A 125,073-nucleotide genomic window follows, 5' to 3' on the forward strand; every position below is an offset into this window, starting at 1 on the left:
GAGCACGAGCAGGGGGAGCAGCAGCAGAGGGAGAGGCAGACTCCCCACGGAGCAGGGAGCCCGACGCGGGGCCCGATCCCAGGACCCTGGGCCAGAACCCGAGCCAAAGGCAGCTGCCTCTCCAGCTGAGCCCCCAGGTGCCCCCAGCGGACGTTTCTGATGTCGTCAGGCCAGTGTTGAAACGGCCAATAGAAGCGTTTGGTGTATCGACTGGTAGAGCCAGCTTTTCTGCTATGGAAAGTTTCAGACCCACGGGATGCATTTCGTGGTCGAGATTTTATTTATTTATTTATTACTATTTATTTTTAAGATTTATTTACTTGACAGAGACCACAAGTAGGCAGAGAGGCAGGCAGAGAGAGGGGGAAGCAGGCTCCCTGCTGAGCAGAGAGCCCGATGCGGGGCTCAGTCCCACAAACCTGGGATCACGATCTGAGCCGAAGGCAGAGGCTTTAACCCACGGAGCCACCCAGGCGCGCCTCGTGGTTTGACATTTTAGGCCCTTCTGGCTTGACGTGGCAGACATTTTTCAGTTCTGTAGGATGGCCTTACAGCTTTATAAACGGTGCACGTTTTCCAACGCCCCCATGGTACTTGTGTTGTGTTGCAAATCTCGTAGGACGGAAAGGCAGCCATCTCGTTGCCTCCTGGAATGCTGACGGGATGGAGTTGGGCTGTGCTTGTCCAGCCGTGGAGTTCAACCTGTGGAGGAAGTGGCACCCAGATGACTGGTCTGGACTTGGAGCGCCAGGAGCCCAGAGGGTCTTTGTTCTAAGACGGATGACACTCGAGCGAGCCAGTCCTCCGTTGACCTTGCTCTCGTGTCCACACACACGCGTGCACCAGTGTCATAGATAGGGATGTGGGCACGTGCACAGGTGGCCCGTCTGCCCGTGGGGCCTTCCACGCCGCGTCCTCCAGGCGCCGCTCCAGAGCCGTGTCTGGGCAGGTGTTCCAGGCCCCAGGCCTGCTCTTGGAGAGGCGGAGGTGCGAGGAGAAGCGTTCTGAAGTCACTCCTTGCGTGTACTTCTGCTGCTGTGACTGTGGTTGTGCCCAGAAGGGGCAAGTACTCACCTAAAGAAACTTTCCTTTTGGAAGGAACTTGGGTTCAGATGAGCTTGGGTCGCCTTTGATGACGGATGCCGATGTTTGCAGACTGGCCTCCAGCTGACTTGCGCTGGGGGCTCTGCCGTCCGTCGCACATGAGGCCCGGGCCGTGGATGCGGCCTGTGATCTTGGGCAGGCACTGGGCCCAAAAAGAGTCTTGGTGTCCCTGTCCTGCTCTCGGCTTCCCCCCGTCCCAGGCAAATCTGTGTGCTCATTTGACAGTGAGCAGAGAGGGGCGATCCCCACTCTGTCCTCACTCTCGGCCAGATGCGGTCCTCGCTGCCGTAGAAGGAGCGAGTTACACGTCCGGAATCGCAAGGGGCACTTCTCCCCGGAGCCACTTGTCTTGGGAATAAGTGACAGAGCCCAGAAGCGTGAGAACCACAGCGAGAACCTCCACATGGGCACATGGTCTGTGAAGTCTGCTTCAGGGAAACATGTTTCTGGGCGATGAAAACATGGGGTTGCTTCCCCTGCAGAGAAGTGACGGCATCAAACCCGTTCCCCGTGGAAGTGCAGGCCCCGCGCGTCTGCGAGGCCCGAGGCTGTGGCTGCGGCCTCCGCTGATCGGCTGTCTGCACGGAAAGTGGCCACTTGGCCCTGGGCTCGGGGGGCCCGCCTGGCGCTCTGGGGGCTGCAGGCGGGGCGGGAGCCCGTCGCCAACCCCAGGAAGTCAGGGTTCTGACCTCAGCCCTGCTGGCCGGCGTCGGGGTCACGAACACACCACCGGCGGGTCAGCGCACGTGTGCCGACGGCGTGGGCGGTGTTCTGGGGTGATGTCCCTGCCCCCGCGGGCCCACGTGGACTGAAGCTCCTGCGGCGAGGCATGAGACGACCTTGTGACTCGGCTCCTGTTCTAGACAGAAGGCACAAGACCGTCCCTCGCTGTCTTCTGTTGCCCCCAGGGCAGTCACGTGGTCGTGATGCTGATGAAACCCTCCGGTCTTCGGTTTTGCAGGAGGCGGAATTTGCTTTTGCTTTTTTATTCCAGATGAAGTTTTTTGTTGGTTTCGTTACGAAACAGTCCTCACTCTTTCTAAACCGAAGCAGGACCTACGTACGGAAAAGTAAGCGGCTCACGGGTGTGCGGCACAGTGAATTTTCAGTTTTCGGACGGACGGTGCCCCGTGTCTGTTAGCCGGGTTCTCCCTGGGACACTCTGCTGTGATGCTCCACTCACCGTCGTCCTGTCCTCCGCCCGCGCAGTCGTCCAGCTGCCCGGCTGCTGCCCTGCAGGGCGACATGATGGCGAAGCGCGGTCGGAGACTTGGTGGGGTAAAGGGCACACCGTGTCGTCGTTTGGCGTGATGTACTCGACTCGGACTCCCGTGCAGCTGCAGACACCCCGAGTTTGACGGGCGGTCGGTCCCTGGGCGGGAGCTTGTGTTGCGTGGCGCGCGCAGGCCCGGGGGTGTGGCCGTCGGGACCAGCTGCGGGCTGACCGGGGCGGTTTGGGGCCTTCCTTTTGGGGCCTTCCGCACATCCTTCCCTTGGGCCACACCCGCTGTTCCTCTTCTGGGTGGAGTGTCCGGAGAGCCGAGGGTTGGGCTGGGCCAGAGAAGAGCCAGGCGAGGGCGCCTGGGGAAGGCACAGGCTCCTGGAGGGAGCTCTTCGTGCCCAGGCTGGGCTGCGGGCACCGATGGGCATGCAGTAGAAGTGGGCTTAACTTGCCCTTGGGTTGGGTCCAGGGACACTGAGGCCTCGTTCCTGCACCCGGACTGCAGCTTTGTGAGGAAGGTTGTGAGGGATCTTGTGCGACCCTGGGAGTGCCACGGGTTAGGGGCGAAGACGGCTATGTTGAACTCCATGGGGCCCGGGGCACGGTAGCGTGGACGTGGGGACGGCCTGTGCAGCTGGGACAGGGGCTGAGCAGAGCCACCACCCTGGTCAGACGTGGACAGGGCCCCACAAGGACGGGAGGGAAGGGGGTGTGCTCGTGGAGTGTGTGCTTGGTCGGGGACTGCTTACCCGGAGCCTCCATTACAGGAGGGTCACGGGGGGTCTTCGGGGGGGAGTAGATAGCCACAGGGTACATGTACCTCTCCCTAATTGGGGTGGCAGGAAGGATGAGGCTGGACAGCCTGGCCTTCTGAGCCCGTGGGCCTGTGGGAGCCCCCCCGGAACTGCACCCACGAGGGCTTTGTGCGGGGCGGGGGTGGAAACAGGCCAGGCCTCAAGTGACCGTACATGGCGAGAAGGTGGGGGCGCTCTTGAGGGGCTGGGCCTCCTCTGGTCGCCTCCTGCTGACCCCTGTGGGCTCGGCGCAGTGTCAGGCACGCGGGGCAGCTGGGGCCCATTCGGCCTTCATCCCAGCGATAAGCACTGTCCTTTGGACGGGAAGGTGGGAAGGAGAGAGAGGGGGCGACGGTCCGGTGTAAACAGCCAGTGCTTGGCCGGCGTCATGCAGCTTTCCGGGAGGGTCACACGTCTCTGTAGAAGGTCGCAGCCACACGCCTGCCCTGTGCACGGACGCCCGAGCGTGGGCCAACATCGCCCTGCACTCTCCCGCTGGCCACGTCCCAGGCACCCGGGATCTGGGTGCCGTGCCCCCTGCATTAGGAAATTGAGAGCTGCAGGTGGTGGTGTTGGAGGAGGAATTTGTGTTTTCAGTCGAAGCGTTTATAAGCAATTACTGCGGTCCTGGCTTTCCTGCTTTCAGACAGACCCTGTACCGCAGGCCTCGTTTAGAAGCCCCGTAGAGGGAGCACCGCTGTCCCCAGGGGGAGGACGGTTTCTCCCGACGGTGTGCTGCTCTCGCTGGGGCCTGGGGATGGTGCTGCCCACGCGGAGGGACTCTCCTCGCCTGGACTGGGAGTGGGTTCGTGGAGTAAAGCAACCTCTGCTTTCCAGACAGTTAAGTTTGACTTTTGTTTCCACGGTTCTGTGGGAAGCATGACGTGTGTGGCCTCCTCTCCCGGGAGCCTCTGGCTTGTTCCCTGCGTCGTGTTTAAGTGGGTCGCTTTCCCTGCCTGGTACTTCTTACTGATTCACAGAAATTTAAACAATAATCTAAACAGGGTCTTAGACGCCGCTACTGGCGTCTAAGCTCATCTGGACACAAGCTCATCTCGGGCGCTCACCGCGCTGCCCTGACCACGGCAGAGAGCACGTTTCCGTGTCTTTGCGGGTCGTTCTGAGTTTCCTCTTTTGTAAGGTGCCTGTTCAAGTGTTTCGCCTCTTTTTCTGCTGGGGTGTCTGTCTTTTTTCTTATTAATTCACAACAGATACAATTTTGAAAGGTAACACAGGAAAGATAATACGAACGGTCCATTCTGTGATGTTCCATGGTTTAGTGGGTGTCGTGATAAACATATTATTCAGATCTATTTGGCCTGATTACCACGGATGATCTTAGAGCGGCCGAGTTTATGGAGACGTGTTGGAAGTGAATGTGTCAAGCGTGTGTGGCGGGCTGCTGTGTTTGGGTTCGTGTGCACATGGCTTTCACGGCCGTGTGTGAGGTGGGCGCCCCATAGCATTTCTCTGCTAACCCAGAGCCCTTCGGAGCACACCCCCTTTCCCCAGCATCCCACCTGGGCCATGATGTGGCTCCTGTCATCCTTCAGGCCTGCTGGCACCCATGGGAGGCAGAGTGACGACCCCACAGGTGTCCACGGCCTCGTCTGCAGACCCTATGTGTGACTGTGCTTGGTTGGTGGTGAATGGGTTAAGGCTGTGGCAGGAATCGGGCTTGCTTCTCAGCTGACCTTGTCCGTGGAGCCCAGCAGGGCACAGGGGCTCTCAGGAATGCAAGAGGGAGGCAGCCGAGCATCAGAGGAGGAGCTGTGGCCACAGAAGAGGGCACATTCGGAAGGTGCCACGCGGCTGGCTTTGACCGTGGATGAAGGGACCAGGAGCTCGGGAACATGGGTGGCCTCCAGGATCTGGAAAAGGCAAGACACTGATCCTCCCCCAGCGCCTCCTGAAAGGGGTGAGGCCCGCTGACCCCTTCCTACCCAGTGCGGCCTGGCTTGCGTTTCTGGGCTCCCCGAACTGGTGGTGAGCAGCACGCTGGCAGCCTGTGGCCTGCTTGCAGGTCGTGGTGTCTGGGAGGCACCTGCTCCCGTCCAGAGCGTCTGACGCCTTCTGCATGTCCCCGTCTGCGTGCTCCCACAACCAGCCTCAGAGAGCTGCAGTCGCAAACGTCTCTGTTGGAAGTTTAAAAAGATCAGAAAGAACAAAATGAGCTTTCACCAAGGAGGCTAACATCATAGTAGAAGGTGGCAGGAAGGAATCCGGTGTGTGACAAGTGGACACGGATGAGGGAACCACGTGCAGTAGAGCTGGTCGGTGGATCCAGCGCGGCCGCCGGCAGGGCTGCCCAGAAGCGGCGCGGGGCATGGGACCGTGGTCCCTCTCACAGGGGACGGACGTGCAGAAGCCCGGCTGAAGTCGTGGAGTGGATCCAGCCGCCTTTTGGAAGTTGTGACACCACAGGGTTGAAAGTGTCTCGGCGTAATCCGTGCTAGTAGCGTGAGAGAGAGCGCGTGCATGGGAACGGCTGCGGGCATCGAAGGCGCTGTCCTCGTTCCTGCAGTTAGAAACGCGGTGACTTGGCTACACCCGCCAGGGGCCTCCCTCAAACCCCACATCCGGCAGGGAGATGCCGGAGGGTCCCCATGTCGGCCAGGATGGAGGCCAGGTTGCCTTCGGTCACCAGGACTAGCCAAGGCATTACCGGATGTCCAAACCATCGTAATAAGAGAAGAAAAATGAGGTATGACTTGTGGAAATAAACAAAGGAAATCTCACTGAAAGTCGTGTCTGGGGGTGCCTGGGTGGCTCAGTGGGTTAATCATCTGCCTTCGGCTCAGGTCTGGGTCCCAGGGTCCTGGGATCGAGTCCTGCGTGGTGCTCCCTGCTCAGAGGGGAGCCTGCTTCTCCCTCTCCCTCTGCTCTGCGCACTTGTGCTCTCTCCGTCAAACAAAGTCTTAAAAAAAAAAAGTGGTGCCCCCCGCCCCCACGCTTGCGTTGCCACAGGGAGAGCCTGTCTGGTTCTCTGTCCCTGGCAGAAGGAAGGGGCTCGCGGGAACTCGACAAAGGAGCCTCCCGGCCTCTGCCGCTCTGCCGGCCTGGGCCCACCACGCGCCGCTCGTCCGGAGCTGTAATTCTCTGCTCTACCCCAGTAACCGTGTTTCGCTGGTAAAGTCGCTGGCTTTTTTTTTTTTTTAGGTCAACAAAAGGTAGGGAAAGAAAGACCCAAGTGGTTATTATCTGAAGAAACATGGAAGTTCTCTTAGAAAAGCAAAGGTGAACAGGGGACGAGTGTCCTTGTCAGGCAGGTGGCTGCTAACAGTCCAGCATGTGAACGGGCGTTTCTGGACCCACTCCTCACCAGCTGCGTCTGGAAATGCGTTGTGTGAAGGGGTCACAGAACAGTGAGACAGTGAAGGGCCCGGGAAGAAGCCCCGTACGAGACGTGCGGGCCGCCTGTGGTCACTTAGGACGCATTTGGAAGCAGGGCAGTGGCCAGGGCTCAGCTGGGGAAACCCCGTCACCCAGGCGGGTCTACAGATGGAATGCCGCCCCACACAAGTCCCCAGACACTTAGCACGCGGTTTGATCACTGGACTCTGGGTTTGGATCTGGGGACAAAGGACAAGACAGCCCTGAATTTGGTGCCCGCTGTTGTCCTGTCTTTGAGGCTTAGAGAGGGGCTTTGAGGCCCCTGGTGTGTCTTGTCCCTCTCAGTGCCTTCACTGGGGACCCAAGGGCTCGGCACCAGCTCTTGGAGGAGGCGCTGGGGGAAGGAGTTCCCCTTGGAAGAGCCCTGAGACCACGTGTACAGCAGGACGGCTGGGTACCAGCCACTGGAGCCATCCCAGAGCTCAGGGTGGGCGAAGAGTGCCCCGGGACTCCTGTCCTGAAGGGCCAGGACCCCAAGATGGGATGGAAGAGGGGGCTGTGGCAGATGCCCAGAGCAAATCTGGAGCCCGCAGCATCTCGGGACACAGGACAGGGCAACAAGGTGGCATGGTGAGCAGTCCTCCCAGCAACCCCAGAGGGACCTTGGAGGCTCGGTGCCGGCAGCGGTGAGGAGCCCTACCTGGGAGCCAGGCACACCGCAAACTGGGGAACCCTATCTGAGGGGCCCCTCCAAGAAGGGGTCCACCGCTGGGGCCCAGAGACCCCGGGGGCCTGCCTGTGCAGTGGGGGAGGCTGTGCACACTGCCCCCTTTAGAAAGGGCCCCTGTGGAGTGCCGCGGGTGTGGGGGCTACTGGCCTGAAGACCCCAGGCTCTGCGCCAGGCCCGGGTGGGCAGGCCAGACCCGATGGGGTCATTCGTGGCCGCTCAGCACTCTGCAGCCAGGGCAAGGGGGGAGGCGCCACAGAGGCAGTGGGCTCGAGCTGGCAGACCCAGGGCAGGGCCCACGACTCAGCTCCGTGGGTGGACAGAGTCTTGGGCCCGAGACCCCACTCTGGGGCATCCGCAGGCTCCTGCTGACCTCACTAGGGGTGAAGGTGGTTCCTGCCAGCCGGCTGCCCCGGGGGCCTGGAATGGCGGAGGCACTCCCCACAGCTCCAGCCCCAGGCGGGCGGCTGAGGTCCTGGACTTGGAGCGGCCCAGATGCTGCCCTGGACCACAGACTTTCATGTGCATCCGCCCTGCCCTGTGGTCGGGTCCCACCTGCGGTGCACCCACCTTCTCCGCAGACCCGCAGCCCAGCCCACCTGTTGTAAGAACCCTGCCTCTGCAGCTGTGGAACGCGGGGTCCAGCCTGAGCCCCGCAAGGAGACCACGGGCGTGTGCCCCGGGGTGAAGATGAGACCACTTGCCTCCATGGTCCTGGGGGTCCTGGATGGGGTCGCAGGCTGCTCCTGCCGACACACAGCTCGTGGCTTTTGCTAATTTGGGGGCTCCTGCCGTGCACGTAGGTACTGTAACCTGCCTGCTCCTTAGTGTTCTCACGGCCCCGTCCTTGGTTTTGGGACCCTGCCTCCTGCCTGCGGTGGGTTTCACAGCACCTTGCCCAGCGCCGCATCCCTTCATCTCCCGGCTCATCGCTTGGACCTTCGGAGATAGTTTGGGATTGTCCTGGCGTTTGCCGCCTCTGCCGCCACTTGTGGGCACAGCTTGCCCTTTTGCAGGGGGCGTTCCCCCCCGCACCCCCACAATGGCCCCTTCCCCTCGCCCTCCCGTCGGCCGGGCCCGCCTAGCCCCTCGTGGGGACTCCTGTCCGAGCAGAGTCCAGTCAGATGAGGAACCAGAAGTTCCTCCTTGTGTCTGAAGACTCCTGCCAGGAAACACAGAGAAGCTGCTCGCCCGTCCCGGGGATGGCCCCTCCTGGCGTTTGTGCCATCGGCCCCATTGTCCTCACGCATCAGTGTGGGCCGCCGTCCCCGCCGGCCCGTCCCTTGAGGCCCCCCACCCGCTCAGCAGCCCCTCCCTCACCAGCCCTGGCCCCAGTATGGCCGCACTAAGTCCTTGCGAGCTCACTGAGGGCAGGAGGCCCTGGGGGGTGAGCTGGACTCGTGTGGCCCTGGGCTGGGGGAGAGGGCCCCTCTGCTGTCTGCCACCATCTGGATGCCCTGTCCACACCTGCTAGGGGGCTCTGGCAGAGCCTGGGGTCCCCGTACCCATCCCAGGGAGCCCCCGCCCCAGCCATGCTTCCGAGCTGCCAGCACCCAGATGCCCAGTGCATGAAGGCCCAGGCTGGCAACATTTCCTCGGGACGGGGGCTTCCCTGTGGGGTCTGGGTGGGGCAGGGGCCACAGCACGCGTGTCTCACCCTTGGAATTGGGGGGCTGGGGGTGGGGCTAGGGGGTGGGACTGGGCCAGGCCTAGACCACGAGGCCACAGCGGGAAAGCCTTATAACCGACCCTCATGTTTGCAGAAAGCATCCATTTAATAGAAGGTTCCAGCACTGACCGCACAACGCCTGTCACACACAGTGACAAGGGAAACCTGGCGGCGTGGCACCCACGACCTCCACGTCCTTCCCTCGCATAGAGAACCTAGGCCAGCAGCCCAGGGTGAGTTGTGCTTTGGGTTGGTGCTAACAGGTGTCCAGCGGCCCGTGGAAACGCACCAGCCCTGCCCGATGCCCCTGGACGCAGGGCCGCGGCCGTTCACGTTAACACGGACGGGAAGGACGTCTTCTTGTTCTTGGCCACAAAGTCCTGGGTCGCAGGAACCTTCGTATGGCAGAGGGACCCCTCGGGGGTCTCGAGGCAGCCCGCTCCCCTCCATGTGCTCTGAGTAGGCCCAGCCTCAGGGTTGGGGGCTCCAGGCCAAGCTGCTGACTTCCTGGGGCTCACAGCTCCCCTCTCCTGCTGGCCACACCGTGCTGGAGCACTGGCAGGGAGGGGAGCCCCTCGGCCCGACCCTGGGCCAGACCCTCACCGTCGCGTGGTCAGACCCGACCCCGTGAGCAGGCCATCAGTATGTGGCCACGGGAACACAGCTTCCGCGTGAGCTGTGTGAGTGTGCACAGTTGTGGGGGGCTTGGCTCCCTCCCGTCCGCATGCACCCCTGCCTGCCTCCCCGTCCGCCGCAGCCGGACCCCGTCACGAGTTGCGGTACGTTGCGAGGGGACGCGGACTGTACAGGTTTGTAAAAACAGGTTAAAAACGGCCTCGCTGCCAGCTTCTCCTGGGACCCGGGGGCATGTGCCCCTCCTCCCCGGGGAGGGCTCCTGTCCGGGGCGGGTCAGACCGACGCCAGGGCGCTGTGGGGGCGCGGGGGGCCCCGGCGCTCCATGCAGCATGAGGCATGCCGTCGTGGGGTTGGGGCTCCTTGCGGGGCCGGCTCAGAGCTGCGTCTCGTCGCGGGTCTCGGGGTTGCAGGAAGCCAGCCTGTGGCTGCCGCTGCTCTTCCGGCTCTGCGGGCCGCTGGCCACGTGCGCCAGGGGGTCGGAGCGGATGAGGTACCTGTGAGGGTGGGGAGAGCCCTGGACACTGTCCTCTGCCCGGGCCGGGGCGCCATGCTGTCCGCTCGTGGCGGGGGGGGACGCGGGACTCACACGATATCGTTGGGCTCCAGCCTCGTGTCGGGCGGGGGGTTGATAAGGACGTAGGAGAGCGTGTTCTGGTGGTCATTCATCTCGTCTGCAAAGGACACGGGCCCGTGGTGGTCACCGGTCCGCTGTGCCCTCCTCCACTCTGCCACGCCCCACGAGCGGGGGCCTCTGGCCTGGCCCCAGGATCTTCCTCGCCTTCCCGGGCGTCTTGCCTGCACCCCATGGGGCTGGCCCTGCCGGATGGGTACCTGCCATGGGCCCGGCATGGGCAGGGGTCTGCCACGAGGGCATGGGCATGGGCTGACACCCACAGCCCCGGGCAGTCAGCAGCTCCAACATGGCAGCCACGAGCACACCTGCCGTTTGCATGAACCTGCGTGGGCCCACATGCGCCCACACACGCGCACGCACACCTGACCCAGCCCTCCCGCTGGCCCCTCCCTATCAGGCTGACCACCCTCATCTCTCCTTCCCTTCTCTGCTTTGGACATACATACATCCTGTTTCCCAAAGCCTGCTCCACGGCATCGGCCCACAGGCCCCTCCCCCAGCCCCTTTCCAGGGGGGGCCCCTTCAGAGCCCATAGGGACGGCCTGGTCTCTGGCGCACGGGTGGCTGTGGGGACGCAGCCCGTGGTGGGGAGAACGGGTTCTGGAGAAGCAGCAGTCCCACCACAGATGTCCCCCTGGCCATGCACAGGGCTGCCAGAGGCCCTGTGCTCACTGGCAGAGAAACGAATGGCTCGTGACCTCAGTTTACCCATTGGCAATGTCAGAAGGCATCTCCTGACCCAGGGCGGCCATCAAGGGGATGGCACTCCAGAGGGGTCTAGCTCTGGTGGCCTGTACCCCCAGCTCTTGTCATTTCCTTCTCCTTGCACCATCCCCTGTCGGCAGGACTGTACCAGCCAGGCCCCCGAGGAAGGGATTCTCTGCAAAGCTGGAGAAGCGGCCCGTGGGCTGGCTGGGCTGGGGGTCAAGCTGTGCCAGTCGACTCCACACTGCAGCCACGGGCCGGGCACAGTGGCTTCCCTGGAGGCAGGCGGGGGCACGGGCTGGGCCCTGGGGGGCCAGCGAACATGCTCAGACTTTTGGGCCATCCCTTGGCGCCAGCCTCTGCGTCCACTCCAGAAACAGCTGCCTGGTGACCACAGCTCTCTGCTCTTTCCATGGCTCGTGTTGGGGCCCTTTGGTGGAAGCTGCCGGCCGTCCAGCAGGGGGGCTCAATCAGTGGCCATGTGGGACAGCACACCTCCCAGCCCCAGGCCCGCGGAGTGTCTCCGGGGTGGGCCTCGTGGCATGTGTAGGGGTGCCGCGGAGGGAGGGAGATTGGCCTTACTGACCCCCAGTCACAGGCACCAGTGGAGCGGCCACGCTGAGACGGACGCTGGGGCAGCACACAGAAAGTGGGGGGTGGTGCTGGGGTCAGAACCACCAGCTGGTCCCCCCAGGGCACACGGGCCGCCCCTCCGTGGCTGGGCAGCCATCCTCACGCGCTAGCACCTGCCTCATGGGGCCCTCCCCACCCAGCCTGGGCCCCTGCGTCTCCCCGGGACGACCAGGGTGTTCCTGATCACCAACAGCTTAGGACCGGACTGAGCCAGGCCCACCTTTGTGCACCTGGGGGTGCTGGGCCGTGAGGTGGGCGGGTAGGCTGTGGGGGCCCAGCCGAAGCGCCAGGGGTGGGGGCTGCTTGGTCATGAGCCACTGACCCCAGTTTTCCCAGGACAGGTGAGCTGCACTGTGACCACTATGTTCAGGTGGGGGCAGGGGGCTGATGATGGCCCTCCTGGCAAATGGCCAAAGGAGCTGTCACCTTACCCTGCGCCCCACCCCCACAGTCCTACTGCCCCAGGGCCTTCCCGCATCCCTGCAGACCAGGTGCTTCCATGCCACTCGTCCTCCCTGCCCCATACCGGGGTCTGCACTCTCTGCCCCCCAGCCCCGCACCTAACTGAGTCTCAGCCACCTGCCTCACGAGTGGCAGCGAGCAGGGACGAGGGCATGCACACGCACCCTTGAGAGGGCTGCCTGGGGAGGATGCCCTCCCCTGGGGGCCTGGCTAATGTGCTTCCCTCTCCTCTGCTCCCGGCCTCAGGCACTTCCCAACACCCACATCGGGAGGCGCTCAGCCTTGGTGGGAAGCAGGGGTGGCCGGGCGCAGGGAGGGGGCTGGGTGCAGGGAGGGGGCCACGCTGCCTCCCTGTTCATGGAAGCTGTCGGACGTGGATCCGTGCTGGCCCCGTGGGTCTTCCATGAACACCATCCCCGCTTGCAAGGAAAAGCACGAGAACCCAGGAGAGGCCGAGGCCTTCCCAGCACGGGCCCTGACGGGCCAGCCCCCCACTGAGGTTTCCATTCCGGGGCCTGGGTCTGCCCCAGACGGCTCCTGGCTCAGCTCTGGACGGAGGGGCTGCCCCAAGGGGCCTGGGCACGTGCACTCTGAGCTCTCTCTAGGGCTGCAAAGAGCTGAGGGAAGGAAGGGGCCTGGCAGCAAGGCCTGGCCTGACGCTGCTCTGCCTTCTGTCGGGGGTCTCAGGGCAGATCTGGGAGGCTGCTGGGTGTCTTCTTGGAAGAAACCTGACCCCAGATGAGAGAAGGGAGTACAGACAGGCTCTGTCTTGGCTGGAAACGGAGACCCCCTCTTGGAGCTCCTGCCAGTTCACCTGACACAGGCGGCCCACAAAAGCCCAGGGCGGAGCAGACCCCAATTTCCCTGTTGCCGGCCCAGGCCTCGCCGCGCTCCCCCGTGTGTGTGCGTGTGTGCACACGGGGGACCCAGGCCCGGAACCATCCGCCTGGATGGCTTCCCTGGAGGTGGGTGGGCTGAGAACACAGGGGAGCAAGACTGTGGCACAACCCGAGGGTGGCGCAGTGACCGCAAGGGCCCTGCACAGGGCGGCCTGGGAGCACGGGGGCCCTGCCTGCAGAGCCCCCCTCCTGCCTACTCTCCTGTCCGCCTGCCTGGCTGGGGCGGCCCGTCTGCACGGCTGGCATGCCCCCTCGTGTGGCAGCCGGACTCGGCCGGAGCAGAATTACCTTGCAAATATCCCAGGTTTACCCGATTCATGACATCACTGGCCGTTAAATTTGCTACATCCTCTACGGAGCACACAGCGAGGGGGCAGACAGAAACAGAGAGAGAGAGAGGTCAGCAAGCAGCGCGGTGGCCGACGCAGCGGGGGACAGCCAGCCGCACGTGGGAGGCCGTGCACTCGGGGACCGGCCAGCGCCAGCCGCCGGGGAAGCAGGTCCGCCACCATGATGTGGCTTCCTTCTCTGCCAAGCTCTGGGGAGGGCAGGGGGGTGCGGAGGTTAATGGAATGTGGGACAGGTGCCAGTCCCGGGGGCGGTGGGCGGAGTCTCTGCTGACCCTGGCCGTGGGGCCCGGGGCGCACCATCTGGAGGGCAGGGATGTGGAGGGGAACGGAGGTGGAGCGTGCAGCTTCCGCATGGTGGGGGCAGGGCCGGCCTCAGACTCTAGCCCTCTGGTCCCACCTGGAGGGGGCACTAGGGCCCCCGAGCCAGGCACACGCAGGACACAGGCTGCTGAGAGCCCGTGCCCGCAGGGGACAGCCAAGCCTGAGCCCCAGGCAGAGGCCCCGAGACGGAACCCCACGCCCGCCAGAGGCTCGACCCAGTGCAGGGTGTGGATGCCGACGGGCAGCAGCGGGAACAGAGGCAGCACGTCCGGAGCAGGCGCGGGAAAGAGCGTCTCTCCTCTGGGTCTGCTCTTGGCCAGGGTCATGAACTTTCCTCCAAAATAAGCTCCACAGGAAAGGGGGCTGCCAGGGTCTGGGGAGCAGCCACAAGCAGCGGAAGCAGGGCCCAGGTCTCAGGAGCAGCTGTGGGGCCCCACGTCTACGGTGGCCACGGCTCCAGCTGCCCCCTGCCGGGCCCCGGATGCTCTGGCTGCTGGGAAGGCCGGGGAAGGGGTGGCCAGGGGCTGCGGGGTCTCCATGCCACATTCCCGTTCTCCACGGGAGCACAGTGCACCCTGCGTTTCTGACCCCAGAGGCGCCTCACGGAACCCACACGAGGACTGTAGCCTTGGCTTTGGGGGAACCCTGCCTGGCCTGGCCCACCGCCCCCGGCCACGGCTCCCATGAGTTCCACACGCTGGGCTCAGTCAGCTTGATGTAGTCCTGTTTTACAGATGCGGAGACTGAGGCCCCAGAGTGGTGAGGGGAGCCCTCCCTGCGGGGCTCAGGGCCAGTTCCGGGGGGATCCTGTGCCCTGGCACCAGAGGGGCTCCAAGGGGCCGCGTGGGCGTGGCGGGCGGCGCGGAGGCCCTGGGCAGAGGCGACCCCGGGCCGCCTGGGTCAAGCGCGTGTCTGGCCCAGCCCCGTGGCGGGCGGTGGCGCCCGGGCTCTTACCGGAGCCGGCGGTGGGCAGCCCCAGGTGCTTCATGCGGTTCCTGACCAGCTCGGAGAGCTCCTGGCGCTCGGAGCGGCCGTACAGGCTGAGCCTCTGCTGGCCGGCCCACTCGGCGGCCGCCGCCTTCCCCGCCGGCTTGGAGCCCCTGCGGCTCAGCTTCCGGGCCCACGGCAGGCTCTTGCGCCGCAGCAGCGGGTGCTCGGCTGGGTCCCCGCCGACCGGGTGCCGGCCGTGGGTGCTGCCGCCGCCGCCCGCCTGCACGCCCCAGGGCGCCCTGGCTTCCTGCGTGTCCTGGCAATCCTCCACGCTCACCGAGATCTGGGACTGGCCGAGGCAGGAGGGTGAGGGGAGGGGAGCCCAGCCTTCTGCTGGGGGACCCCAGGCCCCAGGGGCACGAGTGCCTTCTTCCTCCAGCCCAAGCCGCCAGCCTCCAGGTCTGTCCACGTTTGCCTGGGGAACGAGGGTGGCTCCTGCCACCTCTTGGGGTCCTCCCCCCCGGACCTGGCCAGTCCTGATTTTGCCACAGAGGGCCACCCCTCTGTGAGCCTCAATCTCCCCGTCTCGGAGACTGGAGAGCAGGAGAGCAGGGACGGGGAGCGTAGTCGATGGGAGAGTGACAGCAGATCAGTGGGTGCATGGGAACCCAGGGGGCGTGGGGAGACTCCTGCCTGGGCAGCAGCCCTGAGAGGCTGGGGGCATGGAGGTCAGGTCAGAACAGCAAGGAGGGGACCACTCGCTACGACGGGGGCCACAGCAGGACACGCACAGAGCACATGGGGCCGGAGAAGCCTGGTTCCTCAGGGGCCCTCTTGGAGCTGTGCCAAGGTCAACCCATCCTGGGGACGCACCCCCAATCCTGCTGTCGCCCTGTGTCCCCCAGGCTTGGGGTCGGGGGCACACCTTCATGGGAGGCTCATGGGGCCACTCACCTGGGCTCTGAGGTCGTGGGGCTGCAAAGGAAACCAGAGACAGCCTGGGTGCCTGGGGGCGCCTCTGCCCCCAGCCCCAGACACTGCCTGAGCCCTCATGGGCTCGGGACCCATGTGGCAGGCTGCCCACTGCGGCTCCCTCATTCTCAAGCTCCCCGGCCCCATGTGGGAGTCCCAGCCGCCCAACCCCACGTGGGGGCACATGAGCCTGACCCCAGGAGGGCCGCAAGCCAAGGCCTGGATCCCGGGACTGAAACCCGGCAGCGACACAAAGTTCACAGGAAGCCTGTGGGCCACCGGTGCACGAGCCCACCCTCGGGAGCCCCTCGCCCGAACCTCGGAGGTCGAGAAGACGTGGCACTCGGTGCGGTAGATACCGATGGGGATCTCGGCGCTGGAGGAGCACAGCTTCTGGAAGAGCCGGCCGTACGTGCGGATCCACAGGTCCTCCTCCGTGACCCGCATCTAGAGCGAGCGCGGCCCTGAGAGGGGGCCGGCTGCACACACCCCCGCAACAGCCAACCCACCCGGCCGGCCCCGTCACTCACGGCGCAGAGGTAGCCGGAGCCCGGCGTGGTGTCGAGGCCCAGCAGCAGCCTGGTGATGGAGATCATGTAGTCCTTCACGAAGGACTGGCCAGAGAGGGAGCTGTGGTGAGGCGGGGGCACCCCGGGGACAGGCCGGGTCCCTTCCCGTGCCCGCTGGGTGCCCACAGTCCCCTGCTGGGAAGCCTGACTCGGCCTCGGGGGTCAGAGACCCAGAGGCCGCCGGAAGCAGAGCCCAGGGCGGTGTCTTTCTGGGAGGAAGAGGACGGAGACACCAGGGGGGCCCGGGAAGGGATGCTCCAAATGTGGCTTGGTCGGCTGGAGGTGGAGAGGAGGCTTGGGCTGCAGTGGCCCCCACCCCCGTCCCCGCTGACCTGGTAGAGCAGGGTGTCCAGCATGCTGATGCTGAAGACGCGGCCCGCGGCAAACGGCAGGCGGAACATGAAGGCCAGGTTGGAGCCGTTCTCCCGCTCCCTCTGCGGGAAAGGGGGGGCTCAGGTGGGCGCTCAGGCTGCGGCGGCGTGGGGGCTGCAGGGAGTGTGCGCACCGGCGGACGACTGAGCTTGGCCCCAGCACCCAGCTAGTGCCCCCCGACCCCAGACGCACTCGGGGCCAGAGCTCAGGAGGGGGACCTGCCCAGTCCCACGGGACCCCCCACGCTTGCTTTCACGCATGGCTCTCGCCATCCCGAAATTCTAAATAATCTCCGTCATTTTATCTTCAAGCCCGGGTAAGTGAAGTCAAGTGGGACGGTGGACACGAAACCACGGAAGCGCGTGCACTGTTCTGCCTCCCCGTTCCCCCGCGGCGCCCACCATGCTCCGTGAGCGCCGAGTTCCAGGGACCCGCGTAGAGGTTTCCGTGGCTGCGGGACGCATTGCCACAGCCTCACAGCGGGAACACAGAGCCACCCTCGCCCAGCTCCGGACGTCGGGAGCCCAGTGTGGATTTCACAGGGTGGAATGAAGGCGCCAGCGGGGCGGTGCTCCTTCCCGCAGCTCTGGGGACAGTCTTTTCCTCCTGCTTCGTTTCTAGAAGCTGACCGCGTTGTCCGGCTCGTGGCTCACTCCTGCCCCACAGTCAGCAGTGCACCTGCTGACCACTGGTCCCCTGCCTCTGGCCTGGCAGGTCCCCGGGGAGGACAGTGGGCCCCCAGGGGACCCTCTCCTGTCTACAGGGCCCCTTGACTGCGCACCACACTGCTTCTAGGCCCTAGCGAGTCGGACGTGGACGTCTTCGGGGCCGTTTCCCCCCAGCACCCAAGATTCGTCTGCAACTGATGGCCGAGAGGCCTCCTTTCTCATGGGACCAGACCTGCTTCAAAGGCAGGAGGCAGACAGGGGACACAGAAGACCCAGGGGCCGCCTAGAGGCCTTTCCTGCCCGAGGGCAGTGGGGTGTGGCATCGGGGCGTGAAGTCGTGGGGTGGGTTCTGGTGGCGGCATTTGCCGGGTCAAGTGCACCCTGTTTGGGCTGCAGGCCCAAGTCCCCCGAGAGCGTCTGCGTCCCACGGGTGTGCGGCGGAGCCCGGCTGCCTTCCTGTCCAAGTGGCACCGGGGAACCGAGGAGGAACCGGGTCCGCGGGGCCTTCGCAGGGGCAGCTGCGGTGACGTCCCCGGCGCTTGAACACAGGGGCCCATGACCTCAGGCTGCAGGAGACCCTGCAGATTCCGGCGCTGGCGCCTCAGGGACCCCTCCTGCAGGTGGAGTGGGGGCAGGAGGTGGGACCGGGTCGGCAGCCCCTTGGCAGACAAGCGGCCATAATGGGGTGGGGGATCCCCATCGCTTCGTCCCACCCTCCCTGGCTGTCCTCCTGCCAGGTTCTCTCTTCACACGGCTCTGTAGCCGGCAGACACCAGGGCAATGTGGGTCGCTGTTTCAAAAAAAAAACGTCTCCTTCATCATCTCGGTGTTGCTTGAGGTAGAAGACGCGCACACTTTTACAAAAATAAACTGCCCTTAATTCTTCCAAAGACGAGCCCGGCCGCTCCTGGGGGAGACGTCGCCACCCGGCCATCTGCTGAGCCATCAGAGCTGGGGCGTGCCTGGGTGCAGAGACCGTGGGGGACCCCAGGCCAAGTCTAGCCGGCGTGTCAGAAGACAAGGCCTCCATGGCCTCCAGGCCCGGGGCTCACGGTGGGTGGACATCGGCTCCAACCATCTGAGGGAAGGTGACGACCCGCAGCTCTGGCAGCCCCCCACCGTCTCCGCGGCCCAGGACCCCCAGCCCGCATCAGCCTGGAGGAACCCGGGCTGTTTCTCAAGGTATCGTTCTGGGGTCACGTGTGCCGATGTCCTCCCTTCTGTCCGGGCCCAGACCACGCAGCCCCACGATGGGGTTCGTTGTCCTGAGCTGGGCAGGGGGTGTACCAGCCACGGGAAGTGAGGCTGCACGGGGGCCAGCAGGGGACGTCAGCGCAGAAGGAAGGGGAGCGGGAGTGCAGGTTACCTCGAAGCCCACCTCCTTGAACAGTCTGTGTGGAAGGCCTCTGAGGGACCGCGTGTGCTCTGGGGAGTGGGCAGCGAGGGACCAGCAGCTGGAGCCCGACCCCGTGCCGGTCACCCCCATCCCTGCTCGGATCAGACCAGAATTCCTAGATCGCAAGACTCTGGCTCAATCCTGAGCAGCATCTGGACGGAGGCCGGTGGGCTCTCGCCATTCCAGGCGCGGACGCTCTGTCCCCAGGCTGCCGCGAGGGTCTCAGAGTGGCCGGGAGGACCGGCCCCAGGTGCATGGCAGAGCGCACTCCAGAGAGGGCCTGGCTGGGACGGGCGCCGAGCAGGCGCCCCGTGTGTCCTCCAAGGGGCTGGAGGCCCCCTGCCCGGCATCCCTCTGGCACACGCGGCGCCGGGTCCTCACGGGCCTCGTGACCTGCCCCTGGGCTCCTTCCACCGTCTGCCCACGTCAGGGTGAAGCTCTAGGGCTTGTCCCTTCTATCTGGGGTTGACGGCCTGGCCTCGCTTGGGTGGACAGTCGCCGAGGCTCCCTGCTCCTGCCCTCACCCTTGCTGCGGAGTGGCACCCCCAGCGGCCTGAGCAGGGACGATATCACCAGGGCCTGTGTCCTCCGTGGCCCATCCCTGTGCCCCAGAGCACCACACCAACGCCAGCCAGCGGATGTCCCTCCTGGAGCCCCGTGAAGCCCACAGAGTATTCCCACCCCGCCTCCCCGCCACTGTGTGGCCCTGGGCAACTTCCTCCCCTCTCTGACCCCCACTCCTTTGTGTGCACCTGCCCACTGGTGGAGACCCGTCACGTTTCCGGTTTGGGCCCAGTAGGTGGGGTGTGGGAAATTAGTCGGTGTCCCCACGCCATGCTGGTATTTACGGACACGGCGGGCAGCCTCAGCCCCAGGAACGGCCAGGCCTGGACCTGGCCGTCAGGGGGACCAGGGTCCCTAAAGGCTCTGGGTGACATAGGAGCCTCACACGGGAGCTGAGTCCCCTTCTCGGGCCCCCTTTGGCCAGAGGAGAGCAGGGGCCTCGGCCTTCTGTGGCTCCCGAGCCCCAAGAACCCCCCGGCCCACTCCCTCCGGGCTCAGAGGCCTGACAGCTCAGCACGTGGGGCGCGGGAGGTCCGGTGCGGCTGCTCACCTTTTCCAGCTTGGAAAGAGCCAGAGAGTAGCTGTCCTTAGCACGGAACTGCATGAAGCGCATGTTGGAAGGGTGGGTGAGCTCCGTGGTGATGCTCAGGCTGGGGAACAGCCTGCGGGGCAGCGGGGTCAGGGCGGGGTCTGCGATGGCAGACGGGGCACGGGGGCTCGGGACGGGTCCTCTGGTCGCGGACGGGGCAGCGGGGGCTGGGGCGGGATCCCCCGGTCACGGATGGGGCAGTGGGGGCTCGGGGTGGGGTCCCGTGGTCACAGCGGCAGCAGTGGGCCGGACTCCTGGATAGCTGGGGCGCTGGTTCTGGACCCAGCCTGGCCCTGCTGCGGCCGCCCGGGGAGCGAGCCCCGGCCTCTCACCGGAACATGGTCTGCACGTTGACGATGGTCTTGGCGTCCGCCATGTAGTCCTCCTCAGCGCTCATGGTGCTCTCCTTGTCCACCACCACCAGATTGTCCGCGTAGATGATACCGCACTGCAGTAGGCTGTCCAGGCTGGGGTTGTGGGGGGACAGGCACGTGGCCGACCCAGGGCCAGGTCGGGCGACCCGGGAGCTCCCTCTGGGTGCAACTTACCCCCCTCCCCTGCACCTCCTGGGCTCCCCACACCTGGGGAGGAGTCTCTGGGGGAGGGGCGGGGCAGGGAGGGGCTAGGTAGGGAGCCAGCAATGCGGACGTCCCTTACTTGTCCACGGAGCCCTCCATGTAGTAGACCATGGGGAAGCAGCAGATGGCCTCCAGGAAGTGGTGGTCAGGCCTGTGGGGACAGCAGGTCCCATGGGTGCCCACCCTGCTCTGCTGCTCGCCCCCTGTGCCCAGCTTGGGTCCTGCCCTGAGTGAGCAGGGCTGGATGGAGCAGGGGTCCCCCAAGACCACAGCACATCAGACCTGGGGGCCTTTACAGAACCACGCGGCTGTTCTTTGTTTTGCCTGAGGGAGAACCACGGCCCCGGTGGGGGAGGGGGACTGGCTCGGGTCAGACCCCAGGCTCGGGGGGTCGAGGTGCTGGGGCTGGGCAAGGGCCCCCCAGAGATTCATAGTGAGGGGACAGGAAAAACCGTGCAGGAAGAAGAAGGGTGCTCCTGAGTGCCGGGGGGCCCGGGGACACAGCGGGCCTCTGCAAGCGGGCGAGGGGGTGCGCGGTGGTGCGCGGCGGGTCTCACTTGTTGTCCAGCAGCAGCACGATGGGGTTGAGCTCCCGGCGGGACCTGTAGTAGGCCCGCAGCGGCACGATGAAGTTGTACAGCCCGTTGCCCGCCGTCTCGGCCGACACGATGATCAGCTTGTTCTTGAAGCCGTAGGCCTTGGCGTCCTCGTAGCTGTTGTGTTTGCAGCCCTGCGGAGAGTCCGGCCGACCTCAGCCTTGGGGCCGAGACTGCGGCTTACTGTACCAGCAAAACCCGGGTTCACCGGGAAGCAGCGAGATTCCATCCGGAACAAGCCACGGGCCAGTTCTGAGAAGAGCAGGCCTGCTGGGCTTTGGAGAAGGGGTGAGTGGGGAGGGGCTCTTCTGAACCGAAAGTCCACTGGGGGCGGGTGTGGTGGCCTCTCACTAGCTGCCCCGTGGCTAGCCCGTCCCCTCCCTGTGGCTCTGCCCTCGACAGCGGCCGTGAGGAGCTCCCTCTGCCCACCTCCTGACTGTCTCTGTGGGGCTTCCCCTTACTGACTTTCACACGCCAGGCTTCTCAGGGACCCTTTGCCGAAGGGCACCCACAGGCACCTGGTGGCCAGCTGCTGGCCCTGGCCCCTTTGTGGCCTGCAGCAGCCCCATGGGAGCCACACGCCCCAGCAGACCTGTTCACCCCGCCTGCGGCGGCTCCGTGTATGACCGCCCTGGGGCAGAGCTGCGGCGAGAGGGGATGATGCCGTGGGACCCCCACGTCCAGGAAGGGAGGGAGGCACTGTACGAACCTGCGTCTCAGCAGATGCAGAAAGGAAATCTGTGTCGTGCATGTGCCTGTGTGTACACGTGTGTGTCACGTGTGCACATGTGTCCAGCACACACGCACATCATGTGCACATCACATGTGCACGTCATGTGTGTTGTATGTGCACGCCACACGTGTGCACATGTGTGCACGTGTCATGCGTGTACATCCGTGTATGCACGTTCCAGCTCCGTCCGCTGAGGCCCAGATGCAGTGACACCCTAGGAGCTGTGAGCACGCCTGTACCCAGAACTTGGTGTCACCCCCATTTTGCACGGAGAGACACGGGGCTCCCTGGGGGAGTGGCTCCAGGACAGGAGCAGGGCGGGGATGCTGTGGAAGGGGATGCTGTGGAAGTGTTCCGGGGACAACAGGGACACAGTCTTGCCCCAACGTGCCCGAACAGCTTCCCCCTGCAAAACAGGAAAGTCTGAGCCCTGAAATCAGTAACAATTGGCCACAAATGGCAGCACCACAGGAGTAAGCGTGGTGATAGCCCTGAACCAAAGAGGAATCAGAGACCGCACTGTGCGAACTGGTAAGCGCAGAAGTGGACGTTCTTCCTCGCGGCTGAACGCTTAAAAACGGGTACGAGGGAATCTGGGCTGAGACACCCGGGCGAGGACAGACCTTCCACGTCTCCCCACAAATGACTCACTAGCCACAAAGGCAGAAGCAGAGGAACCTGGGTGAACCACGTGATCCACACCAGCACCCCCAGGGATGCGGCGCACGAACGTCTCGTGCCTGTGAGCACACTGTCACCTTCGGAGATCGGTCCTCAGGTGCACAGGCAGAGTCTTCTCACAAGAAAGCTCTCAGACCCATCCCCCCATCTGAGGCAGGTGCCACCAAACCACTGTCCACGCCTCCAGACACCAGGGCTGAGAGCCACGTGAGAAGGGTCGGGACAGGTGCGTGCACTGCGAGGTGTGTATGGGTCCTGACGGCGAACCTGCTGTGTGAAGGGCAGCGAGGGCTGCGGGACAAGGGGGGCACTCGAGGTAGCTGGTGGACCCGACAGGGGCGCTGAGGGACGTCCTGGTTCTCAGAAAGCACACGAGGGGGGTGTAGGGGGAAGGGGCTCCACCTGCTCCCAGGGGGTGTGGGTAAAACCCGCATGTCTACGGAGGCCGAGAGCAAACGCAGTGAGTCTGGGCAAAAGCCCAGGATCTCCTTCTCGTCTTGAAGCTTTTTCTGCAAGTTCGCAGTTACCTCGAAAGGCCAAGTCCCGCGGAGCGTGGGGGGCCACCCACCTTGTCCAGCCGCAGGCAGCAGAACGGGGCCTTCACGGGCAGAAGGTGGCACAAGGTGGGGGAGCTGCCGATGTAGGGAGAGTTGGGGGGGTAGCCCTTCACGTACCTGGCGTGGGAGACAGGAGTTGCCCTGCCGGGGTGCGCCTGGGGGCTCCGGCTCCACCCCCACAGCCCCACCCCAGCCCAGGCCTGCACCCTCCAGTGCAGCAGGGCTGTGCCCCCCAGCGGCCACACGGAGGCGCCAGACCCCGCGGACCCACCCGGCTGTGGGACTGCGTGTCGGGGGAGGAGGGCTGGGCCCAGACCACAGGGTCGAGGTGAGAAGCCACACAGCACGCACACAAACACACAACTCAGGGACACACACGAGCTCACACAGAGCCTGCGATCACGGGCATAACCCGAGGCTCATGCCCTCCCTGAAGCTGCCAGTACCCCAGCCCGTGGGCCGACGCTGGCCCTCGGCCCCTGTCTGCTGGCTGCCTGGGGCTGGACTGGTCTCCCCAGCAGCACCCAGTGCACCCCACACGGAGGCGGCCACAGCCACACGGCCTTCTGCTCTGTCTCCAGCTGGCTTCAGGGACACGGCCTTGACAGCCAGCCATGCCACCTGCCTCTGGGGCTGGATGGCATCTCCCCAAGGGCTCCCCTACCCGTGACTTCGATAGACGATGCTCAGAGGACAGCCTCCCCCTCTGAGCAAGCCTGGCCCGCGGGTGTGGCAGCCCGCAGTACGAGGTGGAGGGGAGACGGGACAGGAGGCACAGCCCGGCTTTCATTCCGTTTGCCAAACGAGGTCTCCCACGAAGCCCTGACTCAGCCCACGGTGACTTCACCCTCTCTGCTGACGGCAGCCCCCAGGCCGCTGCCGTGTCCGCCCCCCATCCCCGACCCGTCGGAAGCTTCTGTCTGGGTGCACAGGCACTCACTCCACCACCGACAACCCCTCGTCATCTGACGGCGTCATCTCGTCCTCCGACGGGTCACTCAGCAGGTCGCAGGGCAGCAGAGCTGAGCTGTCTGTCGGGCGCTCCAGGACCGGCGCGATGCTGGGCCGCCGGCTGCCGGAGCCGTTCTCTGTCGGCAGCGCGAGCTTGCCGCCCCCGCCGCCCCCGCCGCTCTGTGCGGGCCGGCACTCTGTGTTCTGGAGGTCCATGGCCACTGTCCCTGGAGCAGAGCGGCTGACCTTGGCTGGCCGTCCCTCCCTGGGCTCTGCTGGGGGCGGCTGGTTCGCGGATCGGAGGTGGGACCGCTGGTGCAGGGCGGCCTCCCCCCCGCCGGGTCCCAGGGCGGACACTGGGACGCCAGCGCCCCCGAGGGCCCTGCGGGGCGGGGGGCACCGATGGGAACACGAGGCGCGGGGCGGGGACTCACCCATGGAGGCCACGATGCTGTGCATGGGCAGGCGGGAGGAGCCGTCGTATAGCCCCTGCGCCGGGAAGCCCTTCTTCTTCTGCTTCTCCTCCTGCTTGAAGATGAAGGCGGAGTTCTCCTCCTTGGTGATGTTGATGTAGAAGCAGGTGTCGGACGCCGCCAGCGTGTGCCGCGGCCCGGGGTTCAGCAGGATGCTCTTGTCCTCGCGCTTGAGCCCGATGAGGCACACGCCATACCTGCGCGGGGCGCGTCTTGCAGGCGTCCGGCGGCGGCTGCCGGCAACCTCGCGGCCCCGCCCCCGTCCCGCCCCGCCCCCTCGGCGCCCCGCCCCGCCCCCTCGGCGCCCCGCCCCCGGCCACCCCCGCCCCGCCCCCCGCCCTGGCCCGCGGGCCCCGGTCCGGGTCCGCCGTCCCGCCTCCGGTCCCCTTTCTTGGCCCCGCCCCTCGGCGCTCCGCCCCCTCCCGCGGCCCCGCCCCTCCCGCGGGCGCGTACTTCTTGTGCGCGTGGAAGGCGGCGTAGGTGAAGCTCTTGCCCTCGTACTCGCGGAAGAACTTGCTGTCCCCCATGCGCACGTGGTACACCTCGTTGCCCGAGCAGCGTCCGTACATGCGCTGCCACTGCTCGGGGGACTCCTGGCCCTCCCTGCGGGGCGGCCGCCAGTCAGAGGCCCCCGGGGGCGGCCCACACCGCCCCCCACACCCAACCGCCGCCCTGCCCTGAGGGCGGAGCCCGGCAGGCCCCGCCCGGACGGCCCCGCCCCCGCCCCGCCTGCCCCGGCCGCGCACTCACTGGCCGCGGGACGTGTGCACCAGCAGCGTGATGAGCGTGGACGTGGCGGGACAGATGCAGTTGAGGGCCAGCATGGCGTACTTGCACTCCTCCTCACACACCACGTGGTCTGCGGCGGGACGGGGCAGGTGGCCGCCCCGCCTCGCCGTCCCACAGCGGGCGCCCCGGCCCGCGCCCTCCCCGGGCGCCGCTTGCCCTCCCAGCATCGGAGCCTGACTCCCAGCTTGAGGACCGCTCCAGGGCGGAGGGTCTGCTCGCCCCCTCCCACCCGGAGCCCAGCTGGAGCGCGACCACAGAGATGCCTCTCGGAGGTCCCACGGACACTTGGGCCCGCGTGCCCGACGGTCACCTCCCACGGGGACGCCTGCGTGGGCTTCACCCCGCCCCACAGCCCCCGGATAGGCTCTGGGAGCTCGCGGGTGCTCCAGCCCTTCCCACGCCCCACGTGGGCGCACACCCGGCCCCACGCACCTGCGAACTTGACGTGGAACTTGTTCTCTGGCTTGAGAATCTGGACGTAGAGGGGGCAGTTGGGCGCAAAGTCCTTCACGGCCCAGGCTCGCAGGATGGTCTGGTGGTCCTGGGGGAGGGGAGGCGGGGTCAGTGCTGAGGGGCGCAGCGGCCCAGGGGAGGGTCTCTGCCCTCAGGTGTCCCTCTGCTCGGCCGGGGCTGGGGGGCCAGCGGCACTCACCGCTGCTGTGCGATCCACTTCGTTGCGGCTGCTGAGGATAAAGCAGGCCTCCCCGTTGTCCATCCTGCAAAGCACCAGGTCTGAGCGCTGCCTGGACCGTCCACGCTCCTGTCTCAGACGTCAGGGGCTCAGAGGCGGGAAGGGCTGGGCCCCATCGGACCCCACCTCGCTCTGGGCTGATGGGCTGGCGTCAGGACTCAGACCAGCTCGCAGGGGGCCCATCCTCTATGACCCTATTAAGCCAGGGCCGGGCTGGGGCGCAGAATGGGGGAGAGCATGTGGTGATGAAGAGGCCAGACCCTTGTCCACTTGCTGGTCTGTCCCTCCCAAGGGACTTGGATGGCCTGTTCTGCTCTCCTCTCTCACCCCTGAGAGCACCTGGCTGCAGCAGGGACACCGGGGAAGTGCGCACACCCCAGGGCAGGGAGGCCGCTTCCTCCCCAACACGCTGCCCTGCACCCCACCCACCCTGGCTCATCATTTGCCCCTGCCAGGCCTCTGAGCTGGGTGCTCCCCTTGGCCTGGAGCTGGGTGCTGGGTCACAGGAGAGGCTGGGTCCCCTGGCCACGGCCATCTCCATGCTGGAGTCCTTTCTAAAACGTTACAGGTGGGAAGGGGGACCCAGGGCTCAGGAGGTGGGCAGGGGGGTGCCCTGGCTATCTGGTCTACTGCTTCCCCTTGGCCTGTACACCCCACACTCCATCACAGGATGAGTAGAGGTCCCTGGAATGAAGATACAGCATCTTGTGAAGATAAGACAGTCCCTGGGCTGTCCTGCAACGGGCAGTGGCACATTCTGGAAGTTCCATCTGACAGCTTCGTCTTCTTACCTCAAGTCACTCTGGCAGCTTGCTTTTTTTTTTTTTTTTTTTAAAGATTGTATTTGTCAGAGAGTGCACAAGAACACAAGCAGGGGGAGCGGCAGGCAGAGGGAGAAGCAGGCTCCTCGCTGAGCAGGGAGCCCGCTATGGGGCTCCATCCCAGGACCCTGGGATCACCACCGGAGCCGAAGGCAGATGCTCAACGGACTGAGCCGCCCAAGCATCCCACAGCTTGTCTTTAAAAGAAACCTTACCCACGGCCCCCGTCTTCCCACCCTGACCCCACCTGGAGCCGTTCCCGGAACCTGACTGCATCTCCCGTCCCGGAGCAGGGGAGAGTGGGAGCCCTGGCAGGATGACCCTTGGGCACGGGAGGACAGGTGGGCTGGGCAAGCCCTGGTGCTCCGAGGTGGGGTCCATGTGGGGCCTGGCTGGCCTGGGCGGGCAGTGGGCCCGGAGCCTGAGTGGGAGCCACTGGCTGCCCCGATGACCCTCCCCACTCGGCCCCTCCCTCACCCCGGCCGGCACTCACTTGGCTCGCATGAGGTCCTGGTCTTTGAGCGCAGAGCCCTGGAGGTAGATGACCCGCTGGGACCACAGGGGGATTTGCAGGACCCTGCGGACCTGGATGTCCATCTCGGTGGGGCACAGGATAACCACGTAATAGTCCTGCGGGAGGCGGGGTCAGTCCCACCGCGGCTCAGGTGCAGCGGGCCCATCCGCGGGGCCGGTGCAGACAGCGGGGATCCCGGGCGGCAGCCCTCACCTGCAGCCGGGGGTGCGCGTAGAACTCGTTGAGGAAGTCCATGAGCAGGTCGACCTTGAGGGAGCTGACACACAGCACCACATGCTTCTCCGTCTGCGCCCGGTGGCGGCTGTAGTTCCCGCCCGACTTCTGGCGCTCCATCCATAGGTAGACCAGCTCCTCAAACTGCGGGGGGAGAGCGCCGCGTCCCAGGGGGCCCGGCTCGGGGGCCTTGCAGGGAAGGGGCGCTCCCCCATGGGAGCTGCACACGCAGACCCCCTTCCCTGACAGCACAGGCCGCCTGGGGGGCAGCGGGGGCCGGGGGGAACGGACCCCCTGCTTTCTGGCCCCCGGAGCCCCGGCGACAGTGATGCGATGCCCAAGTGCACGCTCCTGACATGGGGGCGATGAGAACTTGGGGTTGCCATGGGCCCCTAAGATCCCTTTGGAGAAGCCTGGGGGTGGCAGGAAACTCTCAGGCACAGGGACTGAAATCCAGACCCTGGCGAGGAAGAGACTGTTCCCTCCCATGGGGACTCGCCCACTCCGCCCATGCCTCAGGGACCCCAGCCTCGCACCCACCCCATGTGAGTCCTTCTGAATTAGGAAGGAGAGGGAGGGGTACAAGTGGCTCAGGGAGGGGAGCAGGGCTCCAAGGACCCGCGGGGGTGCGGGTGGCCTCCTTCTCCGGCAGTTTCCCCGCTATCTCCGGAGCCTGAGATTCAACACCCCTGCCTTCGGCGGCTGCCCTCCGGTGTGCTCACCCCTGCTGGGCGGCCTGCTAGTATCCCACCAAGATGGGATCATTTCACTGAGTTTATGGTGCACCTGCTAGGTTCTGGGGACAAGACCCCATGGCCCTGAAGCATAGGACTGGCTCCGAGGCTGGAGGGGGACACCTGTGTAGGGTGGGGGCCTCGTGCATGGACTCCAGGCCTCAGCCTCCCCCTCTGTAAGATGGCATGATGGTGTCTGCCTCCTGGGGCTGAGAAGCAGCTAAGTGACCTGTGTTAGGTTCGACCGTGTCCCCTAAGATTCATGCCCACTCGGAACCTCCCCGTGGGATCTTCCGTGGAAACACGGTCTTTGCAGGTGAGATTAGTTAAGGTGAGGTCAGACAGGATTGGAGTGGGCCTCCTCCAATGTCTGGGGCCCCTAAAAGGAGGGCAGTGGGCACAGAGACACATAAGGAAGAGGCACGTGAGGCCAGGAGCAGGGATGGGAGGGATGGAGCCACGACCTGGGGAAGCCCAGGGATCTCCGTGGCCCCAGAAGCAGGAAGGGTGTGAAAGGGAGCCTCCCTCAGGGTGTCCAGTAGGAGCTCACCCTGCTGTCACCCTGGACTCAGATGCGGGCCCCCAGACAGGGTCAGGATGTCTCTGCCGTGTGAAGCCTGCGTGCGCCACGCGGTCAGTGGTGGCCACTGGCTTTGCTCTTGTCCGTGGGAGCTAACCGAGCAGCGGACTTGAGCAGAAGGACACGGGGAGAAAACGGGGACCACCCCTTTCCACCTTCCATGAGGGGGCAGGCAGCTGCTCTGGCACCGAGCTCAGCCGCATCCTTGCTCCTGAGGCCCCAGCCCCGCCTCCTCCAACAGACCGTCTGCTCGAACTGACCGCGGTCCCCCACTGAGAACGCTGCCCCTGGCTCCTCGACCCCCCGCAGGCAGTGGCCTCATCAGCCCCAGACCCGCCACGGCTCCTGCAGGGCTGGAGGTGAAGGGCTTGTCCCCTCCTGTCCCACGCGGGTCTCTGGCACTCCTCCTTCCCGAGCTGGGGGTGGGGGGTTGGTGGGGGGCGCGAGGGGGGTGGGGGGAGCGGACCAGATGCGCACCTGCAGCGGCAGCACCACCAGCGCCACGCAGATCATGACGACCACGAGCAGCTGGGATGGCCAGATCTTGGGCGTCACGTCGCCGTAGCCCACGGTGGAGAAGGTGACGATGCAGAAGTAGAAGGCCGTGAGCAGGGACAGGTTCTCGCCTGCTCGCTCCAGGTGCTGGATGCCACAGGTCCTGGGGATCCGGGCGGTCAGAGGGTCATGAGCGGGGCCGTGGCCACCTCACAGCTCCCTGGATATCCCATCACTGGCTGGGGGACCCCCCCACCCCACATGTAGTCCTGAGTCTGGCTCAGTCCCTGTGGGCTCTGGGTGCTCCCCCCACCACCCCACCAGTGGTCTGCCAGAGCCTGCACAACCCCACCCGTCGGATTTCCCCCAGACATTCCCTTTCCGGCCCATGGCTCTTTTGACGTCCCTGGAAAATGCACCCCAAAGTTCGTGCACTGGCTGAATGTGGGCCTGGGGGCCCATGGGGGTGGGTGTGCCCCAGCTGTGAACCCCCACACGCCACCACATCTGCCAGCCTCCTCACCCAGGAGGTCAGATGGGGTGCGGGGATTGTCCAGCCCCTCCTGGGCCCAGCTAGACAGCCCTGCTTCCCCTGCCTGTGACCCCAAGGCCCAGTCCCCAGACGGAAGGTGCTGCTGGCAGGGCCTGGGGGGCCCACAGCACCCACCATGGGGTGCTCAGCACAGAGAGGGGCTCAGAGACCGTCCCCCAGGGGGACAGGCACAGGGAGAGATCAGGTTGAGCCCCCAGCTCTGCTGGACTGTGTGTGTGTTGGGAGGGCGGGGGGTGGGGAGCGGCCAGGAAGCCTGTGGCCCTCCTTCTCTCTTTCCCAGGCCTTGGTGCCTGTCCTGCATCCTTGCCCGAGGCACAGGAGGTGGTGACCAGCTTCACCAGCACCAGGCAGGGCGCATCCCCAGCCTCCTCCTAGAGGAGCTGGACTCAGGCCCCCGCCGGCTGCGAGTGTGGGCTCTGAGCCACCCCCCGGCCCTGGGCCAGACTGCCAACAGCCCCCTCGAGGCCTCCCTGACCTCCTGGACACGCAGGCAAGGGTGTCGGACCCCTGCAGGGCGCTCTCACCCCGTGAACACCAGGCACAGCAGGGTGCAGAACAGGATGAGCACTTGGTTGAACATGGCCGACTGCGTGCGCAGGATGGCGCGGTGGAAGTCGTTCTGCGGGACGCTGGCCGGTCAGGGCCACAGCCTGGGACCTGCCCCAGAGCTGGGGCCCTTCCTGCCGGGCGTCCCAGGGCTCGGGAGCGAGCGAGGGGGTGTGTCGGCGGCCCGGGCCCCCTTACGGGACACCTGCTCTCGGCGGCCCCTCACATCCCCCGAAGAGGGGGGCTACCGGGGGCACAGAACGGAAGGGCCGGCTTCAGTGAGGATGGGGGTGAGCCCTGGGGGGGACGGCCGCCCCGGGGGGAGCCCGTGTCCCGCTGCTGGCTGACCGCTCGGGAAAGGGGTTTTGGCCAGACACTCAAGAGAGGGTCTGTCCGTGGGTCTGGGTCACGTGGGCCCGGTCCGCGTGACCCGTTGGCTCCCACCCCTCCTCCTGCAGCTGCAGGCAAAGCTTGGGGCTGGACCTCGGCTGCAGCAGGAGGCCACCGTGGGTCCCGGTGGGGACAGAGATGGGAGGGCCGAGACGGGCCTTCCGCCGTGACAGAGGTGGCGCGCTGCTGAGCCTCAGCTCGGCCTCCTGGGCACGGAGGGACGGTGGCCAGCTCCCTGCCGGGCCGGGGGCGTCCTGGGGGGCTCACACCCGGGGAGGCTAGCCGCTGCGTGGCCCTCGGCTTACGATCATGTTTTCCAGGGCGTGCTTGGCCAGCCAGCAGTTCAGAAACACGGGGATGAACAGGTTCCTCAGGGGCGCCCAGAATATCTGTGGAGGAGACGGGTCAGGGGGCTGGCGCTGGGGGGCCCCCCGCTCGGCTGGGGCTCACCTACCGTCACGATGAAGGGCAGCGTGTTTATCATCTCCAGGACAAAAGAGACGCGGAAGATCTGCTCCCAGATGTTCCCCTGGGCGCCGTGGTGGCAGAAGAGAGACACAAACCAGCCAGGAGGTCAGGAAACGGGGTGAGGGGGACAAGCCGGCCAGGAGTGGGGTGGGGGGTCAGAGGGGAGGGTCAGGCGAGGTGGGAGTACTCACTTTGTAGCTGAGGTAAATGAGGAGCATTGTCTCCAAGAAGCTTATTATGGCCACGATGACCTAGGAGGGACGGAGCCTGAGTGGGGCTGGGGGGAGCAGGGCCCACCCGGAGCCACGCCCCCCACTCACCTGAATCGCCCACAGAGTCATCTTTCTTTCCACCCAAAGGATGGGCGCCCTGGGGAGGGAGGGAGGTGAGCCTTGGGCTGTTGTCCCCCAACCCCCCGGGCCTCTGGTGACCTGAGCTGCTCCTTGGGAGGATGGAGGGCACCAGCCTTGCCCCCGGAGGGGACAAGAACAGGAGGGGAAGGAGAGGCTCCCCAGGAGAGGAGGCCAGGCCTGAAGCAGAGGACGTGGGGCAGGGCTGCAGGCTCGGGGGGGGCCCTTCACCCTGGACAGGCTCCCTGGGGCTCACTGAGCCCGGGGCTCCCTTCCTCCCCTGCTCCGGGGGTACAGCCCAGCGGGGGAGGGGACAAACTGAGTGAGTGGGAGGCCAGAAGCCCCTCTACCCAGGAGGTGGCCGAGCCCTGGGGGACGCATCCTAAACTCTGAACCAGGCATCATGGTCGCTCTGGGGCCACGGCTCTCCTTGGGTGAAGGTGCCACAAGGGGGAGCAGCCCCGACTCACTCAGGACCCTCCCTGCTGCTGCCCCCCACCCCGCCGCTGTCTGTGGGCTGAGCTGGAGTGGGGGACTGCTGAGTCAAGTCACATGGTGGTGCCTCTAAGTCTAACGCTGCCCCTGAGGCTTAGGGGCTCTCCAGGGGCACCCTGGTGCCGCCCAGCTCACGGGCCAAGGCCACGCACTAGCCGAGGGGCTGGGCCAGGGGACTCACCAGTTGATCTCAGAGGATGAGCTGTTGAAGGTGTAATTCTGCTTTGGGCAGCCCCAGCTGTGGAGAGAGAGAGCTGGCCCAGCCAAGGCCCTGAAGACACGCTTCCCAAGGTTGCCGCGGACGCGGGAGCATGCCATGGCACCGCCCTCCGCACCCCACCCAGGGCCCGTGGACCCCCAGGCCAGCGGGTGGGAAAGCACACTGCGCTGGGACAGGGACGGCGGAGCCCAGGGAAGAGCTGGGGCTTCGGCCTGGTCTGACAGGAGGGTGCTGGGGAGGGTCGGAGATGGAGCATGGAGGCTCCCGGAGTCCGGAGCTGCCACACACATGGCAGGACGATGCATGAGAGACGGGGGACAGACAGCGAGCTCCCACCCTGAGGTGCTGACTCCAAGACTGCACGTCTCTGGGTCACTCCCAGGAACAAAGCTCTCTAGGGCAGCTGGATGCCCAGCCCCTGGGGAGGGGGAGGGGCGTGGCAGGCCTGCTCATTCTGCCCCAGGATGTAACCAACACCAGGGGCCCCCACCGAGGGGACCTCGCTCTCACAGAGCCCCATGGTGACAGGCAGCTCCCTCCTCCTTTTCTTCCAACTGACCCTCTTTCCCTGAGCCTTACTGGGGCTAGGGTTGCAAACTCAGCGCTCATAGATGCGGCTGGCTGTCTGCCCACCTGCCCACCCCCACCACTACCCATCTACCCTCCATCCATCCACCCAACCACCCAACCATCATCCACCGTCCACCATCCGTCTAACCACCATCCCTCCATCTACTCTCTGTAATTCACTCATCCATCTATCCGTCCATCCAACAGCCACACACTCGTTCATAACTCATTCATCCACCCCCCTACCCACCCGTCCCCCCATCCCTCCACCGGCCCCTCCTCCATCCCTTTGCCCTCCCCCACTGCCCAGCCACGTGCTGGGCACTGGACAATGAATATAATAGACCTGGGCCCTGTAGGGTTGTGGAACCAGATGCCTCAGGGTGCGCTGGGGATGGGAGAAGGTGACATGGACTCAGGAAAGCGGTTTGAGAGTCAGAGCCCTCAGTTTTCTCCTCAAACCCCCATGGCCAGATCTGTGCAGCCCCCCGGGGTGAAGGCAGGAGGGGTTCCAAGGGAGCTGAAAGAGTGTGTGGCTTGGGGACACCAGGCCCAGGGCAGACAGGGGTGAAGGGCAGCTTGCCCTGTCCTTGGGTCCCAGCTTCCTGCCTGGCTTGGCCTGGGAGCCCGGTGGCTGCGCCCTACCCTCAGGGAAGAGGCAGGAAGACCGGCTCTGGCTCTGCGGAGGGAGCCCGTCCACCCGGAGACAGTGCTGAGCCCTCCCAACCCGGCTCTGCGGCCCTCGCGTGGGGCTGCGGACACTCACTCAGCGCGAGCTTGGAAGAAGCAGAGACCGAGCCAAAGAGAAAACCGCAAGCAAGAGCCCGGTTCCAGACGCCACCTCGGGAGAAGCGGGAAGGCTGCGCCTGCCCAAAGCAAGGGGAGCTCCGGGAACCGGGGCCCAACGTGGGAAGACGGGCCAGGCTGGAGACGAAGCTCAGAAAGTCGCCCCGGAGGAGACGCGGGGGACACAGGATTGTCCAGAGCCGCACGCCCGGACGTCGGAAGCCCAGGGACAGCAGAGGAGGGGAAGGGTGTCCTCTTCCAGGGCCCTGTCCCCCAGTCCGGCGTGGGAGAGAAGGGGCCACCCGAGGTGTCCCTGAGACCGCCAGGCACAGAGACAGGATCCCGCCAGCCAGCCGGCGAGAAAAGCGGACGTCCCCTAAGGGCGACCAGCAGAACCCGAAGCAGCAAGGCCACGCGGGGCATCCATGAGCCTGCGTGACAGCCCAGACCTGGGGGGGCGGCGGGTGCCCCCTGCCAGGGACAGGGGCCCAGGAGGAGTCATGGCACCGCGTGCAGCCCCGGGCTGGCTTGTGTCCTGCCCCCTCCCAGGCCGAAGCCGGCACCGAGCCGCTGGCCGAGCCCCTCCCGTGCTCTGCTGGAAGCACAGCCGGCCACCGTCCACGGCCGGGGCGCCCTTGTCCCTGGGCTGAGCCCGTTGGTCAGCAGGACCCTGAGTGAGGACACAGGGAAGGCAGGAGTCCCCGAGGGGCCGATCTGGGCTGGACACCAGCGCACACCCCACGCAGACCCCCACGGCCTCGGCCCTGGACAGCGGCTGCCCCCGCGTCACCCACCATCCGATCCCCAGGGCCGGGTCGTCGAGGAGCACGCGGACAATGTACAGCAAGCAGGTGAGCAGCTTCAGCGAGAAGTTGAACAGCCGGATCCTCAGGCCTGCGGGGGAGGGGCCGTCAGGGCTCCAGCACCACCAGAGTCCCGCGGTGACGGTCACTGCTGACAGCTCCCCGTCCCCCGGGCCCCTGGGACCCCCTGGGCTGGGCTGCCCCAGGGACTGAGGGACCGCTCTGCATGGTTGGGCGCTGCTACTGTCCACCCTACAGATGGGGGTGCAGACAGCTCCCCGGGCCACCCACTCCTCGGACGGGAGGATGGGAGTCTCGGGGGCACAGGGACGGGTGAGGCCCCGGGGGTACCACCACCATCCTGTGTGCCAGGAAGAGTCCGAGGCGGCCAAGCTCCTGCGGGGGAAGCAGGTGAGGGAACCTATGGGGGAGGTGGGGTTGCACGGAGGGGGAGCAGGGAAGCTTGCAGGGGGCGGGTAGGAGGGCCCTGAGTCCAGCCCAGTGTCCAGCAGGGGGCAGGGTCCCCACAATTTTCCAGGGCCTAATGCTGAGACCAGGGGCCTTCCCACCCTGCCCTGCACCCACCACTCACTGACATAGCCCCTCCTCTGCCCCAAGCCCCTGCCCTGCACAGGCCCCCTGGCTCAGTGACATCCCCCTCCTGCCCCTCAACACTGCTGCCCCCGCCCCCCGCCCCTGCTCACTGGATCTCTGGTTTTTGATGAAGAACAGCTTGAGACGCTCCTTGAAGGTGTTCTCATTGACGTAGAACTCCACCTGGACCCTGGGGGCGGGGAGAGGACCATGGGGGGCTCTGGCCAGCGGGGGCTCCCCCGGGGCTGGACCAGCTACCCCTGCACTTCAGGAGCTGGGCAGACAGACGGACAGAGGGCGTAGCAGGACAAGGAGGGCCCCCCCTGCAGTGATCCATGCACCTGTGTGGTCCTGGCAGACCTGCCCGCCCCACCCTTGCAAAGCCAGTGGGCAGAGCGGGGGTCAGCAGCCACTGCTTCCCACCAGGGCCCTTCAGGCCCTGAGGGTGAACACCCACAGGCCCCAGCCTTGACTGTCACAGGCAGCCTTTCACCCGGGTTAAATGCACCCTGTGTGGCCTTCAGCACGGGCTCAAAACATGACATGCCAGCTCAGCTATGCAGAATGTTCTGGAAGCTGATCGTTGCTCTGTCTGATGGCCCCTGGTGGCTGCGGCCTGAGACCTGCTGCAGCCTGCAGGTTGGTCATGCAGAGGGGCCGGGAGACGTGACCTCCCCTGCAGCCAGCACAGGGCCCCTCCAGCCCCGGCTGCCCTCGCTCCCTCTGTCTCGCCGACGCCCACAGGCTCCCAATCCTGCTCAGGCTCCCAGTGTCCTGGGACGGACCGCAGCAGAGCCAGCACGTCAGTGAGGGAGTCGCTGTGGGGAAGGGCCATTTGGACGCCGCGGTGACACAGGGCCTGGGGCAATGGGCCTCTGGCTGCCACAGCTTTGGCCTCACACAGGGGCCCCCCGGAGCCGCTCTGCCCCGCGCGCTGGCCTGGCGGGGGTTCAGGGTCCCCCGGCATAGAAACTCCAGTGATGACAGCCAGCAGGACAGGCGGGCGTGGTCCTGGGACCAGGGATCCCACGGCAGGCAGCCTGTCCTCCTGCCGGCCTCCCGGCCACCGCCCACCAGGGCAGGGGCTCCGTCACGTGGCGGGGGCGCTGTGAACCGAGGCCCCGGGCACCCCCCCTCCCGGGGCAGAAGTTAGCCCTGCTCTCACCCTGACAGGGGCAGGGCTGTTGGGCCTGGGCGGCTGCCGCATCTCCAGGAAGTGTCTGCAGCCGTCCTCGTTCCCCAAATGCTGCTCTGGGCAGAGTACACGCAACATAGACACGGAGGCCGTCTGCGCCAGCCCTGGTCGTGGGCCCTTGGGAGGGGCCTCGGACTGGGCGCCCGCACCTCCCTGCCCTGCTCTGGGCTGGGGGCCTCGGCCCCGGCCACTGTGGCCTCTGCCGGTCACAGGGCTCAAGAAGGAACAGGGGTGGTGTGGGCCCCTCTCCTCTCTTGCGTCCGGTGCAGGGGGTCACCCAGCCACAACCTGGACTCCTGGAGCCGAGCAGCAGGAAGAAGCTTCCAGAGACCAGTGCGCTCCGACCTCAGAGCCAGTGGCCAGCGCACTTCCTGGTACCCCAGCACACGCCCATGGTACCCCAGCATGAGCCCTAAACCCCGACACGCCCTCTGTTCCCCAGCACACGCTCTCTGTACCCTAGCACACGCCCTCCATACCCCAGCACACGCCCATGGTACCCCAGTATACCCTCTGTACCCCAGCACATGTGCCGTACCCTACTGGACCCCAGCACAGGCTCCTTTCCTCTCTCCCCTTGGAGCACTGCCCCCTGCTCTCTGGGCTTCCTTCAGAGCCCCTGAATCTCGTCTTCCCCTGTAGGTGTCACCTGGAGCTGGGTTGGGGACCTCCAATAGTCTCTCTGGGGAGTTGGTCAGACAAGCCCTGTGGGGCCTCTGCCCGGTCTGGTCACATCAGGAGGACAGATGTGACTCAGTAAGCCTGAGGGTCTCCCCAGGGCCCCAGAGCACCCAGCTCGGGAACACACCCTCCCCGCCACTCTGGACCCGTCCCAGTGAAGCCTCAATATGGGTCTCCCCACACCACCTGTGCTGTCTACTCTGGCTTGTCCCTGGCCAGCAAGGCCCTGCCTACCCTTGGGCACTGGTAGCCATTGGGCACCTTCCTCCTCAGCTTCCCAGGGCACTGACCACGCTTCCCTCCTACCCCCACCCGCTCTGGTCCCCTCTCTTTCCCCCGGACTCCTTGGCCATCCCACATCCCAGCTCTGAATGTGCGACGCCCCAGAGCTGGTCGCCGGTGCCTCTCGACGCCCACCTGACCAGCTTGTGCAAGGTGACTTCGAAACCCCCGCTCTCCTCCGAGCCCCCTGCTGCCCTCCAGCATCGCCCCTTGGGGTGTCGCTCCCTAAACCAGCAGGACCAGCCCCTCCCCAGGCCAGAAGCGGCTTCCTCCCGCACGTCAGACCTCAGATCCACCTCCTCCCGGGGCCACCCTCTATGTGGCTGAGTGCCCCTGTTCTACTTCCTTCCAGGGGTCCCAGCACTTCTGTCTCCCCTGCCTGTTCCTTCTGGAAGGCTGGACACCAGCAGGTGAGACAAAGGGCAGGAGGCTAGAGTCCCTAGGTCCTTCCCGCTCTCTCTGTCGGGAAAACCCAGGGGGCCTCCAGCTCCTTCCCTGGCACCCCGACCCTAACCCCACCCGGCCCCGGCCCCTGCTTCCTGCCAGCCTCTTACTACGCGGGAGCTTTTCCCGATCGTCCCCCGCAGCCCGGGCCCGCGGGGTCAGGACCGCCAACCTGGGGCTTGTTGGGCCCCAGACACCGTCGCTTCCCTCCCCTGCTCCTGAGAAGTGGAACCCTAGTCACTCCTTGGCCGGCCCTTGCCCCTTGTGGGGCAGCTGCAGACACCCATCAGGACAGCCCCCAAGGCGGTCGGCGGCCAGCAGCCAGCGGCCTGTGGAGGGAGGCGAAAACGGCGGCGGACGCGGCCACGTGGACCGAGCCTGCAGGGCCGGGAGAACAGGAAGCCGCCTGAGCTTGTAATTTTTCATGAGCTGCGGCTGCCCACCTCTAGCCCCGCCACGAGAGTGAGCTCCGAGCTGTCCGTACCCCGAGGTACAGGCGGTGATGGGCATGAGGCCCCGGGGGCGCGGGCGGATGCGGGAGGAAACGCCTTCCCAGCCGCCAGGCCCCGAGCCCCCGGTGCACCCCAGGCTGGGCCCGGCTGAAGGACGCGCTCTGGGCTCGGCGAGCTGACAGGAAGAAGCGAGGGGCCCCGGGGCCACAGACAGTCTGGCCCTCCTGAGGCCTCTTTGCTGTCCGGCTGCTCCGGGGCCCCTGCACCTGCCCGAGCCCCGGCCTCCTCACCTGGGGAAGAACAGTGACAGGACCGTCTGCCACATCGTCTCCAGGGAGCCAGGCCCGGGCTGTTACCTGCCCTCTCTGGGTCTCAGGCTGCTTCCTGGGAAATCTGGCAAAGCGTTCATTCCCGGATGGAGGATTAAGTGACTGATGGCCCCTGTGCACGGCCTGGGGCTTGGCACCCCCCGCCCCCCGGCTCGGACTGATTCGGGGGGCCCACAGTGGCCCGCTCTGGATCTCACACTGCCCCAGAGAGATGGGCCCTGGGCCGTAAGTCCGCATGTGTGGCTGCAGATGGGGCGTGGCCGATGCCACCCGTGGGCAGGGCTATGACCCTGGCTGGGGCCACCCCCTCCCCTGATGGCTGGTCCCGCTGTGGCTCAAGGCCCTGGGACGGGGCTAGTGACCGAGCTCCCAGAAAGCCGCCCACGGGAGAGCCGGGAGAGGGGCCTGGGAACCCACACACAGTGCGGTGGTCTTGGGGCTGGTGTCAGCCCCCAGCGGCCAGCAAACTCCACCTGGACACCACAGGCCGGGGCGAGCAAAGAGGTCGACCCTTTCTACGCATCCGTTCTCGGCAGGAGCCTGGAGGGGAGGACTGGGCGTGCTCGAGGCCCCTGCTTCCTGCTGCCAGGGGCCCAGGAAGAAGGTTGGAGGCAGGGGTGTCCCTCAGGCTTGCTGCGGGTGGGCCTGGTCTGGGGCCCAGAGGCTGCGGGGAGCCTGAGGGTCAGACAGCTGGGGTTGGGCCACCAGCCCCGAGGACCGGACGGGCTAAACGTGGGCTCCGTCCCTGGGACAGTCCTCAGTCCTCAGAGATGAGTGGCTCTCAGGCTGGTGAGGACAGGGGTCCAGGCCGAGCAGACAGAAGGGCCATCTCGCTGAGTCCTGCCGTGGGGGCCCTCAGAGGCTCCCAGCCACACTCATCCCTCCATGCACGGAGAGGAAGGTCTCACAAGGCCCGAGACTGGCCAGGATCACCCAGCGGGTCACAGGCATTGTGGGCTCTGGGATCCCCATGAGACCAGGGCCTCGTGAATGTTTGGGGTGGAGAGTCAGTCCCCAGCAGGCTCTGCCCCATCCCCAGCCGGCTTGTGTTTGAGGGAGGCCCACCGCCCTCCTGGGCCCCACGGTCTCGCCCACGCTGGAGTGGACCCATGTAGCCCCCCTTGTGCTGGCAAACCAGCGCAAACTTCCCTCACCTCATGCCAGGACAGGACCCACCAGGCAAAGGTGGCTGTCCAGTGGCGAGGCGGGCAGGAGGAGGCTGGGCGAGGGGAGGCGGGGGGGGCCGTCCATCTCCCCGATGCCCAGTGGGCTACCGGGTGAACTGACAGGCAGGCCCTGGGAAACCCTGGCAGGCGGCTCCGGCATGGATGGCCTGTGCCGAGAAGCTCCAGAGGCAGGCCCTGCCGTCAGCCAGAGGGGAGGGTGGCCGGACACTAAGCCCGTGGCCACAGAGACGTGCCCTCCCGTGGGGCCGAGATCCCACTGCCCACTTCCCTTGGTTCGCCGCCGCGTGCTGCCGGCTTCACTGGCAGGTGCCCGGGAGCTCCCTCCACACCGGAACCTGAGGACGGATGGGCAAGAGACAGGCCGGGGCCCAGGCCTACCCACCAAGCCTGAGGCCGGCTACTCTGAGCAAGGGCAGGGCCAGCGAGCAGCCCAGGGGCCCAGTGCAGGACAGACGTGGGGCTGGCGGCTTCCCCGTGCCCCAGCTCTTCCTGAGGCCTGTGGGCGCAGAGCCGGGCGTGGAGGCACTGAGCACTGGCCGGGGTGCCTGCGGGGCACGAAGGCTGCTTTGTCCCGGCCACTCCCAGCCCCCAGCCTGCAGACCCGCCAGTGGAGGGCGGGTGGCCACATCCTTCCTGTGCCCCGACCCTCACCAGAGCTGAAAGCTCTCCTCTAGCGCCTGCCCGCGGCCAGGGACCCACTGACGGGGACATCCCCTGGGTGGGCAACCTGGAGGAGCAGAGGAGCCGGGGGAAGGGGGAGAGGGGAGTGGACAGTGGCTTCTCAAAACAGCAGAGGAGCCCAGCCTGGGGCTTCCGGGTAGGGTGGTCCCGCCTGGGCCTGCTGTGTGCATGTCGGGGAGGGCCCGGTGTGGGTGCCCTTGGCTGGGCAGGGGCCTGGGAGAACCTCTGTGGGCCTCCGTGGCCCGGGGCATCTGCTCTACCGGGTAGGACTTGTAGCCTCGGCCCCTCGGGGGGCTGAACACAGTCCACATCCCCCGGGCAGCCTGGGGTGACCCAGAGAGCCCTGGGGGCAATGGACCCCCCCCATTACCCACTGCACCACGGGGGCCTGGGCCGGCCCGGCCTCCTGGCTCCCACACTCCAAACTGGAGAATCCCAGCCCCAAGCCTCAGGCTGCAGGGAGAGAGCATGGGCAGCAGATGCACCGAGGGAGGACGACCGTGTGAATGGATGAAGTCAGGCTCCACTTGGTGGCCACACCGAACGCTGAGGGCCTGGGCAGGATGTGGCCACTCTGAGGATGATGTAGGTCTCCCCGGCCTCAAAGCCACCCTCCACCTGACCTAGATTGGAGCTGAGCCCAGGAACAGCCTTGTACCCGGGGCCTGGACCGGCGGACATGGCCCAGACTGGGTGAGGCAGGAGGATCCCAGCAGTCGTTTACGTGCCTGTCCCCATCCAGGCAGAGGCTGGGGGTCCCCGCCTCCGGAGCCCTGTTTCCCACGGCAGGGCTCTGCCCGGGGGACTCAGCCCACGCTCCAGCCCTCAGGCCCACATCTCCTGTTGGTGCGGGGAGGGGGTGGCCGGTGCCGCCTCGTGCCTGCTCCTGCCTGGAGTCCCCCCCCCCACTGCCAGAGTTGGCAGGGCCCGAGCCCCCGCCTCCCCAGGGCCGCCGTGGGTGCCAGGACAACTGCCTGTCCCCGCGGGCGTCCCTGCAAGCACTTACTGAGACAGAGAGGACTCCAGACTGAAGTCTTCCACGTGAAGCCTGGGGACAGACACAGGCGCTCACGTCAACACGGAAGACGGACAGACGGAGGGCCTGGACTCCTGGACCAGGCAGGTCATGGACACTCAAGAAGGCGCTGAGCAGGGCCCGAGGGAAGCGGGGCGAACCCATGGGCACACACCCCTCCCCGACCCACGGAGCCCCCATGCGGCAGAGGGGCCCACAGGAGGCAGCCTGCCTCGGGGCAGTGACCGTGCCCGGAGACTGCAGTGCCCTGGAAAGCAGCACAGCGCAGACGGCAGCCGGCACATGCGTCCCCTGCCAGGCCATACCCCACCCAAGGCCAAGGCCAAGGCCACCCGCCTTCAGCCCAGGAACTAGGAAAGGATCAGCCCATTAGGCGAGCGCTCACTGTCCCTGCTCCTGCCATGCCTGCCCCAGGCACCACAACCCTGGCTCCAGGGGAAGGCACTGTTAGCCCCACTTTCCACCTGGGAAGCCGACTTGGCGAGGGCCAGTTCCCACACAAGACGCGATAGTCAGGGCTCCCCTGTCTCAAGTCCACCCACCTCCTCTCTGCTCCCGTGCTCTCTGCGGGCCACAGAGCCCATGAGCCCTGCACCCTGATCTCCCCGAGAGAGGACAGGCTGAGGCTGGGTGCTGATGCTTCTTAGGGGGTACCCAGGTGCACCCCCTCCACTGACCAACCACCACACGGCGGCTGCCCTTTGGGCCGCCTGCCCAAGAGTTCTGCCAGCCTGGCCACACGCAGCTGACCCCAAGACGGCTGGGCCTGGGCTGGAGGGGAGGCTGGTGGGAGCTATGGAGCTCTGGGGACTGGCCCCTGGGGGGCTGGTGGGAGTCTGTGTGTGTGCCGAAAGTCTACTCTTCTCTGATGATGTGCTCTTAATCCTCAAAGCAGCCACGTTCCAGAAGAGGAAGCATGGGTTCAGAGAGGACCACTTCTTTCCCAAGGCCACAGGCAGGAGGAAGGAGCCGGCCTGTAGGGCTGGGGCAGTCCCTTGCCATGGGCTGGGCCGCAGGCACTCGCCCACCTGTTCCCTGTGGGTGGGCAGGCTCCCCTCCCAGTGCCCAACCTGGTGCTGGGGTGGGCAAGGTGGGGCCGCAGGACGCTCTGGGAACGAGGTCTGGACAGGGTGTGCGGAGCGGCTGGGCCCCCAATGGAGCAGTGGGAGCCAGGGCTGCACCGGGCCTCAGCTTGGAGTCACCAGGTGGTTCTGGCAAAGTCTACATGTTTGTCCCGCTCAGGTTCCCTTTCGTAGGCCCCGGCACTGCCCCAAGCCCCGAGTTGGGGTGACAGCTGTCCCAGGAGTCTGGCAGTGCCATGGCCATGGTGGTGGAGCCAGGAATTCACGGATAGTGGGTGCGGGGCCCTGGAGGGGTGGTGTGGAGGGTCGAGGTTCCTGGAGGAGCATGGGGGCCACAGGAAGGGGAGGAGAAAGAGTGGACCTTGGAGGGGAGGGAGCTCTGCCTGCCGCTCTTGGACTGGGACAGGCAGGCTTGGGATCAGGGCAAACACGTGGTGTCCTGCTAAGAACAGCAGGAAAGCAGGACCACACTGGAACCCCGAGGACCCCCAGATGTGGCGGCGAAGCTCGAAGCTCGGTGCTTGGAGCACCCGGCGGGCCTGCGCGAGAGCGCGGAGTAAAAGGACTTTCCTGCAGTCCTTGCTCCCCTTGCCTCCTCAGCCCCAATTCACAGATGCTCCCGGGGTCCTGCATGCAGGGATGGGCCCTGCCCCTCCAGGCCCCTCCTCAGTGGTCAGAGACGCAGCGGGGAGGGACAGACTGCGCCCAGGGGCCGCTCAATGCCGCCCCCACCTGGGCTCGCGGGGATGCTAACCCAGCCCGGGCGCCGGCCGCCACCTGTTCCGGCCCCGCCCCCGTCAAGCCCCGCCCACCAGACTCACCTCCTGGCCCGCCCCCACACCGCAGGCCCCGCCTCCCCCGAGGGCCTTGGCGCGGAGCCCCTGGCGGGCAGCTGGAGTTCCCCTCTACTCCCTAAACCCTGCCTGTCAGCCCAGCTCAGAGAGACCCCGCCCCAGGATGTCCCCTCCCCTGAACTACCAATGGCGGGGCACAGAGAGCGGCACGGCCAAGTGCACGACTCCTCCGCCCAGGCCCTCCTGCTCCCCCTCCTCCTTGGAGACCCCTCTTCCTCTCTTTCTGCCCTGCGGACACCCTGGCCTCCACCTGCCGCCTCACACCGGGCCTGATTTCCATTCTGGTCTCTGACCTTCTGCTCCTCCCCTCCCCTCAAAGCACCCACACCCACAAGAGGGTCCCCGCTGGCCAGTCTGGCTCCTGCCCCTGGAGTTCTCCTGGCTGTGCTTCCTGGTGCCCCAGACTCAGCTGTCCACCGGGCGCCCCTCACACCCCGCCCCACTCCCCACAACTCCCACAGCCCCGGACTCTCCCTCCTAGATCTGCAGCCCTTCCCTGCTCACTGGTGCTGCCATCACGCCTTCCAGGCTGCCCAGTCAGGTGTCCCCTCCAAGGATACACCAGTGACCTCTCCTTTGGTGCAGAACCCAAACCCTGGTGGAGGAGGTTCCCAGTAATCAGGCCTATCATCTCCCGCCCTGTCTGTCCAGGTCAGCATGCCTGACCTGCCATAGCACCTGGGAAGAACAAGGCCACCCAGTCCCGGGGTTGTTGGGGGCACAAAGGGGCCCCAGAGCAGCGCTGATGCCTGTGGAGGGCTCACTGGGCCCCTTGCTCAGAAGCTCTTGAATGACGGCTGCATCACTCCAGCCCCCAGATCCCAATTTCTAACCATTGTCCCCCTCCCACACCGGGCCTCACAAGGCATGGGGAGGCAAGGGACAGAGGAAAAAGGAGGAGACCCATGAGCTCAGAGCCCAGGGAGCCTAGGCTGGGTGTGTGTTGGGGAGAACCCATGCGGGCCCACAGCATCCCTGTGACTAGGGAGCACTGTGTTGGGAGTGGGTGGGTGAGGGGCTTGGGCATGGGACTGGGGGCAGGACTTCTCTGGGCCTCACTGCTGCCCCAGCACTGGTGAGGCATCCAGAAGGCTCTGGGCCACCCTGAGGAAGGCTCATGCTGTCAAGTGGCCCAGAGAGCTCTGGCCCTGGCTGGCCCCAGCGGGCAGCCAGGCATGCAGATGAGACCAGCCTCAGGAGCTGTGGCCCCTAGCTCCCTCTGACAAACGTCTCCAGCACCCTGGACCCTGGGTGTGCTGGGTGCTCGGTCACATCTGAGTGCCTAAGGAGATCTGCGAGTCCTGCTCCGCTCAGGAACCTGTTGTGGGTGCTCTCTGCTCCCGTCCAGAATGAACCTCATAGCATGTGTCTAAAGTCTGGGGGCATCAGGCAGCCGGGCTCCCGGCCCGGATACTATGCAGCCTTGGAAAGTGCCCTTTGCTCCGCGCGAGGAGGCTGATATGGGTCCTACACTTCAGGGGCTGCTGGGGACAGAATGAGCCCCCCACGTAAGCACCAGCATGGAACTGGGGGCAGGAGAGTGCGGGCATGGGAGAGGGCTTCCTGGAGGAGGTGGCCTTGCCATCTCAGCTCCCGTTCTGCACTGCAGGCTCAGACGCAGCCTGGGCAGGACCCGCCATCTCCGAGTCCCTGCAGGAACAGGGACAGCAAGGGGAGCCAATCTCCTCCAAGGGCTGGGCTGGCTGTAACCAGAGCTTCAGGAATCACTGCCCCCCACAGTGTCCAAGAAGCAATGGAGGGAGAGAGCCGCCCTCAGGGCTTTGGCCGGCGCTCACTTCCTGCCCACCCAGGCTGCCCATTAGCTGCCCGGAGCCTCTTCGACGCTCCGCTCTTGACAGTCTGCTCCAGGGACTGGGAGGAACCACTGGGCAGCTCCAAGGAGCCGGAAATGGGGCGTGAAGGCAGGGAGGGGCCTGGACAGCCTGCAGCCCGGTGGGAGGGGCAGAAGAGAGACTCCCTAGGCACCCCCGATTCTGCCATCTGCCAGGCCAACTCCCTGCCAACCTCCGCCCTGACCTTAATGAGGCCTGGCTCCCCCGCCCCTGGGCTTCGGCCCTGGCTGCTGGCTCAGCCTGGAGGGCCCCTGCCGACCTCCTGGAGTCCCTCCCCGAAGACCAGCAGCCCGGGGAGCCCCCACTCTCCTCACCCCGGCCCAGCCTGCTCCTCTCTGCCAGACACAGGATTCTGTGCCCACGAAGTGTGCCTACACCAAGGCGGGTCTGATTCATCTCTGTTCCTCCCGCAGCATCTAGAAGGGCTCCCTGCACACAGAAGATGCTGGCTAAGTACTAGTGCTAGCAGTCCAAGCCTCAGTGTCCTCATCCGTGAGATGGGGGTGCTGTGTGCCACCCTGCCCGTGAGATGGGGGAGCTGCGTGCCACCCTGCCCGTGAGATGGGGGGTGCTGCATGCCCCCTGCCCTCAGAGGAACCGGAGAAGGGCCTGTGATGCCCCCTCCCCAGGAGAGCCCCCTCCCCAGGAAACAGGCCTCCTGCACCCTGGGGGCCACTAGCTCGGGGCACTCGTCCCCAGGGAACCTGAGACCTGACTATGTCCCAGCTCCAATCTGCTATGCAGTCTTTGGCTAGGCCCCCAACCTCCCTGGGCCTCATGCTGCCCGCCTCTGAAGTGGGGATGAGGACGCTGGCCCTGCCTCCCGACAAGCAGCCACTAGAACCAACAGGAGTGTGGGCTCAGTGGGCCAGGACAGGGCAGGGTCCCCGAGCCACCTGGCACTGTGTCTGGGTCCTCTCTTCCCTCTCCCTCCAGTTTACCTGCAGGCCCACCATACCAGTTACTGAGAGCAGGAGGGAGTTGCGGGGGGAGGGGGGGAACCATAGGCTCAGAGCGCGCCTGGGTGAGGGTTCCCAGCGGGGCACCCAGTCATCGCCCCCCTCCCCGAGTCTGCAGACAACGCGGCAGGTGCAGCCCAGCGGAGCCCTTATGAGATGCGAGCGGCAGAAGCAAAGCCCCTCCCGGCGGCTTGCGGGGTACCCAGGCGCGCACCCCTACCTCTGGCCCACGTCGCTGCCCACGGAGCCCCCGCCGTGGGCCGGCAGCAGCGGGCTGAGGCCATGCGGCTCCTCCGGCGCCGAGGCGCCGGCCGGGGCGCCCCCCGGGCCCGCCTTGCCCTCGGACGGCGAGCGCGGCAGCTTGGCCCGCGCCATCCTGCGGGAGCGCACGGGCGGGAGGCGGCGGGGGCGGTGCTCCCATCTCCGTGCCCCGCCCCGCGCTCCCCGCGCCGCCGCCGCAGTGGATCGGCCCCGGCCGGGCGGGCGGGGGGCGGCCGTACGCGTGGGGGTGTCCCGGCGGGAGGGGTCTCGGCGCCCAGGGGCCAACGCCGCCTTGTAACGGAAGTAGTAGTAAGAATCACGACAGTCACGGCGGAGCTGGGGGAGGGGAGCAGTAGTGGCGCGGTGACAGCTGGTGGCTCTTGGCCACTCACCTCCGCAGGCAAGAGCGGCTGGAGCCCACGAGCTCGGTGCTCAGCCGTGTGCCCAAGTCCCAGGCGGCCTGCGGGTCCTGGGGACTCAGGTGGGGCTCTGGATGGCCTGCGGGAGCTGTGCCCACCTTCCAGGCCCCCCCAACCCATGCTGGCTCAGGTTGGGTGATCCCACCGCCGCCAGGTGGGACATGCCCTATCTGTCTGCCCATCCTCCCTCCATCCCACAGGGCCATCCGGTGTCCGTGGGGGCACTCTCCGAGCAGGGCCCGTATGCTAGGCTCAGCTCCGTGCCAGGCACAAGGGCCCTGCTTTGGACAAAGCGGCTGCTTCGTGGAGACCCGTCTGCTCCCGATGCCCCGCTGGGGACGGCTCGGGTCACCCTGGCGACCGGAAACAACCCGGGAGACAGTGCAAGCTTCAGTTTTGTTAAGTGGGGAGATGAGGCATGGAGGTCGGAGGTGGCTTCCCCAGGAGACGGAGGCAGGGAGAAACAGACGGAGGAGCCGGCAGGTGAGGCGTCTTGGCCGGGGAGCTGCCGGCAGGTGTGTGTGGGTGCCAGGGGCCGAGGCTCTGGCTGGAGCCCGCTGGGGACAGGAGGTGCTGAGAAGCGCGGCTGAACTCAGCGGCCAGCGCACCAGGCCTTCCTGACCTGCTTGAACCCTGACGCCCAGACCGGGGGCTCCAGCTTGCCTGGCTTCTGGAAGGTCTGTGGAAGGACGGTGGGCCTCAGAACCTGCAGCCCCTGCTGGCCCCTCCCCAGACGTGGAGAGGCAGGAAGGTCTGGCACAGTGCCATTTGGGGTCTCGGCAGACCCCCAACACCCCCCGGGCTGTGCCCCCATCAGGAATCTGCCTTAAAGGAACAAGGTGTTTATGTGGGCAAAGCCCCACGCCTGCTCCTGGGGGTAGAGGGGGCGAGGAGATGGTGGCCACTTGTCCCCCTTCCTGCGGGACGACACGGAGCGGCTGCCCCCAGTGAGTGCGGAGCTCTGGGCAATGCTGTGGCTCCTTTGCTCAGTAAGGAGCAGGGCGGGTGGCAGGGGTGCTTGTGCGGCTACCTGGGGGGAAGGAAGCCATGGGGCTCCTTGGGAGTCATTTTCACCCACAGACAGGACACAAGCTCGTGGTCGTGTGGCCACGATGGTGCGGCGCCCGCCTGTATGCGCCCAGACTGCCAGCGCGCCCGTCCACTACAGGGCAGCCCGCACATCTGGACGGGTGGCCGTGTCCACCACGGCTGCCATGTGTTCTCCCGTTCCTGGGTTTTGAGGGCACTTGGTCCACATGTGGCGATGGCTTCCGAGGTCCATGGTAAGGGGGACAAAGGTTTTCCCAGCGTTATGTACGACGTGACCTAATGGAAACCCTGGGCTGACGTGCAGGGACGGTCCACCAGGCGACCGTCAGCACTGCTCCGTCTGGAGTGGGTGGCAGAGGCCCTTCCAGCTGGCCCGCTGCAGTGCTTACATAAGCTCTAATTTATTTGGAAGATGGTCATCCAGTTTACTGCATGGTCCCTGTTTCCTGTATGTGGAGGAGAGACCCCTGGGTGTGGGGCACCGAGTTCCCTGGCCACGGCACACCACAAGCAGTGTCCCAAACGGCCCACTCCCGCTGGGCTTGGACAAGCTCGAGCCCTGTGCCTGCGGCAGGGGGCGGAAGCAAAGAGCCGTCTCCCTTTCCCCGAGTACTATGAACACAGCTTTCCTCCTATTGCTGGAGCAGCCCTGCGGAGCAGGGGTCGCTTTGCATCTTCTGTGCCCAGAGGGGCTGGGCCCGGCGGAGGAGGGGAGCACAGGTGGAAGTCGCCAGGCTTCTGGAGGACTGGATGGCGGGGGAATCCACCAGGGCTGAGGGAGTGGGTGGGTGGTGATGCCCCGAGACAGGGAGGACAAAGGAGCGGATGGGGTGCATTGCCAGATCCACTCTGGGCATCCTTCACATGCCTGCCCGACACTGTCTTGTGGGGGACTGGGCACCCACGCCTGGCACGCTGTGGGCGGCGGGGCTGGAGAGGGACCTGGAGCAGGTGAGGCCTGCAGGTGGGATGTTACAGGTGTGCAGGCTGGGAAGAGGGCTGGCCCCAGACAGAGCCTTGAGCCCAGGGAGAGGCAGAAGCTTCGAGAGAGAATGGGAGCGGCAGGCAGAGTGCGGGCTGGGGACCCCCAGGTGGGTGCTGGCCTCCACCCTCTGAAGCCAAGCTGGGGTGTGCCTGTGGGTCCTCGGCATCCTCACCCACAGCCCCATGTCCGGAGAGGTGACCCGGGGGGTGTCCTGATGGCAGGCACCATCGCCGGGCCCGGGCAGTGCCCGGGCGGCTCCTGGGGACCAGGGAGCCCACGGAAAGATGCTCAACACCGCTAGTCACGAGGGCAGCACGACTCGAACGAGACGCCACCGTGCGCTCGCCGGGACGGTGGTGATCGACCCGCAGAAAGAAAATGTGCTGGACGGACGTGGAGAACTGGGCACCGTGCACGTCGCTGGGAACGTGAGAGGCTGCGGCGGCGGTGGGAGGGCCTGGAGCTTCCTCAAAGAGCTTAACTCGGTACCCCGGTGAGCCAGCAGCTCCCACCCCGGGCAGGAAGCAGGGTCTCCGGGAGGCAGTCGCGCACTGTGTCCAGCGTCACTCATAGGAGCTGAACGTGGAAGGGGCCCAAGGGCCCAAAGACAGAAGGAGGGTGAGGCGCGGTCTGTCCACACCACGGAGCAGCACTCGGCCTCCGAGAGGAGGGAGTCCCGGCACCGGCTGCAGCGTGGCGGAGCTGGAGGTCTGGTGCCCACAGAGGTCAGCCCGGCACCGCGGGACCAGTTCTGTGTGAGCGGAAACGCTGTGGGGGAGCCGGACCCACAGACGAGGGGCCCGGGGCACGGCGTGGGGCTGCGGCCAAGGGAGGGGACAGTGTTTCACTGGGACTGTTTAGGAAAATGACATGTTCTGGGGAAGGCTGCCCGACATACATGTGCCCTGAACTATGTCCCTAAACACAATTAGGATGGTAAGTTTTCTGTTCCGGGTGCGGTCCGCCGTGAAGAGAAGCTGGCGGGGAAGGCAGGGAGCCCGGCTGGAGGGGCTCCCGCTGGGCCAGCAGGGACAGGTGAGCACTGGGACGGGCGATGATTAAATCACGGTGGAGGGGTTTCCTGCTGCTGCTGGGACCACTCACCCCAAATCGAGTGGCTGAGAGCAACACGAGTTTACCGTCTCATAGTCCTGGGGCCCGGCTCCAGGCCGCACAAGGCTGCTTCCTTCTGGAGGCTCTGGAGACGGATGTTCCCCGCCTCTGCAGCTTCTCGGGGTCCCAGCCTCATGCCGCTGACCTCTGCTTCGGTCCCTCTGCCTCCCTTCTCCGAGGACCCTACGACACCGCGGGGCCACAGCAAAGATCCCCACATCAAAAGCCTCCACCTCGCCACGTCCGCAAAGGCCCTCCGGCCCGTGGTGGCGACACGCGCCAGGTACCGGGAACTGGGGTGTGGGCGTGCTGTGGGCTCTGCTGAGCCTCTGTGGCCCCGACGGTGAACTCCTCATGCCCACAAGGAGGGTCAGAGAAGTGGCTCTGCGGGGTCACGGCCGGGGCTGCCAGGACACGCTGCCTCGCTCGGGCAACCGGTGATGAGAGAGAAAGGACGGTGTGCGTTTTTCTGCCTTTCCAGCAGGAGTTCTGGGTCAGGGTGCACACCCAGCTCCCCTTGACGAAGGAGAAGCAGCAGCTGGAGAAGCGCGTGGTTGACACATGGGGGCGAGATGCTGACGAGGCAGGTGGCAGGACCCTGCGGGGATGCTCCTGGAGCTGTGGTCCTTGGACGCACATGGGGTCCGTGCAGGGCAGCCGGGGGGCTGTGCCAGCCCAGAGCAGGGATACGCGGCCAGCCCTAACCCAGCAGTATACGGGGCCACGTGGCGACCACAGCATCACCTAAAAAGTCCTTCCTGTTTGGTCCACGAGGCCTTTGGACCCAAGAGCCAGCGTGTGAGGAAACTGGAGGTGGAGGGACAGGCTGAAGCCCCTGGAAGGGACAGCCGGACGCAGGTGGACAGCGGGACGCTCCACAGGAAGGAGGCCTCACGTATCAGCTGTCTCTGCTGTGTGACCAGTCGCCACCAGCTTTGCCACTGCAGGCAATGCCTCCCCCCTGCCAGTGCTTCAGGGTGAGTCTGGGCAGAGCCTGGCTCCGTCTGACCTGGGGGCTCGCCAGGCTTCGGCCCTGTCCGCAGGGCTGGGCTCTCTCGCCGGCAGCTCCTCCAGACCCCGGTGGGCGGTGGGCGGCCGGGCGCCTGGTCTCGCTGGCTGCCACCTGCTCCCTTCCCCAGGGCTGCCTCCTTCGGCTTGCGGCACCTCCATCTGGAGCACCAGGCACTGGGTGCCAGAGGCCCCGTGCCTCAAAGCGCCGGCTCTTCCACATCCCGCCAGAGAAGACGTCCTGCTTTCAGTGCGCTCGTGCGACGGGACCGGGCCCCCGAGAGAATGTCCTTCTGATCAGCTCTGAGGTCACTGAGTCTTTTTAACTATACGGTGGAGTCCCTCCCCGAGCAGGGAAGCAGCGCTGACCCAGCGGCTTGGACAAGGGAAAGCAGGTGTTCCGACGCCAGGGCTGGCAGGGCCGGCCCTTCCGAGCTCCCTCCCCGCCTTGCCCCCGGTGTCCTCCCTCGGCCGGCCTCCAAACTGCCTTCTGTAAAAGGGCCTGTCATGTAGGCGCAGGGTCCCCTCGATGACCTCGTGGGTACCTCGTGACCCTACTTCCACACAAGGTCCCTTTCTGAGGCCCCGGAGGGTTGGAACCCCAACATGTGACTTTAAAGAAGTTCAGCCGCTGACACCGTGTTGGGTACCGTGAACCCAGGTGTGGCCTCCCATCACATTCACGGCCCTGGGCAGCCGTGGAGATCTTGGGGGTGCCGCCCCGGGTGGGAGCTGTTCGGAATCACGAGGAGTCCAAGGATCCTAATAATCAGACAGGACACAGGACTCCTGGTCTGAGCAAACCAGTTGCGAGGGGTGAGCTCCCCCCTGGGCAACTGCTGCGGCTCCCCTCCCTGGGCCCCTCAGCCCCCACCCCCCGCCACGCCCTCCACCAATCCCTGGGCACCACCAGAGGCTCCCCAGCACATGGCATGAGTCTCGGGGGGTCCCCTGCACATGCCACTGGGAACGTGTTGCCGGGAGACAGTGGCTTCCCAGCATGGGGCTGGCCCATGGGCCTGGCCATCCCCCAGATGGAAACGGGGTGGTTTCTCCCGATGGCCTCTCTCTCCCAATAATTCTGTGCATTCCAGTCCCCACGGCTGTCATAGCGGGGACCGTTCCCTCCCAGTTCTGAGCCCCAAAGTCCGTGGTCAGTACCACAGGGCTGTGACCCCTGGAAGCTGCCGTGTCCCTTGGCTTGGACCGTGTTCCCCTGATCCTTGCCTCTGTTCTCATACAAGCTTGTCTGTATAAAATTGCTCTCTGCTTCTCTCTCTTTTCAAATTGGGGTAAAACACACATAACAAAATTTACCATTTTAACATTTTTTGTCTCTTTCTAATGAGGACACCTGGGACAGGACTTAGGGAGAATCCTCTCTCCATTCTAAAATCCTTACTTTGGTCCCACTCGCAAAGTCTCTGCCATCTGAGGCCACATTCACAGGTTCCATGAATTAGGACGGGGACATCCTTGGAGGACTATCATTCAGCCGACCTGGGGGCGGTGGTCCTGGGCCCTGGCTGGCTGTCTTCCTGGGGCAGCTCCCACAGCCCACCTGTGCGCCCCACTCCCGCCCAGCGGGTCCAGAGGAATGTGGCGGGGCTGGCTTGTGGGGGGTGCCGCCACCTTCGGGGCACTGCCTAGCCATGGGGCCACATCTCCCCTCACGGGCATTAGAACCCCTGCCAGGCTCAGCTGGAGTTCTTGGCCGAGCTCCCCTCCAGAAGGAGACATGGGGCTGGGGTCCTTCTCCCTGCTCCCAGGCCCTAGTTAATTGCTCTGGAAGGGCCTAGAACGAAGGACAAACCGGCTGGAGAGGCAGAGCAAGAGAGAGAAGACATGGAGACACAGAGACAGAGAGACAGTCAGCTGCTGGTTAGCTGGGGGAGGGGGTGGCAGGGCAGGTCCCGTGGGGAGGGTCTGGGGCTCTCCAGGGGTTGCATACGGGAGCTTTCCCCGGGTGACCTCACCTCAGCCTCTCCCCCGCCACCAGGGCCCACTAAGGCTGGAATGGGGCTACAGAGGAGGGAGGGAGCCAGGACGTGGGCCCCCCAGGGGGTGAGGAGGCAGCTGGCTCGCCTCCCAGAAGGGACTCCCACCCCTAGAAAAGACAAAGACGCAGTGGGGGTTGGCCAGGGCCTCGCCGGGATTGGGGGGGTGGTCTCCCTGCCCAGCACACAGCTGTGGAGAGGAGAGCTGGGGACCTCTACGTCTGTCGTCTGTCCTCTCGTACTCCCCCATGCACCTGCCTCAGGCCCCAGCCCTCTGCCCAGCACAGACACCTCCCCCGCCTCCTGCAGGCCTCCTCCCTGCCCCTTGCTGCCCCAGGGGAGCTGCGTTCCCTGCCTGCAGAGTGGCCTCCTTCCTGGGCTCTAGTGAGGGTCAAGGTCACGAAGGATGCAGGGCCCCCCCAGCCCCTGAGCCCTGGGAGCCAGGAGCCATTGTTCCCACAGGCTGGGGGAGGCCCAGTGGGAGGGAGCCTCTCTTCCTCCGCTGAAAACCCTATTTTCCACGTCAATGTAGGACCCACTCCAGAAAACACCCCAGCTAAAGGACGGGCCACCGTTATTCCCAGACTCCATCCAACCTCCGTGGGCCAAGGGTCCCACGGGACAAGGGCAGGAACCACTCTGCAGGCCCAGGGTGCCCTCCATGGCCCATGCCATAAGCTCCCTTAGTGCCCAGACAAGGGGGCAGGTGCCGGGTCCCTGGCTTCGGAGGCCCCCCCTCCCACTTTACCCTGTGACAGCGGTGTCAGCGTCCTGGGGTGCCATAACAAGGTGCCACAAACTGGGGGCCCTAAGACAACAGGAACTCATCTTCTGCCCGTCCCGAGGCCAGCGGGAAGCTCCCGGCGAGGGTCCTTCTTGCCTCTCCCAGCTCCTGACTCGGGGCCACGTCCCTGCAACCTCTGCCCTTGTCCTCTCTTCTCTAGGGACATTGGTCACGGGGCTCAGCACCCACCCTAACCTAGAATCATCTCACCTTGAGAGCTTTACCTTGATCACAGCTGCAAAGGTCCTACTTCCCCAAAAAGATCGTGTGCACAGGCTCTGTGTAAGCATGCGTTCTGGGGCTGGGGCAGGGGCTCGTTGCAAGCACTGTTAGGGGTCTGGGTCTGGGGTACTCTCTGCAGCCCACCCTTCCCGAAGCTCCCCCAATTAGCCTTGGAACCCTGGATGGGGCCCTTCGCTGTGCGCACGCCCAGCCTGGAGGGGACACGGGAGGCTCCACGCAGCCTCTCGCTCCAGTCTCTCCTGGGACGCCCTCGGAGCTTAAGGACCGTGAAGTCAAAGCAGAGCTTAACCCCATGAAGGGAAGGGCCACCTGCCACCTGCCGTTTCTCTTGTAGCGTTAACTCCTCCGCCAAGCCTGCAACTTCCTATGCTGAAGGCCCAGCTCCCGGCCGGATGCTGTTGGGAGGCATCCCTGGGGGGTGATTAGGGTTCGCTAAGGTCCCAGCGCTCCCTCTGTCTCTCCACCACATGAAGACACAACGAGGAAGTGGCTGTAAACCGGGAAGAGGCCGTCAGCCGGACCCACCGGCTGGCTCTGTGCCCTTGGCCCTCCTGTTGCGACGGAGACGTCAGCATCTCTTGCTTCAGCCGCCTGGTCTAGGCCGTTCTGTTACGCAGCCAGAGCTGACTGCAGCACCGCCCGAGCCCTGCCGCCTCCCTGCGCTGTTCCCGACGCTTGCACGGCGCGATGGTCCCCCCACAACATGGCTACAGCGGTAAACGGCCATCACGGGGAGCCCAACAGGCGCTAATGGGAGCTACAGTTTGAAACCAAAACCGATCATGGTTTTGGAGCCCCTGGAGAATGCTGGTGCCCCTCATGGGGGGTCCATGCCACGCTTCACACTAATTTGGGAGGAAGCGAGCTCTGAGTCATGCACACGTGTCTCCCAATGTGGGCTTAGAGCTGGCACAGCCCAGCAGCAGGATGGGGAGCACGGCTCCTGGGGGACACCCAAGTCCCTATCTTGGGGACTCCGAGACACCTCCAGGGTATGAGCAGGGGGCCCAGGACAGCCGGCACATGGACTGAGGCCCACCACTCCCCTAGCACCCAGAAGACAGAGCGGCGTGCCCAGTCCACAAACACACACACAGGGCCCAGAGCCCAGCTGACCTGTCTCGGCACACGTGGGCCTGTGCCCCTCCCCGTCCTGTCCCTCCCTGTTGTCCCTTTACTCTCCGTCTGCCTGCTGCTCACCTTCTCAGGCTGGGGGACCCCAGTCCCCAGAACCCCCGCTTGGAGAAAGGCACGACCTGCCCCCAGGAGCCTGGCCTCCACAGGGGTCACCTGCCCTTCTCTCTACCTTTTCCTCCCCCCCGACCACCACTCAGGCCCTTGTTCCCTGTGGGGGACCCCAGGTACACGGGGAACGGAATCAGATAGCCCCGGGCCACTCACAGTGCTGTGGGGGAGGCGCAGCGATGAGCCTTGGACCGGGAAGGTGAGTGGAAAAAAATCACCAATTTTACTCCCTTAAAGGTCCTTAAAGCTCCGGGAATTAGCCCAAACCTGGCCCCACCACTGGCTCTTCCTTGGTTGGATGGTGCAGCAGCGCTGCAGTGAGCCCCAGACGGACGCGTCCCTGGAGTAGCTTCACGGCATCCAGCATCAGCTCCCGGGGCCGCACGCCAGCGCCCGGGCCACGGCCTGACAGCGTGAAGCCCGAAGCTGCCCAGACTGTGCGTGGGCCAGTGGGCCTTGGGGCTCAGGCAGGATAGAGGTGTGGCGGGCAGCTGGGGGCACAGGGATTTCGGGTCAGAGCCAGGGAGCGAGGGAGGAAGTCTGGGGTGTGTCGGAGAGGCCGGTGGGCAGCAGGCAGGCGCGGAGCAGGAACAGCCACTCCCGGGGGTGACGGGCTCTGCAGGGGTGGCTGTGCCGGTTGCACGGAGTCTCTGGGGGGAGCTGAGGGGTTTGGCTTTAGCCCCATGTCCCCCTGCCCGGAGCCCACCCAGTCCTACCGCACAGGTCCTGAAGGTGGCAAGCATCCTCCCTCCCTGGGCCCCGCCAGCCTGGGCCCCGGCCGTTTCCCTGGCTGGCGCGTCCTCCGAAGTCTGCATGTTTGCAGTGAACCCAGGCCGCCAGCTGGAGCAGGGCAAGGAGCAGGTGCTGGGGCAGAGTGGGGGTCCCACCCTGTCCCACCCTGACTATGGAGCCACCAGCCCAGCCCTGCCCATGAGTCACGGCACAGAGGAGGAGGCAGGCCCCCAGGAGGTCTGAGCCTGGTAGCCCCACGCGGGAAGGTCCCCGCGCGAAGCAGTGAGCTCCTCTGGTGCCAAGCCAGCCGCCCCTTCAGCCTGGCCGGCATGGGCGGGGGCACGTACGTGGCCCTTGGTCCTCCTCTACTGTGACAGGGCCCTCTGTGTTCATCATCCGCAGGGAACCCCCACGTGCAAAACTCGGGCTAGCCTGCTGTCCCCACGGCCTCCCTCACGGCCTCCAATCTTCCCCGGACCCCTCCAGAGCAAAGATCCCCGGTGGTGCTTGCCCTCCTGGGCTCTCGGGAGAGTCCTGGATCCTGTGCCCGTGAGCAGGGACAGTGTCCCGCTCTGAAGCCTGTGCATCTGCTGGAGCCCCGGGGAGAGAAAGAGGGGGGGAAGAGAGGGAGGGGAAGGGCCCTGGGGCGGGAGCAGCCTGGGGCGGTTCTGACCCGGCCACACCGAGACCCACCTGCGCTGGCGGCCTCTCCCGTGGGGCTAAGCAATGCCCACTTACTAACAGTTACAGCTCGGTGGCTCTGACCCCCTGCTGCGGGGCTGAGCCCCTTCTGCTCAGCGGAGGGAAGGGGCACGCCTCCCGCAGGGACCCCAGCCCTGCCTGCTCCTCTCTGCACCCAAAACCTGGGTTTGAGGGTCCCCAGTGGACCAGGAGCTGGGAGTTCTCGCCCCGGGAGCCCCGACTGTCAATCACCCTGCCGCAGGGCGGGGAGGGGTCTGTGCTCGAGCCCCCGCGCCCCACCCCAGGCTCCAGCAGCGCAGGACTGCCTGTCTTCCCACTTCCCAGTTTGTTGTGTGAAATAATATTTGGCATTGCTCGACTCCAGAGAAGCAAGTCCAGCTCCCTCCTCTGTTGTCAGAGGAGCAGAGACCAACAGCCCAGTGGGGTCCCCTGGAGTCCTGGCCTCTTCGTCCTTCCTGCAGCAGCCTGGTGCCCCACCCCGCCCACTGACACTGCCTCCAGCTGCACCCCCCACCCCGCAGGCTGGGTTCCGGCCCGGCAGGCAGCTGTGGAAAGCAGCTGATCAGGGACACGCAGGCCAGGAGATGGCCACATGCCAGGCCCTTTGCCTTCACCTGTGGCTCTCCCCACCCCAGCCCTTTCCACAGTTCTCCTCGTGGGGACAAGGTGGTGGTGTCCCCGTGTCCCCTGTACCTCAGGGGACAGAGCCCACCTGCATCTCCCTGAGCCTGGGGGTAGGCATGGTGGGAAGCCTCTCATCTGTGTTCCGGGACAGGAGGCAGAGAAACACTTACGATGACAAAAACCCCACCCATGTTGCTGTCTCATCACAGTGCTGTTTGCGGGGTGACTGGGGCTGTCATCACCCTTTCCTGTGGCCCCCGGCTGTGAAGCACTCAGATCCCTAAGTCTATCCCCCGGGGATGCTAGTGCCATGTGCTCAGGTGTCCAGGTGCGCGGGAGGGTCAGCTGCAGAATGGGGGGGGTAGGGAGCAGGAGGTAGAGCGGGGAGTCCTGAGCCCCAGGCCTGGCCAGGGGCACTTCTGCAGAGTCCTGCTCTCCAGGACCTCAAGACCTGGCCCTGCAGGCAGTGGTGAAGGTCACCCCAAGACCTCAGCTGGTCCCTGGAAGTTTTGTGAGCTCTGGCTCTGCTCTCCCCCACCACCCGGCTCCCCCTACCCCTCAGGAGAGGCCGAAGCAGCCTCCCTGACCCACGTGGGCTGAGTCCCTCCCTCCCTCCAAGGCCATAGCGTGTGAGGCTGCAGTGACTCACTGCTGGTGGCTTTATTTCTCCAGAGAGCAGGAAGCCCACAGCCCTTCCTGCCCACTCGCAGCCTGCCAAGAGTCAGGGCAGAAAATCACAGCTCACCCCACAGAGCCTGCCCTGGGGCCTGGGGGCTGCAGGTGGAGGGCTGGGGGGAGGGAAAGGGCTCCAGGATAATTCTGGGTGGGGTCCGCCAGAGCCCCCAGCCTCATGGTGCTGGGGGACAGCCTGCAGCCCCAGAACCCCATGCCAGGCCCCTGCCCCCGGAAACACCCTGACAAGGTTTCTATACATGCAGAAGGGGACCTGCCGGGCCGGGCAGAAGCCTGCCTCCATCTTCCACCTTGGGAATCAGTGATGGTGGAGGGGACATAGGCACTGAGGACGAGAAAGGGACAAAGGTAGAAACTCTAGGGGCCCATATCACAGGCATCCAGGAAGTGGCCTCCAACAAACCGGCTTCCCTGGCTCCTCCTCCCTGAGCTAGGACTGTCAGCTCCGACCCAGGCTGGGCCTCCCTGCTTGTGAGTCCTGACGGATGGGGGTCTCAGCTGGTCTCAGCCACCCCACCTCCAAACACAACCCTGGCCCCAGTAAGACCTAGGAGCACAGCCTGTGAGCATGAGGGGTTCACAAGAGGGACAAGGCCACACCTAAACCAAAAAGTTTGAAAACAAAGCTCTTCTCACTGTGCTCCTGGCACAGTGGCTGGCAGGGGGCAGAGGAAAGATCCCTCCAGGTCGCCACCGTGCCCAGTCCTCAGTGCCCCCCACCCCAGCTGGCTGCTCCTGGAACCCTGGGCAGCCAACACCGCACCTCCCAGGCTCCCCTCCAATCTCCAAGCAAGCAGGGGTAGCATCACCTGGAACCCAGCAGGAGAGGTGCAAACCAGTGGCCCCCTCCCCACCCAGGAGCCCCGTGGACCCTCCAAGGGCCAGCCACATCCACCGAGGCCCTGTGCTTCCTCTCTGGGGCAAGCAGGGAGAAGACCTCTGCCATCCACTCCTGAAAGCAGAGGGATGTGTGGCTTAAATTATGCCAACCGCAGACACTGGCATTTACCGACACAGCCAGAGGCCCCCGGCCTTCTCGGGGCGACAGACGCCATTCCTTCCCACGTTGGAAAAAATCTCTGGGGCTGCTGTTCTCAAGATTTAACGGAGTCCCATGGAAGCAGGTGTTGAGGGGCTGGTGTTGCCCTAGGAAGATGCTGAGAATGCAGGTCCAGCTCTGCGTTCCAGGAGGGCAGGAGCGCCCTGGCCACAGGCAGAGTTCTCCTGACCCCTCTGTCTCCCCAGAGAGGGATGTGAAACTTTCCCTGTGTGTGCTCTTGGGTGGGCTTGTCATTACAACCTTCAGTCCCACAAGAGGAGCCAGGGAGCGGGAAGCCCATCTACTGAACTCTTGACCTTGACGGTGAGTGGGCAGACGGGGTCAGCTCGGCTCTCCTCCCGATGAGAATGCAAGCAGATGTGCTGGGGTCTGGTGGGACGCTCTGCTTCCGGCGGTGGGCACAGCGGTCTTAAAACCCCTTTTCACATGCTTTGGCAGCTCCTCACCGTCCTTACACACTGACCTTGTTCACAAATCTGACTTTTCCCAGGTTAGCTTCAGCAAACGATCATCCCAGGGGCTCAGTCTGAGTCCGACCCTTTCAACTCGTGTGCGCTAGGTGCTGACGCCAAGGGCTGCACTGGCTGCACCGTGGGAGGGACACTGGACCTCCCCCAGCTGGTCCCGGGCTGGGCGGGGAGGGACCTGCAGGTGCCCCGGGGCCATGGAGGGCGGCTCGGCACACCCAGCAAGGAGAGCCAGCTCCTTCCCCAGCCCTGCAGGCTCTGCCGCTGAGGCCCTGCGCTTGCAGTGAAGGCGGGTGGAAAAGCGCCTCCCTTGAGGCTGACGGAGCTTAACTGCCGGGTGTTTACCCAAGACAGCTATTTGGGGAAAAGGCAGAGAAAAGCAACATTTCTTCCAGCTTCCTGCCAGCTCTCCTGGTGTATGAATTATTCCCAAGAGCTGGTTCTGCGGGTTTCTTACCAAAAGACTCATGTTGGTTTTCTCCAGGCAGGAGAACTGAAGGTGAGGGACCGTGGTCACCCTCCCTAAGCGACCACGGCAGGAGCTTGAAAGAAGCTCCCTTAGCTAAGAGTAAACGGCCGCAGCCAGAGTCTGGAGGACACCGGCCTTCAGCCAGACTCCCGGGCTCGGCCGCCGGCTTGCTTCTGGCCCTGGCCTTGTCCCCCAAGTCAGCCGGGCTGGGGGTGGGGACAGGCACGCGCAGCGGGGAGGCCAGGCCGGGGGCGGTCTTTGGGAGGACTCCCCAGTGCAGAGCTCCCCGTCCCATCCCCCGGGCCCCCTGCAGGAAGATGCGCGCCCCCTCGCCCAGCCCCCACCGAAACTTCCCCTGCCCGGAAGCCCGGAAGCCCGGGAAAGTTGAAGGGCAGCGGGCGGCGCGCCGGACTCCAGCACCGCGGACAGCTCCGGGCGCACGGCGACCCCCGCCCCTACCTGTCGTCGTTCTGGAAGGACGGGTCTCCCAGCAGCAGGTCCCGGAAGCGGTACCGCGGCGGCAAGGGCAGCACCTCCGTGTCCAGGTCGCTCATCTTGAAGCTGCCGGTGTCCGGGCGCTCGCCGTCCCCGCCGCCGGGCTGCCTGCGGGCACACGCCAGCGCCCCCTCAGCCAGCGCCCGCGCCGCGCCCGCCCCCCGCCCCCCGGGGGCTCCGCCTCCCGCAGACCCCCGCCCGCAGGGTCAGCAGAGCCATCCGCGGCCTGCACCCCCAAGTACCCCCACCCCACCCCCATCTCCCACACACGTCCGCCTGCGGGGTCAGCGGGAGGGCGGCCCCGGCCCACATCCCTCAAGTACCCCCTCCACTCGGAGCCCGGTAAGCTTCATGCAGCCCCAACCAGCCCACCTGACTCCCCCCGCCCCCTGCAGGCCCCTGCCTGCTGGGTCAGCCAGGCACAACCCTCCCCTTCCCTGGACCCACCACCCCTCCCCCCTGCATCCCCTTCCCCTTGTGCATCCCCCTCCCCTTCCAGAGACCCCTGCCTGGTCAGCCCACAGCAGCTCTCACCCCACCTGCACCCCCGTCCCCTCCCTACCCAGCCCTGCCTTCTGCAGGCCCCTGTCACCCACACCACCCCCGCCCCCCCCAACTCCACCCTACCCACCAGGTCTGTGGCCACTGGAACGCACAGCACCTGTCAGGGGCTCACTCCAAAGCACACAGGGAGAGGTTTGTCGAGGCCTGTTCAGGGTCATGAAGCCCGCCCAGCAGCCCCCTCCACAATCCTTGCGGCTAAGGCTGTCTGCTCAGTTTTCCTCCAGGTCCAGAACACCCGTCTTTGACCCAGAGACCTCCTCCCAGAACCTCGGGCTCCTGGGGAGGGGGAGCGCCTGACCAGAAGACTTAAGAGAGGACCCTGTTCTTGGCCTCCCTGGGGCCAAGGGGCTTGTCTCAGATCAGAGCCTAGGAGTGGGGTGTCACTTGGGGAGGGCTGAATTGCCCTTGGCGGTGTCCACAGAATTCAGAGACCACAGAGCCCCCTGCCCCCATCACCTGAGTGGAAGAGACTCGACCATGCTGGCACAGGGGGTTTGGGGCCAGACTAGGTAAGCCAAGAGGCTCCCTGGAGTTGCAAGCGTCTTTCGGGGCTCCTGCCCCTTCCCCGTCCGCCCCCATCACCACACTGGAGTGAGTTTTGGCTAGTTACCTGTAATAGAAGTGTGGGCAGATGCCAGTGCAGCCACCCCCAGGCTCCTGGCCTTCTGCAGCAGCAGCTCCCAAGGCTCATGCGCCCTCTCTGCTCTCCAGGCGAGAGGGTCACTAACCACCCCTTGAGCCCATAACCTCAGAACAGCTCAGTGGCTCCTGGCCCAGCAGGACAGCCTGCGCATCTCTTAATGGGATGCCTCCGTGGCACAGATGTGCAAAAAGGGACCCAGGCTCCCGACCTCACCCTGGACTCCCGGTCCTCTGGCATCGGCAGACCTCCCAGGGCAGTCCAGCCCCAGGTCACCCCTTGGTGTTGCTTCCCAGACAGCCCATGGTGGGGTGTTTGGGAGAAAATAGGAATCCTTCCCTTGCAGCCTCTACCTGCCGGGCTCACCCTCCCCAGGCTCCTGTAAGAGCGAAAACCCCGAGGAGGGCCACACCACAGCTCTGATTCTTTAGAGTAGGGGGGCCCTGGGCTGGGCCTCCTGGACCCTGGGCCCCTTCTAAGCTGCTCCAGGGAGAGCAGAAGGAGCTGGGGACAGTGCCCTCCACTTTAGCAGCCCTGTTCCCCAGTCTAAAGCTGGGCTGGCAGGAGGGTGGCAGGAGGACGCAGGAGCTGGACTTGGCCTCCAGGCAGGCACAGGAGTCTGCTGACCACACTCTGTTCCCCGAGCTGGAAAATTGAGGGCAGGCTGCGCCCAGAGGCTGGGAGCGGCTGCAGGGTTGGGGGGCACTCACCTGGAGCACAAGATCCTCTCAGGCAGGCAGGCGGGCGCCTAGAAGCCCTCCTCTCCTTCCTCAAACCCAGAGGGTCAGGCACATTCCCTGAGCCCCCAGCAAGGGCTCATCCCACACTCCCTGTGCCCTGAACACACAACAGGGGGGTCTCGGCACCCCCATCCCACAGGCCTCAGAGCTGCTCAAGGACTCGGAGCACTCTCAGGCCAAAGCTGCAAGTGGCAGGCGCAGGCCCGACACGCCCGCACGCTATTTTCCCAGGTTACAAGGTCAACCCCGAGGATCTGGCAATGATTGAAAAACAACATTTTCCTAATTGCATCAGTGTGGCTGCGTGTTTTTCCTTAGTCACACGCCGGCTGGGCTGTGGGGGAGGTGCAGGCAGGCAGGAGGGCAGAGCCTGGGGGCTGTAATTTCTCTGTTTGGCTCCTCTCTTGCTGAAAGCCTCCTTCAGTGGCAGAACCCCGAGAGACTGCCAGCTCCCCGGGCAGGGCTGCCCGATTCCTTCCCAGGCTTGAGCTGCCTTGGGTCCTCCGTCTCTCCTAACCTCAAGGCCCAGACCTGCAGGGTCCGCTGAAGAGTTCGGGGGGGGGGGACTCCGCTGCGTGGGGGTGGGCGTGGGGGCAGGAAGTGTACCAGGAGCCGGCAGGCCTGGCCTCCCACTCCTGGGGTGGGTAAGGCTGTGTTGCCTTCATCCCCGATGGTGCCGCTGGGACACAGGACACTGGAGTCAGTACACGGGCACCCCACAGGCCTCCTGGCACCCTGCCTTGTTCCTCCAGCAGAGCTGAAAGCCCAGGACTGTTTGTTGTGCTGGCTGAGGGCTGGGGCCCCCGGGGTCTCCTGGAAAGTGGCCCATGGCTGAGCCATGCTCCCTGAGACACTGGGGTCTGGTAGAGACCTCTCCCCAAGCCCCAAGGCACGTGTCCCTGAGAGCTTCTGGGCACCCGGGAGGCATGCTGTCCCATCCCTGCCGCGGCTGAGGTGGTCTGGGTGGGGCAGGGACAGGACCCTGGCTTGGCTGCCCAGACACAGTGTCCACTGCCCCCTTCCTGCTCCCTTTTCCCCGCCTGACCTGAGGGACCTGGGGAGGAAGCCTGGGAAGTCCGCGACTGTGCCCGCTGTCTTTACATCTCCTGTGATGTGGCCACACCGGAGGACCGCTGATTTCTACAAGCACCGTGTGCTCTGGTGGCCCAAGGAAGGCTCCCATCTCCCCAGCCCTCACATGCCCTCAGGACAAGCCCGGGAGCCCCCTCTGTGGGACCTGCAACCCTTGGAGCCAGGGTAGAGTGGGGGACGTCCCTGCTCCTCCTGGAGACTCTCAGGGCCCGTGGGCACCAAGCATGAGGCCCAGGCAGCAGCAGAGGGGTCAGAGGGCTCAAGCAAGGCTCAGGACTGTCCCCTCAGTTCATGCTGGGCAGCCCCAGTGGAGTCACTGCCCCTCTCTGAGCCGCAGCTTCCTCATCTATAAGTAAGAGTGCCTCCATCCTCCCAGGCCGGTTGTAAAGGGGTAAAAAGGAGGTGAGTGTGACACATACGGTGTAACCCTGGCACAGGACGGCTTCATCTGCATCAGTGTCTAATTCCAGGCTGGCTGGGCAGCGTCTGGCCAAGTTCCCATGGATAAAGGTTCCGACCCCAAGTGTCAGGTTCCTGGGGTGGCCAACGCCCCATCCTGCCATTTCCAGGTCAGCTAGAGGCCCCTCTGGGGAGCTGGGATTTGTGATGCTGACCCCAGGCAGAGAGGCCGAAGACAGGAAAGGATGCATACAGCCTGACACACAGTGAGTTCCGTGCGTGCACTTTCCCGCTCCCCAAACCCCTAACCCTGTGGGAGGAGAGCCTCGGCAGCCCGGCGGGGTGGCATGGAGTCCCGGAAACAAAGAGCACAGAGCCAGGACTCATAGCACCTCTCCTCTGAGGTGAGGACCCATGGGCTCATGGAGCCCAAGGACCTGAAGCTCAGGAATAGGCCACGGGGGAGAGAAGCCAGGCTGGCCTGATGCCGGAGCCTCCTGCTACCAGCAGACGTGCTTGCTGCCTTTGGGTGGCGAGGGGAAGCCCCGAGAGCCAGGAAGTCCTGCTTCTCTGTCCTGCTTGCATTGGCCCCTTTGGTGCTCAAGGAGTCCGTCAGCAGGACTACGGGAAGGTAAAGGGTCAAAGACCTGCTCCTCCCACCAAAGGCACCAGGACCTAACGGTCTTACACGCTGTTTCTGCCCCCTCAGTCAGACGGCTCCAGAGCCCAGAAGGCAATGGAAGCTTCTCTGCTCCTCCATCGGGGTCGGCCCCAACCCGTCACTGAAGTCACACTCGCACGGGACCAATGTTAGCATCAGCCCATCTCCCTTAAGACCCGCTGTACAAACAGCCTGAATCGACTGTTCACGATGGGATCCAGGAGCTGTTAATGTCGCACAACCAAAACCAAATTCAGTTTACCTAAAAAAACGTGCAACGTACTTTGTTATGCTGTGAAATTCAAGGACACAGTCCATCTGGATCTCATTGGCAGGTACAAAAAAATATTTGTTAAGATCCAAAACCCACGGATACGTTCCACAGAGGAAGACACACCCCCACCCTAATTAACAACAATAAAAGGAACCTTCCAGCAATCGAGGCCAACATGGTGCCTGTGGCCTGGGACGCCAGTCCGCCTGGTGCGACAGGAGCCAGCCCAGGGGACAAAGACAAGAGCCAGAAGAACGAAGGCTGAAAAGAAATGCACGCGTCTCCTGGCGTGTGGCCAGCACGCCCAGAACCCCCGAGAGAATCAACTCAAGAACTGTTAGAACAAACGGGAGCATCTCGTCACCGAGAACAAACGGGAGCATCTCGTCACCGAGCCCCACCTGAGCACACCCACAAGCCAGGAGCAGGAGCAAGAACACGGCAGCGAGCATCTCGGACAGACCCCGCTCACGGTGGGCGCACGGACCCCTGGAGCCGAGGGGACTGCGGGGGAGACCACCCGGCACGCGGACACCAGCTGGAAGCCGTCGCTAGCAGGACAAGAAGGTCATGCTCCCGACAGGTCCCCAGAGTGTTCCCTAGACAAAGCAGCAACTCATTCCCAGCAACACATGTGGTCAATCTCTCAAAATGTGACAAACTGTTTCCAAAATTCAGACCGAAAAATAAATGTGCAACCCGGGCCAAGACCGGCCTCGGGGCTGTCGGCACAAGCCGCAGCCACGGGAGCCCTGGGGTTGGGCACGAGAAAGGACACGTGGCAGGGAGCTGGGGACATGCAGGGGTGGTGGGCGTGGTGGCCCTCCCCACCCACACCAACCGCGGTGACGGGACATGGGGACGTGGGCCTGGCGGGGTAGGCGCTGGAACGCAGGTACCAGGGTTGCGGTGAACACGAGACCCCACCTTGCGGCCGCCCATGGAGGAGACTGGAACAGGACGCCGGGAAAAGCTATCTGGCGTGGAGAAGGCCTCTAACGCGTGACGACAACAGCACGTCGAGAAACGGAGCGGAGGGCAGAACCGCGATCTCCAGGGACAGCCACCGCCGCCGGCAGCAGCAATCCCACCAGGTCCCCCACGGGACCGCCTGCAGGTCACAGAGGAAAGACACATGGGCACAGAACGGCGAAGGACGGGTACGTGGCAGGTCAACGAACACACACAAAGTGGTCAGCGTTCGCTGAAGAAGCTTTCCGCCCCTCTGGCGTTCGGGGAGACGGAGCCCAGCGCGGGCACGTCCAGAACGGGGAGGGCGTGGGGCGGCCCCCGTGCCTGCCATGCGGACACGAGCGGAGCCGCTGGGAGCCATGCCCTGGCTATGAGGGAACAGCAGGGCTGTCCCGCCTGGAGACGTGGCCCTCACAGGGGGTCTCACACTGAAGATAGCACAACTCCAGTCCCAAAGAACCTCCACAAGAGGGCGTTTCCTCTGGGCACCCAGCTTGTGGGCACGGACTGTCCCCACCGTGCGGTGACCTTGGTTCAGGGGCAGCAGCATGTGGAAAGGCCACGTCCCATCCACAATGCTACACGAGGAGCCTGTGTCACATGAGCTTGCTGCTGGAGGCCGGGAGGCCAGGACTGGCCTTGCCCCCGGCTTCCCCAGGCTGGAGCACCCGTCCCCTGGCCCTTGTCCTGGACCCACCTCTGGGCAGGCCTCTGGGGAGAAGTGCTCTGCTCCCCACACCGGGTGTGAGGTGTCCTGGGAAAACGCTCCTCTCCCCAGGGCCGGATTGCTGACCGTGCTAATGGACTGTCCCAGGGCCCACGGCGAGTAGCAGTTTCTCTAAGGGACACGGTGTCTCTCCTATGACGTGTCCCTCTGTGGTTCAAACTCGGTTCAAAATTCCCAAGGAGCCTGGAGAACCACGCCCATCAGAGGCATTGGGGATGGGGGACGTGCGCACGTGGACGTGTGCACAGACACATGTAAGCACACGTGTGTGAGTACGCCCGTGTGCATGGGTATGTGTGTGAGCACGGCCCCACGCACACCTGCTCATCTTCCAGGAGAGCCCCGAGGTCACTGCAGCGTCGTCGGGGCGGGGGGCAGTGGAGAGCGGGCATGGTGCCCGAGGAAGCGGACAGCCACGGACGGCTAAGTGCTTCCTCTGCCGATAATTAAAAACCCAGAACCTTTCAAGCTCCTCAGCAGCAGGCGGGCAGGCGTCTCTGGGGAGCATCCGCCCTCTCTCCACAGGGGACGGGGCTCTGACTCCTTGCCTCGAACTGCTGGCTCCCCACTGCCTCCCCTCTGCGTCGAGTTCCAGAGGGAGAGCTTGGAACACGTCACTGAGCTGAATTCAAACTGGAAAGTCACCGGAACAGACCCTTCACAGTAGCTCTCTCCATGCACGGAGCTAACCCGGAGGGCAGGCAGGAAGGACTTGGTCATGCTGGGGATGCAGGGCCTCGGGCCTAGGCCCAGGGCCCTGTCCCTGCCACTGACCTGCCCTGAGCCCGATGTCCACCCAGAAGCCATGGGGATCTGTAGTCCCCACCCCGCCCACCCAGCTGGGCTTGGGCCTACCTCTTAAGAAAGCCCCCCGTTGCACACGCCAACAAGGACATGTCTTGTCCTTGTTCCTGGTCCCTCAGGGATGGGCGGTGGGTCCATGTCCAGATCGCCAGATCCCCCACTGGGTGCCCACGACCCTTAGCTGGTCCTGCCCGAGAGCAGCGTTCCATCCTCTGGCCAAAGGTGCCCGAGGACCTGTACCTCCAGCAGGACACATGGGATGGGGGGCCCTTAGGAACCCATCAGGACAGCCAGCCCGAGGTGGGAACATGAACTTGCCTCTGTCATGGCCGGGCATGGGGGCTCCCCTAGAGCACGGCTAACCCATCTGTCCCCACCAGGCCCCTGCTCAGCCCACAGAGCTGGCCACGGGGCATGCCCCCGAAGGCTGCCCTGCCCTGCAGAGGTGTCCTCATGAAACAGAAGCCCGGTGGGGCTGTCACTCTGTCCACGCGTGACACCTCACTCCTGGCAGGTCCTCGGCTCTTTGAGTCTCGTGCTCTCAGCATCCAAGAGAACCCAGTGCTGGGTGGCTCCCCTGTCCTCTGACACCTGCCAGCACCTCCAGGGTCACGTTCCCACCAACACCCTCAGGGCTCCCACAAGGACTCCACGCCAGGCTGTCAGCCTCTCCTGGGCCCCAGGCCCCTGCCGGCCTGGCCCTGTCATGGTTACTGCGGGTACAAACCCCGAGCTCTGGTCACGGTCCCCACGGGGGCAGTCCGGAGAGCTGGCTGTCACTTGGCTGAGGAATAGACAGGTTGGTCAACTTCCCCGAGCCTTGCCACACCCGTGTCCCACAGGGTCAGGGAGGACCTCTTTGGGCCTCCAGGTCCACCAGGTCCTCAAGTGCTGGCCCTGAGACCACAGGAACCCCCATCTCCCTGCACCGCCCAGCGCAGCAGTCATGGGCACCCCCACAAAGGCCGAGTTCCATCTGCTCTCCTGCCCGCTTCCCACCCTGACCCCTCAGGAGAAATGTGAGCTTGTGCTCTGTCCCCATGCACTGTCCCCAGCGGCTCGGCAGGGGCGGAGCTGACAAGGACACTTGCCCCTATGCCTGAGCCACAGTGTGGGCAGCGGACACCATGGCCTCCATGCTGCTTGGGACCTGGCCACGGCCCCTTCCTGCTGCTGCCCAGCAGCCCAGAGCGGAGTCCTAAGGTTCTGGGTCCCCTCTGCTAGCAAGGACATGGCGGCCAGCCTTCTTTTTAGGAAACCAGCACCAGCTGAGGTCCCCAGCAACGGCCTCTGGCCCGGTCGCTGTCAGTGTGTCAGGCAATATCATGGGCCAGCAAGAGCCATTGCCTAGGGTGGCTGACGTGTCTGGAGGTCTCCAGACCTCCCTGTCCCCCACGGGACAGCCCAGAGCAACAACACGGCAGACTGTCTACTATGCCCCCCGTGGAAGGTCCGGACGGCATCACAGACTTCTCCGGAGCGGCTCTCGAGGGACTCAGTCCAGGCAGCTGGCCCGGCCCCGCCTCCATCCCCCGCAAACATTTTAAACTCACCAGCGTCTACTGTGAGCCTCACATCCTGGGCAAGGCCCCTGGCTCCGCAGGGGAAGAAGATATCGGGGGAAGGTGTGGAGGAGGACACCCACCGCATGCACGGCCCGAGAGCTCCCCAGCCGACTTGACCGCCTGCGGCGTCCGGGGCTGCTCCTGAGCCAACACCCATCTTGGGGCGCCCCCCAGACTCCCCCACCCCACCCCCCTCCAGCAGCAGGCAGGGCCCCCGCTCCACATTCCAGGGGCCCCACTCTCCTACTGCAATGCACGTGTGACACACGCACACACACCCAGGCACGCACACACCCGCCCGTCAGGCCCCTTCACGCACAAGGCTCCGGACACACTCAGGGAGACGTGCCCAGGGCACAGCTCCGGGGGCTTGTCTGGAGAGAAGGCAGGCAGCCCTCCGAACAGCCTGCAAACCCCCGCTTCCTCCGGCAGCCCGAGCAGAAACCTCGGTGAAGAATTCACACTTAGTCACTAACCCTCCGTGGGGAGAGGAAGTCACAGTCACAGAGCCGACCTCGGCCACCCCGCGGGTTACTCAGACCCAGACGGGCGGACAAGCTGGCGGGCGCACGGACTGGCACACTTAGCGGCCGTGGGGCAGCTGGGCGTGAGGACACAGGTCACACCCACAGACCCACCCTCTGACAGAAGCACAGCCCCCAGCGGCCACCCCCACCTCAGTCTCCTCACTCACTGCTGTCTTTCCGAGCTGCTGCTGCAGACCCCCCTGGATGAAGGCAGACCCGAGTCCCCTCCAGCCCCCTAGGCTGGGAGGCCACCCTCGCGCGGCCCAAGCTGGACTGGACCTCGGGTCCTGGGACCCTTCCCTTCAGGCCTAGGCCACTTCCTGCTGCCCTGGAGGGACTGCTCCCTAATACGGGCCTGGAGGGCCGGCCGAGACCTCTGGCCAGGCACGTCCCTGGCAGGACGCCAGCCCTGGCTCTCTGCGCCCTCTGCCATCAGGACCCACAGGAGGCCATGGCAGCCCCAGTGGGGAGGGATAGGGCTGAGGGGAATTGGCAGTTCTGGGAAAGGCCACAGGGCTTGGACCAGAAAGCTAGCACTGGCCAGCTCAGGGGCAGGACCGTCCTCCCCAGGCTTCTGTCCCTTCCGTAACAATTGTTACCTGCAGGACAATGATGTCTACACTTGGGGGAGGAAGAGGATAAAAAGGGCAGTGCCCATTGACCTGACGGGTGGCCGGAGCCTGGGACCCCACCTCCCAGGGCTAGACCCAGGGTCCAGGCACCAAGGTAAAGATTCCTGCAGCCCAGAAAGCCAAGAGCCCTCCCAGGACCTCTCATGCTTGACCTCACAGCTTAGGGGCCGGCCCCCACCAGCAGCAGGCAGGGGTACCCACAACCCCCCACCCCCCTGGCCCAGAACCACAGCGCTATTACCGATATCACGCAGCCCCTCTCAAGACAGAGCCTCACCCAAGGTCTGGAGAGAGCGCCAAGCCAGGCCCCTGGACTTTGGAGCTGCCCCTGCTGTGAAGCCTGGGGCAGGAAACTGCCCAACCCAGGCCCCCATTTCACCCAAGAAAGGTCTTCCTTCTCCCAGCTGAAGCCTGCGTCCCCAACCCCGCAGCCTTGTCCTTTGCTGCTCCCACTCCAGTCTGGCCTCACCTTCGTTGGGCAGGGGTGGGGGGTGGTCCTTACCCAGACTAACTTCTCCTGTGGCCTCTCCATCCAGCCTGACCTTCTCCTGGGGGTCCTCACCCAATCTCCCTTTCCCCATTCAGCCTGACTTTTCACCCAGCATGACCTTCCCTGGGTTGCGACAAAAAAACCCAGCAGGTCTGTTGGGACTCTGCCTTCCCTGGGGCTGCCCGGAGCGCTGTGCCCTCTGGGCCAGTCACCTGGCTGCACAGGACACGTGGCATCCTGGGACACTGCGTGGGGAAGGGGGGCCGACTGTCATTGGCTCCCAAGCCACCTAGAATCTATATCAGGAACTACTCTCACGTTGCTGAGCAAATCGGGACCCAAAAGAGAAAGGACAAGCCCAAACATCAAACAATCAAAAGCCAGGATTCCTGCCTTTGATGTAAAAGCGCACTTCCCTCCCACACCCCAGTCTGGGTCCTTCCTGGAAGGACGGCCCTTGGACCCCCGCTTCCCTGCGGAGTACCCTTCTGCCATGGCCCACTTGGGGACCGCAAAGCCACCCCCCCCCCGCAGGCGTGCACCCCAAGAGCCCTTCTTCCAGGTTGGGTGGAGGGGGGCTGGGAGGCCGCACCTCCCTGCGCCTGGGAGATGCTGAAGCCCCACACCTAAAGATGGCCTGGCCAGGACCACCTGCGTGCTGAGAGCGCAGACACACAGACGCCAGCCCGGGGCACCTGCGGGTCGTTGGGGTGAGTGCCCCTCTGGCGCAGCCGGTTCCTGCTTGGAGCGGTCCTGTCCCCCCACCCCGGTAGGCGAGGGAGGGCGCTCGCAGGCGCGGGCCTGGAGATGGACCTGGGATGTGGGGCTCTGGGGAGGGGGGAGGGTCTCGGGTGCAAGGCTCCTGGGAGGGGGCGCAGGCCGGGACTGGGGTCCCTCCACCAGGGGGCAGGAGCGTCGGCCGTACCTGCGGGCGCATCTGCCGTCGTCGAACACGAAGGTCCGGTTGGTGTGGCCCGTGCCGCGCGCCCCTCGCTGCGCCCCCCTGGACGAGCCCCCCGGGACGCCTGCCCCGTCGGGGAGAGGCATGCGCGGCGGCAGCGGCTGGGATCCGGAGCGGAGGGAAAAGCTGCTTTGCCTTGGCCGAAGCACCGCACTTTTCTCCCTCCGAGCAGAAGAAAGTCTTTTCCGGGGTGGGGGTCGGGCGCCAGGCGGGGCGTGTCCCCTGCCAGCGGCGCAGCGACCGGTCGCGTGGGCGCATCCGCACCCGGGGACCCGCCCCCCCCACCGAGGCGCTCGGAACCCTCCCAGCCACGCTTTAACGCTGGGAACCCCCAAGGGCGCATGGGGCTCCTCGCTCCTGGGGGGAGGGGGCTCGGTCCTTCCAGCAACGCCGGCCCGCGTCCCCGGAGGCGCAGCAAGAGGAGCGGACAGAGCCTGGCGCTCGGGCACGGGACGCTCCAAGGACCTGCGGGGCCTGGGCTCTGAGCAGAGCTCCCCCCCCCCCCCCGTCAGTGAGCTGAGGGGGTGGCGCTGGGCAGGCCGAGAGCACTGGCGCGGCCAGAGGCAGGGTGGGGAGGCAGGCCGGCCAGCCCTGGGAGCTGGGGCGCTGCGGAGGCCCAGGGAGGGAAGATGCCGTCCAGAGCTACAGCTGGGCGCGGTTCGCGAGCCCCCGGCTCCTAGGCGGAGGGTGGCACTTCACCGAGGAGGAGCGCCTGGGAAGGGGACGTGTTTCCGGGGACAGGCACAAGTGCACTGCAGACTTGCCGGCCTCCGGGGCCGGTGGGTGTCCTCCAGCCCTTCCCAGCCGACTCGATCGCACAGATCTCCGACGGCAGTTCTCAGACCAGCTGTCCGCTCTCCTCTGGGACCCCCCCAGCGGGATTCCTGGCTGCAGAACCTTCCAGAAACCCTCAGCTCCTCCTCCTCTCCCCACACCTGTGGCTGCCCCGCCTCAGGCAACACCGTGGGGAGCGTCCTCCCTGCCACCTACATGCCGGGACCCGCCCCGTCCAGAACACCACTCTACGCTCCTGCCCTCCTTCCCCGGGTAGGCGTAGCCTTCGCCTGCGTCCCCCTACCTAGCTAGGCTCCCTGCGGGCAGGCCCGGCCTCGCAGGTGGCTGAGCCCAGCTGAGCGGGAGTGGGAGCGGCCCGCCCCCCCCCGTCCTCCGATCCCCCCGGAGAGGGCAGAGGAGCACACAGGCGGGTGGACTCCAGCCTCAGAGCCCGCAGACCACGCCCGCACACCCCTGCAACGCAGCTCCTGCGGGAGGGCCGGGGTGGGGGGGCGGGGCCGCACGTGGGGCAGGGGTCCACGTGAGTGGGCGGAGCCGGCCTTACGCATGCGTGGTGCGGGGTGTGGCGTCCCCGGCGCGTGGTTACGTCACTGCAGCTGCGCTCATGGCGTCTTGCGGCCCTGAGGCTGCGCTTGGGGGGTGCAGGTGAGGAAGTGGGGGGCGCTGGAGGGGTCAGGCGGAAGGCCTCTGCTCAGGGGTGCGGGGCTGGGGACCCGAGCTGCAGGTCCCCATCCGTCGGGACCGCCTGGGGCAGGGCACCCTGTGCAGGCCTCGTGGGGGGCGGCGGGCCAAGGGGGCCCCTGCCCTGCAGCAGCCCCCACCGCGCCCGGCGGCCCCCAGAGAAGACCGTGAGGGCCCCTGGGTCTCGGCAGCCTTTTCTGGGGTTCACGGAGCTCCACGCTCTTGCCTGTCCTGGGCAGTGGCTCGTCCCCATCCAGCGTCCTGGGCTGCAGCGAGGACTACGGTCAGGCCGCCCGCCTGGTCAGGGCGCCCCCCGAGCGCCCCGGCTCCGGCTCCAGCCTTGGCCTCCCGAGGAACGTGCTCAGCGAGAGGGAGCGCAGGTGGGCGGAGGACCGTCCCGGGCTGGCCGGGGCCTTGTGGTGGGGGCAGCGGCGGACGTCAGACTGGTGACCTGGGTGTGGGCAGTGGACAGGGATGTGGGGGCCGTGCAGTCAGCGGGCAGTTAGCATGCGGCAAGGAAACCCAAGGGACGGGCTTCCCAGGGCCCACCTGGGCAGCCCCCTCTCTGACCCCAGGCCTGGGCAGCTCAAGGGTGTCTCTCGGGGTCTCTAGCAGGGGTGGTCCAGGGACGGGCTGGCCAGAGCTGGTGCAAAGATCTGGGTAGCCTGTGGCCCACAACCTTGAAGGGTCACCTTGTTCCGAGAGCCGCCCAGGGGTGAGCCCAGGGTCCCTCTGAGGGGAGAGCCCGTGGCCGTGGTCCTTCTCGCTGGCCAAAGCCAGGTGGGCTGCTGGACATGTGGCTTGTCTGGAAGCAGGAAGCGGATCTCGGTGAGCTGTGAGCGCCTGCGGGCCCTGCTGCCCCGTTTTGATGGCCGGCGGGAGGACATGGCCTCAGTGCTGGAGATGTCCGTGCAGTTCCTTCGGCTCGCCGGCACCCTGCTTCCCAGCCAGGAGCCGCACACCGTGAGTGGTGTTCCGCCCGGGCTACGCTGCATGGAGGGGCTGCCGGGGGACATCTCGCCCCCCGGGGGCAGCCAGGGTGGCTGTGATGGCGGTGGGGCGGTGTTCTCTGTTTGTGCCAGTTCCAGCTGTCCGTGCACCGTCTCCCCCAGTGAGGTGGGAGCCCCCGGGAACAAGCTTGGTCCCCGCTTCAGTCCCTGACGTCCCCTCCGTCCACCGTTCTGCTCTTCCAGGCCGTGGTCTGTGCTCAGGCTGAGCCTCTCAGACCCCCGCGGGGCAGCCCGTGACGACCCATGGCCTGCGTGTCCTGTGTGTGTGTGTCTGTTGCTCGGCTGTTCTGGTTTACGAGGCTCGTTTCCGTTGTAGGTTCTGGGTCCGTCCAGGGAGGTGTGGCGCGAGTGGCAGACGGATGTTCTGCCGCAGGTCCTGTCGAGTGCGGGCACAGCAGGGTCCCCAGACTGTGGCGCGGGAGCCTCCGGCCTGACTGTGTTAGTGTCCCCTGGGGGCTGGGGGGCCCATGGGGCAGCAGATGCAGACCGTTCAGGATCTCCCTCTGTCTTCTGTCACCTAGGCCACCGGCTCCTGTGAGCTGTGGGACCGCGGGCGCAGTTGAGGACGAGGCCCGGCCGGCGGCGGCCGAGGTGGTGGAGGGGCCGCCAGTCCTCCCTGGTAAGCGAGAGCAGGTCGCAGTGCGGATGGGTTTGGTGTCCTCGCCAGGGGACAGGCCTGGGCTGCAGGATGGCTTCTGAGCCCGGGGCACGGCGGGGTCCATTCCTCAACGAAGTTTGGCACCTACTGTGGTCTCATCATGACACACCCACGTGTCGGGGTGAGCCTCGGGGACCCCACGCTGCTCGCAGCTGCGGCAAACAGGTTCATGGACACGGCCGAGGTGCCCGGGCTTCTAGGCTACAGGCTCTCCTTCGTCTGTCCTTGTTGTCCTCCTTTGTGGGGAACAGCGTCCACGCTTTTGCTCCCTGAGGACAGGCCCCCGGTCCTCCTTCACTTTGGGCCTCTGGGGGTCCCCGGGTCCCGTCCTTGTGCCTGCTGCTGACCACTGCTGTGCCCAGCTCTCTCGAGCAGCCCCTGCAACCTGGGCTTCTTGGCGCCCTCCTGATCCTGTCTTCTGGAGCCGTGTGAGTCACAGGCTGCACAGGGAGGGCATCTGTCCTTTTACTGTGCAGCCACGCACGCAGGGCATTTCCAATGACTGCGTCTGGCTCGTGCTGGACCCCGCAGCCCAGCCGTCTGTCACTCCTTGGGTGTGAATGGCTGCGGGGGGTTTAGGCCCCATGCACTTGACTGCCTTGGGAGCCAAGGCTGTGCCTTCTGATTGCCCGAATGTGCCCATGGAGTGGGGGAGGGGACCGCCTGTCACTGGGGCTGGTGGCGGAGCTGGGGCCTCAGGGGAACTTTGGGAGCTGAGGGCAGGCATGAGGGTGCAGAGGTCACGTAGCAGCGAGCGAGACCTGAGGGTAGAGGCTGGGGCAGGGACTGTGGGCAGCCGGGGCGGGGTTCCGTATCTGAGCTCTAAGGGCTGAGCCGAGGCCAAATGGGCGTCTCCTCTGAGAATCTGCCCTGACCCCAGTTGCCCAGCCCCTCGGCCCCGGGTGTCTGTCTCTGGGTCGTTTGTCTGCCTCCTGCTTCTGAGCTCTCCTGTTTCTGTGCGGGGGACTGTGGACGGGCGCCGAGGGCTTGCGGGAGGCCACCCTGCACCTCCCTTCTGTCGTAGAGCCCTGCAGCCTGCTGTCCCAGTCTCCAGGCCCAAGTCCTCCCGAGGCCCTGAGGCCACCCCCGCTCTGGCCTCCCTGTGCGTGGCAGCCGCCCTCCCCGCTGGTGAGTGCAGAGGCTCGGAGCTGCCTGGGCCGGGTGGGGCCCCCGGCGGACGGGGCCGACCCTGTCGGGACGCTGGATACCAGGTGGGTGCCCTGGTGGGCCTTCGCAGCAGCCGGTACTCTGCCCGCCCCCGCCTCGGGGAAGTCTGCCCCCCCCACCTCGCTGTCTGTGCCCGGGCCGCAGCTGGCTGCCCGGGCCCGTTTGAGCCAGATGCCGCAGTGTGGCTTTCTGACGCGTTTCCAAAAACGTTGTCGTGTTTCTAGCCGGTCTGTGTTTTGGCTGATAGTAAACGAGTTTGTGTTTTGTGAGCGTGCACCAGCTGGGGCGTGGGAAGGGAGCGTGGCAGAGGCTGGAGGGAAACCAGCAGAAGCGGGTGGCGGGATGGGCCCATCTGTCTTTGGTGGGCAGGTTTGGTCTGATGGGGAGGGAGGGGCGCCCTGTTCATCCTGAACCTGAAGCCACTTTGGAGCTCCTGCACTTTGCTCTTGAGCTTTAAGGAGTTGTGCTCAGCTGGGGTCACTCACGATGACGTCTTCTGATCCCACGCAGGCCCGTGTTGGGATGTGATGTGGAAGACGGGGTGTCCTACTTGCTGAACACTGGTCCCGACTGGTGGCTGGGTGAGTGGGGGGGGGGTGAGCCTGGGCCACGCCTCAGGGTCTCAGCCAGTCTGGGTGAGGGGCTGGGCAGGTGGCTGGGATGCACGGGGAGGTGTGTGCTACCGAGGTTCTGCTGTCTGTCTCTGAGCCTGTTTTCTCTGCTGGTGGTCGTCGAGGTCACAGGTGGGGAGTACAAGGTGGCGCGTGTGCACGTGGAGCGCCCGTGTGAACGCGGTGTATGGGGCTGGCTGTGCGCCTCCTGCCGTTCGGGGTCTGTGTGTTCCCTTCCCCTAAGCATCCTTGCGAGGGCATCAGGATTGGAGAGCAGGACGTCTGTGAGATGAGCCATGTGGCACATGGTTTCCTGTTGTGCTCTCATGGGTCCTTCCAGGTCTCGAGCACGGCCAGCAGGAGTGGATTCGTCTACCTGTCGTGGCACTCGGGAGTCAAGGGCTTCCAAGCTGGGCAGGACAGAGAGGGGTGGCCTCTTCTGCACCTTGATCCTGCCATGTCGGCCGCGGTTCCCAGACTGACGTGTCTGCTCTGCTTCCAGGGTCCGTGGAGGGCAGAGGTGCCCGTGCCCCTTCTCGGAGTGCGGTCAGGAGCAGCCTGCTGGACAGGGCCGAGCCAGGCTTCCCAACGGACCCCGAGCCCAGCCTCCACGAGCTCCCGGATGGCCCCCTGGAGCCATGGGGCTCGGATGCGGGCTGCCCCAGCCTGGCCCTGCGGGAGGAGGTGGACAGTATCTTCCCCGACTTCTTCCCCTGCTAGGCCTGTGTCGCACGTGTCCATGTCGGGTGCCGTGTGGCTTATTTTGGGTTCGGGAGGCAGCTGTGCTGAGCTGTGGCGAGGCTGGCGGGCCGCGGCCGGGGAGGCTGGGGATTAAAGGCGGCCATCCTGTGGAAATCGGGACTTGGGGAGCGTCTGTGTAATCAGCGCCATTCACTCGCTCACTGGGCAGATGGCACGGCTTCCGCTTGGAGCGCGGGCATCTGCCCCGGGCTTTGTTTCTTTGTTTGTTCTTGGCCTGGCAGAGTCCGCGAATAGCCCTGCAGCCTGGGGAGCGCTCCGGGGCTGACTTCTGTGCTCCCGGCCGGCTCCCTGGAGAGGCAGGCATGCGACCTCACCTCTCATGCCCTGGGATTGGTCCGAGTGGCCCTCATGGCCCGGGGGTCTGTTGAGGGAGGCCCTGGTGCTCTCAGCACAACCAGGGCCCCGAGGGAAGGACTGGTCTTCCTGCTTTTGAGGCGGGGGGTCCTCTGTACTCTTCTCTCGAGGAGTGGGTGTGCCTGGGACAGGGGCCACCTGGTGTCAGCATCTGGACCCTTCTCCTGGCGGGCACAGCTCCAGCTGCAGCGGCTCTGGACCACTGGGGGCTGGGGAAGGCCTGGGTTACTGGGAGGAGCATCCCCAGCCCCCGTGGTCAGGTGCGGCAGATCCTGCCCTGCCTCTCCCCTCCTTTCAGTCCAGCAGAGGCGGGTGTGCGTCCCTGACCCAGGCTGGCCAGGGCCTCACCGCTCTGCTCCTGCTCATACCTTTCTGGAGACGCCCCAGCCCCCTGTGACCCTCCAGCCCAGCGAGTGCTCCGGGGGCCAGAGGGCTCCCTGTTCTCCAGGAGAGTAGGCTTCTCCTGACTGTGAGTCCTGAGCCCCTGGCCCGGGCTGCCTGCCTCGCACCTGCATGCGTTTCCATTCCCGCAGCCGGAAAGTTCCATTCAGTCTGTGAGTCACTGCAGACGACCGTGCAGAGCGGCTGGCGTGGGATGGAAGCTCCGGCAGAGTGGGTCTGCGGTGGGGCTGGAGGAGAGCCAGGCAGTGGCTGGGGGGGGGTGCTTGCGGGGGGCTGGGTGCCCATGGGGGGCGGCTGTCACCCCCAGACCCCAGTCCTCAGGACCCCCATGCTCTTGTGTGTGTGTGCTCGTGGGCATCGCTGCTGGTGTGCACACGCGTGTTCATGTGTGTGGCTCGAGTGCACACCTGTGCCTCTCTCCAGTGGGGGAGGACGACGCTGCAGGTGTCCCACCATCAGGCTAGCACCCTGAACCCAGCTGTGGGGGACCCTGCTGTGCCAGGCTGCCGTGTCAGGGCTGAGGCAGGTGCCAGGTCCTGCCCCCATGAGTTTCCGGCTCCCTGAGCCCATGGGGGACCTGGGGAAGCATTGCTGAGCCCTGACCCCCAGGAAGCTGTCTGTCTCTGCTGGGGTTCACCCCAGGGCTCCCTGGAAATTGCAGCTGATTTTGGTCAAGCTAACCTAGAGCAGGCAGATTCCGAGCCCCGGGGCCCCCTCGCACCTTCGACCTCAGGTCAGCACCCACTGAGGGAGATTGAGAGCTGCAGCCGAGGCCCTGGAGAACGAGGAGGAGACCCGGCCCTAGGCTCTCCCTTGGCAGGGCAGGGACGAGGCCCTGTCTCGGATGGCAGGCCTGCTGCACCTTGAGCCCGTGGAGGGGGCACCTGGAGCGGGTGTGGCAGATGACCCCGGGGCCCAGTCTGGGCCTGTGGGGTGAGAGCTGTGGTTGATCGACAATGTCTGCCCCTCCCTCCAGCCCCCAGGGGAGGAGAGTGGCCCAGAGGCAGCATTCCCCCGTGGGGCCATGGCCCCTGCCCTGCCGGCTGTAGGAGTGTGGACGCAAAACCCCATCGCTTAGCTGGCTGGGGTCTGGCCTCCCCCCTGTAGACAGTGACATGCAGGGCAGAGGCAGGCGGGGCTTGATGGCAGGACCCCCCCAGGGGAGCTGGAGGAGAGGGGCTGCCGCAGGACCTGCTGGGGGCTTGGCCAGAGCTGGAAGGAGCTGCGGGGTCCAGGGAGCTGCCCGCTTCCTGCCGTCCTGCCCGCTGTCCTGCTCCAACGCTTTGTGAACCTGAATTCCGGCCCTGGGGGCAGTGGTCCTCACTGTGCGCTTCCAGCCGTGCTGCTGGCGACTTCAGGCTTGTTCTGGGGCCTTGGGGGTGGCTGGGGGCTTCAGCAAGTCTCCGCCCGGCTCTCACGGTGACCTCCTTCTCTCCCCGCTGCCCCCACCATGAGGAGTGCCTGGAAGTAGGACACACAGAACAGACGCGGCCCCAGCAGGACCCTAGATGCCCTCAGGCCATAACCTCTCAGTCCACACTCCCCTTGGGTTGGGACATTTTGGGGGGGCTGTGCTCACAGCTGGGCCTTGGTGACAGTTGGCCATTGGTCTGAGCAGTGACCATTAATACCGTATCTTCCCCTTTCTGCGTCCTGCCTGCTCTCCTCCATCCTCCCGTCTCTCTGCTGCTCTTCTCGCTCCGTGGGCCTCATGGCCACTGTGGTCACCGTGAGTTGGGGTCTGGGTCGAGGTGTTCGTTTCTGCTCAGGGACCTCATCCAGCTCTCTGGCCACACGGGTCCTGCCTTAGGGGGCTGGGTGCTCCGCTGTTGGGAGGAGGTGCCATCCTGGGCCTCTCATCTGTCCCCAGGCTCTGGTCGTCTCTTGGCAGGACAGTCATAAGCTCCCTCGCCCATATCAGCTGGCCAGTGAGTGAGTGAGTGAGAGGAGACCCTTGCTTGACTGGTCAGGCTTCACTGTCCGCCCCCCCGACCCCGGCATTCAGACCGGAGGGAGCCAGACATCCGCTGGGTGCGTCTCTAGCCCCGCCTTCGTTTGCCAATGGCCAGGACACCTTGTCCCCCAGTAGGCCCCACTGTCCCTCAGCCCATCACCTGGGCCCAGTGGCCCCCAGGCCTGCTCTCAGCCAGTGCCCTAGTTTGGAGGTCCCATTCCCGCTGCTCAGAGGATGGTAGACGGGTCCCTTCACCCTGCCTGTCCGCCTCCCTGTGCCTGGACAGGGCATTCAGGTTGTGGGCCAGGATGGGCTGGGCCCGTCCTGGAGGGTGGCGGGTTGCGGGGGACAGGGGCTCTGGGGTGAGAGCAACTGTGCTGGCACGGAGAGGAGCGAGGATACCGGGTGCCCCGAGACCGGGACCCAGACAGACGTCACCGTGGGCCAAAGTCGGTGCTGCCCCAGGGTGAGGGCTGGGGGAGAAAGGATGAGGGGGTGGGACGCAGGGGTAGCCTGGGCTCCGGGAGGCCGAGGAGAGGGAACTGGTGTTGCCCCTGGACGGGAGGAAGCAGGAGAGGATGGGGTTGTTGACCTGCTGAGCAACGAGGCCTGGGGCCGCTGAGACGGGCAGCCACCCCACCTCACTGGACGTGCTTCCAGTGTTGGGTCTTGCTGGAAGCTTCGCTCTTGATGGGAATGGTGGGTACAGTGGCTTCTGATGCAGGAGGCTGGGGTGGGTGCCCGAGGGGTGGTGACAACAGAGGGCATCGGGCAGGGAGGGCCTCTTGGTGCTGGGGGTGTCTTGGGGGTGAGTCCGAGGGCCTGGGAGCCTCATCCCAATTGCAGACCCCCTCTTCTGACTGGGGGACACCACAGCCAGCTCCCCTTCATCCCAGGCTGACACAGGCCTTGGTGCTGAACGGCCGGCCTGCCCTGAGAGACCCCCTCGAGGAACCCTTGACTGCTGGCAGGAGCCCCCAGTCTGAGGTGGGGGTGGGCTTGAGGGATGGCTCATATGTGGTGGCCCCGGGGGAGGACAGGGCCTCCATGCAGCGGGGCACCTGTGGAGGGGAGGCTGGGGCATTCAGTGTGCCTCAGTGGGGGCTGCGGGCATGTACCTGCAGGGCCTGCGCAGTTGGAGGGGGAAGGGGCAGCGGTGGCGTCCCCTGCCAGCTGCCCAATGGCTGTCCCTGCCCCCAGGGCCTCAGCCCCCATTTAGCAGAGACACACGTGTGTGGCCAGAGGGGCTCCTGAGCCGGGCCCGACCTAGATGGATGGTGCTGACATCTTTGTCCCCACGACACCTGCTTCTGGCCCCGCTGCCTGGGAAGCCCTGAGACTGGGCACCGGGTGGCCCTGGGGCCTGGCCTCGCTGACTGCCTGCGTCATGTGTGGCCATCACTTCTGAACGGCGCCCTGGGAACCCCTAGCAGCTTCCTCCACCATGTGGACATGAGCCCACAGTGAGCTGGGTTTACTCGGGGGGACAGTCCTCACTTCTCTGACCCCTGCGGCCCTGGCCCTGTGTGGTCACCGGCTGGAACACCCCCACAGAGCACGCTCGGTCTCAGGGCAGGAGTCATTTATTGGACACACCAGGAAAGGTTTTCGGAGATGGGGGGCTTCCTGGGGAGATGGCCGCGGTTCAAAGCTCTTTGGTTGACTGTGAACCGTCAGTCCTTTGCAGCTCCTGTGAGCGAGAGGCAGGCAGGGTGGGTTCAGGGATGGGGACAGGTGGGGCAGATCCCGCAGTGCCTTGGGCTCTGCCCCTGGGCCGGGGGTGGGGTTCTTCCATGACCTTCCCCCATCTGCTCTGCCATACCCTTCCTCCTGCAGACCGGCCTGAGCCTCTCGGCAGGTCCCCCAGGCCAGGCTGGCCCTGCCCCTGTCAGTGCTCCGGGGGACCCCGTGGGCATCCCCACCTTGGGTTCCGGCCAGCAGAACCAGTGGTAGAAACCTCCGCGCCGTCCGCCCCCGGCTGCATGGTCCCCACGGCTGGCGTGGCCGGTGCTCGGGGGTGTGGGGCAGCAGCCGCCCCTCACCGCCCCGCTCGAGGGGCCCCGAGCCACAGCCCTGCAGGGTCAGAGGTCACTCAGCTGGGCCCAGCAGCCTACTTACTGTCGGGCACGCGGGCAGCGATCTGTGAAGAGGGGCACGGGTTCCTGAGCGGGGGTCCGAGCTGCACCCTTCGGCCTCTGGGGCTGGGGCGAGGGTGGCCACTTACCCATTCGGGTCAGGTAGATGTAGTTGATGTACGGTAATTCTTAAACATCTGCATGATGTCCCAGCTCACAGTAGGGCTCCGGCCTGCAGACAGAGCGGCAGGGCCGTCCCTCCGGCAGGTCATTTGAGACGGCGGGCCGTGGGGTTCTGGGAGCTTGGAGACGGCCCTGGGTTTTCCGGGTGTAGGCAGGGTTGTGGGGATGAGCTGCCGTGGCCAGAGTGGGAGGGTGTGCCCGGAGTGCCCCATGCCGGGCTGGAGAGGAGGCAGGCCCACAGAGCCCCAGCCAGCCCTCGGCTGGGGTCCGGCCCGTCCTCCGGGCCCCGGGCCTTGTTGTCCCCAGTGCTTCCTTTGTCAGCCCGCGTCGGGGCGGGGCTGGGCCTGAGAACATCTGTGGGTGTCTGGCTGGCGGGTTGTTTAAAGGCCGGCCGGCCGGTCGACCCAGCGGTGTCTGGGAAGCCCCGGGGGACACGGGTGAAAGTTCACCATCGTGTGCCCCGCGACGCCAGTCCTGCACCCACCGCCCGCAAAGCAGAAGCAAGTAGCCGGGGGCAGCAGTAGTCCTGCCCGCCCTACGGTCGGCCTCTCCTTTCCTGAGCATCGCTCTGCCCCGGGTCCGCAGTCTGCTGCCCCCTGCGCTTCTCGGCCTGGGCGTGGCCAGTGGCTCCTGGACGCTTGGACCTCACCCCACCGGCCCTGCGGATCTGGGGGCCCAACACGGGACCATGCACAAATCAGACGTCTTCGTGCTCCCTGCATGGCCGGAATGGGTCCCCTGAAAGGTGGGGGTGAGTCCTGGGCCGCAGAACTTGGAAATGGGGCAAAGTCTGGAAGCAGGAGATTTGCAGGTGTGGCGAGCGTCTTAGGATGAGGAGGTAACTGCTGGGTTCAGAATGGGCAGGAAAACCAGGGACGGGTGTTCTCTTAAGGGAAAGAGGAGGGAGGTTTGAGAACAGCAGAAGCCCCCTGGGGACGGAGGCAGAGCTCAGGGACACGGCTGAGGCCCCGGGGCTGGAGGGGGCAGGAGGAGCTGCCACTTGGAGCTGGAGCGGCTGGAGGGAGTCGGGCCCGTTGCCGCGCCCCTGCCGCTGACCCTCGCCCTCCCGGGAGAGCTCTGTGACGGGTGAAGCCCAAGAACAGCCCTTACCTCTGGGCCCGAGTGCGGCCGCCAGCCTGTTTCCTAAACACGAACATTTCCCCAGCCGTGTCGGGATGCTGCCACGTCACACCCAGGATGCCGTGGTCCCTGCTGAGATGTCCCAGTGAACCCACAGAGCCCCGTCTCTTACCTGTGCTTCTTGTCTGTGGGTCTCCGTGGCCCTAATGGCCTCGGGGAAGAGCAGAGGCTCCTACAGCCTGGGGGCCGCCGGCAAGACCGCGGGGCTGCACTAGGGTGGGAGGGGCACGACCTCGGGTTTCTTCCAGACTTACTGTCCATGAAGCTAACGGAGGCCCACCTGAGCTGCTGGCGTGTCAGGGCTCCCCTGCTGGCCTAGTGCCTTCCTACTCCCCTGGAACCCAGGTCCTGCTGGCCGGCGGTGGTGGGCACTTACCGAGGAGGTTCAGCACTGCCGTCTCCCCCCCGTGCCAGCTGTTGTGGAACCAGAAGATGAGAAAGCGAGTGGGGCCCACCTCCTCCAGGAAGATGGTGTTGTGGCCAGCATCTGCGAATTGGGCAGCAGGGCAGCAGGGCAGGAGGTGGGAGTGCGGGGTTCTCCCCAGGGCCAGAACCGGGCCCTGGGAGCCCTGCTGCCCCCCAACCTCTTCCCACAGCCTTGGACAGCTCGGTGCTCATGAGCAGCTGGGGCCCAGGAAGGGGCAGGACCGCGTGCAGGCTCCCCGCCCTTCCCAGACACCCACTGCCGGTGGAGGGGCCCTAGGGGGTGCCGAAGCCGGCCGGGGACACTCCTGCAAGGGGGTGTCCCGGCAGGTGAGCTCCTGGCCACACACTGCTGGGACTCCCGGGTCTCCCCGCTCGCAGGCTGGATGACGCTGACCGTTCATACCTACATCTCAGCGTGTACTGAAATTTCTGTTTTGTTTCATCTGCCGTCATTATAATAGGGACACACGTGCCCTGTATTCTGGGACAAGATTCCTTAGGACCCCGGATCCAGAAGACGTGCCCACAGTGCCCCTCGGTGGGACTGGGTGGGATTTGGCCACGCTGGATGTTGGACACGTGTGTCCCATCCCAGCACAGCGAGCCCCAGCCCTGCCCTGTGTCACTGTGTCACCCTTTCTCCAGTGTCTCGGTTAGATGGCTTTGAGCTGACTGGGGATAGGGCACGGGGCTCCCCTGGACCTTGGCCCCGTTTGGCAACGTCTTCCCAGACTTATCTTCCGTAGAGATGAAACTCCATGGTCCTGGGGGTCATGCGGATTTTGTGAACGAAGGACATCATGTCTGAGTCCTTCCAGAGGAGTTTTGGTTCATTGGAAGCCTGGGCTACTGAGAACCAGTCGCCGCTGACCTGCCAAGCAGAGGTGGGTATGCTGGTCCTGGGGAGGGAGCGGGGGGCTGGCTGGCGCCTGGCCCTGTCCCCTTCTCTCTGTCCCCAGCTGCCACCTCTCCCCACTCCAGATGCCCACTGTGGCTACCAGATTCTCATCGATGTTGGGGTCCTGGGGGCCTGTGTGCAGGGCGTAGGGCCCCCTCAGCAAAGCCAGCACCAGCGCCAGCAGTGGGGTGTTCATGGTGACGCAGGCGTGGCCCAGGAATGATTGGTGGCACCCCAGGCATCCAGAGCCTGTGGCACTGGCCCTTTTGTGCCCTGCTGGGAGAGGGCTCCTGCCACGTGGCTGGCTGTCACGGGTTCCCTCCTGCTCACCACAATGACCTCTATTTGTTGACACTACTGCCAACAATGGCCACTTGTCCACAAAGCCCCTGCCCGACCCATGCTGGCGGTTGTGCCGTTTCCCAGAACCCCAACCGCGTGCTTGGGCTGCCTCCAGGATCCGCGTGTCCCCAGTGGGCACCGAGCTCTGCTCATGGAGTCACGGAGCTCCTTCTGATGCATTCAGCAACCCGGGTGGCTGTGATGTCTCCTCGTGACGGCCGCTCGTGTGGTTGAGGGCTTGGTCACGGCGTCCAGGGACTCTGCAGGGCGTGTGAGGAGACTGGAGTGCCTGTGCCCCATGCTGCTGTGCCAGGGCTCTGGGGACCGTGGCCGCTCTGTGAGATGGCCTCGCTGCCCAGTGCGTCCCCTGGAACTGCCCATCTATGTAGAGCAAGGCGAGGCCTAGGGCCCAGAAGGATGGGAACGGGCTGGGGGCCGCGGGCTGGGCTGGGGGTGCATCCCATTTCCACTTTGGCCTATTTCCAGAGCCTCCCCACTGCAGGGCGACCCGAGCTGGGCCAAATTCAGCTGCTCAGAGACCCCAGGGCCAAGGGAACAGGAACCAGTGCAAGTGCAGATTACAGTGTCCCCCGTGGGCCAGGGGCCTCAGGTCCTGAGCCCCAGTGTCCTCCTTGTGGACGTGGCTGTGACAACTCTGCCTGACCGTCCACCCACCTGCCCGCTTGGTTGCAGACTTCTGGGAGGTGCTCACGGGAGGTCTCCATCACCCCACCCCTACACCCCCACCAAGGCTGGGTCACTGTGCTGTGTCCCCGTGCTCACCCCTGCCCCCCGTGGTCTGTGCTCACGACGGTGGTGGCATGTGGTTATCAGAACCGGACCGGGACCATTACAGAGTCTCATGTTATGAGTCTCACTGACATAAAGTGGGCCCAGCCATGTGTGGCCAGGCTGATGTGTTAGAGCCTGTGGGGTTTGATCCAGAAACGCAAGGTTGGTCACGGAGAGTCACTGTATTTCACGCGCAGAGACGTGGAGAAGGTCGTGTGGCCATCACGTTAGCAGCAGGCAAGCCCCTGAGGAGAATCAGCAGGATGCGCGCCCAAAGCCGCTGTTGACACAGAAGGGAACGGGTCTGTTGGAAGGGGGGTTGCCAGATTCCTATAAAACAGTCCTGTGTCAGCGCGAAGCAAGGAAAGCTGACCTCGCAGGACCGTGGATGCTGTCACCCTGCCGTTGGACACGGCACTGGCTCCCTCCGGGAAGGGACGAAGGGAGCATGGGGAAGGTCGACAAGGAGCGAGGTCGTGGGAAGATGGCCCGCTGGTAGGCTCGTCACGTTGGCGAGTTCAGGGAGGCGAGTTGTCCGAGGGTCTGTACACAAAAGGCACCATCTCTGAGCGTGAGCGGTCCTCGGTGGGTGGGAGGCCGAGAGACTTTATTTGCAATTCAGAAAAAAAAAAAAATCAAGTAACCAGCAATAAATCCAACAGGGAATCGGGCGGACCTTCTGGCCAGAAAACTACCAGCTAGTCCCGTGACGTCTAGATGAACGGAGTCAACCACAGACCAGGTCCCGGGTTGGAAGTCTCAGCGGCCATGTGCGCTCTCCCCGGGACCAGCTGCGTCCTCGCCAGATGCCCCGCGGGAGGCCTGGCATGTGGTCTGCACGGGCCGCGGTGCCCGGCGCTCAGTTTGGTGGGACGCGCTCTGGCAGACTTGTGTTCTCACCGCAGAGGTTTCGTGATGAGGCCCGTGCGGAATCGGCAAAGCCAGAAGGAAGCACATGCCCTCCCTCGTACGGGCCCTGCAGAGAAATGGGGTACGAGACGGCATTTTTAAGACTGGGCGCTGGATGCCCTCCCGGACGAGGATGAGTGTGAGCCTGCGTGATACCCGCACAAAGTTGAACCCCGGGGCACTGTGTGGTGTCCCGCCCCAGAGCTGGGTGGCCCTTCTGTCCCCGGGACCTCAGAATGTGACCTTCTTTGAGACTGAGTCTTTGTGGGTTTAATCCAGTACTGGGGGGCCCACGGAGCAGAGGTGGGGGTTGCGGCCACAAGCCAGGGCACGCAGGCAGCCCCAGAGCTGGAAGGGGCCGGAAGCACCAGTCTCCCCCTGGAGTCTCTGGAGGAGGGTACGGCCCTGTCACGTGGAGGGGGGCCTTTGGACCTCAGAACTGGCTGTGTCTGCCCCGTCTGTGATTCTTTGTTACTGTAGGACGCCCCTCCGGCAGGACAGGAGACAAGTCCGGGTAGGAACAGGTGGCCCACTCAGAGGAGCGTCTGCGGAGTTCAGGGAAGGGACTGAGGCTAGAGTGTGGGAGGGCAGGAGAGGACAGCCAGGGGAGGGCTGGGCCCCAGGAGGGACGCAGCAGGGTGGGCTGCTAGTGACCCTGGACTCCGGTTCCCGTCTCCCACGGGATCTCCCTTCCCTGGGTCCTGTGGGAAGCTGCCTGTCGCTGCAGCTGTGGGGACGTGGTTGTGGGTGGAGGGAGGGTCTGTGGGAAGAGGCGGAGTGTCCCGCACAGGTGGACGGTCCATTGGGATGAGAGGCAAAAATGTCCAAGCCTCTGAACCGAGGAGGACTGCAGAGCACATCCCACGGGCTCGGGGAGAAAGAGCCAGCAGAGACGGGATAGAAAGGGCAGGGCCTTTGGCGAAAAGCCCACTCAGCTGGACTGTGGGGGAGGAAGAGCCCTGTTCACTGAAGACAAGCAGGTGAAAATGTAGCCGCAGGTGGCAAAGGTGAACTGTCCCCGTTACCAGCCAAGGGCTCTTCTCCAGAATATGTAAAGAGCATACACCAAAGCAACAAGAACGCACTGATGGAGAAGTGGGCTCAAGACTTGAGTCGCGACTTGACCAAGAGGCGATCCGACAGCCCGAAGCACGGAAGGGTGTGCGACCTCACTGGTAACCAGAGAAGTGGAAATTATACCGAGATTCTCGACACCCCCTACCCCCAGCACCCCAGAATGTTAGAAATAAAATGACCACACCAGTCGTCGTGAGGATGGGACCCCAGTCGGCCCGCTCTCTGCCTGGCATCCTTGTCGGGGATCCGACGGTGAGTGCCTCTCCCTGAAGGGTCCTTCCTGGCCTGGCTCCCAGCCGCAGTTACCGTCCCCTGGGGCCCAGGGCGGCAGTGGTGGTTGGCACGTCAACAAAGGTTCCAGAGAGGCTAATTTTCTAAAAACAAAAGCTGGCGTCCTGGTGGCCTCTTCCTGGGACAGACTGGTAGTGAGGCCCCCGGCCTGGGGCCAGCAGGTCACGTGCTTGCATTCTTGGTCATTGTGGCAGGCGTGGGGTTGGCGCCTTCATCCTTGTCCAGGGGCCTGGGTGACCTCAGCCAGCCGTGGGCGCTGGCCGCACCCTTTGTGTCCATGTGTCCACTCTGCGTCATCTGCCTCCCAGGCTGCGTGGAGGTCACGGGTGCCCGGGCAGGACCAAGAATGCGGGCAGCTGCTGGCGGCGGAGGGCCACGGCCCAGCTCTGCGGCACCCAGGGGGCTGACGCCTGGGGCAGGGGCTCAGCCAGGGGCTGGCCGTGGCTCTCCCACAGGTGGTCCCCACAGTGGCCCTGTGCTTTCGGCTCCTGGGGCTGTCCCAGCACCCCGTCTTTTGGGTGAGCGGAATCCAGAGCCCTCCGATGCGCCTCACTCACCCGCCCTGCGGTGCTGGAGACCAGGCTGCCAAGTGTCCCCCGCCCGCCCATTGGGGGCTCGGGCTCACGTCTGCAGGCGGCTGTCCCCCGTCTAGTGGGGCATCTTGGGGTCGGGGGTATGTGCCCTGTGCTTGCTGGCCATCCTCCCAGAGTGACCTCTGATGCTGCTCGGTCCTTGAAGCACGTTCACCCTCGCAGGGTGCCAGTGCCCCGGGTGCGGCGGGCGGATCCCGCTGAAAGGCCGGACGTTAACTTTCCATGGTGAGCGCTCACTGCCACCGGCCTGGGGCGGAAGCAGCTCTCGGGTGACATGGGCCTTCCTGTGCCCACCCCACCATGGGGCGCCCCTGCAGGGGGGACCCTACCCCGGATCCCTGCGAACACGTCCCCCCCGCCACAGTGCGTCCCTGGCCCTTGTTTTCATTTTGTCTGTTTTTGGGATTGGTCGGAATGGTGTCGCACGGAGCACACGTTCTCATACCCAGGCTTTTTGGTGAAATGCTACGTTCCAAGAGTCACCCATGTGACCTTCTAAGCGAATGGGTTTATTTTTGTCATGGTCGCATCTGTGTCACAGAAGATCTGCTGTCATAAGTGTTGCGAGCGTACGCGGTGGGCTGTTGCCTGCACTCGCTGGGGTGTGTGGACGGCCCCACCCTCCGGCTCCAGAGCTCTCCCTCTTCCCAGCTCCTCCCCGCCTGGAGATCTGCCCCCCAACCCCGGGCCCCCACCCTGCCGCTCTCCGCGACGACGACCCCGCTAGGGCCCGCGCAGACACGGAGTCCTCCGGGTTCGGGCCTTTCGTGGGTGGCCTTATCTCACCGAGCAGCAGAACGTGCCCAAAGCTCACGTGGGTTGTGGCACGTGTCAGAATGTCCTTCTTACGGCTGACGGTCCACGCCATGTGGTGGTCACCCGCGCCCCGGTCTGTGGGCGTCAGGTCATCTCTGTGGCTGCTCACACGTGAGTGTGCGCAGAGCTGCGTCCCTGCTTTCAGTGTGTGTGGGGCTCCGCCCAGAAGGGGACTTGCTGGACCGCGTCGTGGTCCTGGGTCTCCTCTGTCAGGAACCTGCCGCTGTTTGCCACAGACCCGCAGCATTTTGTGCTCTCGCCAGCAGCGGGAATGTGTGTGTCTATGAGTGTGTGTCTGAGTGTGTGTGTCTGTGTGAATGTGTGTCAGTCCGTGTGAATGTCTAAGTGTGTGAGTCTGTATGTGTGTGTGAGTGCGTGAATGTGTGTGTCCCTGTGAGTGTGCGTCAGTGTGTGTGTCCGTGTGTCCCCGTGGGTCTGTGTCTGTGTTTCTGTGTCCTTGTGTCTGTGAGTATGTGTCCATGAGTGTGTGTCTGTGAATTTGTGTCTAAGTGTGTGTGTCCATGTGCCTGTGAGTGTGTCCATGAGGGTGAGTGAGTCCGTGTGACTGCATCTGTGTGTGTCCGTGAGTGAGTGTGATGTCATAAACACGCAGGCGTGCAGGGTCCTTGCTCACGGCTGTGGCCCGCATGGCCCGTGGGGTTGTGCTGGGTTCTCCCCCCTCGAGTGTCCTGTGTGGGGCCGTTCCACGGGCCGTCCGTCTGCGCCGCTGTCCGTGGACGTTTGGGTTCCTTCTGGCCCCGGGCTTGTGGCCGTGCGGTCCCTCGGTGACGTGTCATGCCGCTTACTGAGGTGCTGAGCACAAACTCGTACTAGACACTGAACAGACATGCCGCGCTAAGCGCCAAGTGGAACCCCAGATCTACTGAAACGTCTCGGAGCAGAGTGGCCGGGGCGTGAGCTGCGGTGCTTCCCGTGTCAGTACAAAGCCCCCAGACTCCCGGAGGGAGCCGCGCCCCGCGGCAGCCCCGCGGGCCACGCCGGAGACTTCTTGCTTCACGCTGGCGCCGCCGCAGATGAGTCAGCTCTTAATTTAGCCGATTCGTGGGTGGGAAGCGGCAGGACACCTTGGTTTGGCTTAGCGTCTCTGACGGCTGGTGGCGCCAGGCACCTTTCCGCGGACCTCTCGGCCACTCGCCTACATGCCGTCTTTGGTGAAGTGCCTGTTCCCCTTCGCTGCCTATTTCTTTTTCTTTTCTTAAAAGTTGGGTGGTTTTCCTTTTGCTGTTGATTTGTTGGAGTTCCTTAGAGATGCTACCCGTGAGGTCTGTCGGATGTGTGTGACTTGATTTTTTTCTCTGTTAATTGTGGTATGACTAATCGTCTGCGGAATGAATTGAGCTGCAGAAGAGAAAAGGGGACCATCTAGCGTGATTTCTGTTTTCTGACCTGTGCTGAGGCTTGTGGGTCATGGTGCAAGCCGTGGTGTGGGCGTGGGTGCCCCGTGCCCCGAGGGACGGGTGTTCTGTGTGCCATGCCGAGCGTGGCGTCCCGTGGCTATGCACCGGTCATGTCTCCTCACATCTGCACCTGTGCTGGCTCTGCCTCGTTGGCCTGGCAGTGACTGTGGGAGGACCACGGAGAGGGCAGGTCCGCGCGTGGATGTGGCCTCTCGTGGAACAGCTGTCTTTGCGGATGTGAGTACATTAGGCATCCTTGGTGAGGGGTTTCCTGGATCACCCGCTGGGCTGTAAACGTACCGGCAAGGGTCTTTAGAGGGGAGAAGCAGTGGGATATTTGACCCAAAAGGAAGAATTTGCCTGGTGGAGGGGTTTGAAGAGGCTCTGCTCCTGGCTTTGAAGCAGGAACAAGAATGATGGTCTGGAAGCAGGTGAGAACCCGGATCCTCCCCGAGGGCCCCTGGAGGGAGCGAGGCTCTGCTGGTCGCTGGCTCAGTCCAGTGAGACTGATCTCCGACTTCTGACCTCCAGAGCTGGGCAGAGGAGCTTCGAGGCAGGGCGGCGGGGGTCGCCTGGTGAACGCAGAGCCCGTGGCCTCCACCACCCAGCCTCCCCCACGCAGGGGTGGGAGCACCTGCCCAGGCCCAGCCCGTGTGCCCTATAGCCCCTCTCTGGGGCTCCTGGTCCCCACCCCCTCCTTGCCTACTGGCCCCAGTCCCCACCTCCACCCCAAACTTGCCCAGGGCCCAGGCCAGCCGGCAGGTGGCACTTAGGGGCACACCTCATTTCAGGGAAAAATCTTTCTGTTCTGGGTCACGGAGCCCTTTGTGGGCAAAGAGCAAATGGCCTTCTCACTGAAAGGTGTGCTCAGTTATAAGTGCTCCTGTTGCCCCTGGTCCCGGGGGCACCCTGAGCCCTATGCGGACCCCTGGGTCCTGGCTGTCCGGACGGCCAGGCATGCAACATCGGTCCAGAGGGTATGTCCTATGCCGGGAGCTCCCCAGGAGTGTCAGTGTCCACGCTGAGCTTCTCAGCACTACTGGGGAGCGTGTTGACGTCTTCACCTTGAAGAACGATAGTGGGTGCCCTGTCCCTGCTGGGCAGAGCTCTGCCGAGGACACCAGCTGTCTTTGTCCTGCCCCATGCCCAGCGAGTCGTGTTCCTGCCCTGGAAGCCAGCAGGCGCTCTGGGCAGCTGGGCTGACTGGCAGGTGGGCAGCTGTGGGATGTGTAGGGAAACAGAGGCAGGGGCCCTTCCAAGCTGGCTCCTGGTGTGGGGGAGGCTGTGACCCATGGAAGGGGACTTGGGACCACAAGCAAGGCAGCAGGGTGGGGTGTCATTGGTGGCGGGCTGGCCAGGCGCTTGTCCCAGCTCAGACCATGGACTGACCACCCCCTCACCTTCCGGAATCTTCTCAAGGACCCAGGGGAACTGCCTACCCAGTTCACCCTTTCCCGCCAAGGATGCTGTCCCTGGACCCACAGCTGGGGTGCTTTCCCCCAAGCTGTGGATCAATGAGTCACCTGCAGTCCCCAGGGCCTCTGAGACTGTCATGGGTCACCCCAGCCCTTCCCAGATTCTGGCTCCCCAGGCACAATGCCCTTCATTCTCCTTGGCTGTGTCCTTAGGAATGAGCCTCACCCCCTAATGCCCCCACTCTGGATTGCTGGCATGATTCAGGGCTGTGTGCGGCCTCCCCTCCCCCTGTGGTCCAATCTGTGCATGGCCTGGCATCCTGTGGGGGTGTGTGGGTGGCCTTGGCCCCATATGGACGGGTGTGTTTGCTGTGGGTCCTCAAGGGAGGAGAGAGAGTGGACACCCTGTGCTGGACGTCCATCCCACCGTCCCCTATGCTTGTTTGCTGACGTTCCTGGACCCAGCGTGTGGGTCCACCTGTCCTCTCAGGCCTCGGCCTTCACCTGGGTTGGGGAGAGGCCTCAGCCTCGTGTGTCCTCTTTTGGGTGCTCTGGTCACGGCTCGCGGCATCTTGTACGTGACAAACAGAAAACATCATTAATGCCGAGTGCGGCCCCGTCTCATCTTTGATTTCGTTTCACGTTTATCTTGTGAGAACTTCCTCGAGTCCGAGTCCTCGCTGCCCCGGTGTTTGCTGCCCGCCGGGACCCTCCTCCTGCCCCGTGGGGCCGCACTCCTCCCTGAGCTCCCCTGGGCCACTCGCCCTCCGGACGGGCCGCGCAGGCCGTCTTTCGGTCTCGGCCTGTCTCCGAGATGTCCCGGCCTCGTCTCACTGCAGACTGTCCTCTCCCTCCTGGCCTGGTCTTCGTTCGCCGGAGCTTCTCAAGCGATGGGGAGCGCGTTGGACTCGCTTTGGCTTCTCTAAGTGGAGGCCGTTCTGTAGGACCGTTTCTCCTTTCGAGGGGGCTTCCGGCTCGAAAAACGCGTCTGTGTCCAGCCCCGTAGCGGCCCCATTCCCGGTGCTGCAGACAGCCGGGGGGTGACCCTGATGTTCGCCCAGCCGCGGGGACACGAGGAGCCTTCTTGCCGTCCTTAGCGTCTCTCTGCGAGTGAGCGGAAGCGCGTGCGATGATTTTATCGGGTGTTTGAACTTTTTCTTTGTGAAGTGCGTCCTTGTACTCTGTGTGCGTTGCTGGCTGTGGGGAGGGGGGCCTGCGGTGTGGACCCGAGGCAGAGCCTGCCGGGAGGACTTTGTCAGAGCTGCAGGGCGGAGGGAGCACTGGGATGGCTCGTCCTGGCGGCCTGGCCCCTGGGAGCCCCCTTGGGAAGGGCAACCGGGAAGCCTTTGCCATGTGCTCCCCGGGGTATCGACCTGGCGTCCCAGCGGGTGGGGAGCCCTTGCCTCCTGCCAGGCTGGAGCCCTCCTTTGGGCACCTTCCGGCAGTAACCGCAGGTGGCCCACCAAGAGGGCAGACGTGGGAGCTTGCCCTCATTCTCACTCACGGGGGCGTCCTCTGGGTCTCTCCTCTCCCCGATGATGAGGGGGACCCCCATCTCCCACCTGTCAGACCTGGAGCAGGCACTGTGACCAGGGCCCGGCAGGGGGTCAGGGTGTTAAGGTGATCGAGGTGCACCCACGTCACTGGGAGGAGGCATGGGATAGAGGTTGCAGCCTGGGCTGTGGACCCAAGTGGGACCCGTGCCTCCACCCAACACCCGCCAAGTACGTCCTCATGAGGCCCACCCTCTCTCCTTAGACCCTGGGCTTTGGGTGAAGCCGCCACCGTCCTGGCTCTTGGGAGGACACCTGACTCAGGCCTGGCCGCCAAGAAGCACGAGGGCATTGCCTCTCTCCATTTGCAGATGAGCACAGGCCGGGTGAGGACCTGGGTGGGCCCGCGGGCCGCCGTGCGGAGGCCTCTGCAGGGACTTTGGAGGAAGTATGAGTGCATTACGCTGTTATCTCGAGGAAGGGGGAGGTCGTCTGTGGCTGCTGGCAGCCGTATGGGCAGCCGGAGAATGGAGCCAACAAGGAAAGAAAGAAAAGAGGCAAGAGACAGAGAGAGATGGCTCTTCTGCTCCTGGATACAGCCATGCCTGCGGGCAGCTCTGCCTCAGCACCTTTCATGCATAAGAGCCAACACAGTCCATGTACCACCAAAGTGTGCGTGTAAGGTTTTCTGTCATTTGAAGCCAAGAGTCCTAATGGATGCATGTTCACACACTTGGGAGGGTGAGACTGTAATGACCGCGTTCCTCGTCACTTGGCAACAGTCTGTGCCTGAGTTCTGTGAGCACGCAGGTTTGGGGAGGGCTCTGGCTGCTTCTGCCCACGTGCTTGGATTGGGGGAGATGGTTCGTCTTTTCCTTTGTTTCTGCAGCCCAGAAGAAAGGGCCTCTGGACAATTTTGACCAACCCGGCAGTCATCTTTTGAAAGGAACGTCCTTTATTGTGCAAGGGGGGGGGCCCATCGTGGGGCTGGGTGGAGCGTGTGGCCGGGGCAGATGGAGAGCAGGGAGCAGGATGGGGCTGGCCAGGGCCGCACACGGAAGCGCAGGCGGGTCCTCTTGCGTTCCTCCTTGGTGGAGTCCCTGGAGGGCTTGCGGGGGGTCGGGGGGAGTGGAGCAGGGTGCCTGGACCTGCGGTCGGAGTCCCCATGTAAGCGAGACCCTGCTTCTTGGGCGGTGGGGATTGGGGAAGGGACAGCACGGGAGGTGGGGCAGGTCTGGCCTCTGAGAGGCAGCTCCAGGGCCGGGTGGGGGCTCTGTCTGCCTCCTGGGCCCTTTTGTGTAGCTTGGGGGGCCGTGGGGAAGTCCACGGGCACAGCCCCAAAGCAGCACCACTCACCTGTGCAAGGCCGACGGCCCTAGGACCTGAAACTCTGGCAGCGATCTGAGGGGCACAGTGAGCTGGAGTGAGTTCCTGCCCGCCGGGTGGCCGCCAACCCATGGGGACCCGAGGGTGCAGGAGAGCAGCGGGGCTCACCGTCTGTGTTCAGAACCGCAGTCTGGTCCTCGTGCAGGCCGAGGTCGTCACAGAGGGACTGGAATGTCTGCAGGACGTCCTGCTGCATGCTGGGGTCCCGGACTGTGGGGGACATGGGGGGTCTGCCGGGGTGCCGTGGGGGGTGGGGGGCAGAGGCCCGGGGGCATCAGAGGCTGTTGGGGGCGGACCAGGGGCAGTGCTCTGGACTGAGAGGGGAGTCCGTGTCTTGGTGGGAGATGGGGGCTGGTGTGGGGAGAAGGGAGAGACCCCTCTTTCCCTTGGGATGACCTCGGAGGAAGGGACTGTCCCTTCTTCCCCTTGCCGAGCAGCGTGGAGGTGGAGCCCGGTTGTGGGAGGGTCCTGGCGAGAGGGCCGCATGGGTGAGTGTGTGGGGGTGTGAGGGGAACCCCAGGGCCACAGTGGCCGAGGCCGAGCAGGAGCACGGCTGGGGCCGGAGCCTTCCACTGGGGTCTGGTCCCTGGCATCCCCAGACCTGTTTAGTCCTGCTGCTGGGGGGGCAGCAGGCCACCTCCCCATGGGTTGGCTGGAGCGGAGTCCTGCCTGTGAGGGAGGCTCTGGAGCCCCGTTCCCTGGAGGGGACCTCACGTACCCATCAGGCGGACCACCAGGCTGGTCGCGTCTTTGTGCCAGTCGATCGTGTGGAGAATTAGGCAGCCCTGGGCTGTACCTTGTGCAGGTAGAGGTCATTGTGTCCCCAGACTGCAGAGGACACGGGGGCTGAGGCCGGCTGGAGATGGGGGGCTGCCTGGTGGGGTGACTGCAGGCCCATCTGGGTGGGGGAAAGCCTCTCCCCTTCCTGTGCCTGGGGCCGGGCCCCCGCATCCTGTCCAGCCTCGGGACCTGGGTGGGGGAATGGGCTGTGTGCCCTGTGAGCTGGGCTGGGGGCCCGAGTCCTGATGCCAGCCCATCCCTCGGGCTCGGAGCCGCCGGGTCCTTGCCACAAGGCCAAACCTCCGAGAGGCCGTGCCTGCAGGGGGCCCGTTGTCCGCACACACTTACACTCCAGGTCGAATTTGTTGTCGGTGTCCGTCTTGAACGCAGTGAGGGAGACTTTCTCACACTGGCCTTCCTACCTGCAGAGAGGCCGGTGCATGTCCTCTGCCCAACTGACCCTTTCCGTGTTTTAAATGAAAGTGTAGTTTGCCCACAGTGACAGTCACTGCTCTCCATGTGGGCGTCGGTGAATTGGGCCCAAAGGGTGCTGGAGTCACCTTGGCGTGCCCTCCGTGCCTGTCATGTTGCCGGAACACGGCTGGTGAACGGGGGCCGGGAGCAGGGAGCCCCCGGGGTTGAGAACCCAGCCCCCGCAGGTCCCCGCAGGCCGGGAACAGTGACTGAAGCCTGTCGGGGGCTGAATCGGGACCCTCCAGCTATCTATGTGGGAGTCCGGACCCCCAGGACCTCAGAATGTGACCTTATTAGAAACCAGTGTCGTGACAAATGTGAGTTTAGATGACATCATGCTGGGAACGGGGCCCTGAGCCAGGATGGCTGCTGTCCTCAGGAACGGGGATTTGGGGCACAGGATTCGCAGGAGGAGATGCTGAGTGGGGGGGTGACTAGGGATTCGCTGCCACGGCGGCAGGACCCCCAGGAGCGGGGACAGGCCGGGGACGGACCCCCAGTGGGAGCAGCCAGGCCATACCCCCATCCCAGGCTTCTAGCCTCCCAGCTGGGAGAGGGGAGATCTGTTTTGTTTAAACCCGTGTGTATCACTTTGTTCCTGTCCCCCCGCCAGCAGACTCAGCACCTGACGGGTGCTCCCGCTGCTCCCAGAGGCCACGGGCCTGCAGCCGCCATCCCGTCCCCTCTGCCCAGACCTGAGGACTGGGAGGGGCTGTGCAGCGTTTTCCCTAGGGAGCCCCTGCCCAGCCTTCATGACTGGGTTGCAGGAAGTCCCAGGGCCTGGGTCCTGCTCCAGCGCTCAGGACACCCCCATCCCCGGAACCCTGAGGAGGTCCCACGATGAGAAGCCGTTTCCTGGCAGCCTGCCTCTCCCGGGATTAGGATTCCATGGGGACACTGACCCCCGAGCTTGGCTCGTCCCCCATGGCCGCCACCCAATGCTGTTCTCCCAGCATCGCCATGAGCTGCGTGTTTATCCCTAGTGATGGCAGTTGGGCTCTCTGGGAGGTGATAGAGTCAGGAATGCAAGCGGTCTGGGAGGCTGCTGGGGGTCAAACTGCGTCCCCCCAAAAGATTTGTGTTAGTCCCAAGCCCTGGGAGCTCAGGACGTGACCTGGTTTGGGAGCGCAGTCTTTGCCGATGTAATGAAATGAGGTCATGCAGGGGTCGGGTGGGCCCTCAGTGCAGCATGGCAGGTGTCTGTGCAGGGAGAGGGACGCCGGGACATGGGCTGCGGCGGGAAGGCAGGCGGGGAGGGAGGTGTTACCCGCCCAGGACGGCCGGTGTCTGCAGGGGCTGTGAGACGCTGGGGGTGGGGCTTCCCTCCGAGCTGCTGAAGGAGGCCCCACTACTCCTGGCCTTGATGGGGGCTTCTAAGCTGCCCAGTCCGTGGGAACGTGTTGGGGGCAACCCGGGGTGTGAGGAGGAGGGGGAAGCGGGAACAGCGGCAGAGCCTCGGCCACAGCACGACTGACCGCTCGGCAGTTAGAGAGAAACCGGTGTGAAGGGGGCGACCTGCACGGGCGGCGGTGGCCAGGCCGGCTCTGCCCGCGGAGCTGAGGTCTCCCGAGAGCCAGCGGGGCAGTGGGCACCCTCTCAGACAGTCCCTCGACGGGTGCCCTGCCATGCACACAAGGGGGGCCCAGCCTGAGCTCCCACGTCTCCTCGGTGGCAAGATCTTCTGCCCTTGGTTCACGTCTGCAGCGAAAACCTTACAGACACGTGTTTGGAGGGATTACGGGTTCCCTTAATCCTCGTGAATTCCACGATCTCTAGATGCTTCTTCCTGTGTTTGGGCCAGATTTGCGGAGCGCCTGTGTGTGCCCATGGGAATCCCCACCGCTCGGGGTTGGACACGTCAGGATGCGACGACTGGGGTGGGGAGGTGGTGTCACAGATCCTACGTTCTACGGCAGAGACAATACGAGGAAGACACGGGAAGTTGGGGATCCCTTCTGGGTCCATGTTGAAAGGGATAGTCCACCTGAGAATGGGAACAGTAAGCAGAGTGGGGGGCAGCGCGGGGAGGGTCAAGGGCAGGGGGAGGGCAGGGCGGGCACAGTGAGCTCCCAGGGGCCAGGACGGGGCAGCCGGAATGAGGTTCAAGGTCCCCCTGCCCCCGCAGCGAGGTGGGAGCAGAGGGCACACGGCCCAGCGAGCACTCGCCTTGCCTCCGTGCGTGAAGGACCAGATTGGCATCCTGGTTCACGTTTGGCTTCTCTTCCCGCCTTCGCTGAGGCAGGTCCGTGTTCCATGTCCTGCGTTGTTTCTGATGGGGAGTCCCCGCTCCCCAATGGTTCCGGGTCCCTAAAGGGCCAGGCGGGACAAGTGCTGGTTAGTGGGTGACCTGGGGGCACTTTCCTTTGTGCTGTTTTGGCCGGAAGGTTCTAGAGTTCTAGAATCTACCAATTCATGTTTTCTGCCAAATCTGGGATTTGTTCCACCCATTATTCCTTTAAATGTGTCCCCCACATCCCTCCCTTCTCTGCCTTGAAGCTGCTGTGGAATACTAGGCCCTCACTGTCGTTACACGATCTCGGATGTGCTGCTCACGCCCCCCCCCCCCCCCCAGTTCTCCTCTTTGGTTTTGAGATTGGACAGTTTCTCCCGATCTGTCCTCAAGGTCACCGACTTCGCCGTCTCCACGTGGCCCCCGAGACCGTCCAGGAAGTGTTTAATCTGATGTGTGTACGGTGAGCCCCGGGATTTCTGTTTCCTCTCAGAGCGGTTACGTCCCCGAGCTGTCCCAGTTTCCGTTCTTTATGAGCATGTTTTTCCATTACGTTCTTGACCACGAATCTTTGCCGCAGCTGCTTACGTGTCCGGTCCGGCGACTCGGGCACCTGCCCTCTCAGCACGGGCTCGCCCTTCGCGTGTTTGCTGGTCTGGGAGTGTGTCCAGGACACCCTGAATGGCGTGATTGAGAGCCTGCATCCTATCTAATTCCTCTCCGGAGTTTCCAGCGGTCATGTCCTTGGCTGGATCCAGACCCGGAACACGGTGTGCTTGCTGGGACAGAAACGTCCCTTCCTTCCTCCCAGGCCCGCTGGCTGCACAGTCTGTCCCGGGCACGCAGAGAGGTGACGGAGGCGCACGGGTGGGTTTGGAGCTCGCCCTCCTGCCCAGGGCGCCCCTGTCTGTGCTCGGGGCTTGGGCTGCCTCCAGCTTGGTTCTTGGGTTCTTGAAGCCAGGAAGATCGGGGGGTTCTGTCCACGTGTTGGCCACCCTGCCGCAGCCGAGTGGGGCCTGTGCTCATGCAGAGAGCTGTTAAAGAGAAAAAGAGAAGTAAAGAAGGAAAAATACACGCATCTCTTCAGTGCTGTCTCTTCTTCTGACGTGGTCCCATGCGTTTAGGGGGTTGTTGGTGTCCTACCTAGACTAGTTACCTCTGTGCGTGCCGTGGGGCTGGTCCCATGGCCGCCACCCCGTGTTACCGGAAGCAGGACACAGACTCCCATCTTAACTGGGACATCGTAGCCTGGGGGGTGGAGGAGAATCTTAGCGGCAGGAGGGTCCGGCTGGCACAGGGGAGCCCTGGAGCAGGCGGGGGCCAGGGTTGTATTTTGAGGAGTTGGATTCCTGCTGGGGGATCGGCTGAGGGTGTGGGAGCAGGAGGCCCAAGGATGGTACAGAGCTGCTGTCCTGACACCTGGACAGCTGGAGTCGGGGAAGCAGGCGTTCTGCTGCAGGTGCCCCGAACGGAAGGGACCTTGTCAGCATTGATGCGTGTGTGGGACTGGCAGGTGCTCGGCACTGCTGGGTCTGTTGGCCTGGCCCTGGGTCCCAGCATCATGTCCCACGAGAGACAGACCTCCAGTGCGGCCCCTGCCCAGCGGGAAGCCCTGGGCAAGCTCCCTGTGGGGCTCTGAGTTTCAGGGCACCCTTGGGAAGTGACTGGAGTGCCATGTCTGGGCTTCTGGAGCAAGAACGGAACGGAATAATGTCCAGGACAGCGCAGGTGAGAGCCAGGCCCCTCTCCCCCCCACAGCTCGGGCGGCAGGGGCCCTGACCCTCAGCCTCCTGGGATGTCGGGCTGCGGCAGCAGGAACGTCTTGCAGGCCCGTGAACCCTGAGCCTGCCCCACTCCGTCCTCCTGCCAGGAGGCGGATGTCCCCAGATTCAGTCCACCTGGGGACAGTCATGAGGGACAGCCTCATGTCAGGCCGAGGGGTTCTGAGCGGTGCAGCCAGGAACCGGTCCTCTGAGAGCCCCCTTCCCTCCAGGGTTTCCCGGCAATACCCCGTCGGGGGCAGCCGCCCATCGTGGCCTCAGTGGTGCTGGTGGGAAAGAGCCTGTGGCCGCACGGACTTTGGAAGATGCCTGAGTGCTGTGGGGCCGCCCAGGGTGGAAGCCCCCCGAGACGACGGAATCCCTAGGTCTGACAGCCCATCATGGGGCCGCTCACGGGAGCCGGAGCTCTGTGTCCTGCCCCTGCGCTGGAGGCGAGTGGGCCGAGGGCAGCAACAGACGGGGGCTGTGGCCTGGGCGGCTGCGGGGGGGCCCGGCCGACCCCCCCTTCTCTGGGCGCCTCGCTGGGTTCACCCCTGCCCGAGGCTGTGTAGAAACCCAGTTAGACCGCAGCTTCTGACGCACCACAAACCGTGTTCCCGCGCAGGTGTGCCCTGTGCTATGCGGCGTCTGGCGATCCTGTCCCAGGGGCCTGAGCTCCGACCTCCTTCCGTCCTTCACCCCCGCAGGCCAGTGATGGTCCCGATCCCGAGGGACCCTCCCACATGGTGTTCCGTCTTTCCCTTCTGGGCCCAGCTCTGGCAGCACCTGTCAGCCGGGCGTCAGCCTGGAAACCGCGAGGCGGCCTTCCACACCGGAGGGGGGGGGTGTGGGGTGTGATGCCACGTGTGAGACCACCCACCCACACTCACCAGACCTCTCCGTTACCTTCCAGGGCCTGTGATGCACTTGGGGCTGGAGAAGCGGAGGGCAAGGAGGCTGTGTTTGTGCCTCTGGGGCTTAGGTTTGGGGGTGATAGTTGGCCAGTGTTGATGCCTCTGCCCACACTTTACTCTGTGTCACGGCCTTGACCCCTGACCCTGCCATGCAGGGTCACTACCCCAGGACGCTTGTCTTCAGCCTGGAGCCCCCAGCACCAGGCTCCCCGCATGCCTCGTTCATTCTGGAACACTGAGCTCCACGATCCTTACAAAACTGAGGTCAGTGCCTGCAGGTAGAGCTCGGGGAGCAAGTGATGGAGAGGCCGCGGGTGGGCCTGGGTCTTGGGGGCCGAGGGTCCTGCAAGCAGTCTGACCCCGTGGGCTTTCCCTGCCTCCCAGAGGCTGCCTTTCTCTGTAGGCATGGCCAAGGTCACACTTTGGGTCCAAACCCAGCTCTGTTAGGTGCTTCTGGCACTGAGGGGATACTGGTTTTGAAAGGTCAGCCTTTAAAAACAACACGGAACAGCCTCTCCCGGATCCAGAGCCTATACATCCGCCCCTATACATCCCTGACCTTGAGGGAGGGTGAGCCCACGGATCCGTTCCTGGCTCAGAGCACAGACTACACAATCGATCGTTTAATTGGGGGTCTGTGTGCCAGCCTCCTGGCAGGGGCTGAGACCAGTGACGGCCAGGAGACACGGCTCCCCTGTGCCAATGCTGTCTGCCCGGTGGTGGGGGAGGTGCTCGGTCCAGGGCCGCCCCTGTGATCCTTGTCACGATGACCTGATGGTGTGGGGTCCTTGTCCTCAGCAAGCAGACAAGGCACGGGGAAGTCACGAACCGTGCCCAAGGTCGCAGAGCGGTGGCAGAGTCTGGGCCAGCGTCTGACACCTGTGGGGAGCCAGGCTGCCTGCTGTAAGAGCCAGGAGGGACAGGAGGACAGAGACAGCCCTGAGCACACCAGGTTCGTGGACCAGGACAGACAGACAGACGAGAGGTGCGTGTGTTTTGGAAGGAGGCGATGGAATCAGCACGGTAAGAGGAAGGTCACAGACGGGGGCGGGGGTCTGCAGACCAGGGAGCAAAATCAGATCCGTATCCAAAGTAGAGAATTAAGAATCAATAAGGAGAAAACCCACAAACAGAAAGGGGGCAACGAATCTGAATGGGGAGCCCCCGGAGGGGGAGGAGAGTGCACAGACGCGCCTCCCACCTGCTGGGAGACCGGGTGAAGGGGGACAGCCAGCTCTCATCTCTCACCTGGGAGACGGTCCCGGGCAACCCCCGAGGATGGAGGGGGCAGTGACGGGACGCGGGGACCGGAGCTGCTTGGAGTCCTTGCGGGGGCGCGGGGGCTGTACGCACCCTTGGGCCCGGCCCCGGAGAGTTTACCCAGGCGGAGCAGGGCACCCCAGACCCTCGGCCCCAGAAGAGCAGAGGCAGCGAGTGTGGCGTAGGTTTTAGAAGGAGTCGTTTATGTATTAGAGAGAGAGTGTGTGCGGGGGGAGGGGCAGAGGGAGACAAGCCGACCCCGGGCAGAGCATGGAGCCTGAGACGGGCCCAACGACCTTGAGATCACGACCTGAGCCTGAGACGGTGGCTCAAGTGACAGAGCCCCCCAGGCACCCCCAGTGTGGGGAGTTAAGGCTGAAACGAGGAGTTCTGCCGAGTGACAGAGGGAGAGCCACGTGCGCCTGAGTGGATGGGCCCCATAGCCGGGGGCGAGGCAGAGCGCTGGCCGGCGTGGACACCTCCTTGGGGGCTTGCCAGGGAGAAAGGCACCCAGGGGCGGGGGACGGGATCAAGTTATGAATGGACGGTGGTTGTGATGCAGCAGTGGGACACAATGGGACAGAAGTAACAGGAGGCGGAGGTCAGGGTCTGCTCGAGCCCCTGGGGGCCGCGGGGGGGTCGGAGATGTCCTGTCGGAGAGAAGTCCTGATCAAACACGAAACAGGGAAGAAAAGCGACACAGAGCTCCCTACGATGCGGGGTGGGGCGCCGCTGCGGGACCAGAGTCACGGAACTGCCTCGGAGAGCCTCGGGGGAGCAGGGTACGGCGTTCTCCCCCAGATGAAGGATTTGGCCCGCGTGTCGGTGCCACGTCCCCCACGACACGTGTCCTGTTCTCACTTTCGGATTTCGTCCAGGCAGGCACGGCTGGCTGGGCTGTGAGTACTGGGGCCAGACTCCAGCCGCTCCTCTGAGCTTTTCCTCATCAAGGTCTCAGTCTTGGCCTCCAAAGACACGGACGAGCACGGAGAAGCCCTCATCCCTGGGATGACCCTGGCCGCACCCAGTGCTGGCCAGCACCCGAGATGGGCCCGTCTGCCAGCAGCCCCAGATGGCCTGGTCACATGCACTGTGATCTCCCACCTCCGGTCCCTCTCCACCTCCCTGACCCTGCTGGGACCCTCCCCTCCCCCCCATCCCTCTCCTTGGCCTCACTCCCCACCAGAAGGCTCAGTTGGCTCTGGACGGGGAGTTCAGCCACGGTGGGGCTCCCCGTGGGTACTGCCTGGGAGGCCTGTCTGTGATGCTTCAGCTGGAGTCCGACATGGGTCCATGGCCTCCCCGGGTAGAGAGGCAGGACAGGGGGTGATGTGTTAGCAGTCCATGGGATGCTGAGGGCGTCAGGGCCAGGGTCCCCAACAAGAAAACAGGAAGCCGGGATAGCCGAGACGAGACCACGAGCGCGTCCTGTCCAGCAGCCTTTGCGGGAGTGACTTTTGCAAAATGTCCCGAAACAGAACAATGAACCATAAAGCCCTGGTCCCTGTCACACGCCGAGGCAGTGGAACAAAACCTGCTGGTGGACGGGTATGGTCAGAGCCCCGATGGGCACACCTCAGCGGCCAGTCCACGGGGGCCACTCTCAGACGGCTTAAGACAGTTCCTGGAAAGAGCTGATCAGAACCCCTGAATGTGAGAACGGCAACCCTCTCAGGTCCCCTCCGTCTTCGGGAGCTCTGTACCACTGCTCAACTGACCTTGCCCGGCTGCCCGCCCCCCTCTGTCTGGTCTGCTCTTCCTTCCTCCAGCTGGCGCGGGCACCGAGGAACAGAATCCTGTAACAGCGGCAGAGATGTAAGGGGGCAGGGCTCCTACCCTGGACCCTTCCAGGCCACGCCCTGTAGATGGGGGACCCCCAAAGCCCCTGTGAGCCCCATTGTCCTGGGTGAGGTGGCAGAGTCATCTTCCAAGGGCCAAGGGAGAGGGAGGGTGAGGCAACGGCCCGCGTGTGTGACGTCCTGGCCCAGGTCTGCAGGGCCCGGCGTTTGCTCTGTCCCGCCCGACGTGCTCAGCTGTGCCCCGTTCCTCCCGGACTGCTGCACGTCGTGCCCCTGGCTCGATGGAGGTGGGGATCCCAGGCTCCTTCCTTGGGGATAACTGAAAAATTCCAGGATCCGGCGGGCTTTACAAGGCCCACAAGGCAGGCACACGGCACATGGGTGTGCACAAGGCAAAGGTGCCGTCTGGTGTTCCCGCTGTGGGGCGGCTTGGGGAGGCCTGGCCTGAGCTGCAGGTGCCCACGGGGTCCTGGACGTGCCCTTGAGCCATCCGGGCCCTACAGGCAGGGCAGGATCTGCCTGCACAGTACAGGGATGGTGTCAGGCCTGAGGTGACATGACACTGGTAGGTACAGGATGGGGACCTCTGTTTGGGGGAGCTGTCCCTGCCCACCCCGCCCTGTCTCCCACACGACCACCCAGTGTCACATGCCTGAATCAGTGGACAGAACTGGCTGCTGCTTTACTCAGCACATGGGGTCAGGGACCTTGCCGTACCTCTTGCCTTGGTGTCACTTGTTCCAAAATCTTTTTCCCAGACACACGTGTGTTGACGTGTGACGTCTGAGGCCAGGCCCTTCCTCCTTGGCCCTCTTTCTAGTCGGCAGCACCCGCTGGGGAGTGCCCCACGTTCAGACACAGCAGCGCTGCGGGGAGCCGACGACGGACGTTGGTGCGGCCGGCCTCCACTTCCACGGTCCCACTCCGTGGCGCGGGCCCCCCTCACCCTGGGCTCGGTGCCTGGAAAGGCAAGGACTGAGGGCTGATGAGCAGCCGGCCCGGCTTGGTGTCTCCTCTGTGTTCAGACTCGGCCAGGTGGGGAGCAGGGTCCCTCTGCCAGGGGCTCCGTCCCTTCCTGGCCTCTGGGGACGTAGGAATCTTCCTTATATGCGCCAGTGACCTGGATAAAACCCGCAAGGGGGCCACCCTCTTGCTCCTCCCATCTAAGGCGGGAGAGAAGGACACCGTCTTCCGGAAAGCCGCTGGAGGGGAGGGCGACGAAAGGTAAAAGAAGACCGTTCCACGGCCGGGAGACTGTCCGCCCCGCCCCGTCCGAGGGGGGAGGGGGCAGCAGCCCTTCCTTCCGTCTCCTCCCCGTCCACCAGGGCCTCTGTTCTGAGGGAGAAGGACTGCAGAGATGGCCCTGCCCTGGGGCTTCCCAGGCTCACACGGGGCTGGCAGTCGTGTCCCTCGGGGATTCATGTCGCCGTGGGGTCGGGGGGCGGCATGTCCTGCGGCACCGGCGCGCCGCCCCACCCCGGATCCCTGCCTCCTTTCCCCCTGGGCCGAGGGCACGGCAGCCGGTCCCTAGGGACGGGACAGGGCCCAGTGTGGCGGGTGCTGGTCTCCCTCTGGAATAAGAGCTTTCCGGTCGTAACAAACACCGAGAAGCACTTCCCGCCGGGATCACATTGGCTTCTGGGAGGCCGACTGGTGACTTTCCACTCACTCTCCTGCAGCTCATTGGACTTCGATCCTGCCAGACTCACGCTGAGGTCCTGCTCACTTGCCGAGGGCGGCCCTCGGTGGCCACAAGGCCAGTGGCAACGTCTCTTGGCGGGTCCCTTGCGCCCCGCGAGTCCTGCTTTGCCCGGTGACCCCGAGACCGTGGCCCAGCTTCCCTGACCCTGCCTCTGCCCCCTTGTCCACCTGGAGTGTCTCTGGGGTTGGGTGACCCGTAGGAGCATGCTGAGCCCCAGAGCCTGGCTTAGTCAGCAGGGACTGGGGTCCCTCCAAGCTCTGCTCTCTGCTGGGAAGCCCCCATTCTGTCCCCAAATGCCGACTCCCCGTACCCGCAGGCCCTGCCCGGGGGCCGCTTCTCACTTGTCCCTTGCCATGGCCCAGCTGGCTGGACTGAGGTGCAGGAGTTGGAGGTCGGTGGGCCACGGGGGTGCAGGGGTGCGAGGTGCGGCTCAGCTCCCTGCCCGTCCTGACGGACATGCTCTGTCTGAACCTCTCCATGGCGCGGAGCGCCTGGACCCCTGGTCCTACAGCAACCCGACTCTGCTTATGAGCAGACACTGTTCCCCGCAGCACCCTGGGAGAAGGGCTGTGGGGTGGAACCCCCCCACGCCAAGATTTGTGGCTTTGAATCTGGCTGCTGACCCCAGCCAGGGCCGTCCAGCCCATAATCCATCCTGGAGGTTTCTGGAACGGTGGGCTGTGGGGAGATCTCCGGCTGTGGAGGGTGGCCAGGGCCAGCTGCTCTTCAGACTGGGGGTGCCCAGGGGCCAGGACAGCCCCCTCCTCGCCCTGCCCGCCAGCCGGAGAAGCGCTTACAGAACCGGTGTGCAGAGTTCGGTCCCTGTTCCTAGTGGCTGTGAGGGAGGTAGAGGGAATCCCCGGTGGGACGCGAGGGGGCAGCGATGGTGGTGGGGTCTGGGTGGGGCCTGGGGAGGGGGAGATGATGGGCGGGGGAACCTGCTAGCATTTTGAGGGTTGACTTAGAAGGAAGGACACACATTTTCTCTTTTTAACCTTTTATTTTGAGATAACTGTGGACTCACACACAGCTGTGAGAACAGCGTCAGGAGACCCCTGGTGACCATCACCTGTCCTCCCGATGCCCCCGTCCTACCCGCCACCCCCCCCCCGACATGGGCCCTGGCGTCACCCTCACCCCCACCCCATGCAGCCTGTTGGTGTGCCTTGCGGGTGAGTGTGAGTGTGCATCTGCGGCGCCGTGCCTTTCCCGGGGCCAGCAGGCTCCCACACCCTCCGGCAGAGTCCAGATGCGCCGGGACCCTTCAGGCCGCACCCCTCCCCACCCTGAAGCCCTGGAAGCCACAGAGTGGCTCTGTTTCTGTGCCAACACAGTCTGGAAGTGTCGCCTTCTGGGGCTGGCCGCTGTTACTGGACACCACCGCCTCGAGACCCTCCAGCTCCTTCCTGTTCACGCCGAGCCATGTCCCGAGGCGCGGGGACTGCTGTGTTCCGCCGGTCTCCTGCGGGGGGCGGGGCCGGGGGTCTCCAGGCAGGAGGCCGTGAGCGCGGCTGCTGCGGGCGTGTGCCTCCAGGTGTTCGTGGGCTTCTTTCCATATTTTGGGGACCAACATCCAAGGGACAAGCTCTTCTTGTCCACGAATGGGTGAACCATGGACTAGTGGGAACTCTCCATGTACCCATAAACATGGGATGCGGCAGGGGTCCAGTGTCCCAGCTGATGAGCTGATCGCCTCCGAGGGGTGACGGTCACCGCCGTCCACCTCACGCCCCTCCTGGGGGCGCCGTAGGGTCCTCACCTCTCAGATGAGGGGACTGTGGAGGGCCTGTCCCTGGGAGGTGTGGGTGGGGGCAAGCCTCACTGGGACACGGCTGCCCCCTGAGGAAGGAGGACAGCTCAGAAAAGGAAACTGGGGGCTGAATGGGCACCCCCCCCAGTTACATGCACGTTCCAGTCCCCACCTTTAAAACCTGTGGTGTGACCTTATTTGGAAAAAAAGGGTCTTTGCAGATGTGATTAAAGTGAGAATCTGGAGGGGCGCCTGGGTGGCTCAGTGGGTTAAGCCTCTGCCTTTGGCTCAGGTCATGATCTCGGGGTCCTGGGATGAGCCCCGCATCGGGCTCTCTGCTCAGCTGAGAGCCTGCTTCCCCCTCTGCCTGCCACTCCCTGTGCTTGTCTTCTCTGTCTCTCAAATAAATAAATACAATCTTTAAAAAAAGTGAGAATCTTGAAATGAGATCATCTTGGATTACGCAGTGAGCTCTGAATGCAGGGACAAGCGTCCTTATAAGAGGAGGAAGCAGAGAGATGCAGACAGTGGAGAGGCTGGCAGAGGCCCGAGATGCACTGCCCCACCCGACCTTGACCTCCGGCTCTGGCCTCCAGAGCTGGGAGTAGGGAATTCTGTCTCGATACAACCCCCAGGCCATGGCCAGTTGCTACAGTGGCCCCAGGACACGGACACGTGTGCTCGCATGCTCCCACCCCAGAAGGCTCCGGTTACTCGGGCAGGGGGAGGGCTGGGTTTGCAGAAGCGGCCCCACGCCTGCACCCAGCTTCCTCCCACTGAGACCTGCTCCCCCGCCAGCCCCTCACGAAACACACACCGAAAGGCCTGGGTGGGTTCCTCTACTTCTTGTATTAGAAACAGGTATCTGGGAAGACAGAGCTGGGCTTGCAGACGGGGCCTCACTGGGGTCCCCATCCCCCCAGCCCTGAGACCCTGGGGCTCCCTGAACACCTCTGCCCCAGGCCCTCCCAGCCCGAGGCGCAGGTGCAGAAGGCGGCAGACCCTACTTTGGCTGCTCAGGCTGATGTCACCCTTTGGGCTCAGTCCGGACTTTCTCAAATCTGTTCATGAAGCTGGGGCTCGGGTCCGGCACCTGTCCTGAGGACAGAGCAGCGGGGGTGGGGGTCCCTCACTGCTTGCTCGGGACGTGGGTGCACAGAGGAGGTCTCGGGGGACGCGGGCAGTGCTGACGCTGAAGGGGGCGCCCTGAGTAGAGACGGGGCTGTGCCCGGTGGAGGGTCCCCCACCCACCGTGATGTGTCTTGACCGTGGCTAGACCGGCAGGTGGGGGCTTGGTGTGTGGCCAGAGCCCCCCAGGATAGGACGTGTCTGCGGAGGATGGGGTCCCCCAGGGGCCGGCCAGTCTCTCCTAGCCGACAGGCAGAGTCGGGGGCGAGACTGTAGAGTGCCAGCACGTTGGTCTCTGTCCTGTTCCTGATGTTCCGGAGGTGGAAGGTGACACACAGCTCACAGTCAGTCTCTGACAGGAGTACCCTGTTGTCACCCTCATCTGTGTGCAGACTTGGCTCAGAGGGGCCCCCGCTGGCCCCGTGGGTTCCGCACTGGGTGTGCTGTGTGGCCTTGGGTGCTGGGCAGGTGGGAGGAACGGTGCCCCCCGGCAGAGGTCTCTGGACGTTGTCGTGGAGCAGTGCAGGCCCCCTACCCTGAGCCCCACTCTGGCACACCTGCCTCCCCAGGGCCGGGGCGGGGGCGGGGACCTTCCCGAGGGTGGCGGGCCAGGTCGGGGCTCTCACGTCATGGGCAAGCTGTCACAGGGCCCCATGGAATCTCCGAGGTCAGAGCTCACCAGCAGAAGGCCAGGGCCCCGAGGGATGGGAGTGCGCCGGCACCAGGCGGGGAGGACCCTCTTGCACTTACAGCTGACCGTGTACGCCCCGTCCTTCTCCGTCTTCTCGCAGACCACGGCGCCTGCACGCACTCCCCGTGCACCCTGAGACCAGCTGGGTGATGCCAGGCAGCCGACCCCATCCCGAGCCCGACCCCACGTGCAGCCCTGCCCTCCTGCTTTCCAGGGTGCAGGTGGCGGGACACCCGGCCTCCCCAGTCCCGGCCGGGACAGGCGGCACGCACATGAACTGGAAACAGAGCCTCAGTCCGCTGTCTTTCAAGCTTTGAATTTTCCGTATGAAGACCCTCAGGTCCCCGTTTTCCTCAATCCGCTTCATGTCGTCCGAGGCCATGCACACCGAATACCAGAGCCCTGAGACCCACAGACAGGACCCTGATGGGCAAAGAGCCTCGGGGGCAGCCCAGGACTTCCTGGAGCCTCCTTCCTGGGGCCGGAGCCCTGAGTGTACGGCTGCCAGCCAGGGTCCTCCCCTCGCTGCCCTCCCGGGAGCCCCTTCTCTCTTCTCAAGGACACTTCTCTCAAGGAGCCCCTCTGCCTGCCCAGGGACCCCTCTTCCCTTCCAGGGACCCCGCAGCATCACAGCTGGGGGAGGAGAAGCAAACCTTCCCGGAGCCGCGCCCTCCTCCAGGTCAAAGACCGCAGACCGAGGGAGGACGGGGGCCTGCGGCCCGGCCCGGGGAAAGGCCCAGACTCCGGACCGCAGACCCACCGTGGCCATGTCATAGTTCCTCCGCACGATGGCTCGGGGGTTGAGCTCCTGTGTGGAGACAAGGCTCAGCCCCAGGCCCAGCAGCAGTAGTGCCACTGCCCCCGGTGGGGATATTGCCTGTGGCCTGCCACCTTTATACCCCTTTCTGCCCTGTGGTTTCTGCCCCCAGCACGGCCTGTCCTCTGCACCCATCCTCTGCATGCTGGGAACACAGCCAAAGGCCCACGGAGGCCACCACCTCCCACCAGGTTTGGATATCCTGCAGCCAACCATGGGCTCACCCCGGAATCTGTTCAACAGGGTGTCCATCTGGGTCAGAACCACAAGGGGAAATCAGGTGAGGCCGGGAGCCCTGGGTGGGAGCCCCCAGCAGCTGCAGGGGCCCCGGGTGACGCCGGGCCCTCCCTGGGCTCCCCGTGTTGCTGGAGCTGGGCAGCAGACATGGCCATGTCCCTGCCTGGGCCTCGAGAGCATTTAGGTCCCATGTGACCATGCGGGCGGGATCTATGTGGGCCATCCCAGCCTTGAGGATGTGTCTGTGAATTTGGAGTGAAGGTCCACGGGGCCCTGGAAGGGATGAATCCAGGGGGAGGGCACATGATGGAGCCCCAGGCAGTGGGGTCAGAACGAGAGAGATGTTTTGCGGTTTGGGGCCTGGAGACCACAGACATGGTTTTAGACAGACGTGGGCCTGGCCTCCAGCCTGTCCCCGTCCTGGCCAGGGTCCAGGGCAGTGGTGGAAAGTTCCCGATCTCCCTGTGCGGCCTGCAGGCACAGGGCCGGCAGAGGCCCCCGGAGGACTGACCAGGACGTCGGACCCCAAATCCTACGGAGAGTGCCAGATCCCGGCTTGTGCATCAGTGGACGCCGGTTCCAGGGCCCGTGAGGACAGCGAGTACCAGTTCTTGGGAAGCCCACAGAGGTGGAGGCCGGCAGTAGACAGTGAGCGGCGGTGACCAGGGCCGGCCTCCCCACCCGCTGCCCTTGCTGACTGCTGGCCGGCCCCTTCCTGGCCACCCCTGCATGGCTCCTTCCACCTCCAAACCTCTGTCCCATTCAGGTGGCTTCTGGAACGCCTAAACTAGCCCCTCAGTCCCTGATCTTGACTCTCAGGGAAAGACGGCATCACGGAGGCCTGTGCGGGGCTGGGGCGGCCGGGTTCAGGGGCGACCTTTGGCGGCTCCGAGGAGTGGGCCCGCCCGCATCAGTCTCCCCCAGGGCTGGACATCGGGCGGAGGCCCCGGGTCGGTCTCTGCCCCGCATCTGCCCTCCCTGGGGCTGGGCAGCCCCACAGCGGGGTCTTCTGAGGCCCACAGTCTCGCAGCAGGAGGGGCCTTCCATGCCCGCCCGGGTACCTTCCGGGCAGCGGGGTGTGCAGAGACGGGTGTGAACTGCAGGGGCACTGCGGGGAGGGGCGGGCGCACGGGGGGAAGCCTCCGCATGAGCACAGAGGCGGGAGCCAGGCGTCTGGGAGTGGAGGAGCGGTGGGGAGGCCACCGGGAGAGCGAGCTGGGCCCACACTACTGCCCGCGCCTCGGGCCCCCTCAGCAGTGCGGGCACAGGTCCGCGGGCTCGACGCCATCCGTCTGTGGCGGTCTGTCACGTAGCCTCAGGGAGCCAAGACACCACGCACGTGGGCTAAGCTCTCGACAATAAACGTGACTTTGTTTTCAAAGGGGAGGCGTTGGGAAAGGTGCGTGTTACGACCACAGGTCATGATGGCGGGTTCCACGTTCTGTGATTTCACCCGGTCTCCGTGCACCTGCAGGGTTGCCCGGCACCGGCGCGGTGGTGTCTCCGGTCTGAAGGATGCGTGCTGCGGGAGCGTGCTGGATGGCGCCGGGCGGCAGCGAGGGGGACGCCACGGTGGGACATGGGGATACGTGGGAGCGTGTCAGAGGCATGAACACACGTGCCTGAGTGAGGGTGAACTCATGTCCCTGTGAGTGAGGGTCAGTTGTGAGAAAGCAGGGAGGGGACAATAGAGGAGACAAGGAGCATTTAGAGATCTCCTTTATGCTTTTATTTTTATTTTATTTTATATATTTTTAAAAAGATTCTTTTGATCTTCTTTAAAAAAGATTTTATTTATTTATTTGACAGAGATTATTACGTGTAGGCAGAGAGGCAGGCAGAGAGAGAGGAGGAAGCAGGCTCCCCGCTGAGCAGAGAGCCCGATGCGGGGCTCGATCCCAGGACCCTGGGATCATGACCTGAGCTGAAGGCAGAGGCTTAACCCACGGAGCCACCCAGGCGCCCCATCCTTGGCTTCTCGACTGAGACCGGGTCCTGTCCTCCGGCGACTGTGAGAAGCCCCCGCCAGCAGAGACGCCGTTATGACTGAGTCTCCCTGACATCCTCGTCCTCAAAGGGCCTGCTGACGTCACCACCTGCAGGGCAGGGGACAGCGTCCGGCCTGAGGCTGTGCGAAGACCCGAAGATGGACGCTCGGCAAGCACCACCTTGTTCCCTCCGTCCCCCGCCCTGTCAACGGGCCCTTCGGGAGGGATGTGGACCAGTTTGAGTGACCACAGGGATGACGTCACTGGGACGCATGGGGCCTCTCTAATGCCCTTGAGTTAATTGAAGATGCTGCGAAGACTGCCCGTGCGGCGCCGTGTAAGCAGACGCCCCACGAGCAGACACGGGCTGCATTGGCGACGCCATTTTCTCGTGGCCATGCGACAGGAGGTGTAGAGACAAGTGAGTTAGTTTCACGACAGAGTCGTGTGTGGCTCAGTAGACCGGACTATACTGATTTCCGTGTTTTCTCCGTCTAAAGTCATTAAAGACACTCGTTCCTTCTTTTCTTTCATCCTACGTCTGCCTTCAAAACCCGGTCGGTGTGTTTTGGGCACGCACAGGATGTCTCAGGTCAGAGCAGCCGCATTTTGTGGGCGCAGTAGCCCCATGTGGCTGGTAGCTACCGAGCCGGGCCATGCCGATGGGAGGCCTCCTGCCCACGCGGGAGCGCTCAGGAACGAAGACCAGACACCTCCACTTTGCTTCAACACAGAACCCTGGAGCCCTACAGACCCGTGACCAGAGATCCCGGGGTGAGCTCAGGAGGTTGGCCGGAGCCCGAAGGTCGTCGTTGGAATTTAATGTCTGTGATTTGGGCTTTAATCCCTGTTCATAAGCATCGGCCAATGAGGGAGCTCATAGCTTTTATTGAAGCCGCCATAGTCTTGGGACAAATGAGCCATCTCATTTAATCTGCGGGAGGAAAAAGAACAAAAAGTCTACTTGTGGGGCCCGTCACACCTCCTAGTCCAGGAAGCCCTCCTTGGGAGAGCTGGGTAGGGGGAGACTGATACATTTCTTCTCCGCGGTCCAGGAGAGGCTCCACGGGCTGTAGCCGGAGGCCCAGAGGCTGTGTGCACCCGTCCCCGGAGGGGAGCTCGGTGCCCTGAGAGTGCCGACGGCACAGAGCTTCCCCGCCGCCTCCTTCCAGAAGCAGGAGCATCAGACGTGTCCCGAGGTCTGCCAGCCAGACGTGGTAAACCCACGGCAAGAAGGTGGCAAAGGCGCGACTGATTACTGTTTAAAACCCGCTTCTCCCTGCTCCTCCCTCCAGAACACCACGAGCTGCAGGAGGAAGATGCTCTTACGGATTTCCTGTGTCTTAGAGCTTGTGTTGCTCGAGGATCACGTCCGGTGAACATGAACTTCCGGCGAGTGCGGACCTGCAGCGGTCGGCGGAGAGGACACGGAGGGCCGGGTTTGGCGCAGAGTTACTAACACTCTCGAAAGCGACCAGACCTTCCCTTCTCTGTGGGACAAAGCAGCGTGTCCCAGCTTTAACTGTTCCGTGGTGAGGGGGTAACAGGGCAACCTGGGGGGCAGGGGGCAGCGGGAAACCAAAGCCCCTGCTCTCGGGGAGCTTCCCACTCCAGAGCGGGAGGGCAGGGCAGACCTACGCGAGTGGGCGACGTCCAAGTTGATGCGACAAAGGCGTGAAGGAAAAGGGGAGCGAGGCGAGGGGTAGTGTCGGCTGCTCCTCTGCACAAAGTGGACGGCCCTGAGCAGCCTGCTGGGGCCGCAGGTGGGCCCGGGGCGGCCCGCGGTTGACACAAGAGAATTCTCTCCTGTAGAAATTTCGTTCTCGCCCACTCGGCACGACCGTCCAAGGAACCCAGCACTGCTCCCGAGTGGTATTTGAGAGGCAGCCGCACTGTGAGAAATTACGTCTTCACAGAATCGCGCGTCTGATACGAGGCTTACATGCAGATGTGCAAAGAACTCTTCCCGCTCAGCAGCCAGGAAACCACCTAATTAGAAAATGGGCGAAACCCGAGCGCGCGGCTGGCGGAAGATGCCAGAGACAAACGGGCTTGCGAGAAGGTGCTCCAGGCCGTTCGTCCCTCAGTGGCCGGCCAGAACCGTGCGACGCCAGCACACGCCGAGAGGATGACCCGGCCCCTAACCCTGCCCCCACCGGGCACAGGCGGGGACCCGGGACAGTGGGACTCTTGTCCGGGCTGGGGCCGCGCCACACAGGGCAGCCACTCTGAAGACCGCTGGGCGGCTTCCAACAGAACTAAACAGTCTTCCCGACGGTCGGCGGCCGTGCTTCTGGTTATCGGAGGGGTCTGAAGGCGCACGTCCCCTGAGAACCCACCCAAGCTGTGTGTGCACCTCGCTTCCTAATTGCTGAGGAGTGGAAGCGACCGCGGTGCCCTCTGGTGGGTGAATGGATGCGCCAGCTGTGGCGCTCCCCAGACGAGGGCCTATTGCTCGGCGCGAAACAGACATGAGCCCCGGGGCCGTGGAGACACGGAGGAACCCTCGACGCACATCACTGAGCCACAAGAGCGGTCTGGAAAGGCCCCATGTGGCACCTTCAGCTCCGCCGAATGGGAGTCCCGAGTCTCGTCTGGCAACCTGCCCTCCGGGGGCTTCTCTGCTGGCCAGAGCTCGGCTGTGGGAAGACCCAGAGACTGACAGCAAAGCGGGGGAGCCGGGCAGGTTCTGACGGGGACAGAGAAACCGGAGACGGAAGTCCCCACAGGTCCCCTGGAGATCGGCTTTCTTGCCCGTCGGCAGGGATATCTGCTGCCCACGTGCACATCTCCGTGAGACCAGTGTGCGTGTGTGGTAGGTCCGGGGAGGGTGGTGGGGTTGGGGGAGCAGACAGGACACTAGAGGACAGCGTCTCACAGCCAGCTTTACCGCCTCCCGTTGCCCACGGGGACCAGGCGGGGCCCCAGGTCCGTGGGACGGTTTGCCTCTCTGGGGTTAGCAGACGGCGGGTGGGTTTCCTGAGGTCCCAACGTCAGCCAGCACCGCAGGCAGCCAGGCGCGTGAGCACGCGGTGTGGGGGAGGGGTAGGCGTGCGGTACGGAGCTGGGTGCCCTTGGCCACCACATGACGACAGTCCTCTGAGCCCCACAGGCTTCGCCCCCACACCGGCCGAGGCCGGCCCAGCTGTGAGTGGAGCACGTCCCTCCAGGGTGGTGCTTTCCCTGGGGCAGGACCCCCTCTTCGACCAGCCACGTTTTCCACATCTCTGTCGCTCCGCGGGACCCCAGCGATCTGGGACTCCAACATTCTAAAAGAAAGGCCACTTTTGGGGCGCCTGGGTGGCCCAGTCAGTGAAGCTTCCGACCCTGATCTCAGCTCAGGTCTTGATCTTGGGGGCGTGGGTCCGAGCCTGCGTCGGGCTCTGTGTTGGGTGCAGAGCCTGCTTATCAATAACCAAACGGCCACTTTCTAGCAAGTTCCTGGCTTGTCAGTTCACGGTGCTCGCGCAGACCGTCCAGAGTGTGGCGTCTGCCTGCAAGCAGGGTTTGTGATCCTCCCAGCAACCCCCACAAGCCCTTTATCGCCGCCGCCCCTCCGGCCGCCACCTCGTCACCCCACACCTCTTTCCCGGCTACTGGTTCCCTTCCTGACCCAGAGACACAGCCTCTCTCCACGTGGCTCCTGACCCCCAAACGGGACGAACCATTTATGCGCCTAGAGCCCTGTCCCTGCGGTCTGCCCAACCGCTGGGGACCGCTAGGGACCGCTGGGGACCACTGGGGCCGCCTCCTCGGCTCCCCAGCGGCAGCCGGCGGGCTGTGGCGTCAGCACCGGCCAGCGCCCTCCCGCGCGGTCTCCGTAGACCCGGGGGAACACACGGGTGACTCCTAGTGACTGGGTTCTCCCTCTGCCCCCAGGGCTGAAGTAGAACTGCGGCTCTCAGGCTGGTTTACTCCCAGGTAAGGGGAGACGCGTCCTCCCACACAGAGAACGGCGCTGGGTTTGCAGCCGGTGGTGTGACCGATCAGTGACAGTGGCCCTCGTAGGCGTCTGGCACGTCCTGTCTGCCACAGCGGTGTGGTCGCCGCCGTTGCGCACTATCATCGGCTCAGCCGGGTCCCCGCTGGTCTTGGGTCGTCAGCCGTTCGGGGCTTTTGCAAGTGAGGCTTCAGTGACTAACCCTGTATGGAGCTCTTTTCCCACTATTGAGTGAGCGGATCTGGGGGACAAGTCCCCCATATGCGGTCATTCGGTCAGAGAAGGCAGGCAGTTATAATTTGGACATGGGTCGGTAAACTTCTCTTCAATAACGGTACTGTTGTAGTTAGGTTCAGTGGATAAATGGAAGCATCAGAAAATCGTCTATTCTAGGCCAAACTGCTAGTTTAAAATACTCCAAGTCAGCTTGCGATTCTGTAATTACCCCATGTTGGAGTATATTTTATCATTCATTTTTCTCTGATCTTCTGCACATGTTCTCCTCACATGGGCATGCACTTTGAATAGACCTCAGCTTCTGAGATGACTCATACCACGGTTCACGACACTGGCCTCGTTCGTTCACGCAAAGCCTACTGGTATCACTTATGGGTTTGCTTACCTGCTGATTTTAATGCAACAACAACTGTGATGTGCATCTGGCTTCTTGTCCTTTCCCATCCCTTTACCCTTGACCCCTGTAATTCGTACAAAGAGGATATCACACTTACGCACTCTTGGGACTTATGTTTTCTCTTGACGCTGAAAGACTCCCCCCAGTTTTGCACATCACCGTCCATTTTGGACAGCTATAACAGTCCAGTGTGGAAATAGGTGAGCTTATCCGTCAGCTGTGGGCACTTGGATTATTTCTGTGCTTTGCTGGAACCATTCCTACACATGTCACCCAGCATGTGTATGCGGGAGCCTCAAGAGGATGGAGGTGGAGGTCCTGGGGGGGCAGGACGCTGGACTGTCCAGCCCAGAAGATGGTGCTAGGAGTTTTCCAAAGCTGGTACCTGATGTCAGTTCCCAAAGTTCTTGCTTTATGATGGTTGGTGCTCCAACAGAATGAGCACAAGAGTAGAGTTATTTCACCAAAAGTGATGAAATACTAACTCCCCCAGGTTTATCCTTCCTAAAACCAATGAGGAAACTGACCAAAATTGTTATAATTGACTTTTTCAGAACTCTGGAAACTAACCAAAGGCTGTACCAATCTGGGGAGCATTTGCTCAAGATAAAGGAGAGTGAGCTCTTAGGCATTTTCCCCTGCCCTGGGCTGGGTGACTCTGTCCAGCTCTGCAATGGCCTTGAGCCCGGTCCTCCCTCCCTCCCTCCTCCCCAGGGTGTGTTTTTGCTGTTTGACATTATGTTCTTTGGTTTAATTGCTTCTGAACTATTTTGATAAAGTCTGTATTCTTTGTCCTTTATGGTCACAGAAATCTCTGCTCAGAAAGGATCTGATTTATAGAGTTTCTACTTTATTTAAATGACCCATTTTTCAACCCTCAATTACCAAACATGTGAAGAAATAAGGCAGTTTGGCCTCTGCCCAGGAGAGGAGAGGAGAAAAGCAGTCAATCAGTAGACTGCCCCTGGAGAAGACGGGTGTGGGACAAAAACTGTCTTTAACTGAAGCACAGTTGACGTGATATCATGTTATATTTGTATCCGGTATGCAGCACAGAGATTCAGTATTCCTACACTTTACAAAATGCTAACTATGATGAATGTGGTCGCCACCTGTCAGTGTACAATATAATATTATTGACTATAATGCCTGGGCCTTACTTCTCATGCTGGATGTGGTCGCCACCTGTCAGTGTACAATATAATATTATTGACTATAATGCCTGGGCCTTACTTCTCATGCTGGGACTTACTGATTTTATAACTGAAGGTTTGTGTCTCTTCACCCGTTCACCTAGTTTGCACCCCTCCACCCCAGGACCCACCAGTTTGTTCTCTGTATCTATGAGTGTGTTTTTTGTTTGTTTGCTTAATTGTTTTTTTCGATTCCACAAATAAGTGAAATCCTATGGTATTTGTCTTTCTCGACTGACTTGTTCCACTTAGTATAATACCCTCTAGGGTCATCTGTGTTGTTGTGACGGGCAAGGTCTCAACCTCTTTTATGGCTGAGTGATATTCCATCGTGTGTCTACACCCCCTCTTATCTGTCCATCCGTCAGTACACTTGGGTCATTTCCGTGTCTTGGCTATTGTACATAATGCTGCAATAAATATGACAGGGCATGTATCTTTTGGAATTTACGTTTTCATGTTCTTCAGGTAAATACCCAGAAGTGGAATTACTTCCATTTTCAAATTTCTGTTTTAAAATTTTGAGGAATGTCCTTGCTGTCTTCCATGGCGGCCACCCCGGTTTGCCTTCCCACCACAGGGCGCGAGTGTTCTCGCTTCTCCACGTGCTCGCCAACACTTGCTATCTCCTGTCTTGCGGACACTTGCCTTGAACAGGTGTGAGGTGACATCTTGCTGTGGTCTTGATCTGCATTTCCCTGATGATGGCTGTGGTGGTGTTGAGGATCTTTCCACTCGTGTGTTGGCCGTCTGATGTCTGGGAAATTGTCTGTTCTGGTTATTGGTCCACGTTCTAATTGCATTGTCCTTTGGTGTTGAGGTTTTGTATATTTATTGGATAATAACCCCGTAACAGGTTTGTAAATATCATCGTTTGTAAATATCTTAAATATCTTGTAAGTATCTTAACTTCATTTGTAAATATCTTAGGACATCGTTTGTAAGTATCTTCTCCCACGCGGTAGATTACCTCCTCATCTTGCTGAAGGTTTACTTTGTTGTGCCACAGCTTTTACTTTGATGTGGTCTCAGTGGTTTCTTTTTGCTTTTGTTGCCCAAAGACTTAAATGAGCCATTTCAAATACGTGCCTATTCAGCACATGAAAAGAGCCTCATTAGTTATCAGGGAAATGCAAATCTAGGTCACACCCTATGATGTGTGAAGACTGTAGGATGGGGGGCTGCCTGGGTGGCTCCGTGGGTTGAGCCTCTGCCTTCGGCTCGGGTCATGAACTCAGGGTCCTGGGATCGAGCCCCACATCGGGCTCTCTGCTCAGCAGGGAGCCTGCTTCCTCCTCTCTCTCTCGGCCTGCCTCTCTGCCTACTTGTGATCTCTGTCTGTCAAATAAATAAATAAAATCTCAAAAAAAAAAAGACTGTATGTAGGATGACTGGATTCAGAAAGTTAGACCACAAGACGTGCTGGTGAGAATGTGGGGAACTTTGAACTCTTATAGACCGCTGGTAGGAATGTAAGATGGTGTAGCTGCTTGGAAATGTCGGGCACTTCCTCAAAAAGTTAGCCATGAAATTACAAGGTGACCCAGAAATTTCACCTACAAGTACATCCGAGAGACTTGAAAACATGTCTACAGAAAGTCTTGCATAGAAATGTTCACAGCAGTACTATTGATAAGAGCTGAAAAATGTAAACAACTAAAATGTCCATTGATTGATGAGTGAGTAAACAAAACCCATGCCGTAGACTATTACTCAGCCGTAAAAGGAATGAAGTACTGATTCATGCTACGATATAGAAACCCCCTGGGAACAGGTGAAGTGAGAGAAGCCAGGCACAGAGGACCAATGGGCATGATCCCGTTTATAGGGGATTCCTGGGAAAGGGAATCCCACAGACAGAAAGTAGATCAGCCGTTGCCGGGGGCTGTCGGGCTGACTTCTAGTGGGTACAGTGGTGTGTCGAAATATTTCATTTTCTTGGGAGCAAATGTAAATAGTGTTGTGTTTTTAATTTCAGTTTCTGCATGTTCCTTGTTAGTATATGGATATGAGATTAAATTTTGTGTGTGATAATCTTGTATCATCCCATGACCTTGCAGAATTCACTTATTAGTTTTAGGAGATCTTTTGGCAGATTTTGTGGGATTTTATGTGTAGGCACGTCATCTGTAAACAGGGACATAGTCACTTTCTCCTTTCCCGTCTGGTGCTTCGTTTCCTTTTCTTGCCTTATTGCAATGGCTAGAATTCGCACCGCTCTGTTGAGTAAGAGTTGGTGCGGGGGGGGGGGGGCATCCTTGCTTTGTTCCCAGCATTAGGGAGGAAGTACGCAGTCTTCCACTGCTAAGTATGATGGGGGCCGTGGGATTTTTGTAGATGGTGTTGATCAAGTTAAGGTGATTTCCCTCTATTTCTCTTTTTCTGGGAGTTTGTCTTCTCCCTCTTTTTTCTTCCTTATAAATAGTTGTTAGACTTTATATAATTTTTTTTTCTGTATCAATTGATATGGGCATCTGTTTAATTTCTTAAATGGTATGTGCACTGAACAATTTTCAAACGTTGAACCATCTTTTTTTTTAAGATTTTATTTATTTATTTGACAGAGAGAGAGAGATCACAAGCAGGCAGAGAGGCAGGCAGAGAGAGAGGAGGAAGCAGGCTCCCCGCTGAGCAGAGAGCCCAATGTGGGGCTTGATCCCAGGACCCTGGGATCATGACCTGAGCTGAAGGCAGAGGCTTCAACCCACGGAGCCACCCAGGCGCCCCAAATGTTGAACCATCTTTATGTATTTTAGGTTCTGTTGTTACTGGAAGCAATTCTGTTATCTCTGTCCCTTTTTGGACTCATTTTAAAATTTCTGCTGGATTGTGCTGATGGACCTAATGCAAGAAGGAGAGGTTTAAAGCCAAGGGTCTTCTAGATCTTTTGGGGAGAGGGGAAGGAGAGAGGAGGAGGAGGAAGGGAAACTGAAGGGCTTAGGGACACGTGGGGAGGTGGAGGCACTCTGCCCGCAGCGCTGGCTTCAGGCCGGATCAGAGGACACGGACTCTGGCGGCCTCCATGTAAGCTGGAGCTCAGAGAACGTGGCCGCTGGGCTCAAAGGCAGGTGACCTGGTGACAAGAGCAGTCATTGCTGGGTCTTGTGCACTGACCTGCACGTGTTAGCTCTTTGGCACCGGGGAGCTCACTGAACCGATCTGTGCCTCTGTTTCCCCCACACCGAGAACAAGGACCAAAACATGCTTGCTGTGTGGGGCCCTGCGAAGATGGCATGAGCTGCTTAAGCCACCCGGACCGAGCGTCTGGCGCGTGGTAAGGGCTCTGTCCGTTAGCGGGGAGCTGGTTCTCCACGGCCTCTGCGGCTGTGGGAGCAAAGGCAGGAGCTGCTTACTCGTTCTCGTTTGGTCAACAGAAGATGCCCCGAGGTTGCAGCAACCACAGACTGCCTTGCTCCAGCCGTCCGGGAAGGCACTCTGAGTAGGCAGGTCCTGGGTGTACCATGGGAGCCGGAGCCTCACCGCAGGCTTGGCCGTCCTTGCTATGGGCAGGTGTGTGCAAATAAGCCTGCAGAGACCTCCTCCCCCGGGCCGCCGTGGGCGCCCCTGACCGTCGAGTCCGGCCGTCCTGTGTGAACCCCGGGACGCTGTCCCTCTTTGCTCGCTGGGTTGCTCACGCCACTCGGCCGCACGGACCGCTGCCCTTCAGCTCACGTTTCCTGTCTGCCCAGCAGTTGTTTCAGAACCCCTGGCTTTTCTCGGACCCCGGGTTCACTACATCCTTCCTTACCACCCAGTGCGGCTGGGGCTGCAGACCTGACCGGCCCCCCTTTCCGGGTCCGGTATCATCACTGGCTCGTCAGTCCGGCGGCACGTTGGGTGACGTGTCTCCTCCTGAAAGTGTTTAGGGAGCGTCTCCCTCCATGGGTTTTGTAGGACTGTGGATCCGTACCTGGAGCCATCCGTCCGTCGGCCCGTGGGCACCTCATGACCGGCTACAGGGCGGTCTTCTACCTCACAGGGGACGCCTTCTGCAGGCTGCCGCTCCCGGAGCCAGGGCCGTGGCAGACGCTCCAGGTCCTCGACGTCGGGGGCCACGGCAGGACGGCTCGGACCTCGCGCACACGAACTTAGCTGCACACACAGGATGGCGTATCCAGGTCACAGTGGACTTTGTCTCCAGCGTGACGGCCGAGAGGGCTCAAGAGCTCTTCCCGGATGCCTGCGGCGTGGAACCAGACGTGGAGCGGAGCCACGGACGCACCCAGGTTGCACGTCAGAGACACGGGGGACCTCCCTCACGAGAGGAAGCTGCGTCTAGGCGTGTGTCCCGTCGGGACAGGGCGACTACTACTACGACGACAGCCCTGTCCTCGGTGGCATGGCCCTGGAGATTTTAAATGTCATCAAAGAATACCTGGAGGGCGTCAGTTGCGACAAGGACAACGGGCTGAGCAGCACCTACGGAAGACCCCGGACAAGTACTTTGTCACCACAAGCCGGCCAAGCTGCCGTCTCCGGAGTCTGCTGGGACACGCGCTGTGGCCCCTGCATAGGTTGGGCTGGTCAAGGCCGTGCAGTGCTCCCAGAGGGCCCTCTGACTTGCCAGCTCCTCCCGCCACTGACTGACCGAGTAGACGCGGATTCTCGAGCACAGAGGGCGTCCTAAAGTGCTCCTGGTTTCCAGGCTGTGCACATGGAGGCCACCGCGGGAGATGTTTCTCCTTGTGGCTATGAACCGTCCAGTTTGGTCCACGCGGGATAAAGCATAAAAATGACAACGTGCTTTTGATCACAGCAATGTCAGAGTCTGCATGTTATAGGCAGCCGGCGGGGCAGGAGGCGTAGTAGAGAAAGATTGTAGCTCAGGAAAAAAATACACACAAAAGGGCAAAGAAAAAAGGGAACAAATAAATGTCCGTCAGCTCACGGGCAGAATGCGTCATGTGCGTCGGTCCTGGGCGTGCATTGCCGTGTTGAATCCCCACGAATCGTCTGTGTCGGTATGTGACGGACACGGGTGGCCTGGGGCGTTCCTACCAAACGCAGACCCTTCTTTGATCCTGGCACGAAGAAGCTATGCCCTGAGCTCTGCGGCAAAGGCCGTCTCGGGTGCAATGAAGGGAAGGAAGTGGTTGTTGAGATCAGAATTGTGTCCCGCAGCAGCCCGCGGCCCCGCATGGCACAGGAGAACGCTCACCGCATTGCTTTTGGAAGTCCAAAGTGCTAAAAGGGAGAAGGGGGTGTGGGGGGCGGGGACAGCGCGGTGGCTCAGGAGGGGAACCCTCTCCATGCGAGGCGACAGGCTGCTGTGGAGGAGAGCACAGTGGCCATCGTCTGTTTAGGGCAGTGAGGGTTTTGAGAGTCCCCACGAGGGCTGGAGGGGCTGAGGGTTTCCTCTGTGGGACAGGAACCAGTGCTGGTCAGTGTGACACCTCTGTCGCATCCCCCAGGTCAGAGGTGGAAGCCTTGACCCTGGCACCGCCGCACGTGGCTACCTGGACATGGGGTCTTCGCAGACGCGATTACAGCAAGTGAGGTCCCGAGGTGGGTCTTGATCCGAGCGGATTGGTGACCTTGCTGGATGGGAGCTCAGGACGTGTGCATATGTGTGTACACACGCAGTGACCAGCAGCCCAGCCACATTGGCCCCTCAGACCCCAGCCTCCCGGAGGTGAGGGAACACCCTTCTGATGTTCAAGCCGCCCCTCTGGGGGGCTGCGTTGCAGCCGCCCAAGGGCACAGCACTCCTGGATGGCAAATAGAACAGGAAAACCACAAGAGACACTGGCTGTTGTGTCCTGGAGAGGAAGGTGGGGCAGGACTTGCCCCGTGGCTGAGCCGTGGGCACCCCCATCGTGTTAGGGCACGTCCCTCACCATCAATCCCGAAGGTGCTCATGAAGGACGTGTTTGTCTGGCATTAGCAGATCCCACTGTTCTGGGGCTGATGATGCCATGTTCAAGGACTTCCATCCTTGGGTGTCACAGAGCAGCTCTTGAAAACAGAACCCGTGAATGTCTCGAAAAGGAGAAGGGATATTCCACGACCCACAGCCCCGACGGCACAAGCTTGGTGCGAGCCGTCTCAGGTGGGGCCTGGAGAGAGCAAGGAGAGCCTCACTCCAACAGACAAGCGGATTTCCCCCTCGACACCTGCTGGGCAGGCCTGGGGGACATCCTGGAAGGGACTCTAATGTTCTACCTTTAACAAAATCATGGGATCAGACCGAAAGCACCGTGAGTTCCTTGGCTTCTTTGGGATGAGGATAGGTCAACGTGTTCTTGTCTAGAACTCCCAGGTCCAAGGACAAGTCTGTCCAGAAGACGTGAAGCTGGGTCCCCCAGAACGGCCCCCCATTTCCATCCCTCCGAGCAACAGTGCACTTCTTCACACCGCGGGTGCTAAGTGAGCTATAAAAAACACTTAATTTTGCCAACCTGTTAAGTAAAATAGCATCTCTTTTTCTAGGACTCCTTGTGAAGTCAAACCTCCCCTCATGCTATAATGACCGGCCGTCTGATACGTGATGGTACAAATGATGGGTGTCTGTGCTCTGCTCACTTCTCGCACGCTGGGGTCCTCTTCGCGAGCTCTGACGGATAGCTTCTGAGAGGTCGTGTGGGCCCTCTGTCAAGCTTCTTGACAATATTAATTTCCGGTTTGGATTTTAATTTTGGTGAGGATGTTTCTGAGACATCGAAAGCATAATTACCATCCTTTCCCCTGATATTTATATCTGTAGGGTGGGGGCCCATCCCTGAGATGGAGACAGACTTTCAAGGTTTTATGTTTGCCCAGAGTCACCGGGAATTAATTTTAAGATAATGCAGAGTGAGACAGCTAAACTTAATTTTTTTCCCTCCAAATCTCTTGGCCATTTCTCCCAGCACTGTTTATTGAATAAATAATGTCTTTTAAGATGGGCCATTTGTACACCGCACTGTTCCTATGCTTGCTAGTGTTCATTTCTTGACTCTACCCCCTGT

At 63.8% G+C, this 125,073-nt stretch overlaps 3 protein-coding genes and 1 pseudogene across 9 annotated transcripts; 2 read left to right on the forward strand and 2 right to left on the reverse strand.

Annotated features, from left to right (window-relative positions):
- Positions 1 to 8,945: 8,945 nt before the first annotated feature.
- Positions 8,946 to 71,267, reverse strand: KCNT1 (potassium sodium-activated channel subfamily T member 1). 7 transcript variants are annotated; one of them, XM_047698796.1, is made up of 32 exons: positions 71,146 to 71,267; positions 60,098 to 60,241; positions 34,862 to 34,941; positions 34,149 to 34,248; positions 31,960 to 32,016; positions 31,254 to 31,302; positions 31,125 to 31,184; positions 30,920 to 30,994; positions 30,771 to 30,854; positions 30,054 to 30,148; positions 28,959 to 29,139; positions 27,147 to 27,311; positions 26,913 to 27,049; positions 25,560 to 25,623; positions 25,340 to 25,448; positions 24,869 to 24,977; positions 24,572 to 24,721; positions 24,080 to 24,315; positions 23,635 to 23,872; positions 22,706 to 22,811; positions 20,685 to 20,857; positions 20,207 to 20,278; positions 19,882 to 20,016; positions 19,511 to 19,622; positions 16,293 to 16,394; positions 15,922 to 16,005; positions 15,710 to 15,838; positions 15,374 to 15,394; positions 14,444 to 14,768; positions 13,107 to 13,169; positions 10,072 to 10,156; positions 8,946 to 9,979 (listed from the first exon to the last, which is right to left on the reverse strand). In XM_047698796.1, the coding sequence occupies exons 1-32, from the start codon at positions 71,265 to 71,267 to the stop codon at positions 9,859 to 9,861; spliced, it is 3,783 nt and encodes a 1,260-aa protein (XP_047554752.1). In that variant the 3' UTR covers positions 8,946 to 9,858. The 7 variants fall into 7 exon arrangements, with proteins under 7 accessions (XP_047554752.1, XP_047554758.1, XP_047554756.1 ...); XM_047698802.1 differs by lacking the exon at positions 71,146 to 71,267 and adding an exon at positions 62,048 to 62,216; XM_047698800.1 differs by lacking the exons at positions 60,098 to 60,241; positions 71,146 to 71,267 and adding exons at positions 41,009 to 41,050; positions 46,007 to 46,161 and having other exon boundaries at positions 23,635 to 23,866.
- LOC125082921 (uncharacterized) lies at positions 46,719 to 48,902 on the forward strand (annotated as a pseudogene).
- Positions 71,268 to 72,511: 1,244 nt separating the features above from the next.
- SOHLH1 (spermatogenesis and oogenesis specific basic helix-loop-helix 1) lies at positions 72,512 to 76,958 on the forward strand. The gene is made up of 8 exons (XM_047698845.1): positions 72,512 to 72,621; positions 72,897 to 73,037; positions 73,473 to 73,620; positions 73,984 to 74,105; positions 74,189 to 74,286; positions 75,350 to 75,536; positions 76,003 to 76,073; positions 76,606 to 76,958. The coding sequence occupies exons 1-8, from the start codon at positions 72,581 to 72,583 to the stop codon at positions 76,821 to 76,823; spliced, it is 1,026 nt and encodes a 341-aa protein (XP_047554801.1). The 5' UTR covers positions 72,512 to 72,580; the 3' UTR covers positions 76,824 to 76,958.
- A 31,605-nt stretch (positions 76,959 to 108,563) lies between these two features.
- LCN9 (lipocalin 9) lies at positions 108,564 to 110,278 on the reverse strand. Its single transcript, XM_047698925.1, is given in 6 exon segments — positions 108,564 to 108,704; positions 108,824 to 109,008; positions 109,377 to 109,427; positions 109,430 to 109,449; positions 109,590 to 109,728; positions 110,080 to 110,278. Coding segments are annotated over 6 exon segments (735 nt in total).
- Positions 110,279 to 125,073: the final 14,795 nt, after the last annotated feature.

Source organism: Lutra lutra, chromosome 13 (assembly GCF_902655055.1).
Source record: "Lutra lutra chromosome 13, mLutLut1.2, whole genome shotgun sequence".
Classification (NCBI taxonomy): domain Eukaryota; kingdom Metazoa; phylum Chordata; class Mammalia; order Carnivora; family Mustelidae; genus Lutra; species Lutra lutra.

Excerpts from the sequence above, each read along its gene's own strand:
- SOHLH1 (XM_047698845.1), top strand. The coding sequence starts at position 72,581 with ATGGCGTCTTGCGGCCCTGAGGCTGCGCTTGGGGGGTGCAG. Across the intron at positions 72,622-72,896 it reads GCTGCGCTTGGGGGGTGCAG|TGGCTCGTCCCCATCCAGCG; the intron begins GTGAGGAAGTGG and ends TGTCCTGGGCAG. Across the intron at positions 74,287-75,349 it reads GGGGCCGCCAGTCCTCCCTG|AGCCCTGCAGCCTGCTGTCC; the intron begins GTAAGCGAGAGC and ends CTTCTGTCGTAG.
- KCNT1 (XM_047698796.1), bottom strand. The coding sequence starts at position 71,267 with ATGCCTCTCCCCGACGGGGCAGGCGTCCCGGGGGGCTCGTCCAGGGGG. Across the intron at positions 24,978-25,339 it reads GTTCCACGTCAAGTTCGCAG|ACCACGTGGTGTGTGAGGAG; the intron begins GTGCGTGGGGCC and ends GTCCCGCCGCAG. Across the intron at positions 20,017-20,206 it reads ATGGAGGGCTCCGTGGACAA|CCTGGACAGCCTACTGCAGT; the intron begins GTAAGGGACGTC and ends CCACAACCCCAG.